The sequence below is a fragment of the Neovison vison genome, chromosome 13, assembly GCF_020171115.1.
Source record: "Neovison vison isolate M4711 chromosome 13, ASM_NN_V1, whole genome shotgun sequence".
Classification (NCBI taxonomy): Eukaryota; Metazoa; Chordata; class Mammalia; order Carnivora; family Mustelidae; genus Neogale; species Neogale vison.
This window is the reverse complement of record NC_058103.1, coordinates 68,388,921-68,533,099: the sequence shown is the minus strand read 5'-3', so window position 1 is coordinate 68,533,099 and position 144,179 is coordinate 68,388,921. Positions and strand designations below refer to the sequence as shown.

At 33.9% G+C, this 144,179-nt stretch overlaps 1 pseudogene; it reads left to right on the top strand.

Annotated features, from left to right (window-relative positions):
* Positions 1–92,461: 92,461 nt before the first annotated feature.
* Positions 92,462–135,570, top strand: LOC122894510 (annotated as a pseudogene).
* The last annotated feature ends 8,609 nt before the right edge of the window (positions 135,571–144,179 follow it).

Sequence of the window (144,179 nt, the reverse complement as noted above, 5' to 3'; positions counted from 1 at the left end):
CATCAAAAACTAATGATGTACTATATGTTGGCTAACTGAACATAATAAAATAAATAAATAAATAAATAAATAGTGTCTTCTTTTTGTTGACTTTTCCTCATTTTACCTGTCTCCATTATTGAAGGTGATGTTTGATCTGTTTATTGATCATTATCTGCTGCTGAGCCTTATATCACAGTTTCTTTGGCTTTCTCTTCTTTCTGCATAGCTCTGATTTTAGAGGCTTAGCTTTCTGTGATCCACTGACCCTCAGTTGAGAACAACACACGTAATTATTCTTTTTATTCAATTTTCATCCCAATAAATGTCCAACAAAATGATGACTTTTAAAATGTCTGTCAGTTTCCAATCTCTTATAGTCTCATAATTTCTTTTGTAACCTTTACATGAGGATAACAACACTGGACTAAAGTCACGAGCTTTAGTGTCAAACTGTCTAGGTTTGAAATCTGGGTTTGACACCAAATGTAACCTTGGGCAAGTTAACTAATGCCCTCTACCTTAATTTCCTCATCTAGCAAATTGGGTGGTAATAATACCTACTTCATAAAACTCTTATAAAGATCAAATAATTAAATCATTGGAAAAATCATTAGAGCAATGCCTGCATATGATAGGTATTTGTCAAAATTAGCTGCTACCATAATCTTTTGTTCATCCTGCAGGGAGAGTCACAATAATCAAAAGCTGATTAGCAATTCTAGAGTACAAAGCCTTACCCCAAAGAAGCAAGACAACATACCGATTAAAAACTTGGCCCCTGAAATCTGACAAAACTAGATTAGGATCCTGTCTTTATCCATTTACCTGTCTTTATCCATTTACCCTGTTTGTGCTCTTGGCAAATATCAGTTTCTTCATCTGCTGACTGAGGCTATAAAAAAAAATAATAATGATGGTTTCTATTTTATAATAATTGGGTGCATGTGTGTAAGCAAATATAGCAATTATTATTAATACTATCATCCACTCTATTAGATCTTTTTTTTAAGGTTGTTTTGGAGATTAACTGAGCCAGTGTATGTGAAATAATTTTGCAAACTCCCAAATGTTATATTAACTCAAGAAAACATGTTCCTAGAGAAAATTATACAGAACAGGTCACGTGGAAGAGAGGTTTGCTATATTTCACTGAATCTATGATGTCTTCAAACATGAGATTACCATATGCCACAAGGTTATTAATATACTTCATATACAACAGGATAAGAAAAATGAGACCACTAAATTATGACCCATTTATTTCTCTTAAGAATTTTGTTTTTGTTATATGTTATGTTTTAGAGGTATTATTTATACATAGATGCTTATATTATTCTTGTCATGACCTTTAGCAATATTAAATAATTGTGTGGACAGCTAGCCTCCTTTATCTTTCTGATCTCAGTAATTAAGAGTGTTTCTTAGTTTGCCTCTCTTCATTACTTCATTCCTGATTATAAGTTTACTAACGAATTTTTATAAAAAGTCTTTTCATATTAAGTTCTACAGGGTTTTTTATTATTATGAACTCTTAATGAACAGTATATCAAATACTTTTCCTGAATCCATTGAAATGATGCTATAGTTTCTCTATTTTTATTAATTTGATAAATTACACTGATGAATCTTGAAATGTTAAATCAACTTTAACCTGTTAACATTTTTAATATCAAAAATCAGATTTTATATCACTCTTTTCAATACTGACATTGGTTTTTATGCTTTTCCTCAATTATTTTATTGATGAGGTCTTTCAGGGATGTATCAATTTTATAAACATTTATATTTTATCTTTAATTTCATTCTTTTGGGTGTGATGGAGATTTAATTTGCTGTTCATTTTCTTTTCTTTTTTTTTAAGATTTTATTTATTTATTTGACAGAAAAAGAGATAGCAAGAGTAGGAACACAAGCAGGGAGAGTGGGAGAGGGAGAAGCAGGCTTCCTGCCAAGCAGGGAACTCAATGTGGGGCTCGATCCCAGGACCCCAAGATCATGACCCACACTGAAGGCAGATGCTCAATGACTGAGCCACCCAGGTGCCCCTGCTGTTCATCTTCTAACTTCTAGAAATTGATAGATTACTGATTATCAGACAATCTTCTTTCCTAATATATGAATTTAAATTATGGGTTTTTATCTAAGAATTTTTACCTACCTGCAAATTTTTTAAGTTTTTACTTAAATTCCATTTAGCTAGCATACAATGTAATATGAGTTTCAGGTGTACAATATAGTGATTCAACAATTCCATACCACATCTGTTGCTCTTCAAAAGTGTATCCCCCTACCCACCTTCCCTCTGATAACCATCAGTTTGTTCACTGTAATTAAGAGTGTTTCTTAGTTTGCCTCTCTCTTTTTCTTTCCTATGCTCATTTGTTTTGTTTCTTAAATTCCACATATGAGTGAAATCATGGCATTCCCTTTCTCTGACTTATTTCACTTAGCATAATACTCTTTAGCTCCATCCATGTCATTACAAATGGCAAGGCTTCTTTCTTTTTTTTTTTAATGGATGACTAATATTCCATTTTAGGTAGGAATGCAAAATGATGCAGCCACTCTGAAAAATAGTATATATTTTACTCAAAAAGATAAAACTAGAACTACCCTACAATCCAGCAATTGCACTGCTGGGTATTTATTCAAGAAACACAAAAATATTAGTTCAAAGCGATATGTGGACCTCAAAGTTTATAGCAGCATTATATATAATAGCCAAACTGGAAATAGCCCAAGGGTCCATCAACTGATGAATGGATAAAGAAGATGTGGGGTGTGTGTGTGTGTGTATATATATATATATATATATATATATATATATATATATGTAATAGACTACTATTTGACCTATATGCAAATTTTATATGTAGTACTTTAATAACAATTTTCTTCAAAATATTTGCTACTTTTTTATTTATTTATTTATTGCAACACTAGTTGCCTAAGATAGAAAGATGCTAGGTAAATTACCAACCATATAAGCATAGTCTCATAAAAACTTAGTTACTAATTTCCAACACCCACCATAATGAAAATAGTTGTTCTCAAATGTCAATTCTTTGAAATGTTGGGACTTGTATTATTAAACTGTTCTTGTAAATGTTCCTGCTATACTCAGAAAAATATATGTTTTTCGATTGGAAATTTTGGGACATACTTCATAATACATGCTATGGTCCATTGTATAAATGTTTCACATTTACTTAAAAATGCTACATTATCTGACATTGTTGGACTGTTTATTCCATATATACAACAAATTAATTTTGCTACTTTGTTCAAACATTTTTATTATTCATGATTTTTGTGTTACATGCTTCTGAAAGACAGGAGTCTCAGATCTCTTTATAATTGGCATATTTTTCCTTATATATATCCACGCAAATTTAAATTTGTTACATATTTCTACTGAAATGATTTTTTTCAGGAAGTTTCTTTGTTGCTGGTAAACTTTTTTTTTTTTTTTTTTTGCTTTGGTATCTACTTTGTCATTATTATAATTGCTTCAGCTTTCTTTTGGTTAGTAGTTACATAATGTTTTTTCATTACTTTTACTTTCACAAGTTCCATATCTTTATGTTTTAATTGTGTCTTTGGTAACTAGCATGTAGTTTTTTTTGTTGTAATCGTTTGATAAGCTTCATCTCTACTTAAAGTATTTGATCAACTTGCCATTAAACAAATATGCATCTTAGTCTTTACTTTCTATTTATCCTAACTGATGTTTGGGTATAAAACACAGTAACACTTTAACTCACCTATCCCTCTCAACTTGTGTGCTGTTACATTATATTTTAATTTCCTATACATTTTATACAACACCGGACAACACTATCTTTATCCAGTACATATGGCTTTGATTTTAGAACATATTTACCTTTTGATTAAAAATTATTTGTTTCTGGAGTGTCTGGCTGGTGCAGTCAGTTGAGCCTCCTATTCTTGGTTTCCACTGAGTAGTAGCTTGGGGTCATGGAATCAAAGCACCCAATAAGCCCTGAGTTCAGCTCTGAGTCTACTTGGGACTCTCTCTCTTTCCCCTTTGGCTCCTCTCTACTGAGGCCGTTCTCTCTCTCTAGAATATATAAATAAATCTTTTTAAAAAAGTCATTGTTTTCTGCATCTCTAAATGTCTTTTCATAAGGTCATAAGGAATCATTTTTCTTCTCCATGAAAGTAGTATCTCCTAATATTTCTATTGATGTAAATTAATGGTTATTAAATCTTTCTAATTTTAATGTCTTAAAATATGTTTATTTTACCTTGAAATAATAGTCTTTGAAGAATACTTTTCTTGGATATAGATTTTTAGCTTTCCACTCATTTCCATTAATGACTTGAAAATACCATGGTATTGTCTTATAGGTCCAGTTGTTTCAGATGCAAAATCAGCTAATACATTGTTTGCTCCTTTGAAAATAATTTGCCTTTCTTTCCTCTGCCTGTCTTAAATACATGCCGTGGGGCAGCTGGGTGGCTCAGTTGGTTAACTGTGGGCTCTTGGTTTTGGCTCAGCAACATGGGATCAAACCCCACCTGGGGCTCCTCTTCAGCTCAGCACTGAGCTTGCTTCAGATTCTCTGCCTCTCCCTCTTTCTCTGCCACTCCCCTTCCTCATGTGCACTCTCTCTTTCTAAAATAAATTAATTCAAATCTTTAAATAAATACATGCCTTTATCTTTGGCAGTTTTCTCTGTTTATTTGTTTTCTTTTGGTGTGGGTGGGGGGAAAGTACTTTTTAAGGTGATTTGGGTTCTTTGACTTGATCTTCCTCATCAGTTTTGAAAGATTTTTGATGAATATCTTGTTTCCGCTTTATTTTCTCTCTGCTTTTTTCTGGAACAACAGTTACATGCTTGCTAGATCTTCTCACAAGATCCTTTGCATCTTTTAATCTTTTTTTATTTTCTATCCTTTATTCTCTCCATACTTTATTCTGGAAAATTTCTTCTAATTTACATTTATGTGTATTATTTTTCCCTTTAGCTATGCCTAATTTATGAATAAATGGATTCACTGACTATTCTATTTTAATAATAGTACTTTTCAATTCCTATATTTCATTTTGTATTTTCTTACATTTTCTAATTCTCTGATGATATTCTCAATCTTATCTTCTATTAAATTGAACATATTAAGCACAGTTTTTTAAAATCTGTTTTTCTGAATCCTCTCTATTTCTATTATCTATTGTTCTTCCTGGGATTCGCTGCACTGATTGTCACTTCCTTAGTTAGTTAAACCAGTGAGTTTTCATTAAGTAATAGACACTGCACTTGAAAAACTGTGGAAATCAAGGCCTGAAAATATATTGTTTTCCTCCACAGACAGAAATTACATTTGCCTTTAAAGGCAACCAGACAATAGGAATGGAGTGTACTTTCTTCCAATTATACAGATTAAGATGTTCTGAAATAGGGCTTCTCTCTCTCTTAGAGCAAGTGATTGCGGATTTGCCATCACTCCTAGGATTTTGCCTTTTAGAATCCTCACTGAAAACATGTTGGTTTAACTAAACTGTCCCTTCTGACCAGGACTCCATTTTTTTTCTTCCTATCCCATCGATCCTTTTAAGTTCAAGGTAGCTTTACTCCACTTTCTAGCTCTTAGTCACATATTTGGGAATCTGGCAGATTCTTCCAAAGGAGAAATTACCACAAAAGGCAGACTGATTACTCTGGATTTCCTTTTTCTTTTGAAATTTTTTGGATTGTAAGCACCCAGATGTCATTAGTCTATTTTTAGTTATCATTATCAAGAATATTTGATCACATTTCCTAATATTTCTTTGATGCAAGTGAAAATTGTACATTACACTTAAATACAAATAAGTTGATATTGTGTTTCCACACAAAAATATTTGGGGTTTTTTGTCTTTCTGTTTTTCTATTTTTGTAGTAGGAAAAACATTAATGATGTAGTCAGTATTTCTTAGGAGTGTTCCACTCCTGTTTCTGTGTTTTTTTTCTTTCAAGATATTGATACTCATCCTATAAGTTTCCATCTGACACTTTCTCAGTTTAATAATATGTGAGATTTTTTTTCCCTGTTGAAATTTAAGTCTTTGGATATTAAGCAGTTTCCATTCAAAATGTGCATAAAGTTTTATAAATCGATGTGTGACATATTAATGACGGACTAATACCATCCATGAATTAGACACCAACTCCTAGTGGCTTTGAACTTTCCTTCATTTACTTGGAAAGATTTGGTAATTTCACCTATCTTCAATTCATACAACATATGCAATTGTACCAATTCAGTTTAAGTGATAAGTAAATAAATAGCTCTAACCAAATTTGCATATGGACAAAGTCAGTATTATCATGATTGCTGTCTAAACAAAAGTAATTAAAAAGAACTCTGATGTTAGATAAGTTAAATTGTGAAAAGAACCTGTTAAATACAGTATTTTTCATGGTATTGTCTGTGGAAATCAGCCTATCATTCATTTAATCATTTAATTATTAAACACCTTTTAATAGAACGCCTGTTCTGGACTAGGAGAAACATAGCCAGTGGGGATATAGGAAATAGTAGCTCTTTCCAAACAGTTTCTGAAAAAAAAGTACTATATTGACATTACTGTTGTTAGATTTACAAGGTACAATTCTGTTCAACATTTTATTAGAATACTTACCATGTCAAGAAATATGTTTAGATAAAACATTAAGGGGAAAAAAAGTGTTAATAGAAAATAGCTTTCAATTAAGCTGGTAGCTATGTTTAACAGTGATTTGAATTTTAGGAAATCACATTAAATAAGAGTGAGGAGGAATAAGTTGAAATTTGTTATGCTGTTAATCTCAAAAAGAGATGACACTTTGGCCTAATTTTGGTTTCATCTGCATGACTGTAACAAAACAAAGCTGGAAGGACTGTCCCTGTTTCTGCTCTACTCTGGCTAATCCTCTTATGTTACCCTTTGGGCACTGAATAAATTACAACTAATCTACAAACAACAGGAGGATTTATTCATTTTCAGTTTTTAAAAGCAAAGAGAGAAAAATTTTCTAGGGGAATGATAAGTAGGGAATAATGAACACCATTCTACAATGGCTCTACTTTTAAAGAAAGGTGAAACTATATGTTCAATCTTGAACAAATATATTTGGGGGGAACCCACAGAAGTATACAGTTTACTTTAGTCACTGGTAAGCATATTATATCATCTGTTGAAGGGCATCTTGGCTCTTTCCACAGTTTGGTGACCATGGCCATTGCTGCTGTGAACATTGGGGTACACATGGTGCTTCTGTTCACTACATCTGTATCTTTGGAGTAAATAGCCAGTAGTGCAATTGTAGGGTCATACGGTAGCTCTATTTAATTTCTTAAGGAATCTCCACACTGTTTTCCAAAGAATATATGGTCCATATATACAATGGAGTATTATGCCTCCATCAGAAAGGATGAATACCCAAATTTTGAATCAGCATGGACGGGACTGGAAGAGATTATGCTAAGTGAAATAAGTCACACAGAGACAGTCAGTTATCATATGGTTTCACATACTTTTGGAGCATAAGGAATAACATGGAGGACATTGAGAGGTGAAGAGAAGTGAGTTGGTGGGAAATTGGAGGGGGAGATGAACCATGAAAGACTGTGGACTCTGAGAAAAAAACCGAGGGTTTGGGAGGGCTGGTGGTAGGTATTAAGGAGGGCAGGTATTGCACGGAGCACTGGGTGTGATGCATAAACAATGAATCTTGGAACACTGAAAAAATATAATTAAATTAAAAAAAAAAGATAAATACTATCCTAGAATTCAAGGATATAAGGGTTGTTGGTATTTTGGAAAATGTTCTTTTCACATTTGCTAGTCTACTTCTATCTTCCCTAAATTGCGTCTATCTATTCTTTGCCCACTTTCTAATGAAAGATTTGGCTTTTAATTGCTCATTGATGCATTAGATCTCTTTATAGTCTGAGGATGTTAAATAGATGCCTGACATGTAGTTGCAGATAATTTACTTTTTTTCCTTTTAGAGTTTTAATAATGCTATGTTTTTGCTCATCATACACTTTATGAATTTCTATTTTTCATATATCTACAGCTATTAATAATATTCTTCACAATTTATGCCTTTGGTGTCATATATAATTTTTTTTTACCACTGAGTTTATATAAATATTCATCTATTTTTTCTAGAGAAATAAATATTAATCTCAATTTTTTCAAAATGTTTTCTCAACACCATTATTTACATTTAACCTTTAAATCTATTTGAAATTGCTTTTGAATAAAATGTGATAAGCTTCTAATTTATTTTTTTTTTTTTAAAGATTTTATTTATTTATTTGAGAGAGAGAGACAGTGAGAGAGCATGAGCGAGGAGAAGGTCAGAGAGCGAAGCAGACTCCCCATGGAGCTGGGAGCCTGATGTGGGACTCGATCCCGGGACTCCAGGATCAGGCCCTGAGCCGGAGGCAGTCGTCCAACCAACTGCGCCACCCAGGCATCCCTCTAATTTATTTTTTAAGGGTAGATAATTATCAATCAGACAATTCTCTCATCTATGATTTACAGTATAACCATTATACTATGGTAAAATTTTATTTTGTCTCAGTGTTTCATTTTATTTTGCTGGCTCATGAAAGTTTTAGAAAAGAGTTTTAACATTTAATAATATTGGACTTTCCTGTTTTTTAACTGCGGCCTTAAGGTATAATTGATATACATTAAATTGTACATATTTAAACTGTACAATTTAATTAGTTTAAAATATATAAACATCCACTAAATCATCTCCAGGACAATAATTAGCATCTCCCTTATCCAGAAGAGTTTCTTCATACCTCTTTGTAATCTTCTTGTCTTCCCAGCCCACCCAGTTTCCACAACACCTTTAAGCAACCATTGATCTGTGTTTTCTTCTGTCACTATAGATAGCTTTGAACTTCCTAGAATTTTATATAAAAGCAGTCATTGAGAATGTAATTTTGGGGAAGGTGTCTGGCTCTTTTTACTTATGAATTATTTTAGATTCATATATATTTTTGCATGTATCAATAGTTTTTAAAATTTTACTACATAATATTTTGTTGTATTTTTATACTACAATGTGTCTATCTATTCAACATTTGATGGATATTCGAATTGTTTCCAGTTTTTGGCTCTTAGAAAAAATACTGGTTTGATATCTTTGTACAAGTATCTGTATGAATGTATGCTTTAATTTTTTTGAGTCAATACCTATATGAGAAAATGTCTGGATTGTATGATTGAAATATGCTGAACCTTCCCAGAAACTGTTAAATTATTTCCAAAGTGGTTTTACCATTTTACATTCCTACCACCAGTGTATATCTTCTTTGTAAACAATCTATTCAAATCTGCTCTATTATTTTCTTGAGTTGTTTGCTTTCTTTTTCCTACATTTTGAGGGTTTTTTTTCCCCCCTATATTTTCTGGATATAAGTCCTTTGTCTGATATATTATTTGTAAATAGTCTCCCCAGTTTGTGATTTGTTAACATATTCTCTTAAAATTATTTTACATAGAGTGAATATTTTGGTTTTAATGAAGCCTAAAAAATATTCAATTGCCTTAAGATTACAAATTTGTTCCTGTATGTTGTCTCTTTGTAGTTTTACAGTTTTATGTTTAGTTCTGTGGTGTGTTTTGATTAATTTTTAGTATAAATTACAGTATAGTATAAATAATATACTATATATAGTATAAATTTAATATAAATTAGTGTAATTATAAAAATAATTTAGTATAAATTTATACTAAATTTAGCATAAATTTAGTATAAATAAATTTAGTATAAGTTTATACTAAAATTAATTTTTAGTATAAATTTATACTATAAAATTTAGTATAAATTAGTATACTAAATTTAGTATAAATCAGGCCAATAAACCTTGGCCTGAATTACAGGCCAAGGTTTATCATTTTGCATATGGATGCCCAATTGTTCTAGCATCATTTGCTAAAAAAGATTAACTTTTCTCCTTTGAATTGCCTTGGCACACATCAAAAATCTATTAATATATATGTATGGATCTATTTTTGGACAACGTGTATCATTCTATTGATAAATTTCTCTATCTATGTCAATGCCACACTGACTTGATTATTAAAGCTTTATAAATAAGTCTTAAAATCGGATGGCATAAGTCCTTCAACTTTATCCTTATTTTTAAAAACTATTTTTAGCTATTCTAGGTCCTTTGCATCTCTTACATTTATGTAGGACTTCAAATTCTCTTACGTATTTTGTAGTTTTTACTGTGCGGATCTTGAATATCTTTCATTGAACTTATCCCAAATTATTTCATATTTCTCATGCTGTTGTAAATAGTTTCTCTTCTATTCTTGAATATTTGTTCTTAGTATATAGAGATAAAATACATTTTTCTATCTTGATAATCTTAAAATATTATTAAAGTTATTTATTCTGGTAGTTTTTTGTAGATTCCATAGATTCATTTATACATAGATCATGTATTTTGCAAGTGGAGACATTTCTCCCTTTCAAATCTGAATGAAATTTGTTTTTCTTACCTGATTACACTAGCTAGAACCTTCAGTTCAATGTTGAATAGCAATGAATAGAGCAATTATCATCTTATTGCTTATTTTTGATGAAAAATATTTAGTATTTTGGTAGTCAGTATATTAGCTGTAGAATATTTTTAGAGATGCTTTTGCACAGATTGAGGAAAATTCATTTTATTTTGAGTTTTCTGAGAGAGCGTACCAGGAATAGATATGGGTTTTTTTTTTTTTCCAGGTAGTTTTTAAGCATCTATTGGAATGAGTATATATTTTTTTGGTTTGTTTATTCAGTACATTTATATGGTGAATTACATGACAACAATTGTAATTTTGTCTGTTTGTATCTGCAGTTTTATAAATGTTTGCTGTATTTATCTGATGCTCTGTTATTAAGTACAAATCCATTTGGATTCTCATGTCTTCTTCAAGAAATCTTGCCACTTACTATTACCCCAGGAAACACTTTTGCTCATAAATCTAAATCGTTTGATAATAATAAAGTGATTCCAATTTTCTTTTGATTAATATTAGGGATAGAATATATTTTTTTTCTATTATTTCAGCTTATTTCTGACTTTATATATCTGCAGTATATTGTCTCCTTTTTTGTCAGAACAATCTCTTACATTTTATTTTTGTTTGTGTTTTTTTAGTGCATATTTTAGGTTTGATAGTATTCAATTTTTAACTCATCTCAGTCTACATGGCAAGTAATATTGTTCACCCCATGTGCATAAGAACCATATAATAGTGTACTCCCATTTCTCCAATCCAGATTACATGCTATTTTTGTCACACAGTTTATTTCTGCTTACATTAAAAATTAAACATTACATTTTTTTGCTTGAAGGATTAACTTTAAAAATGTTAATATTTAAGAAAAAGTATTTATGCTTACTCACATATTCACAACTTCTGGTATTCTGTGTGTGTGTGTGAATATAGTACACATAATTACCATATGATCTAACAATTCTGCCCCTACATATATCACCTTGAAAACTGAAAATGAGTATTCAAGCAAACGCTTGTACACAGATGTTCATAATAGCAACATTCAAAATAGCCAGAAGTTGAAACAAGTGAAATGTTTATCAACTAACAAACGGATAAACAAAATGTGTTATGCCCATAGGCTGTAATATTGTTTAGTCATAAGAAGGAATGCAGTTCTGTATTCTATAACATTGATGAACACTAAAAACATTATGCTAATTAAAGTGAGTCCAAAAAACCCACATATTATATGATTTAATTTATAGGATATATCCAGAATATGAAAACCCACAGAGATAGAAAGCAGATTGTTGTTTCCCACACGTTGGAAAAGGAAAAGTTGGGAGAATGGAGGAAAGGGGTGACTCCTTAATGTGTGAGAGTTTACTTTTGAGATAATAAAATTTTCTGGAACTAGATAATGATTATGGTTACACATCATAATAAATGTACTTAGCAATACTGAATTGTACATTTTTAAATGTTTAAAATGGTCTTTATGTTATATGTATTTTACTATGATACCCAAAAAAGCTTGACATCCTGATTATATTCTTACCACCATTTTCTCATTCTTTCAATAATATTTTGGAATAGAAATTAAAGAAATTATGTTATTGAACTTTTCTCCACCTTTCCAACCATGTACCATGTAATTTCAGAAAATTTATAAGGATAAAATATAACTTGGGAGTCTCTTGGCTATCTGCCTAATTTAAAAATGAAGGCAAAGCCCTGAAGACATCAAGAAACATATGCATGGCAAAATAGGAATAAAAATGCAAGACTCTTGGCCCTCAGATTAAGATTATTTTCACTATTATAGAATCCTGCTTCATACCAGCAGATATGAATATATAAAATATTTATGTTACAGATAAAACTTCATTTATTAATTTTCTATTTCATTTGATACATTTACAAATTATTTTTGCTATAACTAATAAATGAGAAGGGTAAAGAAAATAGAGGGTGGGTGTAAAAATTAAGGTAGAAAAGATAAAATTAACATATATACTATTAACTTCATAAATGTTTTTCTAGAGGTATGCTAAAATGTGAGTCTTTGAGCCTCCTGAAATTCAAACAAAAGAAACTTAACTAAAGATGGAAGGTATTTTTAATATGAAAATATATGTATGTGTGTGTATATATATATATATATAAACATTTATGATATATTAACTTTTATTATGTGTTATATATACTTATATATAATGTGCTGGGTAGAACTATTAATAACAGTGAGTCATGAAATATGTTTCCTCTCATGGATTTCCAATAAAATATCTTACATAATATATAGAACATAATCCATCATTTCCATGTTTTTTGATATTTTTCATAGCATGTTCTTTAATTCATCATGTTTATGATATACAGTGTTCTATAGCATTTTTTGTAACATATAGGCTAAAAGCATAACTACAAGTAGCTTTCAGATTTTAGCAACTATTACACTTTCAGTGAGGTGATTTGAAAGAAACACATTTTAGTACCACGAATTTTAACACCTCCCCCCCAAAAAAATCATCATCAAAGTTCTGTTGCATTTTTTCATATTTTTATGCATAGGATACTAATGTAGTTATAATTACATGCTACATAAAATTGTATATCCCAATTCCCAGTGTTTTCTTTTTTCATATAATATACTAATATTCTAAGTATGCTACACATAAGCATAGGATCCTTTAGTTTTGTTTCATTTTTTGTTTGTTTTAGCAGGCTCTGTACCCAGCATGGAGCCCAACATGGGGCTTGAAATCATGACCCTGAAATCAAGACCTGAGATGAAATTGAGAGTCAGATGCTTAACTGACTGAACCACCCAGATGCCCCAGGCATAGTATTTAAATAATTTTTGGTGACCGCATTATAGTCTATATAACGAATTTGTACTATTATAATAATCAACTTCCTATTGCTGGACATTTAGTGATAGATTGCTTCTAATTATTCAGTATTACACATAATACTGAGATGATAACTCAATAACTTTCTCTTTTAAGAATTATTTCCTTAGAATAGAATATTGTCAAAATGTATGAATTTTTTTAGGTTCTTGATATATATATAGTCAAATTTGTTATCAAAAAGATATTCTAGTTTATAGCACCAACAGTAATATTTGTTATATGCCATCTCTCAACATTCTGCATAATATTCAATAATAACTTTATTTACTCCTCTAACATGGTGGGTAAAATGATGAATGCATTTATTTAAATATGATTTGAATAATATTGAATAATATTGAGCATTTTTTTTGTTGTTCAATCTAATGATTATTCTTTCTATTTTCTCTTTTAACATCTTTTATCTTTTGTCTTTAGATTCATCCCTTAACTGTATTGTCATGATTTACTGGTTAATATCTATCCAAATTTTGACATATAGCAACTTATAAACAGAAATCCTCATTCATACTGTAATAGGAACATTGAATAAGTGGGAGTATAATGTGCAATCTAAATTAGAAAGAAATCTAAATCCTTACCCTTACTTCTATTCAAAACCATTTTGTAAGGTGAGCTCTTGTCTGCTTTTTGGGTGAAATTGTAGACAGGTGTAATTAACAAATGTGGTCACTCTTGGCTAACGAAAAGTCCTTCTGTGACTTTTAGTGATGAAAATAGCCTCACAAAGATAGTTAAGATTTTAACTCCACATAATAATCAAAATCTGATTTTTTCATTAAGTTAAAACTTCTCAACAAAACTAAAAGGGAACCTACAGAATGGGAGAAGAAATTTGCAAATGTCTTATCAGATAAAGGGCTAGTATCCAAAACCTATAAAGAACTAATCAAACTCAACACCCAAAAAAACAAAAAATCCAGTCAAGAATGGGCAGAAGACATGAACAGACATTTCTCCAAAGAAGACATACAGATGGCCAATAGACATATTGGAAAAAAAAAAATGCTCCATATCACTTTGCATCAGGGAAATACAAATTAAAACCACAATGAGCTACAACCTCATACAGGTAAGAATGGCTAAAATTAACAACTCAGGAAACAACAGGTGTTGTCAAGGCTGCAGAGAAAGAGGAATCCTCTTACACTGTTGGTGGGAATGCAAACTGGTGCAGCCCCTTTGGAAAACAGTATGGAGTTTCCTCAAAAAGTTAAAAATAGAGCTATCTTATGACCCAACAATTGCATTACTAATCCTTAACCTATAGAATACAAAAAATAGTGATTTGAAGGGGCATATATTCCCCAATATTTATAGCAGCCACACTTGGAATAGCCAAAATATGAGAAGAGCCCAGATGTCCAATGACAGATGATTGGATAAAGAAGATGTGTTATAATTGTTTTATATATATATTATTTAATATAATATATATTTATATATAAATTATTTAATATATAATATATATTTATATATAAATTATTTATATTATGTATTTATATTATTATATTTATATTATTTATATATTATATTTAAAATATATATTTATATTATTATATAAATATATTTATATTATTATATAAATATATATTTATATTTATATATTTTATATATTTATATTATTTATATTATTATATTTAAAAATATGTATATGTATATATATATATATACAAAATGGAAGATTACTCAGCCATCAAAATGCCATTTGCAATGCATGGATGGCATTAAAGCAAAAGAAGTCAGTCAGAGAAAGCCAAATACCATATGATCTCACTCATATGTGGAATTGAAGAAACAAAACAAATGAACAAAGAGAAAGGAAAATGAGAGAAATAAACTTTAAACTATAGAGAATAAACTAATGGTTACCAGAGGAGAGGTGACTGGGAAGATGTGTAATAAGTGATGGGGACTAAGGAGCACACTTGTGATAAACATTTGGTGTTGTATGGAACTGTTGAATCACATATTGTACACCTGAAACTAATATTACACTGTATGTTACTAACTGGAATTTAAATTACAATGTAAAAATAGAAGATTAACTTTATTTGCTTAAGACATGCCAGCAATAATACATTATGATGAAATAGAATTTCTTTTGTTTGAATGGTTGGTTTAGTTTAGTTCAGCATAGTTTGAGTTTGGTAAATGAATAAGTATTCTTAGTATTCTTTATAATCCTATAAGATTCATTAACCAGAATAACGAAGCACTAACAATTTATACACATAACACTACTGTCTAAAATTTAATATTTTGTGTTCACTGAAGTAACTACTAACATTCATTGACACAATAATATTTAAATCATGAGTTTGGACTTGTAGTTCTTTTTCTCCAGTTACACTGTATAATAATAATGAAATACGTCAGGTCTGCAAAGCCTACTATACCAAAAGGCAGCCAAAACCATAGCCATGCATTTTTTTATTTCGAGCAGTTGTATGAGTCTCAGATCTCTTGTTTTTCACTATGCCAGACAAGTGAATGCTCATCACCAATACAAGGGATATGAGGAATAAGTAATACCTGTATCCTTGTGTTTACTCTCAAATGAGCTTTTCTGTGACATTTTTGTTTGTTCATACCAAATGCAAAGGTGTTATTATTACCATTGAAAGAGCTGTTACTACTGATAGCCCTGAAACAGTATTAGGTCCAGATTAGCAGCATAGGAATGCCTTGCCAATGGAAGTTCAGAGTTACAACGTTCTTTAGAAAAAGTGTAGTCCCCTACATCATATGGTATAGAACATTTCAGTAAGTGTTAGCTATTTCACTATAATTCTGCCCCATAAGAGAAGACTATTTGCCTGATGTGCACAAAAATAGAAGATAAATATAGAATAAATTCCATAGTATATATGAAAAATTTCGAAATTATTCATATAATGTTTTCCCTTAATTTACCATGTTTAAAAATATAAATTTGATTATATAAGAATCTGTTTGGCAGCAATTTTACCTCTGTTTATTACTATGTCCTCCCTCAAAATAGAGGTAAGTTTTCTTGATTCCTATTTAGGCTAGATCATGTAAGCAGGCATAGAAGATCTCCCAAAACTATCACCTTTAGCTCAGTGTTTACTTACCACAAAAAGAGACTGAGAGCTGGAAAACTGGGACTTGTTTTGGAGGAATTTGTTTGATATCCCATATTCCACCTCCACATGATGTTGTAGAGCAGTGACAGATGCTTCCTACTCAGCTCAAATCAAGAGATGGACATTAGTGGGACCATTTGGATAGCTAATGTAGCTTCTGTAATATGGGAAACACCAGACAGATTAGTCAATAACATGTGTTGAACAAAATGTCTATAGGTGAGTAGCTCACTAAAGTGATCTGTGGCAGAAAAAGCAGAGGCTGCATTTGGAAAGTTATTGCACTCATATGATCAACAGATCAGACACATGTGTTTGTGTTGAGTAAATATGGGCCAAGCAAGCACACAAGACAGCCTGGGGTTATTATAATTACTCTATAAAAGAGTAAGAAAGAAGAGCAGTAAGATCATGAAAGAAAGATGCTGGAAGGAGTGTGAGGATCATGTTGACAAAATACATTTTGCGTGCATCAAGAAAGATTCAGTAGACATCCTTAGTTACACATTCATTGAAAAATCCATAAAGATCTCACAAAAGCAAAAGTTAGCTTTAGACAGTTATCTTGGGCAGAGGAAATTAAAATCAATTTCCTTTACATTACAAATGTATGCTGTATTTTGTCAAATGCTTTTTCTGCATTTAATAAGAGGATTATATGGTTCTTGTCCTTTCTTTTATTTATGTAGTGTATCACATTGATTGATTTGTGGATGTTGAACCATCCCTGGAGCTCAGGAATCAATCCCACTTGGTTGTAGTGAATAATCTTCTTAATTTACTGTTGGGTTTTTAAAACTAGTCTCTTCATGAGAATTTTTGCTTTCATATTCATCAGGGACATTAATCTGTAATTCTCCTTTCTGGTGGGGTCTTTGTATGGTTTTAGGATTAAGGTAATGGTGACCTTATAGAATGAGTTTAGAAGTTTTCTTTCCTCTCTTTTGGAACAGTTTCAGAAAAATAGGTATTAAATTTAAATTTTAAATTTAAATTCTTTAAATTTTTGGTAGAATTCACCTGGGAAGCCACCCAGACCTGGTCTCTTTTTTGTTGGGAAATTTTTGATTACTGATCCAATTTTTTTGCTGGCTATGGGTCTGTTCATGTTTTCTATATCTTCCTGTTCCAGTTTGGTAGTTTATATGTTTCTAGGAATTTATCCATTTCTTCCAGATTACCTAATTTGTTGGCATATCATTGCTTATAATATTCTCTAATAATTGTATTTCTTTGGTGTTGGTTGTGATCTCTCCTTTTTTACTCATGAATTTTTTATTTGGGTCCCCCTTTTTTTTTTTTTTTGGATAAGTCTAGCCAGGTTAACTGTGTGTAACCATATTAATTCTTTAAAAAACCAGCTCCTAGTTTCATTGACCTGTTCTATTGGTTTGTTTTTTATGTCTATATGATGTATTTCTGCCCTAATCCTTATTATTCCTCTTCTTCTGCTGGATTTGGCATTATTTTCTGTTCTTTTGCCACCTCCTTTCAGTGTAAGGTTGAGTTGTGTATTTGAGACTTCTTGCTTCTTGAGGAAGTCCTATATTGCTATATATTTCCCTCTTAGGACCACTTTTGCTGCATCCCAAGAGTTTTGGACTATCGTGTTTTCATTTCCATTTGCTTCCATGCACTTTTAAATTCTTCTTTAATTTCCTGGTTAACCCTTTCACTCTTTAGTAGCATGCTCTTTAACTTCCATATATTTGAGTTCTTTCCAAATTTCCTCTTACGATTGAGTACAGGTTCCAAAACATTGTGACCTAAAAATATGCTTGGTATGATCCCAATCTTTTTGTACTGGTTGAGACTTGATTTGTGAACCAGTATGTCATCTATTCTGGAGAATGTCCATGGGCACTCAAAAAGAATGTATATTCTGTTGCTTTAGGATGAAATGCTCTGAATATATCCGTGAAGTCCATCTGGTCCAGTGTGTCACTCAAAATCATTGTTTCCTTGTTGATCTTCTGCTTAGATGATCCATAGCTGTGACTGGGGTATTAAATTTCCTACTATTATTCTATCATTATCAATGAGTTTCTTAAATTTTGTTATTGATTTATGCATTTGGCTATTCCCAAGTTAGGGGCATAAATATTTACAATTGTTAGATCTTTTTGCTGGATAGAACCTTTATAATGATATAGTGTCCTTCTTCCTCTATTATTATATTCTTTGGTTTAAAATCTAGTTTGTCTGATATAAGGTGTCTAGTCTAGCTTTCTTTTTATGTCCCTTAGCATAAAAAATTGTTCTCCACTCTTTCACTTTCTTTTTTTTTTAAGATTTTATTTATTTATTTGACAGATGGAGATCACAAGTAGGCAGAGAAGCAGGCAGAGAGAGAGGAGGAAGCAGGCTCCCCACTGAGCACAGAGCTCAATGTGGGGCTCGATCCCAGGACCCTGGAATCATGACCTGAGCCAAAGGCAGAGGCGTTAACCCACTGAGCCACCCAGGTGCCCCAACTCTTTCACTTTCAATCTGGAGGTGTCTTTGGGTCTAAAATGAGTCTCTTGTAGGCAGCATATCAATGAGTCTTGTTTCTTTTTTAATTCATTCTCATAACCTATGTCTTTTTATTGGAGCATTTAGCCAATTTACATTCAGAGTAATTATTCAAAGATATAGAATTCGATGCCATTGTAACCTGTAAATTTGCTGTGCCTGTAGATTGTCTCTGTTCCTATCTGGTCTTTGTTACTTGGGCTTTCTGACCAAAGGATCCCCTTTAATATTTCTTGCTGGGCTTATTCAATGTTCACAAATTCCTTTAGTTTTTGTTTGTCCTAGAAACTCTTTATCTCTCTATTCAGAATGACAGCCATGCAGATAAAGTATTCTTGACTGCATACTTTTCCTATTTAGCACTTTGAATATCTCATGCCCATCTTTTCTGGCCTACCAGGTCTCTGTGGACAAGTTTGCTGACAGCCTTATGTGTCTGCCTTGGTAGTTTAGGGATCTCTTGTTCTCAGCAGCCTTCAGAATTTTCTCTATCTTTAAATTTGCAAGCTTCACTGAAATATGTCAAGGTATTGATCTATTCTTGTTGATTTTGAGGGGGGCTTCTCTGTATCCCCTGGACTTGAATGTGTTTTTTTCCCCAGATTAGGGAAGTTCTCAGCTATAATTTGTTCAAATAATCCTTCTGCTCCTTTCTACCACTGTTCATCTTCTGGGACCCTTATTATCCAAATATTATTTCACTTTATGGAATCACTGAGTTCTCTAAGTCTCCTTTTGTGATATAATGGTTTCTTTCGTTCTTCTTTTAGCTTCCTTATTTTCCATCATTTTATCTTCTATATCACTGATTCACTCTTTTACTTCATTCATCCTCATTTTTATGGCCTCCATGTGGGACTGACTATCAGTAAATGTATTTTTATTTTTGGCCTGACTAGATTTTAGTTTTTTTATTTCTACAGTAAGGTATTTTCTAGTGTCTTCTATGCTCTTTTGAAGGCTAGCTAATATCTTTATAGTTGTTTTAAATTCTACTTCAGACATCTTGCATCCATATTGATTAAATCCTTGGCAGTGAGTACTACCTTCTGTTCTTTCTTTCGTGGTGAATATCTCTCTCTCTCTCCACTTTGTTCAGAAAAGAAAGAAAGAAAAAAGAATAATAACAACCACAACGACAGAAAAACAAAAACAAAAATAAACACAAAAACACAAGATCCTGGCTATGTTTTGGTCTGCTTATTAAAAGAAACTAGATCCCAAAATAAGAAAGAAAGAAAAGGCATGCCTGGGTGGACCAGTCAGTTAAGAATCTCTCTTGGCTCAGGTCACAATTCCAGGGTCCTGGGACTGATTTCCCCACCAGGCTCTTTGCTCAGTGGGAAGCCTGTTTCTCCCTCTGCCCACCTCTCCCCTGGTTGTGCTAAATCTCTGTCTTACTCACTGACAAATAAATAAATAAAATCTTCTTAAAAAAAAAAAAAAAATATATATATATATATGCACACATACACATAATGAAAGGAAACAAAATATATATGAAATATATATAAACAAATTAAAAATAATTGAAAAAATAAGAAAATAATTGGAAAAATTTTACTAAAAGACTAAAGAGTAAAAATAAAAGGAATATATTAAATGCTGTTTTCCCCTAAAGATGAATCTTTGCAGCCCTTTAAGATCAGTAAGCTTGATGCTAATAAGTTGTTTGTGCTTGTATTCTGGGGGAAAGGCCTATTGCACTGATTCTCAGGTGGACTTCCCTATTACAAATATTCCTCTTGCATGCAGAGGCAGGGTTCAGGGTAAACATCTCGGATTCCTATGCCGTGCTGTTTTGTTCCCTGAAGTCTTTTAGCACTGATGGACAGGATGTAAATGGCTGCCCCCATTTTCTAGCCCCAGAGTTGAAAATTTGTGTTCCCCAACTCTTCAGTGAGCCCACACAGAAAGGCAATCACTTTTGTCTCCTTGGTTTCAGTTGGAACTCTGTGTTCACCAGGACTGTGACCAAGTGTTTTTATCTCAGGCCCACAACTGGGTTCCAAAACTCCAAATTTTATGAGCTCCTGCAGCACAGACCTGTGTTGTTCCTCTCACTGGGTTGGGGAGGAGGGGGTTCTTGCCACACTTCTGTCTCTTGCTGGACCCTTCCCTGGAAAGCTGTGGCATGATCATGCAGCAGTTCAGTTTATGACGACAAAGAACAGAAACCCTGCACCTAGACTCGCTGTTTGCAGCTGACGTCCCCCCTCTTATTCCTGGGAACTCTACCCTATCTGTTCTTCTGGTGACCCTGGGGCTCATGAGGTCATGCTGTAACGCCTGGGATTCTGCCCCACTTCACCACCTGAGCTACTTTAAGCCATGGATGTCCCATACTGTAGCAGATTCCTAAAAGTCTTCATTTACTATTCCTTTGCTCATAATACATTGCAGTAACCTCCTTAACCAGGCTCCCTCCCCTCCACCATACCTCACCTATATCACCATGAATTTGAGTCTCTGTACCAACTACCTTCCAAACAGTGGTGGTTTTTCTACCTGTAGACTTGCAGCATTTCTTTTCTCAGATCTTCAATTGATTTCTCAGGTGTTCAGAATGATTTGAAACTATCTATCTGCTATTTGAGGGATGAGACAAACTTAGGGTTTCCCTACTTCTCTGCCCCTTTCCACTATATTTTAAGGAGATCTAATTCCCTATCCAGAACTAATATATTCATTCTATATATTACAACATGTATATTTATTTCAATATTAAATTACTTTTCACTACAGAAAAGTGTCTACGTTATTTGCAGGAAAAATTTTTAAATGTATATAATATTCTATTTTATCAATTTATAATTTTTTCAGCAAATGTCACAAAAAACTCCCAAATATCTTGTTAAACAGAATATACCATCATTATTAAAATGACTAATGGTCTTGCCTTAAAGTTTTAGAAAAAGGATTTTTCTTACAATTCTAATGAAAAAGTTTTTCTTACTACTTCAATCTCAATTATGACTATAATAAAATTTGCTTTTTTGACTATACTGACTCTTATACAGTCCTTCAAAGCCTATCCATTTCACAATTTTCTATTTGGGACATTAATATTGAAAATCAAGGAAGCAAAGTAGAATTATTCTGATATTTTAAATATCTTTTTAAAGGTTAAAAATTTCTTTTGCTGGGGCACCTGGGTGGCTCAGTGGGTTAGGCCACTGCCTTCGGCTTGGGTCATGATCTCAGGGTCCTGGGATCGAGTCCCGCATCAGGCTCTCTGCTCATCGGAGAGCCTGCTTCCCTCTCTCTCTCTCTGCCTGCCTCTCTGCCTACTTGTGATTTCTTTCTGTTAAATAAATACATAATCTTTAAAAAAAAAAAAAACTTCTTTTGCTATTTAAATGTAAGACTTTCAAAAATTTTTAAGAAAAATTCAGTTGAAACCTCAGCTAATGAGAATCCAGCTAAATAGAACAAATCATATCTATAAAATTTTCAAAGAAAGAGGAAGATTGGTATAAAATACTTTTAAAATCTATCAATAATATGAACCACATAAGTTTTAGTCTAGATTAAAATGAATCACATATTCATTATCCATCTACAGAACACTGTAATCAGAATTGACATTAAATTGAGAATTTGATGGCATTGTAATCTCAAAAATTAAACAACGTTTTTATTATCTTTACCTGACCACTCTTATCAAGGTTCAAAATAGACTAATAAAAATTTGGGGACATTTATTTATTTATTTAAAGATTTTGGTTATTATTTGAGAAAGAATGCACAAATGGTAGGGAGGGACAAAGGGAGAGGAAAAAGCAGACTCCCCTCTGAGTAGGGAGCCCAATGTGGGGCTCAATCCTAGGTCCTGGGGACCATGACCTAAACAGAAGTCAGACGCTTAACTGATTGAGTCACAAGGTACACCCAAAATTCTGGAACATTTAAAACATGAGAGTTTCTGAGTGAAAGCCCTCAACTCAACAGAAAATAAAGTTGAAGAATATTTCATCTACTAAGAATTCTGATTATAACTTATGTTACAATCAGATATTCGTTTTAAAATACCACAACTACAAAATATACTTTCATTGTTAGAATAAAGCCTTGGTTCCTAAGTATCAATCTTTTTTCCTTCTTATTTACACTTTGTAATTAACTTCAAAATTTTACTTACTCCCATAAAAACCTGAGAAGAAAAGCTATCAAATATGTTCATTAGATTGTCAAGAGAATTCAGTTGTTTAGGCTAGCAGCAAGAAGAGTGATACTTGGTGGGTGTAGAAAGACTCTCACTTGCCACCAGTCTCTCTTGATATCCTTATCATAGCCTCTGTGCTAAAAACAAAAGAACCAACAGCTGTTCTTCTGCCCAGTATCTATTCTGAGTTTCGATTTTTTGGTTGTCATCCATTCTGGAGTGAAAGCCAGATAACCAAGCCTCTTCACACTATGTCTTAAATAATTGGATTCATGATGAAACTATTTTGTATTTATAAAACTTTTAAACCAAGAGGAAAATTCATAAGTTTTGAAACAATGATTTTATTGACTACACAGAGGTATTATTTCTTATGCATTTAACATTTAAAGACTTGGGAATGCTAAATTAACAACATCTAGAATAGATAGTTTTTACTGTATGCAATGCTTATTGGTAGGCTGGTCAATTTCATAGACATAGTTTCTATGAATGGCTTCCTAACTGAAAGCAATAATGTCCAAATATGTAAGATGATCTTATAATTTATTTATGGACAATATGTTACTTTGTTAGAAATACTAAATTTAAAAAATTTGTTTGATCATGTTTTTGAATGGGAAGAAAAGAGTGCATAGAGAAAACCTTATCCATAGAATCTAAATTAGAATAGAGGGTGAAGAAATTATATGATACCACTGGACAAAAATGGCCCAATATGTGCATGATGTTCATTGTTATTTAAATTCAGTCTAACCATGTAAATTCTCCTGAACTTGGAACCTATGCCACATGGCAGAGATTTGACCAAATCCTGAGCAGTCAACCAGCCAGCCTAGCAGATGGACATTGAAAAGCATCAACCCAGGATGCACTTGCTCCATGCCCAGCAGCTATGAGGTGTATATTAAGATCATTTTTTTCCTGATGAGCAATTAAAAACATCTATCTATTTGGGGCTGCTATTTCACCAGTTGGAAGCTTATAACAACCATTTAAAAAGCCTTTGAGTGACTTTCTAGATTACCAAAGAAAAATCATTTATAGCTGTATATTGAGATGATGGTGATTAGTCTTATTTAGAACATTTTTCCTAAAAATTTCTGAAGATAACACCAAATATAACTTAATATTTGTTTAAAGGGCTTTATTAATAAGATATCCTACCTTTATTAATATGATGACTGAATCCTTTCTGTGTTCAAAACTATTACTATTGGAAGGAAGCACATTAAAAACCAGATGTAACTAATAAATAACTCAGTGCACATATCTCCTAGAGTGTTTCTTAAATATGTCCAGATTATCCATTGGCTTTAGGGACAACCAGTTCACCAAATCTACCAAATTAATCAAGATTTCCCACCTATATCCACTTAATTGTGCCAAACTCCAAATACTATAGTTATGTATCGTTATAGTTATAATACTATAGTTATGTATACTGACTAAATAAATGACACTGGAAACCCATAAGCCTCTCTGTGTGTAGGTTCCAATCAGATCTCTAGCTTTTTGTCTTCCTGACAGAAAGCTCAACCTACTTACCTTGTCTCACTATTTTAAATATTTAAGAAATTTTAAAAATCTTATCTTTTAGAAGTAGTTTCTTTGTGTAATTAATAACTCCAAATAAGTTCAGTCTTTATGTCTTTGGGTTACTATATAATGATATAAAATCTTCTCACAGCTTGGGAGCCTGGGTGATGCAGTTGGTTCAGTGACCTACTCTTGGTTTCAGCTTGGGTCATGATCTCAGGGTCATGATCTGAGGGTCATAATCTCAGTGTATTGAGATTGAGCCCTTACCAGTCTCTACACTCAGTGCAGGGTCTGCCTGTAAGACTTGCTCTCTCTCTCTCTCTCTCTGCCCCTCCCTTCACCACACATGCACACTCTCTCTCAAATAAGTAAATAAATCTTTTAAAAAATCTTCTCACAACTATACTCAATGATAGTGATTCTCAGTTTTCTTTTGGTCTTGAGGCTATATATGCCCACAGCAATTCTTTTCTTTCCATCAGCTGGCAAATTATTTGGTGAGTGATATGCTGATATAGAAAGCTACAAAGGATATTTACACACTTATAATTTAGCAGTTCCTTGGATTTGCTGTCCGTCCCATTTGCTCACTTCTTTAGTAATTGTGCTGCTGTATTTCTTAGGTACAAAGAAGCTCCTCATGGAAAATTCACCTCTAGTACCCATCACTAATGATCAACTATTCCAGTCTTTGACACAACTTTTTAATTTTCACAGTGGAAAGGTATTCCAAGGTACTATTCTATTAATTATTCCAAGGTACTATTACTATTAACAATAGTAATTGGACAGTAACTGCTTTTCCAAACACTGTATGATAGATAAATTCAGAATACTACTATTTTTAATATTACTGAGTTATTGCTGAGGATAGGGTAGGATTGATTCTAGTAGGATCAATCTTATAAACTTCCTCAGACACAAATCTCTTTAATTACTTCTCTTTCCTTTTGTGATGGAGAATGACCCATTTTAGTCTGTTTGCACATTCTTAGACTAGGTCTCCATCACATTCCTGAGCTATTTGACACTATAGTTTTAGTCCTGGATTCCAACACTGTACAGCCTTCATAATGGACAGATTCTTAAAGAAAATGGAAACTCCAGCTTCCAGGTTTATAATACTAATAATGTGTATATGTACATATATGTATATGTGTATATGTACATAATGTATTTTTGTTTGTATGTCTGCATAAGTTATATCTACTCATGTGGTGTTGTATGTTAGTATAACATGTATAAATTTCATGTGGTGGTTAAATAATCACAAAGCATGGGAGAATATCTTTGTATAATCTCAGTGTATTTTTTTAATAAGCAGGTTCACTGTTTGCCCTATCATTTGTGATAAGTTTCCTTATAGAAGTATGACTTTGATGATATGAATGTAAACAAACTAGAGTATTTTTTCAAATGGAATCTCCTGTACCCATCAGTGAAAGTATGTATAGGAAACTTGTTTCATAGCTCAGAGAATTTCTGTGTCATCTTGACTTTTATGTCTTCAGATTCTTTATTCATCTTTTCACATTGCTTTGATTATTGCATCTCAGTAAATGAATTTATTTTCTCAGTTAGGCTCAAGAGATCTATTCTTATAACCTTTTCTCATCTTATCTTAATTCTTTAGGGGCTGAATGCACTTATCCATTGCCAAGGTATTGTCAGGAGATGTTCACCTTTTCCAAGGGATATGAAGATGTACATTTTATGAGATGTCAACAATAGTAATGGGAATAACTTTTGTTTTATTATTCCAGAGCTTTCACCAAGATTACACTGTATTTCTAATTGCCATTCTGCATGTAACCTTTGATTAAAATATTTCTTTTTTATTTCACAATGTTCTTGTAGATATATAAATTGGATTAATAATAATTGGGTTATACAGTTTCAATCATATAGTCAAGCTCCATCGAGTTATGATGATTTAACAAGGATTCTTCCTTTTCTTCATCTAGTGTCTCTTTTGTTGGTTCTCTGTAATTTGATGCCTTCAGAAGGTGAGAAAGATAAAAGTTGAAACTGCTGCTTATCTAATGTAATGCATTGGAAATTCTGATAAGTTTTGCGAGTATGGAAAGAATTATCTAAGAAAAGGATATTTGAAAGTTATCAAATATACTTCTATTTACTATATAAGCCCTTTTTATTTCTCACTTCTATTGATAATTGATTTTCATCATTGTAAATTAGAAATTTAAAAATATTTAATTATGGTTTTAATAGCTCCTGTAACTTAGATACTTAGCACTTCTGACCCTCAAACCTGAAATATTTAATAGTTCTCAACTAAATAAAAGATTAAATTTTAAACATAATGTGTAAATTATATTTATTTTATTACAATTGATACTTATATACATAAAAATGATTACATAGATAAAATATAATTTGTCAGATAACTTTATAGGTTATAATGATTCTTTCTTCAAAGATTAAATTAAATTAAATTTGCTACGTAATTTTGGGAAAATTTTTACTGTATGCATTGTAAGAAAAATAAACAAACGTCAAGAGAATAAAAAGACAAACCACAGACTAGGCGAAAATATTTGCAAAAGACACATCTGGTAATGGATTGTTATCCAAAATATACATAAAAGTCTGAAAACTTATTTTAGAAAAATTTAAAAACTCAACAATAAAGAAATGAAAAATATGATTTTAAAAAGTGCTCAAAAGACTTTGAACAGATACCTTACCATAAAAGATACAAAGATAGCAAATAATCATATGAAAAGATGTTTAACATCACATCATTAGAACTGCCAATTAAAACATCAATGAGATGTTGCTATATAGTATGAAAATGGCTAAAAACCAGAATACTACTAACACTAAATACGGATGAGGCTGTGGAGTAACAGGAACTCTCAGTTACTGCAGATGCAAATACAAAATGTTGTAGCCACTTTGGAAGACAGTTTGGAAATGTTCATAAATTTAAATTTTAGTTCCAACAAAAACTCTGCAGAGATATTTATAGCAGCTTTGTTCATAATCGCCAAAACTTGGAACCAACCAAGATGTCTTTCCATAGGTGAACAGATGAATAAACTGTGGTACATCCAGCCAATAAAATATTATTTAGCACTCAAGAATTGAGCTTCAAAAGTAGAGGGGAAATAAAGACTTTCTTGGATAAACAAAAATTGAGGGTATTTGTTGCCATTAGGCCTGCCTTACAAAAAAATTGGGGGGAAAAGTTTTTAGAGAGAAAGAAAATGATATAAATCAGAAAATCAATCTATATAAAGAAAGGAAGAGCATCAGAGAAGGAATAAATGAAGGTACAATAAAAACTTATTTTTCTTATTTTTAATTGATTTAATAGTTTGTTCAAAATAATAGCAATAATACATTTGAATACATGTATATAATGTATAAGTGAAATAAATGGCAGCCATATATAAGTGAAATGAATAGCAGATATGATACAAGAAAAGGGAAAGAAGAATTAGGATTGTTTTGTTATTATAAAGTACTCATAATACCCATAAAGTGCTATAGTGTTATTTGAAAATAGTAATATTATTTGTAAATATATATTGCAAACTCTACAGTAACCACTCAAAAAAAAGTAAACTAAACAGCTGATATGCTAATGAGTAAAAATATAATCAGAAAATACTCAAGTAAAATTAAAAAGATATAGTTAGAGGAGAATAGGTATTAACTCTTCTTTAAACTATTGGGACCACACTAAAATAAAATGTTTCTGCACAGCAAAAGAAACCATCAATGAAATTTTAAAAAACAACCTACTAAATAGGAGAAGATGTTTGCAAATGATACATTCACTAAGTGGTTAATATCCAAAATATGTGAAGAAGTATAACTCAACTCAGAAAGAACAAATAACTCAATTAAAATGGTCAGAAAACCTGAACAGACATTTTTTCATAGAAAACATGTCTTTCAGATACATGAAAAGATGTTTAACATCACTCATCATCAGGGAAACTCAAATTAAAAGCACAATGAAATATCACTTTACACATGTCAGAATGGCTAAAATAAAAAAATCAAACAAAGAAATAACAAGTATTGGCAAGGTGAAGAAAATGGAACCCTCCAGCACTGTTGGTGGCAATGTAAATTTGTGCAGTCAATGTGGGAAACAGTATGGTGGTTCCTCAAAAACAATAAAATAAAAATTACCATATAATTCAGTGATTCCAGTACTGGGTATTTACCCAAAGAAAAATGAAAAGGCTAATTCAAAAGGTACATGCATCCTTTTGTTTTTTCCAGCGTTATTTACAATAATCAAGATATAGAAGCAACCCAAGTGTCCATTGATAGATGAAAGGATAAAGAAGATGTATGTGTGTGTGTGTGTGTGTGTGTTATATAACACACACTGTGGAATACTACTCAGCCAAAAAAAAAAAAAATGAAATCTTGCCATTTGCAATAACATGAATGAATCTAACGGGTATAAAACTAAATAAAATAAGTCAGTCAGAAAAAGACAAATACCATATGATTTCACTCATATGTGGAATTTAAGAAACAAAACAAATGAACAACAACAACAAAAAAGATAAAACCCCCAGATAACAAATGTAGAGAGCAAACTGGTGGTTGCCAGAAGAACGGTGGTGGGGGTGTGTGTGAATTAGATAAAGGGGATTAAGAGGACACTTATCTTGAGGAGCACTGAAAAATGTATAGAATTGTTGAATCATTATATTGTAAACCCAAAACTAACATAACACTGTATGTTAATCACACTTGAATAAAAAAATATTGATAAAATAAATAAACCCAAAAGGAAGAAAGAGTATAGAAGACAAAAATAGAAACAAAGAAGATCAACAAATAAAAATTGTAGTAAGTATGTTAGATATTCTACTCTATCAGTAATCATTTTGAATGTCAATGATTTAATATTCAATTAAAATAGAGAAATTGCCAGAGTGGACCAAAAGACAAAATCCAACTATATGTTGTCCATAAGAAACTGACTTTAAATATAAGGGCATATATAAATTAAGAAAGAATAAAGGAAAAAGACATAATACTAACACTAATCCAAAGAAAGTGAAGTGGTTATATTAATTTTAGACTGAGCAGACTTTAGGCCAAGGAAAGTTTTCAGGGATAAAGAAGCAGATTTTATAATGATGAAGGGGTCAATTACCCAAGAAGACATAATGATACTTAACACCTATGCAAGTAAGCAAAAAGCACGAAAACACTGGAGACAAAAACTGATAGAACTGCAGGGAGACATAGATGAATCCACTATTATAGTTGGACATTTCAAAACTCTTCAATCAGAAATGGACAGATTTAGGAGGCAAAAAATCAATAAAGACATAGTTGACTCAACAACACCATCAATCAACTGAATATAATAGATATCTATAGAATACTTCATCCAACAACAGCAAAATATACATTCTTCTCAAGCTCATGTGAAATATTTCCCAAAAGAGAACACTTTCAGGGCCATAAAACACACCTGAATAAATTAAAAAAAACAAAAATCATATAATTTCTCTCTCAGACTACAGTAGAATTAAATGAAATTGAAAATCTAAAGATAGCTTAGAAAATCCTAAATAAGAAATATTTTAAGCAGGGAAAGATACAATAAGACTTGTATTTTGGAGAAGGGTGGCAAGATGGCAGAGGAGTAGGTAACTCTATTTCAACTGATCCCCTGAATTGAGCTGGATATCTACCAAAACTCTGAACACCCCTGAAACCAACCTGAGATGTAAGATTATGCATGTATGGATCTCTACGGAGGCAGAAGATAATCAGTGGAGAGGAACAAAAGACAGAATTGGGATTGTACAGAAAGATATCAGAGGATAAACAGAAGGGGAGGGAGCCACCAGAAAGGATCCATTGGAAAGTAATACCTCAATGCAAAAGTGCCCTGTGCTTAGAAGAAGCTGAGAGATGGGAAGGGACTGATAACAGCACTCAAACAGAACAAAGGGGTTTAAGGGACAATTGCTGGGACCAGACAGCCGCACGTGTGGACCTAAGCCCATGGTCCCGGGACTGGCCACAGCCACTGCCCACCCAGGCCTGAGAGGACCTGGCATGGACTTGAGTCAGTGGTCCCTGGAAGGCAGCCACCAGGGCTAGGCTCACCCGGACTAGTCTGGCTCATGCAAAAAAATATTAAGGGGGGAGTGTTCTATAAAAGGAGAAAGACCTCAAGAGTGATACAGAACAGAGATATACAGAGACAATCCATAGAAACAAGGACTTCACATGATGACAAAAAATCTTTTCTGTCAATAATCACTCCCAATGTCAATGGTCAATGGACTCAAAATTCCAGTAAGTTATTTTGTGGATATCAACAAAATGATTCTTCAGCTTAAACAGAAAGACAAAATACCCACAAGAGCCAATGTATTGAAGGAAAAGAACAAAGTTGGAAGACTGATAATATACAACTTAAAATTTACTAAAAAGGTAAAGTAACCAAGACAGTGTGATAACCAAGAAAATAGATAAATAAATCAATGGAACAAAATAGAGAGCCCATAAATAGACCCACATAAATATAGTCAACTGATTTCTGTCAAAAGACTGAATGCAATACAATGGAGCAAAGACAGTCTTTTCCATAAAGGGTGCTAGAACAACGGGATAGCTGCATGCAAAAAAGTAAGTCTAGTCACATATCTTACACTCTTCAAAAAAATTAACTCAAAAGGATTTAGAAATGTAAAATTCAGAATTATATAACTCCCAAAAGATAACTTAGAGGAAAACCTGGATGACCTTGGGTATAGTGATTTTTTTTGATACAGCACCAAGGGCAGAACCCATGAAAAAAATAATTAATAAATTGGACTGTATTAAAATTAAAAACTTCAATGAAAAGGAAAAAAAATTAAAATTTGTAATAAAATTGAAAACTGTTCAGCAAAAGATAAGATTTAAAGAATGAGAAGATAAATTATAGACTGGGAGGTGATATTTGCAAAAGACACATCTAATAAAGACTGTCATACAAAGCATACAAAGAAATTTTAAAAATCAACAACAAGAAAACAAAATTCAACTAAAAATGTTTTCAAAGCTATTAAAAGACACCTCACCAAAAATATACAGGTGGAAAAAAAAAGCATATGAAAAGATGCTCCACATCATGCTATTACAGAAACATAAATTAAAACAATAATGGTGTACCACTAGACACCTTTAGAACGACCAGCATCTGGAACACTGATTACACCAAATGCTAGTAAGGATGTGGAGCAACAGGGACTCTCATTCACCACTGGTGAGAATGTAAAATGGTAGAGCCAGATTGGAAGATAGTTTGGTACTTCCTACAAAACTAAACACACTCCTATCACATGAGCCAGCAGTCACACTCACTGTATTTATTCAAATGAACTGACAAACTTTGTCCACACAAAAACCTGAACAGTTGACCCTTGAACAATACAGGTTTGAACTATGCATGTTCACTTAAGAGTCAACAGCAAAAACCACAAAATTTTATTTACAACTGCTCACCCCAGTCTTCATGGTACTGAATCAAAAGCAAATGGCACATAGGTAGAGCCTGCTGCTCTCTGATTACCCAGAGAGCCCGCCCCCACAGGCTATCAGGAAGTTCAGTGGGCCCTGGGGCTGGGAAGCATTGGAGGTTGCCCCCGTGCACATGAGGTGGCTGAGTTGAGCACTCAGTGCTGGCAAACAGGAGACTAGGCTGAAGTGAAGGAACATGCACAGAAGTCAGGAACAGTGCTGGGCAGGGCAACTTTTTAGGCGTTCTTTTATTTGTTAAATGAATGACTGAATATAAAAAAATAAATTTCAATATTTCTATTAAAAAATAACTAACATTTATCATGGGCTTATTTTGAGCAAACCATTCTCCCAGAATTTACCTCCATTACCTCATTTAATCTTCAGAGTCCTGAGTTATTACTACTTTGTCCCCATTTTATACATTAGGAAAATGAAGCCCATGTTTCCTAATCTACCAATATAAATTTTATATAGGTAGAGCCATAGAAACTTAATCCAGACAGTGTAATCACAGAGCCTGAATTCTGAATGCCTATATTATACAAATAATATAATTATAATGTAATAATAGGGAAATACTCATTTCCCTATTCACTTTATTTTTTTTGTCTCTTTTGCCCTAAAATATATGTTCTATAAGGGGAGATATTTTTCTCTCATTTATTCACTATTGTATCCTCAGTGCATGTATTAATGCATGGAGTAGGTGCTCAATATATATTCAACGAAAGAATCAATGAATGAATACAAATGGATACACTTGGAAGGATTTTATAAGATAAGTTTATATAAATAAAATAATGCTGACAAAAAACACTTTGTCAAGATAAATTTATATAAATAGGATTTTATAAGATAAATTTAAATAAATAAAATAATGCTTGACAAAGAATCACTGCTTCTGGAGTTCTGCCATATTACCTACATGTTCAAGATATAGTTGGATCAAAAGACTTGGATTCAAGTCACACATCAGTTACTTACTGTTTGATCTTCAGAAGGTTCTTACTTTTTTTATTCTGCTTTCATCTCTGTAATTAGAATGTGTATTTGTGAGGATTCAATGAGTTAATATATATGAGACAGCACTTGTAGATTATGAAACATCACATGACTTAAAATTCAGTATTTTTAAGGCATTTCCTCCTATAGTACATTTTATGGGCCACAGGATTTACTTAGTTTCCTTTTATGAAGTACTTCCAATATGTAGACATATCTTTTTGGACAGAAAAAAAAACACATTTTTTGAGCCTCATCATGACCTCAGAATGAGCAGTTAAATAAAATTTATTTTTTTCAGTGAATCCTATCTCTGAGTGCCATCTTGTAACTACATAATAGAATATCAGATAGTAAATACAAATCACTAAGAAATTCCATAGTAGCCACACACTTTGCTATTGTATAATAGCTTAACTCTGACTTATCATTTTTTATGTTCTGACTAGTATAAAATTCTCATAAAGAATTAGCTAGTCAGAAGTCAGAAGTGTTCTGTGAAATACAAGTATTAGTTGCTATTTTATAGAGTATATTGATCAAAATAGAAAATAGATATTTTTAAAGAATTACTGTGAAGCATTCACTGTAATCCAATAAAATACAATTAGCTAGAACATCCATCTGCTAGGACATGAAATTATTTATAATTATATCCAAACTGTTGTAATATTAAAAACCTTGTAGTGGATTCTTTCCATAGTTTGGCTATTGTGGACCTAGATGTCCATCAACAGATGAATGGATCAAGAAGATGTGGTATATATACACAATGGAATACTATGCAGCCATCAAAAGAAACGAAATCTTGCCATTTGCGACAACATGGATGGAACTAGAGCGTATCATGCTTAGCGAAATAAGTCAAGCGGAGAAAGACAACTATCATATGATCTCCCTGATATGAGGGAGTGGTGATGCAACATGGGGGCTTAAGTGGGTAGGAGAAGAATCCATGAAACAAGATGGGATAGGGAGGGAGACAAACCATAAGTGACTCTTAATCTCACGAAACAAACTGTGGGTTGCTGGGGGGGGGGTGGGAGAAGGGGGGTAGGGTTATGGACATTGGGGAGGGTATGTGCTTTTGGGTAAATTGGAAGGGGAGATGAACCATGAGAGACTATGGACTCTGAAAAACAATCTGAGGGGTTTGAAGTGGCAGGGGGGTGGGAGGTTGGGGTACCAGGTGGTGGGTATTAGAGAGGGCACAGCTTGCATGGAGCACTGGGTGTGGTGAAAAAATAATGAATAATGTTTTTCTGAAAATAAATAAATTGAAAAAAAAAAAAAAAACCTTGTAGTGGAAAGAAAGACCTTGGCTTCCAATCCTGGCTGTACAACCTTAAGTAAGTTATGTACCTGAAACTTGGTATCTGAATATTCTTTTTTTTTTTTAAGATTTTATTTATTCACCTGAGAAAGAATGAGTGAGAGAGAGCATGAGAGGAGAAGGTCAGAGGGGAAGCAGAATTCCCAAGGAGCTGGGAGCCTGATGCAGGACTTGATCCTGAAAGTCCGGGATCATGACCGGAGCCGAAGGCAGTCGCTCAACCAACTGAGCCACCCAGGTGCCCAGTATTTGAATATTCTTAATATGAGCATAATGATATCTATCTTTCAGGGGTATTGTAGAGATTAAATAAGAAATGGTATTATAGCACTATCTCAAGGTAGAACATTCTTATGAAACCCTTTCTTAAGAAACCCTAAACAAAAGTGGCATAAAATGAAGAAGACTATTTCCTGATTTCTGAAAGTTCATGTTACGCTACTTAACTTTACAAAACACCTACATCAGTATGTGTTTTCTCTTTCTTGGGGTTTTTGTTTGTTTTTCTTTTTTTTTATTTTTAATTTTTTTATTAACACATAATGTATTATTAGCCCCAAGGGTACAGGTCTGTGAACTGCCAGGTTTACACACTTCACAGCACTCACCATAGCACATACCCTCCCCAGTGTCCATAACCCCACCACCCTCTCCCTATCCTCCCCACCTCTGGCAACCCTCTGTTTTGTGAAAATAAGTCTCTTATGGTTTGTCTCCCTTCTGATCCCATCTTGTTTCATTTATTCCTTTCCTACCCCCCAAAGTCCCCACATTGCCTCTCAGCTTTCTCACCAGGGAAATCATATGATAATTGTCTTTCTCCAGTTGACTTATTTCGCTAAGCATAATACCCTGTAGCTCGATCCACATCGTCGCAAATGCAAGATTTATTTCTTTTGATTGCTGCATATTATTCCATCGTATATATATACCACATCTTCTTTATCCATGGACATTTAGGTTCTTTCCATAGTTTGGCTATTGAGGACATTGCTGCTATAAACATTCGGGTGCATGTGCCCCTTCAGATCACCACATTTGTATCTTTAGGGTAAATACCCAGTAGTGCAATTGCCGGGTCATAGGGTAGCTCTATTTTCAACTTTTTGAGGAACCTCCATGCAGTTTTCCAGAGTGGTTGTATCAGCTTGCATCTCCACCTAGAGTGTAGGAGGGTTCCCCTTTCTCCTCATCCTCACCAGCATCTGTCATTTCCTGACTTGTTAATTTTAGCCATTCTGACTGGTGTGAGGAGGTATCTCATTGTGGTTTTGGTTTATATTTTTCCTGATGCCTAGTGATGTGGAGCACTTTTTCATGTGTCTGTTGGCCATCTGGATGTCATCTTTGCAGAAATGTCTGTTCATATCCTCTGCCCATTTCTTGATTGGATTATTTGTTCTCTGGGTGTTGAGTTTGAAAAGTTCTTTAGAGATTTTGGATACTAGCCCTTTATCTGATATGTCATTTGCAAATATCTTCTCCCATTCTGTCAGTTGTCTTTTGGTTGTGTTAACTGTTTCCTTTGCTGTGCAAAAGCTTTTGATCTTGATGAAGTCCCAATAGTTCATTTTTGCCCTTGCTTCCCTTGCCTTTGGCAATGTTTCTAGGGAGAAGTTACTGCAGCTGAGGTCCAAGAGGTTGCTGTCTGTGTTCTCCTCAAGGATTTTGATGGATTCCTTTCTCAATTGAGGTCCTTCATCCATTTTGAGTCTATTTTCATGTTTGGTATAAGGAAATGGTCCAGTGTCATTTTTCTGCATGTGGCTGTCCAATTTTCCCAAAATCATTTGTTGAAGAGGCTGCCTTTTTTCCGTTGGACATTCTTTCCTGCTTTGTTGAAAATTAGTTGACCACAGAGTTAAAGGTCTATTTCTGGGCATTCTATTCTGTTCCATTGATCTATATGTCTGTTTTTGTGCCAGTACCATATTGTCTTGATGATGACAGCTTTGTAATAGAGTTTGAAGTCTGGAATTGTGATGCCATCAACTTTGGCTTTCTTCTTCAACATTCCTCTGCCTATTCAAGGTCTTTTCTGGTTCCACACAAATTTTAAGATTATTTGTTCCATTTCTTTGAAAAAAATGGAAGGGATTTTGATAGGGATCACACTAAACATGTAGATTGCTTTAGGTAGCATAGACATTTTCACAATATTTGTTCTTCCAATCCATGAGCATGAAACATTTTTCCATTTCTTTGTGTCTTCCTCAATTTCTTTCTTGAGTAATTTATAGTTTCCAGAGTACAAATTCTTTGTCTCTTTGGCTAGGTTTATTCCTAGGTATCTTATGGTTTTGGGTGCAGTTGTAAATGGGATTGATTCCCTAACTTGTCTATCTTCTGTCTTGTTGTTGGAGTAAAGAAATGCAACTGATTTCTGTGCATTGATTTTATATCCTGGCACTTCACTTAATTCCTGTATGAGTTCTAGCAGATTTGAAGTGGAGTCTTTTGGGTTTTCCACATAAAGTATCATATCATCTGCAGAGAGTGATAGTTAGACTTCTTCTTTGCCAATTTGGATGCCTTTAATTTCTTTTTGTTGTCTGATTGCTGAGGCTAGGACTTCTAGTATTATGTTGAATGGCAGTGGTGATAATGGACATTCCTGCCGTGTTCCCAACCTTAGTGGAAAAGCTCTCGGTTCTTCTCCATTAAGAATGATATTCACTGTGGGTTTTTCATAGATGGCTTTGATGATATTGAGGTATGTGTTCTCTATCCCTACACTTTGAAGAGTTTTGATCAGGAAGGGATGCTGTACTTTGTCAAATGCTTTTTCAGCATCTTATGAGAGTATCATATGGTTCTTGTTGTTTCCTTTATTAATGAGTTGTATCACATAGATTGATATTCAGATGTTGAACCATCCTTGCAGCCCAGGAATAATTCCTACTTGGTCATGGTGAATAACCCTTTTAATGTACTGTTGGATCCTATTGACTATCTAGTATGTTGGTGAGAATTTTTGCTTCTGTATTTATCAAGGATCTTGGTCTGTATTCCTTCTTTTGAAGGTGTCTTTGTCTGGTTTTGGAATCAAGGTAGTGCTGGCCTCATAAGATGAGTTTGGAAATTTTCCTTCCATTTCTATCTTTTGGAATAGTTTTAGGAGAATGGGTATTAATGCTTCTTTAAATGTTTGGTGCAATTCCCCTGGGAAGCCGTCTGGCCCTGGGCTCTTGTTTCTTGGGAGATTTTTGATGACTGCTTCAATCTCCTTACTGGTTATGGGTCTGTTCAATTTTCCATTTCTTCCTGGTTCAGTTTTGGTAGTTTATACATCTCTAGGAATTCATTCATTTCTTCCAAATTGTCAAATTTGCTGGCATGGAGTTGTTCATAATATGTTCTTATAATTGTTTGTATTTCTTTGGTGTTGGTTGTGATCTCTCCTCTTTTGTTCATGATTTTATTTGGGTCCTTTATCTTTTCTTTTTGATCAGTCTGGCCAGGGGTTTATCAATCTTATTAATTCTTTCAAAGAACCAGCTCCTAATTTCATTGATTTTCTCTACTGTTCTTTTGGTTTCTATTTCATTGATTTCTGCCTGATCTTTATTATTTCTCTTCTCCTGCTGGGTTTAAGCTTTCCTTACTGTTCTTTCTCCAGATCCTTTAGGTGTAGGGTTAGGTTGTGTACTTGAGACCTTTCTTGTTTCTTGAGAAAGCTTGTGTTGCTATACATTTTCCTCTCAAGACTACCTTTGCTGTGTCCCACAGATTTTGAACAGTCGTATTTCCATTATCATTTGTTTCCATGAATTTTTTCAATTCTTCTTTAATTTCCTGGTTGACCCATTCATTCTTTAGTAGGATGCTCTTTAGCCTTTGTGTATTTGGGTTCTTTCCAACTTTCCTCTTGTGATTGAGTTCTAGCTTCAGAGCATTGTGGTCTGAAAATATGCAGGGAATGATACCAATATTTTGGTACGGGTTGAGACTTGATGTGTGACCCAGGATGTGATCTATTCTGGAGAATGTTTTATGTGCACTAGAGGGGAATATGTATTCTGTTGCTTTGTGATGGAATGTTCTAAATATATCTGTGGTGTCCATCTGGTCCAGTGTGTTATTTAAGGCCTTTATTTCCTTGTTGAATTTTTGCTTGGATGATCTGTCCATTTCAGTGAGAGGGGTTTTAAAGTCCCCTACTATTATTGTATTATTGTCAATGTGTTTCTTTGATTTTGTTATTAATTGGTTTATATAGTTGGCTGCTCCCATGTTAGGGGCATAGGTATTTAAAATTGTTATATCTTCTTGTTGGACTGATCCTTTGAGTATGATATATTGTCTTTCCTCATCTCTTATTATAGTTCTTGGCTTAAAATCTAATTGACCTGATAAAAGGATTGCCACCCCAGCTTTCTTTTGATGTCCATTAGCATGGTGAATTTTTTCCACCCCCTCACTTTAAATCTGGAGGTGTCTTTGGGTCTAAAATGATTTTCCTGTAGACAGCATATTGATGGGTCTTGGTTTTTTATCCATTCTGATACCCTGTGTCTTTTGATCAGGGTATTTAGCCCATTTACATTCAGGAAAACTATTGAGAGATATGAATTTAGTGCCACTGTATTGCCTATAGGGTAACTGTTATTGTATATTGTCTCTGTTCCTCTCTGGTCTACTACTTTTAGGCTGTCTCTTTGTTTAGAGGACCCCTTTCAATATTTCCTGTAGAGCTGGTTTGATATTTACAATTCTTTGAGTTTTTCTTTGTCCTGGAAGCTTTTTATCTCTTCTTCTATCTTCAGTGAGAGTTTAGTGGGATATAGTATTCTTGGTTGCATGTTTTTCTCATTTAGTGCTCTGAATATATCATACTAGTTGTTTCTGGCCTGCCAGGTTTTTGTGGATAAGTCCACTGCCAATCTAATATTTTTACCATTGTATGTTACAGACTTCTTGTCCTGGGCTGCTTTCAGGATTTTCTCTTTGTCGCTAAGACTTATAAATTTTACTATTAAATGACAGGGTATGGACCTATTCTTATTGATTTTGAGGGGGGTTCTCTGTGCCTCCTAGATTTTGATGCTTGTTTCTTTTGTCATGTTACAGAAATTCTCTACAATATACCTTCTGCTCCCCTCTCTCTTTCTTCTTCTTCTGGAATCCCAATTATTCTAAGGTTTTTTCATCTTATGATATCACTTATCTCTCAAATTATTCTCTGACATCCCAGTAGTTGTTTGTCTCTCTTTTGCTCAGCTTCTTTATTCTCTGTCATTTGGTCTTCTATATCACTAACTCTCTCTCTTCTACCTCATTTATCCTAGCAATAAGGATTGCATTTTTGCAGTAAGCAGTGCATTTTTTATTGCACCTCATTAATAGCTTTTTTTATTTCAGCTTGGTTAGATTTTAGTTCTTTTATTTCTCCAGACAGGGTTTTTCTAATATCTTCCATGCCTTTTTCAAGCCCATCTGGCACCTTGAGAATCATCATTCTGAATTCTAGATCTGACATATTACCAATGTCTGTATTGACTAGGTCCCTAGCCTTCAGTACTGCCTCTTGTTTTTTGTGTGGTGAGTTTTTCCGCCTTGTCATTTTACCCAGATAAGAATATATGAAGGAGTGAATAAAATATTAAAAGGGTGGCAAAGACCCCAGAAAAATTTGTGTTAATCAAATCAGAAAAGACCCCAAATCATGTGCTGAAGAAAGGGGGTAAAAAGAGGTTCAAAAAAAATTTGAAAAGAATAATATACATATATATATATATATATATATATATATATATATATATAAAATTCTGGTGAATAGAACAGAGCGACCCATTTAATTTTGGCAATATTTTGGTCTCTTAGAAGGAACTATCTTCCAAAATTTTAAAGAATGAAATATATATATATATATATATGCATACCTATACACACACACATACATATACACAAAAATAAGGGTAAACATGATGAAGGGACAGAATATGACTGTAAAGATGAAAATTTTAAAAAAGAATTCTAAAAAAGGAGTTGATAAGTTGGTTGAGAAAAGAAAGAAAAAAAAAGTGGAGAGAATTTGCTCAGGCTGGAGACTAGAACAAAGCCCTGTACTAGATTTAGGGTATATTTTGGTCCATTAGAAGAAACTGTATCCCAAATTTCTTAGAAGAAAAAACCCATGTGTATACAAAAAGGAAAGCTAGATACAATGAAGGATAAAAAATGACTATAATAATGAAGTTTCAAAAATATTTTTATGAAAGGTATTGTTAAGATAAACTAGTTAAAAACATTAGAAGAGGAAAGTATAAAAGTTATAAAATTGCAATAAGAAAAAAATTTTTAAAAAATTAATTAACTTTTCAAGATATGTCTCCAAAGGCAAAGGAAACAAAAGTGAAAATAAACTTTCGGGACTTCATCAAAATCAAAAGCTTCTGCACAGCAAAGGAAACAGTCAACAAAACAAAGAGGCAACCCACGGAATGGGAGAAGATAATTGCAAATGACAGTACAGACAAAAGGTTGATATCCAGGATCTATAAAGAACTTCTCAAACTCCACACACACAAAACAGATAATCATGTCAAAAAATGGGCAGAAGATATGAACAGACATTTCTCCAATCAAGACATACAAATGGCTATCAGACACATGAAAAAAAATGTTCATCATCACTAGCCCTCAGGGAGATTCAAATTAAAACCACATTGAGATATCACCTTACACCAGTTAGAATGGCCAAAATTAGCAAGACAGGAAACAACATGTGTTGGAGGGGATGTAGAGAAAGGGGAACCCTCTTCCACTGGGTGGGAATGCAACTTGGTGCAACCTCTTTGGAGAACAGTGTGGAGATTCCTCAAGAAATTAAAAATAGATCTTCCCCATGACCCTGCCATTGCACTACTGGGTATTTACCCCAAAGATACAGATGTAGTGAAAAGAAGGGCCATCTGTACCCCAATGTTTATAGCAGCAATGGCCACTGCCGCCAAACTGTGGAAAGAACCAAGATGCCCTTCAACAGACGAATGGATAAGGAAGATGTGGTCCATATACACTCTGGAGTATTATGCCTCCATCAGCAAGGATGAATACCCAACTTTTGTAGCAACATGGATGGGACTGGAAGAGATTATGCTGAGTGAAATAAGTCAAGCAGAGAGAGTCAATTATCATATGGTTTCACTTATTTGTGGAGCATAACAAATAACATGAGGACATGGGGAGTTAGAAAGGAGAAGGGAGTTGAGGGAAATTGGAAGGGGAGGTGAACCATGACAGACTATGGACTCTGAAAAACAATCTGAGGGGTTTGAAGTGGCAGGGGGGGTGAGAGGTTGGGGTACCAGGTGGTGGGTATTATAGAAGCACAGATTGCATGGAGCACTGGGTATGGTGCAAAAATAATGAATACTGTTATGCTGAAAATAAATAAAAAATAAATTAAAAAATTAACTTTGCAAGACTAAAGAATCACGGAGAGAAAGCCATGAATTCTGTGCTTTGCTTTCTCCTTCTCTGGAATTCCGCTGTTCTCCTTGAAAAGTGAGCTTGGTCTTGGCTGGATTTCTTGCTGATCTTCTGGGGGAGGGACCTGTTGTAGTGATTTTCAAGTGCCTTTGCCCAAGGCGGAATTGCACCACCTTTCCCAGGGGCCTGGCTAAGTAATCTGCTCATGTTCACTCTCAGGAGCATTTGTTCCCTGAACCCTTTCTGTAGAGCTCTGGAGGAAGGGAATGAAAATGGCAACCTCCCAATCTCTGGCCCAGAGGAGCCAAGAGCTCAGGCCCCACTCCTCAGTGTGCCCTCGGAGAAAAGCACTCAATCACTCCTGTCTCCGTGGCCTCCAGTTGTGTTCCGAGCGCACCTGGCCTGTGACCAAGTGTTTCTGTCTTTGGCACACAGCCCTGCCTGGAGTCTTCAAACCCAGCAGATCCCAGCCGATCTTCCAGGGAGGTCTCCCCAGATCTGCCATTTGTGAGGTCCCTGCTCAAAGAGCAGTGTTCTGACTGTGCCACAGATCACAGTTTAAGGGAACCCCGAGTTGAGCGCTCACTCCTCAGCTCTGTCTCTGTAACCAGCTTCCCCGCTCTAATACCTGGGAGCTCTGTGATACTTAGACACGCCTGATCCTTCTGTGACCCGTGGGACCTGAGACCACACTGTCCCCATGAGGGCTCCATCACTGCTTAGCCTCTGGAGCAATGTCCCTCAGTGGAGCAGACTTTTAAAAGTTGTGATTTTTGTTCCATTGCTCCACTGCTTGTCAGGAGCTGGCCCCTCCCCCGGCAGTCTATCTTCCTGTCACTTCAGATTCACTTCTCTGCATGTCCTACCTTTCAGAAAGTGGTTGATTTTCTGTTTTTAGAATTGCTGCTCTTCTTCTTTTCTCTCCTGTTGGATTTGTAGGTATTCAGAATAGTTTGATAAACTATCTAGCTGAACTCTTGCTACCTGATGTCATCTCAGCCTGCTACTTCTCTGCCATCTTGACTCCTCCCCAGTACCTGTTTTTTCTAATCAAAAGAAATCCAAAGAATATTTCACCCATATAGAAAAAAGTTGTTACTATACTAATATAGATCTTTCATAAAACAGAAGTGGCATAACATGAACTTTCAGAAAGCAGATGATACTTGTATGTGTAAATGGATCAATCATACTAAATATCTTGTGGAAGACATCTGAATATATTTCTTCCCTCCCCCCCTCATTCTTTACTTCATATTCTTTTAAACTTTTATTTCAAATTTTAATCATGGATCAATGGGTAAATATTGTTTTAGGGTGAAACAGGAATAAAACAGAGAGTTTGGCTAGAAACACTTTATCTTCTCCACATTTATCTTGACCACCACCATTTCCAGTTCTTACAATTTTAAAGTGTTCAAGTAAACTTAATAGTTATGAGTATTTCCATATATAATTATCTCATTACATTCTAACAACATCATGAAAAATGTATTTTAACTACAGAGAAGATCAGAATTCAAAAATTTTAGAAGAGAAAGAAACTGCCAGTGAACAGAATAAGAAAGAGATGGTGGGTATAAAGTGTTATTATATAAAGACATGATACATTTCTAAAGAGATAGAACATCTGCCATCTTGTCTTTCAGTTCTACACTTAGGTCTTTTAAATGAGTACAATAAATTCTAGGACTAAAGATAGGAAATAGCAAAGTTTTGTCTTTTTGGTTTTTTTTTAATAGCAAAGTTTTGAACAAGATAAATGTTTAATTCTCTTTTTTCTAACATAAGAAGTAGGTAATTCTCAGTATTGTAGCTCCATGTGACATCAGGAACATGGCCTTCTGCTGTCTTTGTGCTCTATCATTCTTAGCCCAGGAAGTTTCTGCTCAATGCAGCATCATAGTCTTAGATGATTGCTGAATTCTGGAAGTCCTGTCTGAATTATGAGCATGGATCGGATGAGGAGGATGTCAAAAAAAGACATATGCTTACTGTGTAGTACCACTTTTAATAAGCTTTCATTAGGTACCACCAAATAATTTCTACTCATATTTTACTGTCCACCTTGAAGTACAAGAGCAGCTGGAATATTGACCTTTAACTGGGCACATTGCTAACCAGAATAAAATCAGAATCCTATTACTAAGAGAGCATTGTTATTGTAAAAGCAACAGGAAGACTCTGCCTCAAGGGACTAATTTTTATTTACTGGGGAGTTGAAGCTCTGGAGAACCTGAAATAGTGATATGAGAAACTTCTATCAAGTAGCATTAACAGAAAGAATATGGATGACAGCTATCACCCCAATCAGCCAATTCAGGTACTATATACTTCATTGGTTTAGACTTTGCTGCATTAGTGTGATTTATTATTCTCCACCATTTAAGCATCCTTAATGAAATTGACAGGAAAACTTCATTAACTTTCATTTAATTAACCTTATCTGATAATTAATAAAAAATGTTTCTCCATTTATAATTTAATTACAGGGTTAGATAATAAAGTTCACTCTGATTTTCATTTTTCCATACCAACAATATACAGTTTATTTTTTTAAAGATTTATTTATTTTAGAGAAAGAGAGTGAGCAGAGGGAGAGGCAGAGGGAAAGGGAAGGGGAAAGAATCTCAAGCCTACACCCCTGAGTGTGGAGCTTGACTCGGGCCTCAATCTCATGACCCTGAGATCATAACCTGAGCCAAAATCAAGAGACAGATGCTTAACCAACTGAGCTCCCCAGGCACCCCAAAATATAATTTATAAATATCTAGTAATACATATTTGAAACTAAGTTATAACTTTTAAGAGTTTTAGAATTTGAATCAATTATTTAAAATATTTGTTTCCTTGTTTGGTCATTATTACATTACTTACTAATTAGTAATCTTTAGTTCAGTACTATATCTATTACTCCTACTAACAATAATATTAAAAATAATAGCAATAGTATCATATGTTGCTTGTTTATTATGTGCCATTTTATCATTAATATTTACAAAAAACTTAAGAGAATATCATTATTATTATAATTACATAAATGAGGAAGATGAAGTTTAAAGAGACCATATGTCCAACTAGAATTTGGGCTGAGTTCTGAATATAAGAAGGCCTATCCTATTAAACACCATATAATTTGTTCCAGTCCTGAAGACATTGAAGCCCTAGACTAAGACTGACTAGAACCACTCTCTCCAGGTTTTTTGTAACATTAAAAAAAAATCATTACTGTCCAGGCCATATTACCATGATATCTTGTTATTTGTACCATGCTAACATATATTTGTACATCTCTGAACAAAAATTTATCTTTTATACACAAACAGGGTAAAAACTATAATTACAGACTAGTATAAAGCAAGACAGTTTTTATTATAAAGTTCATAAGAACTAAAGAAGTATTAGGTCAGATTACTAAATCATAATATTTCCAAGCCAAAAATGGAAGACACTTGAACATATCTGAACAAAATATTTTTGTAATTTTAAATTTGTTCATATTAAATATTTTATACAAGGTTATAGGTATTACTTATACTTATCAACACCCTATTTTTAATTAGAGCTTAATGATTTTAATCAGGTACTTATATGTTTAATTGATTTCAATGCATATCATCAGACTTATTACATCTTTGCTATCTTTATTCTTGAGTTATTTTTATTTGCCAATTAGTAATCACAACATAAATGCCTTTTGAGATGTTGTTGTTTTTTTTTTTTTCAAATGTAACATCTGGCAGTTAACTGAGTTACATGAAAATAATGTTTGGACTATAATCATCTTTACTGAAAGCTACAAAAATGGTATTTTATCTTTGCCATTTATTGTTTTAAAAATTATTCCTTTCTTTATTTTCCTTCAAATAAATTACATTTTTTTAATCCAAAAATTTTTTAAAGTCTCCGTATGTACTCTTTTTCTTTAATTATGTTGTAACACATTGAACTGTGTCTAAAATCGATGTGGTCTTTTTGAGATTTGAAATATATTTAACTGTTTTTTTCTATTCATATTATTTTAATTATAATTCCTGTTCTATGTGCTCACTCTGCTTATTATATAATAGCTAATATTTATGATTGTATTTTCATGATTTGTTCTCCATTGTCTACTATCTTCACTCGACTCATTATTTTATCTCCATTTTATATGTATTCTGGAAAAGTTTCCCACATTTTTGTGTATCATTACTCTGCTATTTACTGCCACAAATTCTAGCTCTTGGTTTCATTATTCTTCCTCATTATCCGACCTTGATTTCTTTTTCTTTTATCCTATTGTGGTTTAATAGGAAGGCAATGTGCACAAGGGTTAGGCATATGGTTTCTGGAGCTATCTACACTTACCAGTTGTATCCTAGGGCAAGTTAGTGAATCCTGCACATCAATTCCTCTTCTATAAAATGGAAGAGTAATGGCAATTTCTTCAAAGTAGCTGGAGATAAAAGAGTTATAATATGTAAAGTTATTAGAAGAATGTCTCACATGTGGTACTGTTATATAAATGTGCATTACTACTAATAGATAAAACACACCTCTATATCTGAAGGTTAAATCGTTAACATTTAATATTTACCTATGTTTCCTGAACTGACTATTCCTGAGAAAGACTTAATAGGGTACTTAGAAAAAAAATTTCTTAATTGGAAATGTTTTCATATGAACATGAACCAAGAAATTCACTTCATATAAAGAGAGTTCTAACTATTCTAGATTTAGAAAACAAAAGAAACTGTGCTAACTCCTTTTATAAAATCAAACCTTGGATTAATAATCCAGGAATACTGCAAAATCTGTAAAGACTTATCAAGTTCAACACCCAAAGAACAAATAATCCAATCAAGAAATGGGCAGAAGACATGAACAGACATTTCTGCAAAGAAGACATCCAAATGGCCCACAGACACATGAAAAAGTGTTCATTACTCAGCATCAGGGAATTACATATCAAAACCACAGTAAGATACCACCTTACACCAGTCAGAATGGCTAAAATTAACAAGTCAGGAAACAGATGTTGGCGAGGATACAGAGAAAGGGGAATCCTCCCACACTGTTGGGGGGAATGCAAGCTGATGCAGCCACTCTGGAAAACAGTATGGAGGTTCTTCAAAAAGTTGAAAATAGAGTTACCATATGACCCAGCAATTTTACTACTGGGTATTTACTCTAAAGATATAAATGTAGTGATCCAAAGGGGCACATGCACCCCAATGTTTAGAGAAGCAATGTCCACAATAGCCAAACTATGGAAAGAACCTAGATGTCCAACAACAGATGAATGGATAAAGAAGGTGTGATATATATATATATATATATATATATATATATATATTACAGTGGAACACTGTGCAGTCATCAAAAAAACTTGCCATTTGCAACAACATGGATGGAACTAGAGGGTATTGTGCTAAGTGAAATAAGTCAATCAGAGAAAGACAATTATCATATGACCTCTCAGATATAAGGAATTTGAGAAGCAGGGTGGGGGTTCATGGAGGGTAGGGAGGGGAAAAAAATGGAACAACATGGGCTCGGGAGAGAGAAAAACCATAAGAGACTTTTAATCTCAGGAAACAAACTGAGGGTTACTGGTGGGCTGTCGGAAGGTTTAGGGTAGCTGGATTATGGACATTGGGGAGAATATGTGTGATGGTGAGTGCTATGAATTGTGTAGGATTGGTGATTCACAGACCTGTACCCCTGCAGCAAATAACATATTATAAGTTCATTTAAAAAATGAATTAAAAAAAAAAGAATCCAGAATACTGTTTATAGAAGGAGACCTTACACTTCCAATGAGGCTTTACAATATCCACTCTTCTTTTTTATATGCTCAATGAAAGCCCTACTTTCGCACACCTAATACAGGTCAAATCTTGTTCTAGGCACTAATGTCCCTGTTTCTTGGGGTTTAAACATTTAAGTTTATAGTGACAGATGATGATCATGACCATGATCATGATGATACATTTTCATCAATGATAAGTGTTACAAACACACAACACTAGAAAATGGAATATGGAATGATTCTAAGTGCAGGACTAACCACATTAGAAAAAAAAAATCAGTCATGAAAAAACATCTTAATGAAGCATCAGTTGAAGAAAGAACTGAATAGCAAAAAGTAATCAAATCATAGAAATATCTCTGGAAAAGTCCTTCCAGTTACTGACAGGAGAATGAATCTGTTGAGTTAAAAACAACAACAACAACAGCAAACAAACAAACAAAAAACCATGGTCAAGGGAGAGAGACTTAACAGGGGTGAAATAAAATATAGAAAAAGGAAATCATGTAGTAAATTATAGATAAAAACAAAAAAAGCATTTTATTTAAAAACACTATTTATAGTGAGTTTGATGCAGGATACAATCATTATGTGTATTGCATGGATTATAAGTGCAAGATGGAAGCATGAAAAATCAAGAGAGTATCACTATTGTTGAAATGAGAGATGGTAATACAGATGGGTGCTAACAGTTAAATGTTGGAGGTTAAGTTGTGAGCCTATAGGGGAAGAAGGAAAGAGAGGAAATAAGGCTGACCCGTATATAAACATACACACAGATACATACATATATATATAAATATATAAATATGTGAGATATGTACCCATACATATTTCTTATTTGCAGATATTCATATTATTTAAAAAATTCTTATCAAGGTCTCTATGATAAAAGATAATCCTAATACAGGAGGTATAATAGTATGTAGTATAAGTAAGAGATGACTAAGATTGAAACAGGGTCAGGAATAGAGGAATTAAAATACAAATATTAGAGAAACTAAGAAAAATAATCATCAGGAAGTAGTAACTGAATAATCATATTAGTGATAGGAGGGATTTGATCATACAGAAGGAAAAAAAAACAAAATTTAGAGGCTGTATGCTTTGTAGTAAAGAGTGGGCATCAGTTTGGGAGAGAAGGACATGGGTCTTGTTTTAAACACATTGATTTTGAAATAAAAAGATAAGCAAATAGAAATGCTCTATGGGCATGTGGCATCATCCCTCAGGAGAGAATGAGACTAGAGTATCTGCATATAGGTGATAGCTAAAGAATCCAAATGAGTAAGGTCCCTGTAAGAGAGAATAAAGGATCAGGGAACAAAGATAACATTTCTAAAAGTATTATGCCTCTTCCCTTTCTGTTCGTTTTTATGTAGTCACGAATATTTAAGAGCAAATAAAGGAGTAAATGTGGAATGGATTAGCTACTTTAAATTCTTACTTAAGAATTTAATTACTGCTGGAAGTATAACTACCACCAAATTCATGTACTTTATAAGTAAGGATAAGACAAAATATGTGAATAGATTTCTCTCAATAATTTCAATATGGGCAAGTTGTTTTCTAGATTTTTTATTTAGCACACATCTTTTCATGTCTAGTTCTCTGTGATAGTAGCTTATAAAGGGTAAACTAAAATGATACACAACATTTGATAGGAACTATTATTTTTCTTAAAAGGAACTGGATCCTTATGATTTTCTGTCAGAATAAATTAAAGTATTTATTTTTGTAGGAGTAAATTACATAATTTTATACTATCTTACTTTATTCAACTTCTTTGGAAGAAAAAAAAGTTAGCCACACTCTTCAGTTTATTGTTTTCAATAATACTGTGTCTTGAACTCTCAAGAATGATGGCACTAGAAGGAATCAATAGAGATAATCTGTTCTATATACTATCTTCTAAACTAAAATCTCTCAGATAATAAGTATTTATTGTGTGGATCTCAAATTTTAAAATACATCAGACTCACTTAAGGTGCTCCTTAACAATAGAGAATCTTGGGCTTTGTCCTCAGAGGTCCTCACTCCAAAGACACAAAGTGAGGTTAAAAATCTGCATTAAGGCTGTTAAGGCTGTTTCATCTGATAGACCAGTCTATTAAAGTTACTGATTTATTAAGTCTTCACAGATTGCCCAACACTATATTCAATAAGATAACTAAAATTCCTAAATAGGTGATTTTGTTTAATCATCAATTCTGCAAAGATTTTCTGCTTATATTGGGACAGGAGAGATTTAGGCTAGATTAAAGGCCTCTGGCTGAGGATCAGTTCAAAGAGTAAGAAGGCAGACACATTAGACTTCTGGAAAAGCATACTAAATAGAGGGGCCTGGGTGTCTCAGTTGTTTGAATGTCAGACTTTTGATTTCAGCTCAGGTCATGGTCTCAGGGTTGTGGGATCAAGCCCTGCATCATTCTCCACACCCAGCAGGGAGCCTGCTTGAGATTCTCTCTGTCCTTCTCCCTCTGCCCCTCCCCCGACCTTTCAAAATAAATGAACAAACTTAAAAAAAAAAAAAAAACTACAGTAATTAGCTAAGGGATAGTTAAGATAAATGTGACATCAAAAACATGAAATGTAGGGTTGAGGGAGTAAAAATACAGTTTTGGGATGTATTCATATTTAAGTTGTTAATCAATTTAAAATACATTTATATACATAGGATGATATATGTGAACCTCACAATAACCACAAAACAAAAACTTATAAATACACAAAAGAAAATGAAAGAGAAATCTCAACATAACACTAAAGAAATTCATCAAATCACAAGGGAAGAAAGAGAATAGAAAAGAAACAGAGAAAAACTACAAAAATAGTGAGAAAAAATCAACAAAATGGCAATGAGTACATACCTATTAATAATTAAATGTAAATGGACTAGAGTCCCCAGTTAAGAGACATAGAGTGGCTGAATGGATAAAAGGTAAGACACATCTATATGCTACCTACAAGAGACTGACTTCAAAAGTAAGGGCTGCACAGACTGAAAGTGAAAGCTTAGAAAAAGTCTATGAAAATTAAAAGAGAGCTGTTGTAACTATAGTCCTACCAGACAAAACAGACTTTAAAATAAAGGCTATACTGGACTTCTGTGGAAGATGGTGGAGTAGGAAGATCCAAAGCTCACCTCATCCCTTGGATACAGCCTGGTAACACCCACCTCAATGTAAATAACCCAGAAAATGATCAGAACAGACTCTCCAGAGGTATATGTATATAAGAGGCCACACCAAAGAAGGTGGGAAGGGCAGAGATGCAGTCAGAGCAGGAATGTCCTCAGGAGGGAAGAATACTGCAGGTGCATGGAAAGGGAAAAGAAACAGATCATCACACCAGGCACCCCAAGGATAAAGAAGCATATTCAAAAGGCTATAGCTATACATTTGTATTTATGCGGCCTCCTGGCAAAATCAAAACTAAAGGTAACAAACTGATGGTTACCAGAGGAAAGGTGGATCGGGGGATGGGTTAATCAGGTAATAGGAATTAAGGAGTACACTCATCATGATGAGAACTGGGTATTATATGGAAGTATTCAATCACTATATTGTACACCTGAAACTAATATTACACTGTATATTAACTAACTGGAATTTAAATCAAAACTTTTAAAAAATAATGTGAAAATGGTCATTTGAAAGGATAAATAATCCAGGTTTATTGCAGAATTATAGAAATATAGCCAAATTATGAAAGCAACCCATGTCCATCAACAGATACATATAAACACACACACACACACACACACACACGCACAAGAATATTACTCAGCCATAAAAAAGAATGAAATCTTGCCATTTTTAACAACATAGATGGAGCTTGACAATATAATGGTAAAATAAGCCAATCAGAGAAACACAAATACCATATGATTTCACTGATATGTGTAATTTAACAAAACAAAGAAGCAAAGGGAAAAAAGAGTCAGAAAGAGAAATCGAGAAACAGATCCTTAATTATAGAGAACAAACTGATGGTTGCCAGAGAGGAGGGGCTTAAATAGGTGATGGGGCTTAAGGGGTGCACTAGTTGTGATGTATGATGCATAGTGATGCATGGAAGTGTTGAATCAGTATAATATATGCCTGAAACTAATATTACACTGTATGTTAACTGGAATTAAAATAAAAAAGTAAAAAAAAGAAAAAAGAAAAAAAGAACAGAGTAAAAACCTATACTTCATCCATGATGCCTAAAAAGGAAGTTTAATTCAAGATTTAATTCCAGGACACCTAACATAATGTGTGATGGTAAACTGTAGTTGTGTGGTATATAAGAACAACATGCTATTTTGGAACTTCATACTTCATGCAGGTATAAAATGAAAAGAGGTAATAATTGGAAGAATTAATATTCATCTTTAAGCATAACAAAATAATTTTTAAGACTGTTTTAAAATCTTTGCCTGGTTATTTAAACCTAGTACAATGTTTATACATTAGCCAGTTAAAAATTTGTGAAACACATTTTAGATGTAAGATCATCATATTAATTTTGTGGGATGAGAGTAATAATTATCAGAGGGAAAAATAAGATTTTTCTTCTGGTGATGTATTGTGTCTACTTCCTTGAAAGAAGTCTTAGTGTTAGTGTGCAGGTCTCTTCCTATTCATAAACCCACATAAATCTCCAGACCAACAAACTGGCTCATGTTCATACGGTACTGCCTCCCAGCTATGCACTCTAATTAGTCAAGGTCATTTAAATACATTTTGCATGAAGCACCTAAAGCTCAATGTGCCATTTTGTGTATTTATCAAATTACTAATCAATATGCTACACCACAGTTACACCAGGCCTTCAGCTACCAGAGGATGTTACATGAATTAAAATTGTCCAGGCTGTCATCTGCATAAACAAAATTAACGTATGCCATTATTTTTCATGATAGAGGACAATGGAATGCGTTCTAAATAGAAACAAATCACCATCAGTATTTTACGTAAGCTTAAAATGTTTTATTTTAAACTTTAAAAAACCTTGTATTAAAGTGGTTTCGATTTCACTTGCTCTCTTCAACATATTACCTCCACTCTACTGGTAAAGTAATTTATTCCATCCTCTGTGGAGAGCCAGGATCTTATTTGCCAGCATATTTATCTTTTCTGCCACCGCACTGTCATTCATCTGCAATCTCCACAGAGGACCAGACCTGTGCAGAATTGCAATTAGGATTGATTCAACTAAATCCAGGCCACAGAACTGATGCTGACAGGGTGACCTCAAGAGAATTTAAGATGCCGGGTTAGAAAATACACAGCACATGCGCACGCAAACACACACACACACACTCTCGCTCGCTCGCTCGCTCGCTCACTCCACGTTCATTGGGATTTGCATGTACTTATTATACTTTGGACCAGAACAGACATTTAAAAAAAAAATGTTTGGTACTATAATGAAAAAGTAAACTGTTTCTCAGCAATTTTGAAAACCTAGGGAAAAAAAAACTTCCATAAAAATATCCACATTGAGGGGCGCCTGGGTGGCTCAGTGGGTTAGGCCGCTGCCTTCGGCTCGGGTCATGGTCTCAGGGTCCTGGGATCGGGTCCCCCATCGGGCTCTCTGCTCAGCAGGGAGCGTGCTTCCTCCTCTCTCTCTCTGCCTGTCTCTCTGCCTACTTGTGATCTCTCTCTGTCGGGTAAATAGGTAAAATCTTAAAAATATCCACATTGAAGTTTAAACACCAGTTTGTAAAGAACAGAAACCTAATTTCCACTAAGGCTGTGTACCATTAGCTTTCTCTCCAATCTGTGCAGAAGTGGAATAGGACACAAAGCAATATAGATAAAGCTCTGTTCTCACATTCTTGTTGTCACAGATCTTCAGCAGCTCCATCATAATCACCCAAAGAGCATCACCTGTGTGTCAGTTAAATGCTCTAATACAATTTCCCAAATAATTCTTGGTTCAGCGGGACAGTTTCATGGATTCAAAAGGCAGTAGCTGCAAGCACAAGCAATAAGCTATGAGTTTCTCTGACCTATCATATATAACATGTCTTATCAATCCTGAGGTTCTGCACTTCACCCTAGGAGTCATCTATTATAGATGACCTGTCCTCATTCTTATTACATAGAAGGGGGGAAAGTTTGCCATGAGGGAATGAGTCAAACTTACTCTCTAAAGTAAAAAGGAAATTGGAAATGGATAATAACAGTAGCTGAGTAATCTTCTCTAAGTAGATTTTCTTTACATTTTTCTCTCAGGAGACAGAATTTTGCTCTCCCAAAGGGATAATGTTGGATGGGTAAGAACAATCTGATTTAATCTAATAAGGGAAATGAGAACATCGCAGAAAGCAAAATTCAATAAAGGAAAATCAAACTGAGCAAAGGAGAGGATTATGTAGTTTGGTTAATAGAATAGAGGATGAGGTGTCAAAACTCCCTCATTCTTTTTTCCTGCTTAACCAAAGCACTTCAAGAAAAAGGTCAATAAAAGAAAAAGAGCCCCTCCTCCCCCGCAATATAGTCAAAGTCTATCAAGACGTGTTGTAATGGGCATTAAGATTTTAAATTTTTTAAAGAGTCCACTGCGATTAATTTTGTGAGAGAAATAATAATGAGTTCCATTCTCCCCACATGAAGACCATATTTTTTTCCCTTCATATAGCAGAAACTATAAGTGTTCTATACTATCTTTCCACTCTGGGCAAAGAAAGCCACTAAAAATGGCAGTTGACATTTTACATACAATTCTCAGAATTGTCCATAAGAATGCAAGAAGGAAAAAGTATCATTGAGCCTCTTTGAATATGGGTTTACTGAAGTTTTAGTTTACTGAAATTGTAAAGGAAAACTCTACAACATACATCTCTCATCTTAACAGCAGTATCATACATATAAATATTTCTGGAGAATAATAATGAACCAGATTGTCTATAAGCTGTATTACTATTCATACGACCTGAAAAGCATGATACTGTTCATCATCTTACCACTTTTCATTTTTTATCCCTGCTAATCAGAAAAAGTGTCTAGTAAGTACAAGAAAAATTTTGTTCATATAATTGATTCTTTGGTATATGAAGTAGCAGGAAGAGAAGCTATAAAGTATCGATGTGCTTTAATTCACCATAGCCATTGAAGAGGTATTATGTCCCTACTTACAAAAGAAAATTATTTCCTGTTTCTGTTTATAGCTATTAAACTGCTCTTATGAAGTATTCAGAACCTCCATTAGAAATGAAATTAAGGAAGAATTATAACATTCCGGCAGTTAAGATAATTATCAAAAGAGAAAGAAAAAGATGTTTCATTAAGTATTTGTGGTCGTCGGAGTACTACACAACCCAAGTTGGATTCTCAGTTTTATATCACAGAAGTTTTATGACCATGAGGTGATTTTGAACAGGTAAGTAAATCACATTAACCACACCTCCTAAAACATTGATTCATACACCTAAATATTTACGTTTTTTACCTAAGAATATGAAATGTATTTTTCCAGTTACCAAAATGAATCAATTTGTTTTCTGTAACACTATCATCTCAAAATTAAGATATTTAAAAAAAAACAAACTTAGAATTATAAAACAGTTATGCATGCGTGAAGTGAGAATAAAAGTAGTTTAACAGTTTTACCTATGATTTGATCCCATGTAGTAAAGCTGGAAGAATTTTTATGGTAGTATTGACCAGATACAGCAGTTGAATAATACTTAAAAGATCTTACGATCCACTTCCAACATTTGTTATTACTCAACAAAATCTTCTATTATTAGAACAGTTCTATATAATTAACATGTTTTCATTATAGATTAATTTTTTATTAATTGCACTTCAGTTGTCACCTTTTCGCCCCACAGACCTACTTCAAATCTCTCATAAGACTGAAAAAGCAACTTCAATCCAATCACAAATATGAATTACTTTATAGCTTTTTTATGCTTCAGAAGCATTTCAGAGGTGGCTAATCTTATCTATTTTATGTTAAGTGTTTTTATTTTTAGCTTCTGATATACTTTTTAAATTGATTGTGTTTACTCTGTTGAAGCCTGCAGACTGCTATGTACTGCTGACTCAAGTATTATCTGTGTGGGCAGGAAAAATCATAAAAAAATTTTATGCATCACTGATTTTTAAATAACATTTATTATTATTGACTATAAAAGAAACTTTTGTTTTATAAGTTTAAATACTTTTAGGTGTAGATAACAGAAAACCCATCTTAATTGGCTTATATAATAAGAGTATTATTTCATATAATGAGAAATGCAAAGCAGGCATAATTCCAGGGCTTGTTTATTCACTTGATTTATTCATAATCAAGAACCTTGTATTTATGATCTTTTAGTTCAACCAACCTCAGTATCAGTGCTATTCTGTCTAATGGTGGCCAGATGGGTAAATATGTAGACCAGGAATCATTTACAACATATTAATAAGCCGATCATGAAAATATTCCTTCTTGCTCATTATTTTATATCTTTCCCAAATGTTCCATTGGCTTATTCCTCTCACATTTCATTGATTCATACTCTATTTTGTGCCCATATCTAATCAATCATTGACAAGGCAATGAAATCAAAGTAATTGCTTCAGAAAAACTAGTGACTTCTAAACTTTACTATGCACCAGAATCACCTAAGGGAATTGTAAAAACACAGATCATGAGTTCCCACCAAAATGTTTCACATCATTATGTCTTTGGTGGGTAAGATAAGTTCTATTTTTATAAGCCCACGGGTGATACTAATGTATCACCTAGAGTCCTAGAGTCACACTTTGAGAATCTCTGCTCTAGTGTATACATTCACTGATCTTCTAAAATCCTATACATGAGTTCAAAAATCCCCTTATAGAATCAAGATGTAACTTTTGCAATAGAAGAATCAAATTCAGTGACCATTATGGTATCATATGCACAAAAGTTTTAAGCTAAGGTTTACTAGGAAAGCCCAAGACTGGAACTTACAGGCAAAGTTTTACTACCCAAGATTATTGCAATCTGTTGAATATAAATATTAAGAAAATTCATTGTATCTTGAGTGTGTGCTCAAGGTAAAACTGAGCCCTTTTGAAATCTAGGAAATTTAAAAACAAGCAAAAAAATCAAATATATTTTAAAAGCTACAAGATTTTTTTCTTTCAGTTTACAAAAGAAAACAATTCATTTGAGACCAATAATTTAGGAAAAACAATCTTCAGGAGTCATGTGATGAGTCAGCAATGTGTGTGAAGTAAGAGAAGGAAGTATGGGACAAATTGAATTGAGTCTTCCCTGGACTCCACAGAACAGATAAGATACCTCCCGACTTAGGACACACTCAGATTGCCACAGTTCAGGACAGAACTGTTACACAGTGCTTCTCAAACTTTAATGTGCTTGTGTTTCAATTGCAGCTCTTATTAAAATGCAGAATATGACTTAGGTGATCTGGAGCAAGTCATAAGATTCTATTTTTATAACAAGTTCCCACATGTCGTCAGTGCTGTTGGAACCAGATTCATTTTGAGTAGCAAGGTTTTACAATCAAGCAGAAATATAAGTAGACCTTGCTACAACTAGCTACATAAGAATTATCCAGGGAACTTGTAGAATGGCAATGAGGAACTAACAAATTGCTATAAGAAGGGAACTGAAGAATGGATTAGGGGAACATATAGACATCAGGGAAATCAGTAAAGAGAATATCTCAATAGTCCACGAGAGAGCATATAAACATCTGAAGTAACTAATCATGAAGTTGTAGAGGAAGAATCATTTTAAAGAGATATTTTTGGTGTATAATAAACAGAAACTGCTGAATATAATTTATTATAAATAAATGTGAAGGATAGGCAGAAAAAAAAGTATCTGACTTGGAATAAAAATATAATAAATTGGAACTCACCAAGAGAAAATAAAAAGAGTAAAAAAGAAAGAGAGATGAGGTCATTTCCAAGTGTGTTGAAGTTTTGGAACTTGAAAATGTGCGTGTGTGTATGTGTGTGTGTATCTATCTATACTCTCTTCTGAATATACACAATATAATCATAATATATATTATAATGTATTCAGAAGAGAATTGTGTGGCTGGATCTGGAGCAGGCTGAGATCAAGATTTTGAAAGGGTCAGTCTATAGGTAATAGCTATAACCATTAAGGTTAGTCCAACAATTATCAAGTGAGAGGGAAAGTCATAACCAATATTAGTACTTCAGGGGCCTGCTGAGAAAAATCATCTAACAAAAACGTATAGGAAATAATTATCAGAGAAGTGAACTTAAAGTGAGTTTAAAATGGATGGCAATTATTTAGAAGGGAGCAATCAAAAAGACTCAGAGGTCAAGTAAGACAGGGACTGACTATAACTCATTGTATTGGATTATTAGGAAATCACCGCTGACCTTGGCAGAGTGAAAAAAAAAATGAAAGTGGGATATAAAGATAAATTAAGCTCTTTTAAAGAGGAAAATTATAGTGTGAGTATGAAAGAATATGGTGGGGATTATATATACAAAGGATTATAACATTTGCAGAGAAAGGCAGTATGTGTTAGAGACCTAATGGATGAGCTCAAGGGATATATTTAACCTATTTAACCTAGTTCAAACTCCCAGGAGCAAGGAATTTAGCTAACAGTTCCACATTATCAGAGACCATTCGGATTTACATTTGAAAGTGTGTCAAGAAGGCAAAAAAAAAAAAAATGTAGAACTGCTAAGAATATTTTTGATAAGTTCACCAAGCTAAGACATTTCATGAATAAAATCTGAAATAAGCTGCAAAAGCAGGGTACACTGTGACATGGTTAAAAAGATATTGTGAAATAGTAACTTGTCTAGAAATGAGATGATAGGTTTAAATGTCTACCAAACTATTTGATTTAGAGGTAGAGAAGAGTTTTGATTGATGTAAGGAACAGCTGAAAACTTCTAAAAACGTGGTTTAAGAACTCCACAAAAAGTCCTATATAGTTACAGTGTTCCGAATACTGGAGAATAATGCCATTCCATCAGCAGTTTAGGACAAGCAAGGACACATGCATGCAGACTGTCCAAGAATAGGAGACACTTAGAACCAAATCAACCTCCAAGGCCCAGATATAAAACTGAAAATGGAAAATATGGACTTCTACCATTGGCTCAGTAAAAAAGAGGTAAGTGGTCATAGGAGAAGAGCAGACTAAGGAAAAGGGAAGAACCATAAAATGGACTTCCATGGAAAATAACATTTGTATTCAGAGACTGGAACAATGGACAAACTGACATTAGCTGAAAATAACCTAAGTTAGAGTGTGGGCCTGCTTCGGAAAATATAATCGCATGCCATGCCTATAAAGAACAGCTTTTGTTAAAGGAATGGGGAAACACCTAGGGAAATTCATGGAGAAGAAAAGTAGAGAACTAACTATAGATTCTCAAGAATTCTTACCCAAAGTAAAAAAAAAAAAAGCAGAAAAGAAAGCAATAGAAATAAAGGAGTTAAAGAAAAGACCATGCACACACACGCACACACAATTCTGTAGATTATAGACCAAAACAGGAGCATGTAAAAGCATGTAAAATAGATTAAATATGAAGCAGGCAGAGGAAACTGCCTACATAATTAAAGGAAGAACTGGAGAAATAGGAAGAAATGGACGGAATTAGGCCTATTGTTTTCATGAATCATTGGGATATAATTAAATGCATAGGTAAATTTGTTTTGCTTGTACAGTGTCAAGTTTAAGAATTGTAAATGAGTTATATACAATGACATTTTTATTTTTAAAAATATACTATTGAAAATCAAAGGAGATAATGCAAGTGAAAGTGTTTTGATGAAGTTAAGTGTTCTATGTGGAAGGTGCAATTATTATCTTTACCTTGTAATTCTAATGCTGGTTTCTGTTCTTAAACCTTTGCTCATATCTAAGCAATCTGAGTTCATTCTATGGCTAAAATGTCATTATCTTGTATCTAAGGCTCAACTAAATTCTAAATATATTTTGTCTAAGTGTGTACCTTCTGTCAACTCATTCACAAAGCTATCAAAAAAATCCACAAATTTTTCTAGCTTGTTTTTGATTGAAAGAAAAATAACCTTCCGTGTACTCTTTTCAAGAAAGAATGTGCTTATTTTTTAAATATTTGTATTTCTTTTTCAACAAGAAAAATAAAGAGAGGATATATATCAAAAGCTCTATTTTAGTAGGTGTAAAAAGCACAAGTAAAATCAATATCATGCATTTTAGAGTTGTTGTAAATATCCCTACGAAAACACAATTCGATCTCCCAGTTCATATTAAAAGTGATGAGTGGAGAAATCATTTGGGTATTACCTGTATCTGCAACAGTCTGTTTCTTCAAAATAATAAGTGAAACAAAATAATAAGTGAAACAAAAACAAATTTTTTTTAAGTTGGATGTTGATAATATATATTTCATTGTCTTGGTCTCTATACATTTTCCTATATTGTGAACCTTTTCTTATTAAAAATAGAAACAGTAAAGGCCATGACTTTAAAATGCAAGAAATCATGTAAGTGATGTAATAAAGATTATAAAATATAGATAGAATATCTATATTTTATATATATCTATATTCTATATATCTATATTTATAGATATATATCTATAGATATATATCTATATTTATTGATAGAATAAAATATGATAGAATTACTTCAAAGAAATATAAGAAAATAAAAAATATATACATGTATGTGCTACATTTCTACTTTCTTTAAAAATTAATTTAGAAAATTGTCAGGCCACTCACAGTGAAAAAAAATACTATGTTTGAACTATATGAAATTGCCAGTACTTAACTATGTTTTGGCCAACAAAGTGTAAATTTTCTTTTTTTTTAACGATTTTATTTATTTATTTGACAGACAGAGATCACAAGTAGGCAGAGAGTCAGGCAGAGAGAGAGAGGAGGAAGCAGGCTCCCCACTGAGCAGAGAGCCAGATGTGGGGCTCGATCCCAGGACTCTGAGATCATGACCTGAGCTGAAGGCAGAGGCTTTAACCCACTGAGCCACCCAGGTGCCCCAAAGTGTAAATTTTCTTATGGTTAGCCTGTATTAAATATCTCTGACTACTTAGCATTTTGAAAAGTTTCATACTAATTATAATTTAAGATAAATATGGAACTTTAATTTTTTAAGGTTTATTTATTTGAGAGAGAGAGGGAGGGAGCATGAGTAGGAGAAGAAGTAGAAAGGGAAGGAGAAGGAAGAGGAAGGAGTCTCAAGCTGACTCTGCACTGAGTATGAGCCCCATGCAGGGCTTGATCTCAGGACTATGAGATCATGACATGAGCTGAAACTGAATGAGCCACCAGCACCGCTGGATCTTTAACTCTTTAATATGATGGCAACATTCTGTTAAATTTTTAAGATAAGCACCTGAAGTATTGTATTTATATAGCACTTATTTTCCAATGGATTGATCTATTTATGTTAAAATTTTTCTTGGAGCTAGCTGTCTTTATGACAGCTTAGACAAATTTTAATTTTATACAGAGACTCATCTTAAAAAGAAGCGAGCCTTAACAGACCTAGCACTGGAACATATGCCTCTGCTTTTCTTATCAACAGAGCCAATTTGTTAAATTTTGTGTATAACCTAAAAAGCTACCTATGTATGAAAAACAAAACAAAACACCTGTCATCCTAAAATTAGGAAATTTCAAAGGACTCTGACTGTAAAAAGTCAGAATTATCCAAATCCCTTACAGATGAATAAAAAATGAGCACATTCAATGATCATGTTACTTCTTAAGCAAACGCTGCATAAGGAGCAAGGGAAGATGATTTTTTTTATAAGTGAAAAATAACTGTACTATCAATTTTATGAACTTTTCACAAAGCTGCTATGAAATAAGAGGTCTGATGGACATTTGAAATTCCTTCAGAGCTATCTAAAATTCTTTTGAAAATATTCGTATTAAAGCCATGCATTAAAGTTATATTTCATCATGACCAGGTGAGATTTATGACAAGGAAAAGTCACACACTCTGAACAAACTCAAAAAAAAAAAAGAAAGAAAAAAGAAATTGACAGTCCATTGAGGGTTTGACTCTTGATTTCAGCTCAGGTCATGATCTCGGGGTCAAGAGATCAAGCCCCAAGATGGGGTCCACGCTCCATGGAACCTGCTTGCAATTCTTTCCTCTCGCTTTGCCCCTCCCCCTGCTCATGCTCTCTCTTTTTCTCTCTCTTTCTCTCTCTCGAATAAAAAAAAAAATAAAATCTTTTTAAAAAATTGGCAAAAGCCAATACCCATTTTCAAAAAGTTAGGAATAGAGGGGAATTATCTCAATTTGATAAAGACCATCTACATAAGCCTGTCATTAACATCATACTAATGACTGAAAGACTAAATACATTTTACCTAAAATAGGGAGAACAAGGCAAGGGAGTCTGCTTTCACTATTCTGAACAATGGAAGTTCTGAGTGAGTGTAGCAAGACCATAAAAGAAAATGGATACAGATTAGAAAGGAAGAAATGAAACTGATTTATTTAAAGATGACATAATTGTCAATGTAAGAAAATCCCAAGGAATTTACCAAAATTTTTAAAAAAAGAAAAAAAAACCTCCTATACCTAGTAAGTGAGTTTACTAATGTCATAGGGTCAACACAAAAATCAATTTCAGTTCTGTATATTAACAATGAATATGTAGGAACTGAAATTAAAAATTATAATACTCTTTATAATCACTCTGAAGAAAATTAAATACTTAGGTATACACTTAATAAAATAGATGTAAAGGGCCTTTAACTTGAAAATTATAAAATATTGATGAAAGAAATCAAAGACCTAAATAAAGAGACATATTTCATTGTCATTGATTAGAAGACCCAACAGACAAAAAATGTCATTTACTCTCAAATTGATTTATAAGTTTAATGAAATTACTGTCAAAATTCCAGCAAAGTTTTTTGTAGGCATTAACAAGTTAATCCTAGAATTTATATGGAAAGATATAGGCCATAGACCTTACAGTCCCAGGACTAGCTAAAATAATATTGACAAAGAAGATAAAGGAGAGATCATTCTACTTGATATTAAGGCTTACTATATAGACAAATTAATCAAAATAGTGTAATTTTTGTAGATATCTAGACACATTGATCAATTAGATAGAATAACATTGATCTAAGTCATATCAATATGCCCAACCAATTTTTGATAAAGATGTAAAAACAATTAAATGGAAGAAAGATAGCTTTTCAACATGTGGCAATGGAAAAGTTAGAAATCCATAAGCAAAAATATGAATTTTCATCTAAACTTCTTATTTATTAAAAAAAACTACTTCAAAGTAATCATGGTTCTAAATGTAAAACTGCAAAACTTTTAGACAAAATATAAAGGTAAATCTTTAAGATCTAGAGCTAGTCAGAGTCCTTACATGACACAAAAAGTATGATCACTAAAGGAAAAATTGATAAATTGGATCTCATCAAAATTAAAAATTTTGCTCTATAAAATCCCATGTGAAGAGAATTAGAACACAAGCTACAGAATTGTAGAAAATATTTGAATGCCATATATCCAGCAAAGGACAAGTAACTAAAGTATATTAAAACCTTTAAAATTTAACAGGAAAAATTGAACATGGTAATAAAATGGGCAAAAATTGTGAAGATATAGCTTACTGAGAAATATATACTGATGGAAAATAAGAATAAGAAGATATATTCAACATTAGGAATATGCAAATAAAAAACACAAGTAAATATCATATACCTATCATAAAAAAGTAAATCATAAAAATGTCAAAAAATGAAAATATTTGGATTCAGGGAAATTCTATTCTTGTACTGATGGTGGAAATACAAAATGGTATGACGACACTGGAAAACAGTTAGAGTTTCTTTCTAAGTGTAAATATGCAATCATCATAAAAGCCAGCAATCGTACTCTGAGGCATTTTCCCCAGAGAAAAAAAAATTGGATTACCCAAAACTCATAAACCAATGTAGCATTTCTGTTATTCATAATAGCGGTTTTATTCATAATATAATTCATAATAGCCAAATACTGGAATAGCCAAATACTAGATACCATTTAACATGTGAATTTAGAAACAATATGTGAATGATTAAACTATTACATATATGCCATGGAATATTACTTAGCAATAAAAATCAACAATTACTGATTCATGCAGCAACTGTGAAGAATCTCCAGGGTATTAAGATGAGTTAAAAGTGGTTATCCTAAGGGATTATATGCTGTATGATTCTATTTGTATAATATTTTAAAACGGCAACATTTCAGAAATGGAGGGGAGTAGTGGTTGAAGAGTTAGGCAACATGGTGGGTGGGGGTACAGGGAAGAGAGGTGGGTGTCATTATCAATGGATAAGAGCCACATGAGCAATTCTTGTTATGAAACCACTCAGAATCTTAACTATGGTAATAAATAAACAAATCTACACATATGACAAAATTATACAAAACTAAAATACACAGACAATTAGAAATGAGTATAGGTAAAACTAGACAAATCTGAATTATTTGAGTAAAATGTATCAATGTCATTATTCTAATATGATGTTCTGCTATAGTTTTTACAAAATTTTACCATTATGGGACCCTGGGTGAAGAGTACAATGAAATATCTCTGCATTATTTTTTACAATGCATAGAAAACTTATATTTGAGAGAAAAAGACGCAATATATTTTCATCAGTTTTGCCATTTTTCTCCCAGTTTTATTTATAAACCACCTTCTTTTAGGTTTTAATTTGCAAACGAATTTAGTATTGAGCAATTTTCCTTTGGAGAAAGTAATTTATACACAGGTACATATGCATTCACTGTTAGGATAGGTCAGTATAACCTGCAACACTGACACATTGTGACCCCATTTATTCCAATCAACTATGACCTAACCAATATATTTCCATGTATTAGGCTTTAACTTATTTAGTATTTTATAAGCATTTAGAAAACATTTCACCTGCAGAAAATCTTTCCTAAAGGACCATGTAGTAAAGTCAGATAGTTAGCTGGTACATCAGGCACCACATTCATGACAAGTGAAAGTGGTGAGCATTGCAGTGAGTCTATAAATGAGCCAGAGCTCTTGAAGGCTGCGTAGTCAATCTCACTTTAAAATGAATGGGTTATCTTGATGATAGTTTTGTTTGTGTGTTTGGTACTCAACTGAATCCATTTGGATAAATAAAACTTGGAAGGAGGCATTCTATCTCTTTTTTTTTCAACAATCAAACATTTTATCAATAAGCTAGTTTTCAGGGGCAGCTGGGTGGCTCAGTCGTTAAGCGTCTGCCTTCCGCTCAGGTCATGATCCCAGGGTCCTGAGATCGAGCCCCACATCGGGCTCCCTGCCCTGCGGGAAGCCTGTTTCTCCCCCTCCCACTCCCCCTGCTTGTGTTCCCTCTCTCACTCTCTCTCTCTCTGTCAAATAAATAAATAAATAAAATCTTAAAAAAAAAAAAGAAGCCAGTTTTCAGATCCGAATTTAATTGAGTTGATCTATTAACATCAACCGTATTTGTTACTCATAGGAAGAAAAATAGAACAGTGAGGATTCTGTTCATTTGTATCAGCAGAACATCTACACCATAGGTTTTGCTAGCATAAGTCAGAGTACAGATGTCCCCAAAATCATCTCCTTTCTCTCCTGTAAATTCTAAGACCTTCACAACTAATATTAGTTGAAGGGAGGACTGGGTAATCTACAGCTTTTAATTATCTGTGCCACTGCTGCTCTCCTATCATTAGCCTTGTGATAAGTAGACAAGTGGGGAAATCTATATTCATGATGAATGATGTAGTCTATATCTCTGGGGGAAGGGGGTGAGCCAATTAACTTATTGAAGGGAAAGTCTTAGCACAGTGAAAGCAATCTTAGCTAACCTTCCCACAAATCCACAACAACCATAGGCAAAGATTTGTTTTGGTGCCAAATACTTCAAGAAGGAGAAAATGAGTATTAATAGCTTCAAACTAGTTGGAGGAACTTAGCAGATAATTTGAAATAGAAAATATTTTTAATTAGCTAACACTGAAGAACTTAAATGATAATAATAATAAATAAAACCATACTGTGAGTGGCTTAACATTTCATTCGAAGTTTTTATTTTTCCTCACTTTGGCTAATTGGATCATTTCCACATGAATGAAATACATGCTAAATTATTTACAGATAATTACATGGCTATGCTGTTGCTAAAATATTAAGACACAGTTGTCCCACAGGAAACATTGCAACAGACACAGTCACATGAAGAAATGAATAGCCAAGGAGATAATGAAGGGGAATTATGAGAAAAGCCTATAGAACTAGAGCAGTGTTATTAAAATTAATTTATTTTCAAAATATTACAGGCGCTTATTTTTTTTTATCCCCCCCCATCTTTCTCTTCAAAATTAATGGCTCAAATATCAGCCCCTTAAATTTGCTTGGTCTGAAAACTTGTGTCAGAAGTTAGGCAACAAATACATTTAAATTAGATTCATAACCAATATTCCACTCCCAATGAACATCCTATCAACCACAACTGCAGAAAGGAAGCATTCTATTTTCTATAGTTTAACTAAAGTGAGCCAGCTTTTCATTTAATAATGCCATTATTAATATCTAAACAAAGTGCTGCGGATCACATTAGTGGGCACTGAAACTAAGTGCATCTTGACTAATCGTAAATGGTAGTTTTAAGTATTGCATTCCTCAGGCACTGTGGGTCCTAATTAAGTACATTTTGCATCATTGAACTTTAGTTAACAGTTCATTTGATGCGATTTTTTGAACTAAATAAATTGTGTTTTAGGTCAGAGATAAAAACTAAGAAACAGCAACTTCTCAAGTTTGATGTTATTATGGGGCAAAATAAAATTTATTATATTACATTTGCCCTCAATCTATTCTTTAGACTGTCTGCTGCCAACTCCTAATAATTCTGTTTTTCTCTCTTGACTTCACTGCATTCCTCCATCATTCAAGGGAGATTTAGCTAGCCTAGTTAAAGGACTTGTGTGCTTTAGAATCAATAGAATAGAGAGGTACACAACCCTCCAAACTGGGATGTAGGATTTTTTCATACATATGAGTGTTAATATATCCCTATACTAGGAAAGGAAGAAAGAGACAGAGAGAGAGAAACAAACAAACAAACAAACTACAAGAATAAAAGTGGATACACAATAAGGAAACAAGAGCCTTAAATCAAAGTTTTTAGGAGAGATCTGTGGGAGTATTGTTATATTATTGACTTGTTTTCTATGTTATTAGTTATTAATTGAGGAATAAAACTTAGAGTTTTCAGTGAATCTGCAAGTTAAGATACTGAAGAGTGGGTGAAGAAAGACCATTTTAGGAAATATTACTATGGATTTTAAATAGGCTTACTTTTGATAATTTCTTAGAGATGTCAGTAAGCATTGGAAGGATTTTAAGTGTTTTGTGGCCCAATAGATAGGTTCCCAGGTCATCAACCTTATCCCTGCCTCTTTTTCTTTGTCTGGAAACAGAAACTTGAATGCCCTCTTAATATGAGAAGGTTCCTTTTCTTCTTGATTTGCTTTGTAATTATAGAACTGTTCATTTCCTTCCAGCCTTTACTTCTGGACCCATTACTGAGGGATCACAAATCTTGGTTTTCCATGCCATACTCTAACAAAGTACGGCCCTGGCAGAAAAAACTGATGCTAGGACTTGGGCAGGAAATAAGCAAAATTTCCCTGGAGCATACTGTAGTGGTAGCAAGTATGAAAATGCTCATTAACAATAATAATAATAATAATAATAACAACAACAATTATAAAATACACAATGATGGTGGTTTTCCAAAGAGAAACAGGAACCAACTGACAAAGCTCCTAAGGACCAAAGCTGGAATAATTTCAGCAACAAAATATAGTATTGTTTTATTAACCAAAGTATAACATAAAATCCATCCTGACAACAACAATAAAAAGGGTAAAAAATTTTAATAAATATGGGAGAAAAGAGAAATCTCCAATGTAGAAAAAAAAGACAATTAATTTGTGTAGATGCTCCACCTTTTTGGAGTTGGAGCATAACTCCCTACTCCTTAAGTGAGAGCTACACATAATGATGTCCTTCCAAAGAGTACAGTGTGGAAAGGGAGAAAAATAACTTTATAGTGGAGAAACCTGACTTCTGCCAGATGTTTAAGGTCAACATCAACAGTCACAAACCATGCTGATAGAATGTACCTTTGATTTGGTATGAGGAAAATGCTACTTTATCTTCATGATCTTCCTGCCCCAAAACACCTCATCACAGCCTAACCATGGAAAAAAAATCAGACAAATATCAATTGAGGGACACTCTACAAAACACATGACTATACAGCTCAACACTTTCAAGGTCATCAAAAAAAAAAAAAAAGGAAAGTCCAAGAAACTGTCACAACCAAGAGAAGGTTTAGTGAATAATAATGTATCTATATTGGTTATTAATTATAACAAATGTAGCATACTAATGTAACAGGCTAATAAAAGGGGAAACTGAATATGAAGTATATGGAAACTTTGTACTATCTTTGTTATTTTTCTTTGAATCTGAAATTGTCATTAGATTACAAAGTTTATTTTTAAAAATTACATGACAAACTTCATAAAATTATTCTCTATTATTGTCATTTAAAAAGGAACAAATATAAAAATATAAAGCTCCATGGCTTTCTATATTTTTATATTTTCCTGTAGTACAAGTATAAACCTTAAAGTACAACTTCTGTCTTCACCAGGAGAAAACAGGCATAAAGATACAGGCCAACACAAAAGGATGGAGAAGTAGAAAGTTGAGAAGAAACTGAATTCATGATAGCATCACTGAAATTTTTTATTCCTGAACTCCTTACCTTCAGACTTCTTTATTTCCTGAAACCAATAAATGTCCATCTCTTTACATGATGAATACTACAAAGAACCAGCATATGTACCCCAAAACAAGAAAGGCCAAGGATCATGGTTCTGCAATAAACATGGTATTATAACAGTACCAATATTTTTCCTTTCTCCTCCTTTTGCCACAATCTCAAGCATCGACATTGAACAATTAATTCAGACTGAGAAGGTAGAGCTAGGAAGGAAAAAGCAGCTGATCTTGCCTCCCAAACCACTGAAGGCTTTTGGCTACATCAACCCTGCCTTAGGGGAGAGAAGAAAGTTGTATGTAGTTAAGTTTTCAGAAATTTGATATTATAATTTATAGACTGGAGATATATTAAATCAGACTAGACTTTTATTATCTCAAAGTCATGAGAAATTTCTAGGATTCCCCCAAATTTTTTCCCAAGAGAAGAGGAAAAATGAGTCTCAGGAATGGGGCTGAAGAGATATTGGGAACCCATTTATAGTTGTTCATTTTTTCCCCACCAAGTCCAGCACATTGAATAAATCAGTTACGCAGGTTTACAGAAAATTTAGGGAGAGACTTATCTTCTGGTAGCTTGTGTTTTCTTTCAAAAGCTCTTAAGGAAAGCAGTAAGAAGAGCTTATTTATATACCTACCTGGAAAAAAAAAAAAGGAGAAAATGACCTATATCTCAACAACAGCAACAATGACAAAACTTTCTAATATGTTGGTATATAGTCAAGTTTAAAAATGCTAAAAAAGAAACTAAGCTCTTGCTTACAAAGTTTAATTTATAGTTTGCTTCCTTTTGGGTTTTTTTTTATACCTTTTATTATTAAAAACCTTTTTATCTTTTTCTTCTACGTCTTTGAAACTATTCATTTTTTTCTGGTTTAATGAAATTCATTTAGATATATAAAGGCTATCTTTCTTGAGGGGAGGGAGGGATAGAGTAATAAGACTACGTGGGTAATCCTGTCAATATAAAAGCAACTAAGGGAAGCAAGTTAACAAAATAGCACTGAACAGACCACTTGGAGAATTTGACCACCATTTAGTAAATCTGAAGCCATAATGAATTAGTTAAACTATAGAATATTTTAATAAAATCTAAAGTATAATATCCTAGGATATAAGTTAACTATTACTAAAAAACTTGAAGTTAGTTAACAGAAACATTGCCTTAAAGTCAATGTTTTGTAACTACACACACAAAAGTCATAACATCATAGAAATTTTAATGTAAAATTATTTATTAGACTACTTAAAGAAACATTTAAGATATATAGAGTTTCTTGAATATGATTTTGAAATATAATGGTTTGGATACCTCAGAAATTAAATATAAGACCAAACATGCTAAAATCAAGGAAAACTGCTTAGAACAATGTAAAAATCAATAACTCCATAAGCAAAATAAAAATACGTCATCAATAACACCATTAGTAAGTATTATACAGTACCTCAACTCTGAAATAAATATTTTCCTTATATCAAATAGTAATTTATCATTTTACTGCACTTTCTACCAAACTTAGGCATAATATTTAATAAACTTAAAGTCTTCTTTATTTTCTGAAGAACACGCTATTGCAAGAAAATGTACGTCTTTTATGCTAGTGCTTATTTAACATACAAATCATCTCTACACTTGTAAAAGTAACCACTTTGAAACTCGTTATAACATCTCTACTTGGACATTTTCATTTGGATTTCTTTCTTAAAAAAAAAAATCTTACTTATTTGAAAGAGAACACAAGCAAGGGGGGATGGGCAAAGGGAAAGGGAGAAGCAGTCCCCCTGTTGAGCAGGAAGCCCCATTCAGGACTCAAACCCACGAACCCAGGATCACCACCTGAGCGGCCCAAATATCCATAGATTTCCTTCTAAATGGGCATAAATCTTGAAGATTTATATATCTCAGTCTCATACCCTATTCTGGAAACATCCACAAGATTGACAGCACGTTCAGAAGCTTTTAAATTGTGAAATCCATTTAATTTCTTCATGCTTTTGAATATTGGTAAATGATTAGCCTGTCACCCATATTTGGTATGCATGCCATTCTTCACAGTTCTTACAAGTTATCAGCAACTTCTAGTGATCTCACCTGGAAGATCTCCATATCCTAGGCTCTAAGTTAGATGACAGTCCCTAATTACTTCACTTAACCTGAGCTTCTACTCCATTCAATCAATATTGTGTTCTTTTTTGCCAATCTTTGTGGCAGATAAGAAAAAAAGAAAATGAAAGTTTTGCTTTATTTCTATCATCCGTTCATATCTTTCAGTCCTAAGTCTTTTTCATCTCTTGCTCTGAACGTATATTTAAATTTTCATAGGTTGGTCCTTACTATTTTTTATGGATGTGTGTTTCATCTTGACTTTAGTCTTTCTAATGTTATGCTTGCAGATCTATAAAAGCCTTTTATAAACATTCTTGATTATACTCTTATTGTCTCTCTCTCTCTTTTACTTTTTGCCCTTTCTAGATGTCCTTTGTAAACATAAACATTTTGGCCAGCTATGTATATAAGCCTGTGAGATTTACTTCCAGATAGTTACAGAAGCCATCCATAAAATATAATCAATTAATCAAAATATTGTTCAATTCCCACAATGGCATGAAACTAGAGATCAACAAGAGGAAAGATGAAACACTACAAATATGTGGAAATTAAGCAACAGATTTCTGAACAACCAATAGATCAAAGAAGAAATCAAAAAAGAAAGAAAAAGTTATCTTAATAGAATAAAAAATAAAAACACAGTATAGTTTATGAGTTTCAGCAAAAGCAGTTCTGAGAGGAAAATGTATAGCAAATGCACATATTAAGAAACTAGAAAGATCTAAAAAAAAATCTATCTTTATACTTCAAAGAAAAAGAAAAAGAAGAAGTTGAGCCCCAAGTTAGCAAAAGGAAAGAAATAATAAAGATCTGAGTGGATAAATGAAATGGACACCAGAACAACAATAAAAATAATCAATAAAAGTAAGATCTCATTTTTAAAAAGATAAACAAAATTGATGAAATTTTATCTAGACTAAAGAAGAAAAATAGAAGTTTCAAATAAATAATATTAGAAATCAAGGAGGAGGCTGTACAACTGATAACTACAGAAATGCGTAAGATCATAAGAAACTACTACAAACAATTATATGCCAACAAGTTACATAACAGAGAGAAACTGATAAGTTCCTACAATGTACAACTTACCAAGACTAAATCAGGAAGAAACAGAAAATCTGAACAGATCAATGAGTAAAGAGACTGAATCAGTAATCAAAACCCTTCCAACAGAGAAAACCCACCAGATGGCTTCACTAGAAAATTCTACAAAAGATTTAAAGAATTTAAAGATTTACAGAATTTAAAGATTTAAAGATTTAATGTCAATCCTTCTCAAAATCTTCAAAACTGTGAAGAGGAGAAAACACTCCCAAACTCATTCTATAAGGTCACAATTACCTTGATACCAAAGCCAGAGGTAGACAATACAAGAAAACTATAGACCAACATTTCTGATGAATACAGATGCAAAAATTCTCAACAAAATATCAAAACAAATTCAAGGACACATTAAAAGGATTATATATCATGACCAAGTGGGTTTTATGCCTGGAACACAAGAATGTTTCAATATATAAAAAATAATTAATGCAATGAAAGATAAAAATTACATGATCATCTCAAAAGATGTGGAAAAAGCATTTGAGAAAATGTAACTTTCATGATAAAACCTTCAAGAGATTGGGTATAGAAGGAATAATTCTGATCATGATAAAGGCTATACATGACAAATTTGCAGTTAATATTGCCCTCAATGGAGAAAAATTGAAAGCTTTTTCCTCTAAAATCAGAAATAAGTCAAGGATGCTCACTGTCATCATTCTTATTCACTACAGTAGTAGAAGTACTAGCTAGAGCAATTAAGAAAGACAAAGGCATAAAAGACATAAGAATCAGAAAGTAAGAAGTAAAACTGTCATTATTAGCAGATGGTATGACTTTGTATTTAGGACATCACAAAGACAATCAAACAACTGCAGGAACTAATCAATGATTTCAATAGAGTTGCAGAGTATAAAATTTAAAAAAAAAAGAAATAAGTTGCATTTCTATACACTAATAATGAAACATCTAAAAAAAATAAAGAAAACTACCCCATTCACAAGAGCTTCAAAAACAATAGAATAACTAGGAATAAATTTAACCAAGGAAAGAAAAGATCTATACAGTGAAAACTACAAGAAATGAAAGAAATTGAAAAATGAAAAACAAATGGGAAGACCTGTCATCGTAATGGTTCAGAAGAATTAATATTTTAAAATATCCACACTATCTAAAGCCATGTACAGATTTAATGGAATTCTCATCAAATTTTTTAAGGTCATTCTTAACCAAAACCAAAAACAAACAAATAAAAATACTTTAAATTTGTATGGAAACACAAAAATCCTTAATAGCCAAAACAATGATGAAAGAGGAAAACAAAGCTCGAGGTATCACACTTGCAGATTTCCTGATTTCAAACTATACTACAAAGCTATAGTAATTAAAAAGGTAAGGTACTGGCATAAAAATAGACACGTAGATAAATGGAACAAAATGAAGACCCCAGAATTAAACCTCTGCATAGTCAACTAATATTTGACAAGGGAGCCAAGAATAGCAAATGGGGAAAAGATGGTCTTTTAATAAACAATACTTGGAAAACTGGATAAACTCATGCAAAACAAAAAAACAAAAAAACAAAAAAAACCTATCTTACATCACTTACAAAATTAACTTAAAATGGATGAAAGGCTTAAACATAAGACATGATATCATAAAAGAAAATCTAGGGAAAAGGCTCCTTAACACTGATCTTAGAAATTTTTTTGGATATGACAACAAACCCACAAAAAAACAAATGCAAAATTAAATAAATGGGATTACATCAAACTTAAAAGCTTCTGCACAACAAAAGAAACAATTAACAACATGAAAACCAACCTCCAGAATGGGAGAAAAAATTTGCATACTATATATCAAGTAAGGGATTAATATCCAACTAAATTGTTTCTATACCTTGGCTATTGTAAATAATGCTGAAATAAACATGGGAGTGTTTCATTTCCCTTGGATATATACCCAGAAATGAAATTGCTGAATCACATGGGAGTTCTATTTTTAATTTTTAAAATTTTAATCTTAATCTCCAAGATGTAAAAAGAACTCATACAACTCAACAATAACAAAACCCCAATCAGATTAAAATATTGGCAGAAGAACTCAATAGACATTTAAAAAAAAAAGCATACAAATGAACAATGGGTACATAAAAAGGTTCTCAACACTACTAGTAATCCGATCGATAAAATAAATAGTAGTACTGAACTACAACTCATAGTATAAAATAAATATATATTAGTCTATACTGACAGATATAAGTGATCTAACTAGTTAATTTGAAAAGAAGATGAGAAGAGAGAAATCTCAAGAATTGAAAATATCTACATGCACATATATATTACATATATGCAGATTCCATCCCCCCACCCCACCCCTGTAGAAGTTGGAGCTTAATTCTCCTTTATCCTGAGTGCAGGCTAAACTTCATGACCTGTTTTCAAAATATGGAAAGGGAAGAATTTGGAAAGGGAAAATTAGTAACTCAGTATTATCAGAGAAACCTGGAAGACACTACTTTACTCAAGTGATCAAGATTAAATCATCATATGTGCATAGAATGTAATGTGACAGGATATGAAAGTCAATTCACCTCTGTGGTATTATTTCTAATAATCCATAACACCAGTCTAAGCATAAAAAATATATCAGACAAAACCAAACTGAGAAACATTCCACAAAAATGACTTACCAGAACTCCTCAAACTTTCAAACTAATTTAAAAAAAAGGAAGGAAAGACTAAAAAAGCATTACATTCAAGACTAAGAAGACATGACAAGTAAATGCAATGTGGTGTCGTGGGTTGTATACTAAAATAGAAAAATGCTGTTAATTGAAAAACTGTTAAAATTTTAATTAAGTCTAGAATTTAACATAATCTATTTATTTCTTTATTTTGATAAATGTATCATGGTAATGTAAGAAAATAACATTAAGAAAACTGAACCTGGGGTGCCTGGGTGGTTCAGTGGGTTAAAGCTTCTGCCTTCAGCTCAGGTCATGATCCCAGGGGAACCCTGCTTCCCCCCTCTCTCTGCCTGCCTCTTTGCCTACTTGTGATCTCTCTCAAATAAATAAATAAAATCTTGGGGAAAAAAAAAAAAACACACCTGAATCTAGGTGAGGAGAACCCACAAGTTTCTTTAAAAATCTAAAAACTTAGAATAACATGGAGGACATGGGAGATGGAGCAGAGAAGTAAGTTGGGGAAAATTGGAGGGGGAGAAAACTGTGAAAGACTGTGGACTCTGAGAAACAAACTGAGGGTTTTGGAGGGAAGGGGGGTGGGAGGTTGGGGGAGCCTGGTGCTGGGTATTATGTAGGGCACATATTGCATGGAGCACTGGGTGTGATGCATAAACATGAAAGCTGGAACACTGAAAAGAAATAAAATAAAATAAAATGGAAAATACCTAAAAACTTCCCAAAATAAAATTTTCAAAATAAAAATATAATTATATGTGTTATAGTATAGTTCATTTATTTAAACCACAAATACTTAACTAATAGATAATTTATTCTAAAGCCCATTTTGGAGTGCATTATATATAGTTTCAACATGCTAGGGAGATTAGAGACATAATGGGACTGCATTTTACCTATACTTGTAGATTAGCACTATCTAACAGGACTTTGTGATGATGAAATGTTCCTTACCTGTGCTATCCAATACTGGAGTCACTAACTACATATGACTGTGGAGCACTTGAAATGTGACTAATGAGACTGAGAAAATATAGTTAATTTTTATTTAATAATCATTTGTGACTAGTGTCTACTGTGTTGGACAACACAGTTCTAGATAATCCATCGGAGGGCATGTTCCCTCAAACCAAGGAATCACCATCATAATTTTTTAATTTTTTATGAATTTTTAATGGAGCTTCTTTAATAGGCAAACAAAAATTATATTTATTAGAAATATTATCACTTTAGCACACATAAACAGAAAGATAAACAATTATAGTTGTTAGCCAATGGTCATTTCAAATTTAAGTGTGTTTGATACACAGAGAAGTGCATTTGATCTAAAGATAGGTTAGCTTTTCTCCAGTCCCAAGAAGTTGATGTTTTCCTGCTTCAGTGCTTCTGGATGAAACATGCTATTTTGAACTAGATAATCTTGTGTTCTCTGTTTTCTTGAGATACAGTCTGCTGTGACTTGATGAAATGTGACATGCTTGTCACTTTTTGTTAAAAGTGAGTATAAATGGGCAAATATCCATGTAACTAGAATGTTTTCCTATTATTCGTTCCTGGCAGGTAATAGTCTACTAGCACAGTCCTACATGGGGCGGGGGGGGAGGGGAAAAAAAAAAAAAAAAAAACATTGGCAAAAAAAGCAGCCGATGCCTTAACAAAAAAAAAAAACAAAACAGTTAAAGCATCAAATTCAAGAAAGACTGCTCCTATATTCCCAGGATTCTTTCTTGCTTCCCCATAGTCTTATTTGAAAGGTTGACTAATAATTACTTCTTAAGCAAATGATCAGAATATATATATGGAATGAGATGAGGAACAGGTAGGACCAGTACACCAGAATGGCTTTTTTGTGGAAAGCATATTTAGTGAAAAGGGAGAAATAGTGCTGACAGTGTAAGATATATAACTAGAATTGTTTCTTATTAGAATAGTTTCCTGACTTGTCCAGGAGGCATTATACGTTAAGCCATGTTCTTAGTGATGCAGAAAATTTCTACTTATAATGCCATATGAATTCCACCTTCTACTATTATGAAAATGAGGAGTAAGAGAAAGATACTCCATTTTCTTTCTGTCACTTTTAAAAATATTAAGGTAATATTATGAAAAAGTATTTATCTAAATGGTTATCTTTTTTTAAAGTCCATGCAAGGCAAGAAATAGTCCAATGCAATTTGATTTAATTTATACATGGTTGACAAAAGATAACATATAGCTGAAAGAATGTATTTTAGCTAGTAAAAGTAAAAATCATTTCAAGGAGGCCACATATTCTAGATTTACCTTTAACTGTCAAAGATAAAAAGGATTAATTAATGAAGTCTGCACTCAATAGATAAAGGGCTCCTTTGGTAGTCTGTTAATTTTCTTGAAAGAGAAAGATAGACCAGGTTGAATTTTCTCTTTAGCTTGAAATGGATTCCAGCTCTTCCTTCTTAATATCAGGAGGGGAAAAAAAAGCAGAATATAAACGCTAAAAATTAATCATAAATATTACATCAGTAGCATCCTTTAAAAACTGCAGTGTATATTTAAAGTCATGAATCTCATACATTTCACAAGATATTTAGATTTTTTTAAAAAATTAAAGAATCTGATATCTGTTATAGTTCATATGATTTATGGTACCAAAGAATATTAATATTATATAGTGCTACATTAGTCAAATTAGATTCCATGCACATAATGATGGAATAGAATTTCTCATATTATTTATTCATTTTTGAGTGGAAACAATGCCATTTATTATAAATATCTTCTCATAATTGGGTGAAACACTTAACAATAACTGTGATGTAGGTAGAATTTCTACAGAGAATAAAATAGTGATATTCCTTAAAGGCAATAACATTCAAATTTGGAAAGACACACTAGGAAATAGTCTTACAGATATTACAAAAATGTCAGGGCCCACAATAATCAATGATAACCTATAAAGTTAGATTTAAGGTCTGACAAAAAATAAAGGTTAACCCTAAATAATGTTTTAAGAGTTTCAAGTTGCTGTTATTAAATGGGTTTAAAATTGAGCTATTATTAAAAACATGAGAAAATTATTATTAAAATGAAATTTCTTTATCTCACAACATGTAGAATCCTTTTGCATGATAAAGTGAAGGTACTATATAGCTGAGAATTATTCCCAAATTTTATCTCCAGTCTGGATCTATCTTCTGATGATCAGAATCACAAATCCAAATCATCAATTAGATGATTCACTAGGTAACTCAATAGGTTTAATGTATCCAAAAATAAACTCTTGATCTATTTTGCTCTCTTCAAAGTCTTGCTTCCCCACAGTATCCACTATCTCAGGATATGGTAACCCTCTTGAGTTATTTTACAAACCTAATGTTGTCCTTGACTTTTCTCATATTTTTAGAAAACATATCCAATCCGTTAGCAAATTCTGCTTCAAATAGTATCCAGGATATAAACGCATCTCCCTACTTTTACTATACTATCATCTCTATTAAGTTATTGCAATAATAACTGGTCTCTTTGCTTCAACCTTTGTTCCACACTTCATATATATTCCATTTTCAATATATGTAATGCTTCTAATGTAAAAGATGGATTTTTGTCACATCTCTCTTCAAAATTGTTCAGTGGCTTTTCAACTTCAAAACCCCAAACCCTTATGATGGCTTATAAGCACTTAGATATTTGAACACCCCACCCTTCTTTGGTCTCATCTTCTACTATTTCTTTTTTTTTTTTTTTCCAATTTATTTATTTTCAGAAAAACAGTATTCATTATTTTTTCACCACACCCAGTGCTCCATGCAAGCTGTGCCCTCTCTAATACCCACCACCTGGTACCCCAACCTCCCACCCCCCCCGCCACTTCAAACCCCTCAGATTGTTTTTCAGAGTCCATAGTCTCTCATGGTTCATCTCCCCTTCCAATTTACCCAAAAGCACATACCCTCCCCAATGTCCATAACCCTACCCCCCTTCTCCCAACCCCCCTCCCCCCAGCAACCCACAGTTTGTTTCGTGAGATTAAGAGTCACTTATGGTTTGTCTCCCTCCCTATCCCGTCTTGTTTCATGGATTCTTCTCCTACCCACTTAAGCCCCCATGTTGCATCACCACTTCCTCATATCAGGGAGATCATATGATATTTGTCTTTCTCCACTTGACTTATTTCACTAAGCATGATACGCTCTAGTTCCATCCATGTTGTCGCAAATGGCAAGATTTCGTTTCTTTTGATGGCTGCATAGTATTCCATTGTGTATATATACCACATCTTCTTGATCCATTTATCTGTTGATGGACATCTAGGTTCTTTCCATAGTTTGGCTATTGTGGACATTGCTGCTACTATTTCTTTTTTATCCATCTGCTTCAAGACAGAACTGCTTCTCCTTGAGAACAGTAAGCATCTTCCTTTTCCCTTATCGTTCTCTCTGCCTGAATGATCTTCCCCCAATGATCTTCCTACATGGTTTCTTGCATGACTACCTTAGCACTTCTCACAAATGTCACTTTATTCATTTGCCTTTCTTGATGACAATTTTTTAAAAAGAATCTCACATTCTCTATATCCCTTCTCTGCTTTATTTTTCTTTATAGTACTTATTATATATTTTTAGTATGTTTCCCCTAAAAATATATGTTACTTAAGTGCAGAAATTTATCTCTTTTATTAACAATTCCATCCCCAGTTCTTCAAACAAATGCCAATTATGTGGGTGCTTAATAAATTTTTGATGAATTAATAATTTATATGTGCATAACACATAACCATTTGATTACAATTTTGTTTACCTAAGATATCAAACATCTACTGTGGTCTCTTAGCCAGTTTCATATTTAAACTTCTGATTCAAAACCTATAGTACACTGATCATGTTTGTCTGTGACATTTTAATTTCAAGAAAACCAGCAAGCATTTGTTTTGTTTTACTATACAAAATCACTGTGCTAAGTATTCTGGAATAAAATTACAATAAAATCTCAAAGACCTTATAGTTCTGGGGGTACCTGGGTAGCTGAGCTGGTTAAGCAGCCAACTCTTGATTTCAGCTCAGGTCATGATCTCAGGGTTGTAGGATTGAGCCCCCCATACCACCCTCTGCCCTCTGTCCTCTTAAGGCTTCATGCTCAGCAGGGTATCTGCTTGAAAGCTCTCTCTCTCTCTCTCTCACTCTGTCCCTGCCTCTCTTCTCTTACTCTCTCTCACTGTCTCTCAAATCAATCTTAAAAAAAAAATAAAAATAAAAATACAGACCTAGCATAATCTACATTATAGACAAATGGAAGGAAATGCATGTAGGAACATAATTATTATTAACATCTCTTCATAGGTACAGAGCATGGGTGGGAAAGTTAGTCATTGTCATCACATGCTAGCTTTGAGTCTGACATTATATGAGTATGTTTCCAGGAAAACATGCCTAGAATGTTATGATTGAAACTTGTGATCACAACTTCAAAGACTATGGGCTACATCATGCAAAATAATGCATGAGATATAAAAATTAAACTTCTTGAGGTTCAGTTTAGCATAATGATTCCAAAATTATATTTCTTTTAAAACACGTTGCAGACCAAATTAATTACAGAAAGAAAATCACACAAAAACAAAATGTACAGTATGGCTCAGGAATGACCAATTTGTGATTTCTGATACAAAGGAATTGTAACATACTTAGGTTTTTCTTCTTCATTGTTAACCATCTTTTGTATTTAAAAAGTGACACTTGACAAATGGTTTATGTGCGATCCAAAAAAAAAAAAAATGTAGGCAAGACTTAAAAATATGTCAATATTTATCTAATTCTATCATGGGGAAGAAGGAGTTGTGATTTACAGTAACCAAGTCCTGTTTTTAAGGAGGAAATACTGCTATTATGTAATAGTATATTTATCCTATTGCATTACATTGAGATTACTAAAAGGAAGAGGAGAAGGGATGGGAGGAGATGTAGATGAAGAAGACAAAGATAAAGATGAAAAAGAAGTTTAAAAAAAAGGAAAAGGCAAAGATGGTGATCGCAATAAGTTTTCAGTCATTTTATTCCCAAACTCTAGTCACCACACATGGCAATACATTGGCTCATGGTTTGTAAGCATTAATAGTAATGATCCATTAATTATTTTTATTCATTAATTCATTCTACAAATAGTTTTGAACCCTTGCTACATGCAAGGCTCAACTACATGTACTCAACCTTGGGTCATCTGGAGAATATTATACATAGTTCCTGTCTTATAGCAATACTGTGGTAGACTTTCTCCCTAGGAAGGTGTCCACAGTCCTGAATGCCAAATGATGACTGTGTTTTTAAACCAAATATTTATTTTCTAGTGAAAATAAATGACATCTAATTTATCAAGCATCAGTTGCTTGGGAGGTCATTTAATGTTAATTAGTTAAAATGTTTTGGGGTGGGTTTTTTTTATTTTTTTTAATCAGTGACATGTTTATGTCATGATTATTCATGGATAAAAAAAATTTTAAACCCTATTTCTAAGAAACACCTCAATGAATCTGTTGAGAAAACTTGACCTGTGATAGTCTTATTCAAGCACTGTCATTCCTTGGGGCCCAACCAGAGCAGTAATCTCTCTTTGTTCTATCTTCCTTTCAAATGCTGCACCATATATACATATATATATATATATATATATATATATATATTTATATATAAATATATATATATATTTAAAACCTATAGACACAGTAGAGGAGTTATAGGTTTGGATTAATTGTGAATACTAGAGAAAAATTCACTTAAGGTGTAGCTGGACTGGACTAGATGAGCAGTTGATAGCAGTAAAGAGGGTCAATGTCTCCAGGCTAGAAAGCAACATGACAAAACATGCACTACCTCACATGGACATGGTGCAAGCTCTGAAGTGACATAGCACAAACTGTGTGCAGAAGCTATGATGGGATGGTAGGAATGAGTTTATATTCAACAGAACTTTGGATGTCATTTAAGAGAATTATATGGATAATGGCCACTGCTTTTTAATACAGAGTGGCAATAATGAGCTGAATAAATTAGGTGAGCAAGAGATTAACCAGAGGATAGCTGATAAAGACAGCAGACTAATTCTCTGAAAGCCATTTTGTGGAAGGGCGCTTTCCTGGCAGAAAGGGATATGGTTTGCCAAATGACCAATTCACTTAATGACCAATTCAAAAGAAGATCAATTCACCAAATTGTTTTAGTCCTTCCCCCCAAAATGGACTTTACTGATTACTTACAGAATGCACAATAATTTCTGTTGGAAATTAAAATGCAGTGGAAGGTTTCAACAAGCTTTATAAATATTTTCCTCCCAGAGATTTGGTTCTGATACAGTCATTTTGTCTTACTTGTATTGCCCCAGTTGCTATACCAGAAAGAGCAGTTTTAAATGAATTTTTTCCAGTTACTATTTTTCAAACAATGAAGTGGGTCAGTTTCTTCCAGACATTTTTAATGCAAATACTATCTTTCTCCCTTTTCTTAATATTGAGATTTTTAAATGGATCTATCAAATTAATTATTCATGTTTGTCTTGTTTCATGAATCCCATGCATCATGCCATTCAGTATCATATCCATGAAATGATGAATTTCTTCAAGTGAAATTTAATAGCTGTTTTATTTCCTCTATGCTTATAGACTTTGTCAGTAAGGGAACAAAATTTATGTGTACATGTACATTTTCACATATCATTGTTAACTTTCTCATTTATCAAAATTCTTAACCCGTGGGATTTATACTCCAAATTAGACACATACTTCATATAAATTTGTACAGACATAAATTCACAAAAATACAGAAAACAGTAAACTGTGCTAAAGTTAAAGTCTACCAATTTTCATATAAAATGCTGATTATTCAAGAAGTGCTCAGAGGTGACATCACCAAAATGGCAACATAGGTTGTTCCCAACTTCACTCTACCCCACAGAACAGTTAACAACTATTCATAGACAAGACACCACTGAGAATCCTAGAACATGGGAGGGAGGCTGAAGTACTCCCTGCACCACGGAGACAACATTAGAAGGGTGAGAGGAGCAGCAACATGCTGATCACATTATCCTTCCCCCTGTCCTATGCAGCACCACACTGAGAGGTCTTCCTGGGCCCGCAGTTTGTCCAGTAGGAAAAGAGAGCCTAGGGTGGACATCAAGGTCCCCAGCATTGTGAGTCACTTCTTGGGAGCCCCTATTTCTGTCTTGCCCTGGGAGATTGTGGGGAAATCTGCAGGCCTTGACCACTAGAAATTTGATTGTGACAGTTGTGATGGGGCAGAGAAGGAAAAGGGCAAGGTTTAGGAATTTTACTGAAGGTATTTCATGGAAGCTTCATGGTAACCACAAGAGAAAAACCTATAGTAATTACATAAAAGACAATGATAAAAAAACAAAATATACTTATACCAAAGGACATCAAAACATACAGAAAGAGAGAGCGAGAGAGAGAGAGAGAGCTCAGGATATAAACAAGGAACAAAGAATCTATAAAACACCTCTAAAACAATTAAATAATGACAACTCTAAGGCCTTACCTATCAATAATAACTGTAAATATGGATAAGTTAAATTCTCTAATCAAAAAAAAAAAAGAGAGAGAGAGAGAGAGAGAATGGCTGAATGGATTTAAAAAACAAGACCCACGGATATGTTGTCTACAAGAGAACCACTTTAGTCCTAAACATACATGTAGACTGAAAGTGAGAGGACACAAAAACATATTGCAAACAAATGATACCCAAAACAAACAGCAACAACAATAAAAAAGAGGTAGCTATACTTATATCAAAGAAAATAGACTTTTTTTTAAAGATTTTATTTGTTTATTTGACAGACAGAGATCACAAGGAGGCCTAGAGGCAGGCAGAGAGAGGAAGGGAAGCAGGCTCCCTGCCGAGCAGAGAACCCACTTGGGGGGCTCCATCCCAGGACCCTGGGATCATGACCTGAGCCAAAGGCAGGGGCTTTAACCCACTGAGCCACCCAGGAGCCCCGAGAAAATAGACTTTAACCTAAAGAGATTAAGAAGAGAAAAAGATCATTATATAATGATAAAATTGTCAATCCATCAAGATTTAAAAATGTATACACACAACATGGGAATACACAGATATACAAAGTAAATGTAACAGAGCTAAAAGGAGAAAAAAGCAGTAATACAACAACAGCTGGGTACTTTAAGACCCCATTCTCAAAAATGTATAGATTATCCAGACAGAGAAATAGAAAGGAAATGGTGGATTTAAACATTACAAAGGACCAACTAGAGCTAGCAGACATGTACAAAACATTCTCTTTCACAACAGCAAAATATACATTCTACTAAAGTGCACATGGGACATTTTCTAGGACAGGCCATATGTTAGTCCATAAAAAAATGACTTAGCAAATGCAAACATTTCTAGACAATACCAATCTTCTCCTCTTACCACCTTAGTATGAAACTAGAAATCATTATTAACAGGAAAAAAAAAAAACTGGAAATTCAGGAATACATAGAAATTAAGCTTTCCTGAAAGACTAGTGAACCAAAAAAAAAAAAAAATTACAGAGGAAATAAAGTATCTTAAAGAAAAAAAAAAAAATGAAATCACAACATACCAAACTACTAGGATGCAGCAAAAGCAAGCATAAGAGGAAAGTTCCTATTACATAGGAAATGCCTATACTAAGAAACAGAAAAAAAAAAAAAAAAAGAAAGAAAGAAAAACAAAACAAACAAACAAACAAAAAACCCTAAACCTACCCCTTAAGGACCTGGAAAAGAACTGAGCCTAAATTTAGTAGAAGAAAAAAAATAATAAATATTAAAATATAAATGAATGAAATAGAGAGGAAAGCAATAGAAAAGACTAATATAACTAATATAAGGAAATAGAGAAGAGGAATGCAATAGAAAAGATTAATGTAAGATAGTAAAACCATAATTAATATAACTAAATTAATTAATATAACTTAGTTGGTTCTTTGAAAAGATAAACAAAATTAATAACCCTTTTGCTGGACTAATGAAGGAAAAAAGAGAGAGGATCCAAAGCAACAAAATTATGGATAAAAAAGGAGATGTCACAATGACTACTATGGAAATACAAAGGATTAGAAGAAGCTACTATGAACAATTATATACCAATAAACTTGACACTTTAGAAGAAATGAAAAAATTCTAAGAAACATATATAACTTACCAAGATTGAATCAGGAAAAAAGAAAAATGGAATAGTTCAATTACTGGAAAGAAGATTGAAAGATTGAAACAGTATAAAAAATCTTCCAATAAAGAAAAGGCCAGGACTATATGGCTTCTTGGTGAATTTCACCAAGCTTTTAAAGCATTAGTACTGATCATTTTCAAATCCTCCAAAAGAATTAAAGAGGAAGGAATACTCCCAAATTCATTTTACAAGGGCAAAATCACACTATAACCGAAGCCAGAAAAGGACACTATAAGAAAACTACAGGTCAACATTCCTGATGAATATACAAGAAAATTTCTCAATAAACTATGCTGACTGAAATAAGTCAAGCAGAGAATCATCAATTATCATATGGTTTCACTTATTTCTGGAGCATAAGAAATAACATGGAGGACATTGGCAGAAGGAAAGGGAAAGTGAATTGGGGGAAATTGGAGGAGGAAATCTCCTCCAATGAGAAACTTGGAGAAACTTGGACTCTGAGGGTCCAACCATGAGAAACTTGGACTCTGAGGGTTTTGGAAGGGAGGGGGGTGTAAGGATGGGTGAGCCTGGTGGTGGGTATTAAGGAGGACACGTATTGCATGGAGCATTGGGTGTGGTGCATAAACAATGAATCTTGGAACCCTGAAAAAATTAAGTTAAATTTAAAAATAAAGTATTAACAACTGAATTTGGCTGTTCTTTGAAAAGATAATTCACCATGATCAAGTGAGATTTATCCCTAGGATGCTACAGCAGTTCAACATACACAAATTCATCAATACGATATATCATGTTAATAAAATGAAAAGAAATTATATGACCATCTTAACAATGAAAAATACTTTTTTTACTAAATTCAGCAGCCATTCATGGTAAAAATCTTTAACAAATTAAATATAGAAGGATTATACCTAAGATAATAAAAGCCATATGACAAGACCATAGCTAACACTATATTCAGTGGTGAAAGTTTGAAAGCTTTTTCTCTAGGATTGGGAACAAAACAGGAGTACCCATTCTCAACACTCCTATTCAAAGTAGTATTGGAAGTTCTAGCCAAGAAATCAGGCAAGAAAAAGAAAAAAAAAAAGCATCATAATTAGGAAAAAATAAAGTTATCTCTATTTGCATATGATACAATTTTATATATAGCAAAATCTAAAGACTACACTGGAAAACTCATATCTAATCAGTGAATTTAGTAAGATTAAAGGATATAAAATTAACATAGAAAATTAGTAGCATTTTATAAGACCAAAACACAATAGAAAAGATCAGTTAGACAAAGATCTGTTTTTTAAAAATGATAAACCTAATTGACAAGCCCTCAGCTAGACTCATCAAGAAAAAAAGATAAAATAAGTTATAATAAATAAATAAGATCAGAAATAAAATAAAAGATATTACAAATGACATCATAGAAGTGCAAATTCTCATGAGACTAACAATTATACAACAACAAATTAGACAAACTAAAGAAATAGATAAATTTCTAGAAACATAGCCTATAAGACTGAATCATGAAAAAATAGAAAATATGAACAATTACTAGTAAGGAGATCAAACCAGTAACCAAAAATGTCCCAAAAACAAAAGTCCAAGACCAGATTGCTTTACTGATGAGTTCTACCAACATTCAAAAGAGAATGAATACCAATTCTCCTAAAACTCTTCCAAACAGTAGAAGAGGAAGAAATATTTCCTAACTTATTTTATGAATCCAGCATTACCCTGATAACAAAATGAGACAAGGATGCCAAAAGGAAATACAAGTATAAGGAAATAGTTTTATAAATATAGATGCAAAATCCTCAACAAAATACTAGCAAACTAAATTCAACAATATATTTTTTAAAAATTATATACCACAACCAAGTGGAATTTATTCCAAAGACATAAGGATAATACATCAGCCAATCAATAAATGTGGTATATTACATTTAAAAAATTAAGGGCAGAAATCACATAATCATCTCAATAGATACAGAAAAACAATCGCAAAGTCCAACATCCTATTGTGATAAAAACTATCAACAAAGTGGGTATAGAAGGCGCATAAATCAATATAACAAGGGCCAGGGGCACCTGGGTAACTCAGTCAGTTAACTAGCCCACTCTTGATTTCAGCTCAGGTGGTAATCTTGGGGTCATGGGATTGAGCTCCATGTCAGGCTCCACACACTGTGCAGAGTCTGTTTGTCCCTCTCTCTTTACTCCTCCTCCTGCTCCTTCTCTCTCAAATAAATAAAATATTTTAAAAATATATATAATAAAGGCCACATATGACCAGCCCCACCTAATATCATATTCAACAGTGATTATCTGCATGCTTGTCCTCTAAGAACAGAAACAAAATAAGGATACACACTATCCCCACTTTTATTAAACACAGTATTGGAAACCCTGGCCAAAGCAATTAGGTAAGAAAAAGAAATAAAATTATGCAAATCAGAAATGAAGAAGTAAAACTGTCACTATTTGTAGATAACATATCATATATAGAAACTGTTAAGACTCCACCAAGAAGTTATTAAAAGTAATAAATGATTCGGTAAAACTTCAGAATACAAAGTCAGTATAAAAATTTTTGTTGTGTTTCTCTATACTAATTAACTATAAGGAAGTTAAGAAAACAACCTCATTAACAGTTGTATCAAAAAGAATAAAATACCTAGGAATAAATTTAACCAAGGAGGTGAAAGACATTCACATTATAACATGCACATTGAAGATATTAATGAAAGAAATGGAAGAAGACACAAATAAATGGAAAGATATTCTGTGCTCATATACTAGAAAAATTCATACTGTTAAAATGTTCAAATAACCCAAAGCACTCTAAAGATCAATGTAAACTTTGTCATAATTACAATGGCATTTGTTTCACAGGAATAGATGAAATAATCCTAAAATTTGTATGGAACTACAAAAGATCCTGAACAACTAAACCCATTCTCAGAAAAAAAAAAAAAAAAAAAAGCAGGAGACACCACGCCTCTTAATTTCAAGCTTTATTACCAAATCATAGTAAATCAAAATAGAATGGTATTAGCATAAATATAGGCACATAGATCAATGGAACAGATCAAGAACCCAGAAATAAACCATGCATATATGGCCAACTAATATTTGAGAAGGGACCCAAGAATATTCAATGGAGAAAAGATAACATCTTCAATAAACAGTGCTAGGAAAATTGAATATTCACATGTATAAAAATGAAACTAGACCTCTATCTTATACCACTCACAAAAATTAACATAAAATGAATTAAAGATTGAAATGTAAGACAAAATGATAAAACTCCTTTAAAGGAAAAAAAAAAAAAAAGCCTTGATAAGAAGCATGCCTGGGTGGCTCAGTGGATTAAGCATCCACTCTTGATTTTGGCTCAAGTCATGACCTCAAGGTCATGAGATTGAGCCCCATACTAGGCTCCTCTCTCCCTCTTCCTCTGCCCCTATTCCCTTTTAAAAAGAATAATAATAAATAAAAATTTAAAAATAAAAGGGCTTGGTGATGAAAAGCTCCTTGCAATGGTCTTGGCAATGATATTTTTAGATATGACATTTAAAGCACAACAAAATAAAAAACAAGGCAGTGGATCTACAATGAACCAGTAGCTTCTGCACAGCAAGAAAAGTGAACAAAATGAAAACATACCCTATAGAATGGAAAAAATATTTATATAACTGATAAGGAGTTGACATCCAAAATATGTAAAGAATTAATACAAGCCAATTACAGAAAAAAATGTAATAATCCAATTCAAAATGAGCAATGGACCTGAATAGACATTTTTCTAAAAACAATATATAAATAGCCAACAGTCTATATGAAAAGGTGCTCTACATCACCAATCACTAGGGAAATACAAATCAATAACACAATGAGATAGTCTCTCACACCTGTTAGAATAACTATCATCAAAAAGACAAGAGGTGGGGCACCTGGGTGGCTCAGTGGGTTAAAGCCTCTGCCTTCGGCTCAGGTCATGATCCCAGCATCCGGGGATCAAGCCCCGCATTGGGCTCTCTGCTCTGTGGAAAGCCTGCTTCCTCCTCTCTCTGCCTGCCTCCCTGCCTGCTTGTGATCTCTCTCTCTCTGTCAAATAAATAAATAAAATCCTTAAAAAAAAAAAAAGACAAGAGGTAAGAATCGCTGGGAAGGATGTAGAGAAAAGGACACACTTGAGCACTGTTGATAAGATTTTAAATTGGTACAGTCACTATGGAAAAAGTAGAGATTCCTCAAAAAATTAAAAATAAAACTACCATATGACCTAACAATTTCACTTCTCAGTATTTATCCAAAGTGAAAACACTATATCGAGAATATATCTGTATCTCATTTATAGCAGCATTATTTATAATAACCAATCTAAGTGTCCATTGATGGATAAAGAAAATGTGTTATACATATGGAATGGAATATTATTCATCCATAAAAAGAAGGAAATCTTGCCATTTGTGGAAATATGATGGACCTTGAGAGCATTATGCTAAGTGAGATATGTCAGAGAAAGACAAATACTGTAACTGTATGATCTTACTTATATGAAGAATCTAAAAGAATAAAAGAAAGAAGAGAAAAAACCAAATGCATAGAAAAAGAGATCAAGTTTGTGGTTAAGAGACAAGGGATGTGAGGAGGGGGAATTAGGTAAAGGTGGTTAAAAGATACAAACTTCCGGGGCACCTGGGTGTCTCAGTGGGTTAAGCTGCTGCCTTCGGCTCAGGTCATGATCTCAGAGTCCTGGGATCGAGTCCCGCATCGGGCTCTCTGCTCAGCAGGGAGCCTGCTTCCTCCTCTCTCTCTCTGCCTGCCTCTCTGCCCACTTGTAATCTCTCTCTGTCAGATAAAATAAATAAAATCTTTTAAAAAAAAAAGATACAAACTTCCAGTTGTAAGATAAAGAAGTACAGAATGAATTCTAAAACATGAGTACTTGAGCTATATGGTACATATGAAAGTTGTTAAGAGAGTAGATGCTAAGAGTTCTCATCAAAAGAGAGGAAAAAAAATTTTGTCTTATTTTTTTTAAAAAAAGGAAAAAAGTGATCAGTGTCTGATTTTAAGGATATGCTTAAAACAAACTTTCACTGAACTCAGCTCACATGAATTAAAAATAAACTGAAACATGAAGGCACTGGATTGAAAATATGATGGAAGGGAAATAATCCACCCCAGTATTCATGGATCTCTTATTATTTGAGGTATACGTTGTATGAAATTTAAAATACTAGCATTTCTTGTTTCAATACTAAATGGTCAAAGTTTGTTGAAGCAGCCCTTGGCAGGGGGAAATCATATAAACTTTTTAAGTAGATATGAAAATTACAGGGATATAATTATAAATTGTAGAATTGATCATTAAGTAAGTTTTCAACTTAAAAGGATTTTAAATATTACAGAGAAGATATAATGGGCTCTTGAATTATGTTTGAGGCAATTAGAATGAGTACTAGAAAGCCTATTAACAGAAGCTGGCATATTGACTGGAGACGTTGGTTGAGGAAGAACAGTTAATAGATTTTTGCTCCTAGGTCACTGAGAGGTCAGAGTTACTCTTATCAAAGATTGAAACAAGAAAAAAAATTTTATCAGGAAAGATAATGAGGAATAAGGGCACATGGAGTATGATATGTTAGAATGACATGGCCAAATATCCATCAAACAATGAAAAATTTGGGCCTTAGAGCACAGGATAAAACTCATCCAAATAATTAGAAAAAAAGAGTGTAGATAACCAATATTTGCTATACACCTACAGTGTATCAGGTGCTAAGGCAAGCATTTTATTTTTTTAATTTATATCTGTATTTATTAGATATGTTTTCAGAATGCCTTAGTGTTTACTGTCATTCAGATATATATATTTTTAAACTTTTATTAATATATAATGTGTCACTAGCCACAGGGGTACAGGTCTGTGAATTGCCAGGTTTACATACTTCACAGCACTCACCATAACACATACCCTCCCCAGTGTCCATAACCCCACCACCCTCTCCCTTCCCCACTCCCCCCTGCAACCCTTAGTTTGTTTTTGCGAGATTAAGAGTCTCTTTTGGTTTGTCTCCCTCCCAATCCCATCTTGTTTCATTTTTTCCTTCCCTGCCCCCCAAGCCCCCCACATTGCCTCTCAACTTCCTCATATCAGGGATATCATATGATAATTGTCTTTCTCTGATTGATTTATTTTGCTCAGCATAATACCCTCTATTTCCATCCACATCATTGCAAATGGTAAGATTTCATTTCTTTTGATGACTGCATAGTATTCCAGTGTGTGTGTGTGTGTGTATACACATACATATATACATACATACCACACCTTCTTTATTCATTCATCTGTTGATGGACATTTAGGTTCTTTCCATAGTTTGGTTATTGTGGACATTGCTGCTATAAACGAATGAGTCCCCGTGCCCCTTCGGATCACTACGTTTGTATCTTTAGGGTAAATACCCAGTAGTGTGATTGCTGGGTCATAGGGTAGCTCTATTTTCAACTTTTTGAGGAACCTCCATGCTCTTTTCCAGAATGGCTACACCAACTTGCATTCCCACCAACAGTGTAAGAGGGTTTCCCTTTCTCTGCATCCTCACCAGCATCTGTCATTTCCTGACTTGTTAATTTTAGCCATTCTGACTGGTGTGAGGTGGCATCTCATTGTGGTTTTGATTTGTATTTTCCCTGATGCTGAGTGATGTGGAGCACTTTTTCATGTATCTTGGCCATCTGAATATCTTCTTTGCAGAAATTTCTGTTCATGTCCTCTGCCCATTTCTTGATTGGATTATTTGTTCTTTGGGTGGTGAGTTTGTTAAGTTCTTTATAGATTTTGAATACTAGCCCTTTATCTGATATGTCATTTCCAAATATCTTCTCCCATTCTGTCAGTTGTCTTTTGGTTTTGTTGACTGTTTTCTTTGCTGTGCAAAAGCTTTTGATATTGATGAAGTCCCAATAGTTCATTTTTGCCCTTGCTTCCCTTGTAAGGCAAGCATTTTAAGTACATTTACTGATTTACTCTTGATGACAACATTTTATAGAATGACTTGCTATCCTTAGTTTATCATCAATTAATAAACCAAGACTTAAAAAAGGACAAGTTACTATTAGAAGTATATTTTTATAGGTCATATTATTGTTTCGATTTTGTGTCTCCTTCCCAGTGGAAGGATTATATATTCCTGCCCCTTGCATTATGATTTGCTATACCTCCCTAAGGAAGAGTATATTTCTGCAGAGACCATGAACATCATGCTTATCTATGAGACTTGTTCTAGACTTTTGTGTAAGCTATACTCAATTAGAAACTTTAAGAATGATCACATGGAATGATCACATGGACTTGTTATTTTCCCTTTCCTTTTTCCAGAAGGTGGCATTTCTTTCCTCAGCTTGGATCCAATAAAAAGAAGGCATGTAAAATAAGAGAGACAACATCTGGGGGTGCCTGGGTGGCTCAGTGAGTTAAGCCTCTGCTTCAGCTCAGGTCATGATCTTGGGGTCCTGGGATCAAGCCCCACATTGGGCTCTCTGCTCAGTGGGGAGCGCGCTTCCTCCTCTCTCTCTGCCAGCCTCTCTGCCTACTTGTGATCTCTGTCAAATAAGTAAATAGAATCTTTAAAAAAAAAAAGAGAAAGAGAGAGAGAAAGACAACATCTGATATACAATATAAGTAAGGAAACAAAATTTGTGTTATGATCTTCTAACACTCAAGGGTTGGCTTTTATGCAACATAACCTAGTAGAAGTCAACTAATACAATGGTAAGTCATGGAGCTCATTGTCAAAGTAAGCTCTATCTGACTTTAAATCCCATGCATAATCGATGAAATCATTCTCTCTCTCATTATATGATACGTAAAGCCATGTGTAGATGATGTGATTCAGAACTGAGTCGAAATGTTCAAGGACAATCTTGGGAAATCTCCATTTCGTCAATACACAAAGTATAAGGAGATAGGAAGCAAACCAGAAAAAAAACACACACACACACACATAAATGCAGTGATAGAACAGTTAATGCAGAAAAAAAATTCAAGAAGAAGGGAGTGATCTGCAATATCAACTATTGAAGAAAATGGAAAGGATGAGGACTAAGAAGAATTTAAGAAGAGATTTCTGGTTTTAGAAATCATTTATCATGATTTCTGGTTTTAGAAATCATTTATCATCTTCAAAGCTCGCTTGACATATTTGAAGAACTAAGATGTCAAGGGAAGGCCAGTGTTCATAACCTCAGTCTAACCCTTTGGTATGGATCCTTGGATTACATGAACATGAATCATTAAATATACTGACTTTACATTGTTTGTGTAACAAGTTGCTACTAAGTTAGTTAGTTAGTAAGTTTGTTTGTTTATTTATTTATTAATAAATAAACCAATTTATTAGCTCATAGTTTCTATGGGTCAGAAATTTGACGCAGGATTCACTGGACTAAAATTAAGTTGTGAACAGAGCTATGTTACTTATTGAAAGCTCAAGAGAATACTCCATTTCCAAGCTCATTTAGGCTTTGGCCAAATTCTTTTCCTTAACAGCTGTATGATTTAGAACCCACTGTCTTGCTGGCTGTCAGCCAGAAACTGCCCTTAAGTCCTAAAGACCTTACATCCTGTAAGGTACATGGCCTCTATCTCTCAGAACCAGTAAGGCACCTCACAGCCTTTGAATATTTGGAATTTCTCCTAACTTCCCCTTCTTTTGAATCTCTTTTGCCTTATTCTTTCTGGCCTCATTCTCTGATTTTTGCTTTCCATTTCTGCTTTTAAGGCCTATGTGATTATAATGATTGGCCTCACTCTAATAATCCAAGATAATATTTTTATTTTAAGGTCAGCTGACTACCAACCATACTTTCACTGCAAAATGTACTCACAGCAGAACCTAGATTAGTATTTAATTGAATAAACAGAAGACAGGAAATGAGGGGAAGTTTTTAGAATTCTACCACATCAAGAATATTTATTAAAAATATAAATTTCTGGGGCACCTGGGTTAAAGCCTCTGCCTTCGGCTCGGGTCGTGGTCCCAGGTTCTGGGATCAAGGCCCACATTGGCTCTCTGCTCAGCGGGGAGCCTGCTTCCTCCTCTCTCTCTCTGCCTGCTTTTCTGCCTACTTGTGATCTCTGTCAAATGAATAAATAAAATCTTTAAATAAAATATATATATATATATATATATATATACACATATATGTGTGTGTGTGTGTGTGTGTGTGTAAATTTCTAAGGCTCTCCTCCAAAGTTCTGTGAACAAAATTCTAGAATAAGCATTGGTTTACACTTATACAAGCCCTTTCAGTAATTCTTTTGGAGAATAAAACTTAAAAACAGCTTATCTATGAGGTCTATGGTGAACTTCAATGTATCTAATATCTGAAATTTTATGGAAAACATTTTCATCATGCGCATTTTTCTTTTTTTTTTCATTTATTTATTTTCAGCATAACAGTATCATTATTTTTTCACCACACCCAGTGCTCCATGCAATCCGTGCCCTCTATAATACCCACCACCTGGTACCCCGACCTCCCACCCTCCCCGCCACTTCAAACCCCTCAGATTGTTTTTCAGAGTCCATGGTCTCTCATGATTCACCTCCTCTTCCAATTTACCCCAACCCCCTTCTCTCTAACTCCCCATGTCCTCCATGCTTTTTGTTATGCTCCACAAAAAAGTGAAACCATATGATAATTGACTCTCTCTGCTTGACTTATTTCACTCAGCATAATCTCTTCCAGTCCCGTCCGTCCATGTTGCTACAAAAGTTGGGTATTCATCCTTTCTGATGGAGGCATAATACTCCATAGTGTATATGGACCACATCTTCCTTATCCATTCATCCGTTGAAGGGCATTTTTCTAAGGTTAGTTTACCTAATTTTTATAGGCTAGAAAGGTCCTATGACCCACAATATTTGAGAATAACTAATTTAAGGAATGAGTGAATGCGAAAAGGATGCAAGAGAGTAGCTTATGATTGACAACTCTGACAACAAAGTAACGGAAATGTATGGGATGGTAGTTTGAGAAGGAGACCTGTTTGAGGGAATTTTTTTAGTATAGATAAGAAACTGGCATTTGGAAGGAGAACAGTTCATGTATGGGAGCATTGAAAAGCAGAATGAAAACACCTGAAGTAGCAAATTACCTAGAGCTATGAGATGAAGAGAAAAGTTGCAAGTTTTAATTTTGTAATAGAACAGAAAAGTGTTTTCTCTAAGAGAAAAGAAAAAGTGGACAAGTAAAGATGCAGAGAAACACTAAGATGGCATGGCCATCACCTCCTCAATTAAGTAGGAGTAATATTGCCTACAGTTTTTAGGGATTAAAAGGCTTGACTAGCATAGAACAAGTTAGAAAAGCAGAGCTGGAAAAAACCCAAGGATCAGCCAAAGGTAAAAATAAAATGGACTTTCAATGCTGCCTATTAAGAATATATAATATGGATTTGAACAAAAACAATTTTCAATAATAAAATTGTTTACTTTTTATTTCAGCATTTCTCTGCTGTGGTCATAGAATTCAAATGACTAAAGTATGAAAAAAGTTATTATTGAATCAACAATTTAGATCATATTTAATAAGATACTAGCTATGCTGAAATGCAAACATCTTGTTTTTAAATCTCAAATTTAGTACTAAGCTTGTTAAGGAACTTTAGAAAAATCAGTTCATTTTAAACTGTCTCAGCTTTTTCAGTGACCAAATGGAGATAACATCTTTTGCCCCATGTAAACTACAGGGTAACCTTGTGAAAAAATAAAAACTATAATGTATTTTTTTAAATTAAAAGATAAATTAACCACATCTTACAAATTTATTGGTAGCTGTGAGAAGTACCAAAAAATAAGGTATTAAAATAACACCAGATATCTTTCTGCACTACTAACCAAACAGAAACTTTCTTGAATATAGAAAAAAAATGAATATTAAAAGGGAAAGAATAATTTCTGAAGCTAAACTTCCAATTCCAGCAAAATGGCAGACAGCATAATTTTAAATGCCCCTATTTTCATTCACCAAAAATAGTGGACAAAATACGAAAACACTCATCATCTTTGGCAAAATAGTTTCCAATTGGCTGCTCTGAAAGAAACATCTTAAATTTATACAAGTAGACTTATAATTTGCTTCATTAAAGAGGAAAAGAATATCATTTAAATGCAAAAATAGGAAAAATCCACAAAACTGACAATTAAAAAAAGACTTCCCATTAACTATCATTAGGTTTATCCATTCAACCAAGAAAATAACTATCACAGAATCTTAGAATCAATAAACAAAAAGAACAGTTAACTATCTAATTGTATTTTTCTAAAATGAAGGGAACCATGTATATAATTTTTTAATTGGCCAAAATTGCACATAAAAACATTACAACTTAAATCCTTTCTATTCACTCTCAATGTACTGAAAATTATAGACTTTCATTTGGTTTAACTCTTGCAAGTCTTTTGTGTTTCTTTGGATCTCTAAAATCCTATAATTCTCATAAATTCTTTGTTAATCAGAAAAGTCTGACTGAAAAATCTATTATTCAAAGGCTCAGTAACTTAATATATATGATGAAATACTACATATATCTAGTAAAAATGTTAATTTTTCAAAGTCAAATGCCTTATTCTCAAATATGGTAGTCACAAACAATATCCTTAAACATCTGCCCATTCTCACTTAAAAATTATACCTAGGTGATATCTGCTCATAAACTTTGTTGACTAGGTGTCTCCATTTTCCCTGCTCCCATTTCCATGTAACACTCTGAGGGACAAACCCATAGTCTGCAGCACACTGTGAGGCAGGCAATTGTGCTAAGTATTGCCTCATGCCTAGAGAGGAACTGGGAATTAAATATGTGACTTTGTTATCTAATAAACCCAGAAAAATATTATCTAAGGAAACTGATGAAACTCAATTTGAAAGTGAAGAGAATATTTCCAATGAATTTAAGGCGAAATTGCTATTTTTGAATGTAATAAATACAAACGTTGTCATTTCATAGTCAAATACTCTTTTTTATGATAACTATTGATTAAAGATAGTGCTGAAAAAATCTCTATCTTTATTCAAAATTTGAATGCAGAGTCAAGAAATAGCTGAGATGGGGGTCAATGTTCAAAACACCATTGGTTTCTGGTCGAGTGACCTCGAACTGTTAAATACCTTTTTTTTTAAGATTTTACTTATTTTTCTGACAGAGAGAGAGAGCACAAGCAGGGGGAGCATCAGGCAGAGGGAGAGGAAGACTTAGGCAGAAGGAGAGGGAGAAGCAGGCTGCCCACTGAGCAAGGAGCCTGACACGAGATCATGACCTGAGACTAAGGCAGACATTTAACTGAGCCACCAGCACCCCAAACTGTTAAATACCTCTTATCTCTAAAATCAGCCAGCTAATGTAGATAACACTTATATTTCTTAAAATTTTAAAATTCTACTTTAAATGAATAAAGTATGACTTACTTGGAAAAACATCTATTTGAATCTGCTGCCCATTGTTAAGCTAGATTGTTTCTTTTTTTCTACTGAATTGTATGATTTCTTTATATATTTTGGATGTTAACTCCTTATCAGATGCATGACTTGCAAGTACTTTCTTTTTTTTTTTTTTACACTTTTTTATTTATTCATTTGACAGAGAAAGACACAGCAAGAGAGGGAACACAAGCAGGGAGAGTGGGAGAGGGAGAAGCAGGCTCCCCAGGCGTGATCCCAGGATGTTGGGATGGTGACCCAAATCAAAGGCAGACACTTAACTACTGAGCCACCCAGGTGCCCAAATTTGCAAGTATTTTCAAATATTTTCTGCAATTCAGTGTGTTCTCTTTTCATTTTGCTGATAATTTCCTTTGCTGTGTAGAGACTTTTTAGTTTGATGTAGTCCCACTTGTTTACTTTTGTTTTTGTTGCCTTTCTTTTTGGAGTAAGATCCAGGAAATCACCAAAACTGATATCAAGGGTCTGCCAATGTTTTCTTCTAGGAGTCTTATGGTTTCAGAACTTACATTCAAATTTTTAATCCATTTTTGAGTTAATTTTTGTGTATGGCTTAACATAGTAGCATAGTAGTAGTCTAGTTTTATTCTTTTGCATATGAATGTCCAGTTTTCCCAACACTATTTATTAAAGAGACTGTCCTTTCTTCATTGCATATTCCTGGCTTCTTCATTACAAATTAATTGACCATATTTATTTTGAGTTCTCATATTTTCTGAGCTTTCTATTCTGTTCCATTGAGCTATGTGTCTGTTTTTATGTCACTACCATACTGTTTTGATTACTAGAGCTTTGGATTATATTTTTCAATAAAAACAATTCAAATATTATGTTCATCATCAATGTCATGGTCCAACATTCTTTTTTTTTTAAGATTTTATTTGTTTATTTAACAGAGAGAGAGATCACAAGTAGGCAGAGAGAGAGAGGCAGGCAGAGAGAGTGGGGGAAGCAGGCTTCCTGCTGAGCAGAGCCCAAAGCGGGGCTTGATTCCAGGACCTTGAGATCATGACCTGAGCCAAAGGCAGAGGTTTAACCCACTGAGCCACCCAGGCACACCATGGTGCAACACTCTTATAGGACTCAACTATATATGTTTTCCCTTAAACTGCCCTATTTTGGTTTGGATGAGATTTGCAAATTGACCCTTAGTATATTCCTTATGTCTTCCAGATAGGTGGTTTCACTTGGTATTTCCTTGATGTGCAATAAATTCTCTCCTAGATTCAAAGCTGACTACAGAGTCTTCCCCCATGTTGCTCTTTTATGATTTCATTGGCAACTTGGGAGGGAAGAATTAAATTTTAAGAATTTAATCACTTCCTCCAAGGTACTACTTGCACTTAAGATGCTAGTCTTGTGTGGGAGGACAGTAACTAACATGAAATGCAAGTAGAGAGCTATAGGTCCTTTCTAGATACAGACTCTACTTCTCTAGATGCAAAAGTAATGATAATATTACTTATTGGCTTTTGGAATAATTTGGAACAATTTTATTTTGGAATAAAAAACATCACAATATCTAGGGATAGGTTAGATGTTCTATATTAATACAAATTCATTAGTTAAAAAAAAACTAAAATAGACCATTTTTACAGTACAAATCATTTGTCCTTTTCATGTCACTGTTAAGGCAATATTTTATAAAATATGTTAATAACTATAGAATTCACTGTATTTTTTTAAACAGTCTTTTTTTTTAAGATTTTATTCATTTATTTGACAGAGATCACAAGTAGGCAGAGAGGCAGGCAGAGAGAGAGAGGGGGAAGCAGGCTCCCTGGTGAGCAGAGAGCCCAATGCGGGGCTCAATCCCAGGACTCTGGGATCATAACCTGAGCCGAGGGCAGAGGCTTTAACCCACTGAGCCACCCAGGCGCCCCTAGAATTCACTATATTAAACATCTCCCAATCTCCCTAAGGCAACATTAGAAAACCTGTGTTTTTTTTTTTTTTTTTAGAGATATGAGTAAAATCTGTATATTCGGGGCTTAAGGAAAGAAAAACAGAGCCACAAAAATTGTTTAAAAACAGAAAGCAAATTTTGTGAAGAAGAAATGCATATCCTTGTAGGAAAAAAAATAAGTATTTACAAATGAAGAGCATTTAGACTTTTAATAGTCAAAATAATCCCTAAATATTCACCATATTATAGATTCAACAGTCTCAAACATACATAAAAAAATCCAAAACTAAGTTAAAATGAGGACTAATTAATATAATACTAAATAAAGAATACCCACTAAAACTTCAAAAATGATATCCAAATTTTTGACATATATAAAGCACATTTTAAATGTTCTAGAGTTTACAAATTAAATTATGAAAACTAATACCGTCTCCACATATTTTGCTACATTATTACTGGGTACTATAATACTACAGTTTAAAATGAACCATGAGAGACTATGGACTCTGAAAAACAATCTGAGGGGTTTGAAGTGGCGGGGGGGGTGGGAGGTTGGGGTACCAGGTGGTGGGTAGTATAGAGGGCACGGCTTGCATGGAGCACTGGGTGTGGTGAAAAAATAATGAATAATGTTTTTCTGAAAATAAATAAATTGAAAAAAAATGCAGCTGTAGAATCTTTTCTCAGAGTATTATTCACAAAAGTCATTTTGTGGCAACATGTTTGTTTCTTGTTAAACAAATGTTTGTTTGTTATGGTACATCCAGTGAAAAGTATAGTTTATACTATAAAGTATATAAAGTAAAGTTTTATATAAAGTTTTCCTAGAATAAAAATATTTTATCTTTCAAAGCCATACCTGAGCCTTCTTTGAAAATATAACTATAGTCCAGTTATCATGCTTCAGGCAAGTTGTCTTTATCTTTCTATTTTTAAGGATGTATGTAATATGTGTGTGCATACACACATGCACACACAGCTGCAAATGTAAAATTCCTGTGTAAAAAGCAACTGTATGAAGGTATGGTGGTTACCTACTCAGACTCCATATGCTCAGGATGATGGAATTTGTTGTACATTATAGAATAGTACAGTGTTGATGAGAAGTCAGTACTCCAAGGAAAAGGAATAGCAAAATACATTGGATTCATGGTTTATGGCAGAGGAAACATAAATGGACTTGAATATATTATGAATGACCATTAAACCCCTTATAATGAAAACAAAAACATCACAAAAGGCTACTTGGGATTTTTAGCATACATGGGATGTTGTTGCTAGAGTAGTAAGTTCTTCAGGACAGTGAATCAATGGCTTCAAAGCAGTTGGAAGCTTACATATGGCAAACATATATTATAAGATTGACTTTTTGCTGCAGAAATCTATATATCAAGCAGGTTCATTGGGAGCAAATGATAAAATGAACAGCGCTCTAGAAAGGGAGTACTCAAGATGGCGTTCTATCAGCCAAGGTGACACACATTATGAAAGACAACTGAGGTGCTAGCAGTGGAAGTATAATCAATTTTTCTGATGGTGTACAGTGACTCATCTGTTGTCTTTTTATTATACTGTCAAGTAAGCAATGGATATTTGTTAGTCAGTGAAATTTTTGGACCAGTAGCAGTATTACAAGAATTGCTAATAACTGCTTTCCATAATGTTGAAAGTATGGAGACCTAATAACCAAACCAAATACCTCTTCTAACATGATTAAGCATTCATACAAATGCACGAATACAACATCTTCTCTGACTCTTTTATAATGTCTTTGATTCCTACATAAAGTAGGATGAATTGAATTGATTAATCCTATAATCAGAATATTCTTCATTTTATAATTAGAACAAAATGAAACCAAAATTTCTGTAAGACATTGACATTTATTTAGCATCTTTAAGAATTGTCTTCTTGCTCTTAGAAAAGAAATCTTCAGTGCTAATACTTAAGGGGTAGGGGCGAACATGTCATCCTATGTTCATCTGGTTAAGCAACTGCCTTCTGCTCAGGTCGTGATCTTGGAGTCCTGGGATAGAGTCCAGCATTAGGCTTCCTGTGCAGAGAGTCTGCTTCTCCCTCTGACCCTCTCCCTTCTCATGATCTCTTTCACTCTCTCTCTCTTTCTCAAATAAATAAATAAAATCTTTTAAAAAATACTTAAGCAGTATAGTAATGTATTTTAGAAGGGAATAAATTTGTGGGTCGTTTTCTATCTTTATTTTTACCCTATCTTTAAATAACTAATGACAAATCATGTACAGTCAAAGAAACTGGCATACTAATTTCAGAGCAAAGTTTTTTCCTTTTGTAATTAACTTTTTAAAAGTGAAAATTAGAGTTTTCAGCATTTGAGAAATGTAAATGCAATAGCACCATTAAATTCCCATTGTCTTTTAAGCTAGCAATCTGCATTTTATATAAAATGACTATATTTTATTACAGAAGTTCCAAAGCTCTACAATTTACCAATAAGTCAATATTGTAAAAATGTTCTTTATCACCTTCTGTCTAAAACCGTGAAGTCATTAAGACTTTTTACAACATGTTGGTTTCTTTCAATTTACAAGCAGAATTTTGTGACAAGTTTTGCTACCATTCTCACCCACCAATAATCAAAAGCATACACCAATTCAGGGGCAAATTTCTGAAATCAGTAAATATATGCATTTGCATGACATAAACCTGAGGTGTTTATAGAAATCTAAATTTATTTACAAAGGCAACTACACTTAGATGGTAATTTTCCTATATAGATATCACACAGTCAATTCTCCAAAGTTAATTCATAACTATAATGGGAAAGTAGCAAAAACAAATATTTCTCAGACAATCTATAGATTTCAAAAAGAATAATGTTATTTTAAATTTTTTAAGTGTCCCTTATACCTGACACTTATTTTTTAATGGTGAAAGTCTAAGCTCCTTTTCTTGAGAAAGCTCTTACGATGTTCAAATTGACTTTAGATTCCACCAAATCCAAATCATTGAGTTCAAGTTTACTGAGGAACTGAAATATAGTTGTTTTCCAAATATAAAAACCATGATTTTTTTCTGTTTTAACTAAAACATGGTCTTTTAAATTTTATAAATGTAAAGGATGCTAGAAAAAAAATAATTGTTTCTCTTTAGTTCAAGTATTTGAAATAAATTTATATCACCAAATTAAAGAAAACGGATTGAATTAATAAAGATGTTTATAATTGCTGAATTTTCTCATATTCATCTCTCTCCGTGTCATTAGTCCTGGCACTCACACATCACAGAAAGGAGCAAAACGGAGATTTTATTATCACATTGCAAGTTTGTGTTTGTCTTCTGTCAGCCCATAATTTCTTTGCCAAGTACTACAACAAGACTCCATCTGGTACATTTACCACCTCAATTTAAAATCTGCAGAAAAATTCCAGCAAATGATGAGAAATAAAATGATTTGGTATTTGCTTTACTTCATTTTAAGCACGATGGTCATTACCAGGAGTTCCCAATTGTCAGTTTTCTTGGGCTACAAATAGATTGCATATTTAAAAAATTCTAAATTTTTCTTGAATTAAAATTTTTAAAAAAGAAGGTATGCAATTTAAGGCTAAAATTCATGGTAATATAATGAGCATGCTGTTACAGAATATCTTCAAACAGTGGTTTTATGGCCATCTGTTAGAACCTCTGCACTGGGTTCAATCTTTTTCACTATCTAAAAATTTAAAATAACTTCTAAAAAAAGACTCAAAAATTGAAATGAAAGAGGCATTCCTGACTCCTAACAATGTCAGGGCAAAACACATGAAAGAAATTGCCTGAAATACAAGAGATTATGAAAATACAGAATTTTCTAAATGAATGAGTTTTCAGTTGGCATTCGTAATAAGCACTATTGTTAAGCACCAATATCAATTACCTAGAGGAATAAATAGCATATTGTTACATATTGAGGATTTTGTAATACTAAAACCAACCAATCATATGAATTTGTTATTTGACACTGCACTCACTGGACCCTTATATCCTGATTAAGCAGCTGTGTGCAATAAATTGTATACCAAAAGAGAAAAAGAAAAAGAAGAAGAAAGAAAAAAGCCAGCCATAGATGGTTAAATTCAAGACATACAATTCTCTATTCCCCTAGGTGGAATGAAGTACCATCTTCCACTAGGTGATATAGTGCAACGAACATCGCACCTACAAGACATCTGTTTTCCAGCTGACAATGGGCCAAAACAACATTTCAGAGTCGCGGAAAAAAATGCCTTCCTCTCAGTGCAGTGCTGACATAAATCCTAATGACCTGATACTTTTAACTACCTCCTTTTAACAACCTCTTGCACTGTTCTCCAGCAAGGTCTTAAAATGAACTGAGAGTAAAATGCTACCCACAGCACTTAAATCAGATGTGGGGCCTAATAACAGTTTTTTCTCAAGCCCTGTTTTCTACTCTGTCTTCCTAATTATTGTCATCAGTGTGCATTTTTTTTTCCTTGAGAGGAAATATTGACATTTTTGGAGTGAAATATTGAAATGGCGCATTTGTTTTATTGATGACTCTGCAGCAGCTAACATTCACAGAACTAAAGATTGCAAAACTTTGTTGATGAGGCAAAAAAAATTAGGAGCAAATTACATAAAGGAATAAAATAGGATGTTACAATTAATTAGATTTTTTCTAATCTTCCTTACATGAGAATGTAGGTGTATTAAATAAATCTCGATGTCTGGTACTGATTAAGTTTACAAGATACCAAATGAAACAAAAACAGCTCTTTTTTTAAACCCACTAATACGCTTTAAAAACTTCTGAACCTAGGAGTTGTTAATTTTTGTAAACATGAGCAAGCTTTTAACAGTTCAGCTTCCACTCCTCAGCCAGATTAATGAACAAGATTTAAGGAAGGAAATATGATAAAGTACATATTAAAGGAGATTTAGAAACCCCATTAGCCTTCTGCAGTCTGTATACGTTTATGTCTTATGCAATGCCCTTTAATACTACATTGCTATGATGGTCTTGCATTTCCAAATATTCTAACATAATTCATATAATAAATACTGAACCTAAGCTTTTTCACATAAAAGCCTTCACAACCCTCATCTTGCCCCAGCTTCTGGGTGTTATAAAGAATTCTCAGTTTTTAATTCAATTAACAGTGCAGTAGAAACTAAATATTCTTGATCTTGCCTACCTCAGGATTAGGTGAACTGTGTCATTATATCTTGGTAAACTGGTCACATCATAAAACATACCTTCCACAGAAGCTAAGTTTGATCTAGGGTATTTCTAGCCAAGGGAGTCATATTAACAGCAGATATTCATTTATCATAATAAAACAAATTTATTCCTATTTGTTATTCAAAAAATAATTCTGGAATAATTATTTTAACTGTAGGTTTTAGAAAGGCCACAGTAGGAATCAAAGTATCATTTGAAACAATCGCTTTTCAAAGTACTGTACTTTTTATTATGTTACGTTAGTCACCATACTTTAGTATCATTATCATCATTATTAGTATTATTATCATTATTATTAGTATTATTATCATCATTAGTTTTTGATGTAGTGTTCCAGGATTCATTGTTTGCATATAATACCCAGTGCTCCATGCAGTACATGCCCTCCTTAATACCCATCACCAGGCTTACTCATACCCCCACTTCTCTCCCCTCTAAAATTCTCAGTTTGTTTCCTGGAATCCATAGTCTCTCATGGTTCACCTCCCCCTCTAATTCCTCCCCTTCATTTTTCCCTTCCTTCTAATGTCCTCCATGCTATTCCTTATGTTCCATAAAGAAGTGAAACCATATAATGGACTTTCTCTACTTGACTTATTTCAAAGTACTGTATTTACAATTATAGTTTTATTCCTTATAACAACACACGCACAAAAATGCTCTTAATAGAAACCTGGTTTGGGATTTCAGAGCCTCCCCTCATGAAATTTCCCTTTTAAATAGCAATCTAAAAGAAAGTGTGATACACAAACTCCTCAGACAAATCTCTTCTCAATATGGTTTCCCTTGAGAAGTGGTCATTTCTTCTCCAAATCTCTTTATAATGATGGATAGAAGGACTGAAGCTGGTTGGGGGTTGCCTGGGTGACTCCGTCAGTTAAGTGTCTGACTCTTGATTTCAGCTCAGGTCAAGATCTCACAGATCAAGCCTCAGGTTGAGCTCCATGCTCAGCAAGAAGTCTGCTTGAGATTCTCTCTCTCTCCCTCTGTCCTCCCCCTAGTATCTCTCTCTTTTTCACTCTTCTTTAAATAAATAAGTATATCTTAAAAAAAAAAAAAGACTGAAGTGAAGAATCATGATGTCTTGATTATTCCTCAACTGTCAACCTACTAAATGGCTATAGTTTCAAAGTGTCTTTCAGATAATCATTCAGGTTCCATCTTCTTTTAGGGAACTCAGCCTTGATTAAATTGTAATATTTAGATCTTAAAAGTTAGAACCATAAGGTGCAAACTTTCTCTCTATTCTAAGGCTTGATCTACTGAGGGAGGAAGATGTGGAACATAGAATATTAAATGTCTGATGTGACCTGATGCAGAAATGGAGTAAGTGGATAATTCCTTGGGAAAGTAAACATTTATTATGGCAAAGTCATAGATACAGTGGACGTTTAGCTCCCAGTACCTTTATTTGTAAAAACATGAAATATATGTATATTTATATACATAATATTATTTATTTATATGTATAAATATATATATATAAAATACACAATATATATATTATATATATATATATATATATATATATATAGAATCCTTAATTGTATTTGTAATCTTTTCTAATGGAGAAAGGATACCTTTCTCTAGGGAAATAGAATTCAATCTCCCCCCCACTCTTTCTCCACCTCTATGTTCATACTCTCTTAGTGGCAGCATTCTCAGAGCAAGAGCAATACCGAAATTGCCACAGGACAATGAAGAAAAGAAATGGTGTGTTTAAAAAAAAAAAAAAACTTTGCTAGAGGAATATCCTAAAAATTACAATCAACTAAAATTTGCTGAATCAGAATCTCTGGGAGAAAAGGCTCAAAAGCTATTATGAATTTATACAACATCAAAGATCAAAAACAGAAGAAGTACCCATCAAGTATTTAAGAAAAAAATCCCATTGTTCACTCAAGAGTGAAGAAACTAGATAATTGGAATTGGGACTGCGATGCAAATTTTTGTAGCATATCCTCTCAAATCAATCTTAACATCACAAAATGTTATCACAACTCCTCAGCTCTCTCCTTTCTTTACTTCTATCCTTCAGCAGCTTAGGTGTGATGTGATGTCATCTCCAAAAGCTTGCCAATAGTCTCTACTTCCTCAGCCCCTCTGTCTCTTCATCATATCCACTTAAATAAACTCTGAATGACTCTAGCTGCCCACTTTCCTTAAATCTACTCTGAAGCAGCTAATCATTACAAAAGAAAAAAAGGAAGGAAGGATGGGCACCTGTGTGGCTCATTCTGTTAAGTGGCCAACTCTGGATTTTGGCTCAAGTCATGTCAGGGTCCTGGGACAGATGCTTGTATCTTTGTTCCACACTCAGTGAAGAGTCTGCTTCTCCCTCTCCCAGTGCACCTCCTCCTAGCTTATGCTCACAGCTCCCACACTCACTCTATGTAAATAAAATCTTTGTAAATAAATAAACAGATAGATAGATACAGATATAGATATATAGATATGACTCAAGTTGGGACAGTAACAGATAGCATAAGCAAAACAAAATATAGGCAGTTGTTTTGGAAACAAATATTTATAATACAGAATGTTCATTTAAAAGGTTAAGATCTGTAATATGAAAAATGTTAACACAAATTGCAAAAATTAGACCAAAGGGGAAGAAAATACACAATAAATAGGTAAATGGCAAAACAGGAGAGAAAATTCAAATGGCCCAAAACAACATTCTTGAATATACCATTTACCAGGGAAATATAAATTATTAGCAGTAAGAAACATTTGCACATATTAGCCTCACTAAAATCTCATAATGTGTTCATATATATTGTGTGGGATGTAGAGAAAGCAAATGAAAGAAAATATGAATTATTGGTACCTCTATCAAAAACAATCTGGAAATATCTATAAAAATTAAAAATGCAGAGGGGCACCTGGGTAGCTCAGCCAGTTAAGCATCTGCCTTCAGCTCAGGTCATGATCTCAGGGTCCTGGGATTGGACCCCATACTGAGCTCCCTGCTCAGCAAAGACTCTGCATCTCCTTCACCCTCCACCCCCTGCCTGCTTGTGCTCTCTCTCACTCTCAAATAAATAAATAAAATATATTTTTAAAAAATTAAAATGTGGATACCCTTTGATCCATCAAATTCCCTCTTGAGAATGTATTCCATACTAATGAATTATTAAAAAATCATTAAAAATTACAGTAAACCCACGGAATGGGAGAAGATATTTGCAAATGACAGTACAGACAAAAGGTTGATATCCAGGATCTATAATGAACTCCTCAAACTCAACACACACGAAACAGGCAAACACATCAAAAAATGGGCAGAAGATATGAACAGACACTTCTCCAATCAAGACATACAAATGGCTATCAGACACATGAAAAAATGTTCATCATCATTAGCCCTCAGGGAGATTCAAATTAAAACCACATTGAAAAAAAAAAATGAAAAAAAATAAAAATAAAAATAAAAAAAAAAAAACCACATTGAGATATCACCTTACACCAGTTAGAATGGCCAAAATTAACAAAACAGGAAACAACATGTGTTGGAGAGGATGTGGAGAAAGGGGAACCCTCTTCCACTGTTGGTGGGAATGCAAGATGGTGCAGCCTCTTTGGAGAACAGTGTGGAGATACCTCAAGAAATTAAAAATAGAGCTTCCCTAAGACCCTGCAATTGCACTCCTGGGTATTTACCTCAAAGATACAGATGTCGTGAAAAGAAGGGCCATCTGTACCCCAATGTTTATAGCAGCAATGGCCACAGTCACCAAACTATGGAAAGAACCAAGATGCCCTTCAACGGATGAATGGATAAGGAAGATGTGGTCCATATACACTATGGAGTATTATGCCTCCATCAGAAAGGATGAATACCCAACTTTTGTAGCAACATGGATGGGACTGGAAGAGATTATGCTGAGTGAAATAAGTCAAGCAGAGAGAGTCAATTATCATATGGTTTCACTTATTTGTGGAGCATAAGAAATATCATGGAGGACAAGGGGCGTTAGAGAGGAGAAGGGAATTTGGGTAAATTGGAAGGGGAGGTGAACCATGAGAGACTATGGACTCTGAAAAACAATCTGAGGGGTTTGAAGTGGCAGGGGGGTGGGAGGTCGGAGTACCAGGTGGTGGGTATTATAGAGGGCACGGCATGGAGCACTGGGTGTGGTGAAAAAATAATGAATAATGTTTTTCTGAAAATAAATAAATAGAAAAAAAAAACCACCAAAAAAAAATTACAGTAAATATGTACAACAATGAAGCTTTTTTCCCCTCTTTTTTTTTGGTTTCAAGTTTTTATTTAAATTCAAATTAGTTAACATATAGTGTAATAGTAGTTTCAGGAGTAGAATTTAGTGATTCATCACTTACATATAACACCTAGTGCTCTTCCGAATAAGTGTCCTCCTTAATACCCATTTGACCCATCCCCCCTCCATCTCCCCTCTAACAATCCTGTTTGTTCCCCATAGTTAAGAGTCTGTTCCTTGATGAGCACTGTGTTATACACTACTAATGAATCATTGAACATTACATTAAAAACTAACGATGTACTATATGTTGGCTAACTGAATTTTTTTTAAAAAATCTGTACCTTGGGGGGCGCCTGGGTAGCTCAGTGGGTTAAAGCCTCTGCCTTTGGCTCGTCAGGTTGTGGTCCCAGAGTTCTGGGATCGAGCCCCACATCAGGCTCTCTGCTCAGCAGGGAGTCTGCTTCCTCCTCTCTCTTGCCTGCCTCTCTGCCTACTTGTGATCTCTGTCTGTCAAATAAGCATATAAAAAATATTTTTAAAAAATCTGTCTTGGTTTATCTCTTTTTTCCCCTTTTGTTCTTTGTTTCATTTCCTAAATTCCACTTATGAATGATATCATATGGTATTTGTCTTTCTCTGATTGACTTATTTGCTTAGCATAATCCAAATCCTTGCAAATGGCAAGGTTTCATTCATTTTACAGCTGAGTAATTGTATAAATAATAAAATATAGATAATAAAATTATATAAATACTTTGATATATAAAAAACTATATAATGGAGTATTACTAGAAAAATATTGGAATATAATAATGTGTATTCTAATGGTATATTGAAATATACAAGGATATATTGGAATGGTATAATGGAATAATATTGGAATGTACCAATATTATATCATTATATATATGTATATTATTTTTTAAAAATTTTATCCATTTATTTGAGAGAGAGAGAGCAGGAGCAAGGCGGGGGGTGGGGGAGCAGAGGGAGAGGGAGAAACGGACTTCCCATTGCACAGGGAGCCCAATGCAATGTGGGTCTTGATCCCAGGACCCTGAGATCATGACCTGAGCTGAAAGCAGATGCTTAACTGACTGAGCCACCCAGGGGTCCCTATAGCACATCTTTTTTATCCATTGATCAGTTAATGGACATTTGGGCTCTTTCCATAATTTGGCTATTGTTGATAATACTGCTATAAACATCAGAGTGCATTTATCCCTTTGGGTCACTTTTTTTGTATCCTTTGTGTAAATAGCTATGAAACTTTTTTAATAATGGGGGAAACAACTGTATATAAAGTAAATACTATCCATTTGAAGTGGTTGAATAAATTATATTCATACCATGAAATATTCTGTAGTCATTGAAGGAATGAATTATACCTAGATTAAAAGGTATTGATTTAAAGAATTTTTCATAAGACACCGAGAGAAAACAACATAACATAGAAACTAAAATATTCTATTTTTGTCAAACAATAATAAGTCTTCTACATAAATATAAATGCATAGAGGAAAACAAAAGTTTTTAACACGGGATTTCTGGGATTTGGGAATGTTGATGGAAAAAATCTAAAATACAAAATTACATAAGAGAAATATACCTTTACAAAAATAGTTTTATTACTTTATCACATTCAGATATTTATAAAAATATTTGTTATGTCTTGGAACACTGAAAAAAAAATAAAATTACAAAAGATATTCATTATGTATGTGGGCAAAAACTAAAAATATCAAATCATGAAGATGGAATGGATAGTTGAAAATCTGATCTTTACTGTCCTACCAAACTATACCCTATCTCTGAGTGCAGAGGCCATACTGCTCATGGTTTATCTCCCCATCTGGAAGAAGAGAGACCATGTTCAATCATTTTTCTTTAAGGAATCCTAAGTAGTCCTTTGTACATAAATCTCTGTTCTTGAATATATTTCAAAATCAAATTCTCCCAGTAATATGTATTGCATGACAAATCAGTAGGCACATATTTAGGCCTTGATAAAATAAAAATAGAGATACATTAGAATAAAATAAAATAGAAATGAAAATTAAATTAATTCTGGAGAACCCAGAGAAAATAAAATAAAAACAAATGTAAAAAAATAAAGTTATAAAAATGACTTTGGAAAAGATGACAGATACAGAAAGTATGACTAAAGGAGTTGCTAGTCTACAGAAAAAATTAAATAGAAGAGAAAAATAGTCTAAAATAAAACTTTCTTAAAACAAAGACTTAATCCTGTCAAATTAAAGGAAATGCCATGCTGATGGAAAAATTAATGCAAAATAATCAATATGAAAGCTCTAGCCCATTGAAGTTCCAGAAATATATGAGCATCCAAGTAAAAGCATTAAAACACTTACAAGGATTGGAGAGAGGAAGAGATCGTATTGTCTAAAGAATTTTCCAGAGTAGTCTTTAAGGCAAGAAGACAGAAATTAATGTCTGCACATTCTGAGGATAAGGATATAATCCCAAAGTGTAATACACTACCAAACAATGTTGCAACTATTAAAAAAAAAAAAAGCAAAATATAGCGTTGAGAACATGAGAACTGCAGGAATATGGCATTTTGTAAAACAAAAACAAACAAATAAATAATAACAGCTAAAAACATTTACTGAAACAAAAAAAAAAAAGAAATCAATACAAAGACTGCAGGACTGGAGACTGTTGGTAAAGGATTAGAAACAAAAATTAAATAAGGTTAAGAATTGATTTATACCTATGGTCAAAGGAAGTGAAATAAACTATGAAAATTATAGTTTCACAGCAAAAGGCAAGCAACAGAGGAACTCTTAAAGGAGACTGCATATATTATGAGAATTTTAGTGCCATGTTTTGTTTGCACCTGCTCTAGGCTAATGCTAGCCCAGGTACTGTGACTTAGAAAATCATACTGGTGTCCTAGAATGTCTAGTCACCACCATGTTAAGCTGCTTCCCTATTGGACTGAAGTTACTATAATCTGTTCCTCTATAAGATATATTTTCTTTTAATTAAGTATCAGATATGGTGTCAAACTCATGGGAAGATCTAAGTGTTACCCCAGTGGGAATAACACTAATGTACCACTGTGAAATGAATGAGCTAATCAGTTTTAATGTCCAAGCTCTAGAAGCTATCTGTAAGAGTACAGGAGTAGCCAGCTGTGATAACATCGTAACTTCCCTTTTTCTCCCTACTTTTTCTCAAGATAAGACACAATGGGGATTGAATATCTACTACTCTCATGGTTAGTTGTGGCGAAAAATAAAAGTGAAAATATTTACTGTTCTTTGGATAGTTGTGACTCCTTGATATTTCCTTTTTGCTGGGTAAAGCCAAGGAAGAGATAACACAAAACAGAAGGGCAGAGCAATATTCAAATCTGGCTATGAATTTTTGAGGAGGAATAAAAGAAGTGTGTTGTATAACCAGAATATATCTTTTAAAAGATGTGTAATGATGGGGCACCTGAGTGGCTCAGTGGCTTAAGCCTCTGCCTTCGGCTCAGGTCATGATCTCAGGGTCCTGGGATAGAGCCCCGCATCAGGCTCTCTGCTAAGCAGGGAGCCTGCTTCCTCCTCTCTCTCTACCTGCTTCTCTGCCTACCTGTGATCTCTCTGTCAAATAAATAAATAAAATCTTTTTTAAAAAAAAGATAATTACACATTGTTTACAAGAAATCCATTTTCTTTTATTTTCTATTTATCTATTTTTTAAGTAGTTTCCAAGCCCAACACAGGGCTTGAACTTGACCATGAGATCAAGAGCTGAACTGAGATCAAGAGTAGGACACAACAGAGGAGACACTCAGGCACCCCCATGAAACCCACTTTAAATATAGATATATAATGTGTAATGGAGAAATATATCTCATGCTAACACTAATCAAAAGAAACCTGAAATAACTATATTAATTTTAGACAAAGCAGACTTTAAAACAAGAAAAATGATCAAGATAAAGACACACCTTACATAATAATAAAGGAATCAATTCTCTAGAAGTATATAACGATCCTTAATATATATGCACCTAACAAAAGAACATCAGAAATATGAGGAAAAATAGAAGGGCAAGGAGAAATAGACAAATCCACTATTAGAGTTGGAGAATTCAACATCCTTCTTTTAGTAATTGATAGATCCAGCAGGCAGAAAATTAGTAATTATATAGTTAAACTGAAAAGCACCGTTAATCAACTGAATCTAGTTGATGTTTTTGGAATACTTCATCCAAGAATAGCAGAGTACACTTCTTTACAAACTCAACTGGAACATTTAACAACACAGACCATATTCATGACACTAAAATATACTTTAACAAATCTAGAACAGAAATTCATATATATGAGTATTATTAAACTACAGTACAATTAAACCAGAAATTAATAACTGGGAGATAGCTAGAAAATTCCAAAATATTTGGAAAATAAATAATATACTCAAAATAACATATCAAAGTAGTCACAAGAGAATTTTTCAAATATTTCAAATTAAATAAAGACATATTTTGTGGGATGCAACAAAAAGAGTATTTAGGAAGAAACTGATAACAATGAATGCACATACTGGAAAAGTAAAAGATCCAAAAATAAATACCCAACTCTCCATCTTAGGAAACTAGAGATAGGAGAGCAAGTGAGGAAAAGTAAGACAAGTAGTAGTAAGACAAAAACAGACGTAAAAGAGTCTTTTCAAAATATAATGCTAGAACAATTAGATATCCATATGCAAAATTTATATACCCACACATACCTTACACCTTTCAGAAAAATTAATGTATTGCTATATATTATATGTATTATAATGTATTATAAACCAGATGTATTACATTTGTATTATGTATTATAAACCAAATATATAAATGTATTATAAACCAAAATGTAAAATAAAAAAGGATAAAATTCCAGAAGATAACTAGATCTTGGATTTGGCCTAGTGACCTTGGGTTAGGCAATGACTTTTTAAATATAAAACCAAAAGCATATTCCATGAAAACAACTGATAAGGTGGACATTCTAAAATTAAAACCTTATGCCCTATGAAAGATATTGTTGAGGGAAAGAAAAGATAAGCCATCAACTGAGAGAAAATATTTGTAAAACAAATATAAAAGACTAGCATCCACAATATATAAAAACCTTTTAAAACAAACAAGAATCAAGCAACCCAATTTTTAAAATGGGCAAAATATCTGAATAGACACTTCAGCAAAGGTTATATACAATTGATAAGCATATAAAAGATGTTTAACATATTTTATCATTAGAGAACTGCAAATTAAAACAATAAGATACCACTACACATCTATTAAAATGGCTAAAATCCAAAAATCTGACAATATCAATCTCTGGAGAGGATGCAGAACAATAGGAACTGTCACTGTCTGTTTTATTTCTGGAGGAAATGCAAAATGGTACAGTCACTTTGGAAGATCATTCTGAAGTTGCTTACAAAACTTAAGTCTTACCATATAATCCATCAATCACAGTCCTAGATATTCATCTAATTTAGTTGAAATTTTATGTACACACACATACATACACACGAAAACACTTGCACAAGAATGTTTATACAAGCTTTATTCATAATTGTCAAAAACTGGAAACAAACAATATGTCCTTCAATGGGTGAATGTATAAATAAATTGTTTGCACCTATGCAGTTGAGTGTTACTCAGTGATATAAGGAAATAAATTGTGAACCTACAAAAACCACAGAGAAACTTAAGGTGAATACTGCTCATAATGCTAAATGAGAGAAGCCACCGTGAAAAGTCTGCTTTTCAGAAAAGTCTACTACATGCTTAATCATTCCAATTTTATAGCATTCTGCCGAAGGTAACACTGTAGGGATAGTGCCAGGAGTTTGAAGGAGGGGAGAGGGATGAACAGATGAACTACAGAACACTTTAAGGATGATGAAATTATTGTGTATAATACTGTAATGCTGGATATACGGTTTTACACATTTGTCAAAAACTACAAAATTTTATAACACAAAGAGTAATGTATACATATTAAAAAATAAATCATTCACATGACTAGGGGATCCCAAGAAAGAATGAGGACTGTGATAAGAGAACCTATTACAAATATATAAAGCAACCTTACTGAAGGGTATGGAAAATGTGCTGCGCTAATTAATTTGGGATATAAATGGGATCTGTAAGGCTAAAGGCAAAGGCAACTACACATAGCCCTATACTTTAACCAACAAAATTGTTTTCCATATGGGTATGTTAATAATTCTGATATTGTTATACATGCCTACTAGAATTAACAATTTTAGTAAATGTATGGCAGATGGAGGAACTCGTGTTTAATATAGATACAGATGTTTACATATGGAAGGAAATACTGACAGATTTGTGAATATACATGAGTTAATATACACAGGTATTTTTCCTTCATCTGCTTCCTGAGAGGACCTGAAAAAACACAAGACCCAGTAGCAAAAACCATACCTAGCTCCCAGACCTCAGGTTCTAATACCATTCTCCAATAGTGTTATGCACATTGGGGAGGGTATGTGCTATGGTGAGTGCTGTGAAGTGTGTAAGACTGATGATTCACAAACCTGTGCCCCTGGGGCAAATAATACATTATATGTTAATAAAAATAATTAATAATAAAAAAGAAACAATTCAGGGGAATTTTTTCTTTGTAATGGCTGCTTCTAAAGTCTTTCAGGGAATATACAATGTAAGGCTGGAACATCCCGAAGTGCCAGAAGTTAAGTACTGTAAAACACACACACACACACACACACACACACACGCACATTGATGGAAGTATGTGAAAGGGACACAGGAACCAACTGAAGAGCTCCCAGTTGCCTAAATAGGAAAACTATGAACAACAAAATAATGAAAGTAGTATTGGCTTAAAATTTAAAATATGAAATAAATATCCATGAACCTGTGCTGATATAAATAAGTGATTGATAAATTAACAATTGGGGAAGTAGAGACAAATCTCCCATGCAAAGGAATTCCAAATAAATTTTATAGATACCCCACCCTAATTGAGAAGCATGACTTCCCACTCTTTTTAAGTGTGCTGCACATGGTGACTTCCTTCCAAAGAAAATTCCAAAGAATACAGTATAAGAGTAACTGTACAGTGTAGAACCTGACAAACTCTATTTAAGCCAGGTGATCAACATCAGAACCAATAGTCAGAAATCATGTTGATAGTACGTACTCTTGATGTGATATGATGAAAGTGGCACTTTGTTTCTGTGATCTTCCTCCTGAAAAATCCATAACATCAGTCTAGGAGTGAGGAAAACATCAGAGGAATTCTAACAGAAAAATGGACATGTACATTATATCTGACGAGTACTCATTTAAATTGTCAAGATGATCAAGAACAAGGAAACAAGGAATGTCTGAGAAATCACTCACAACCAAGAGCTTACGGAGACAAGACAGGCAAATGTAGTATGGTATCTGGAATGGGACCCTGGAGGAGAAAAGGGACATTAGGTAAAAATGAAAGAAATCTGAATAAAGTATGGACTTTACTTAATAATAAGGTACCACTATTAGCCTATAATTATAACAAATGTACCATATTAATCATAGTAATGTAAGATGTCTAATAATTGCAGAAACTGTGTTTGAGGATGGGGTGTATTATGTTTCTACTATCTTCTCAATGTTTCTGCGACACACAACTCTTATAAAAATAAAGTCTATTAATAAAACTTAAAGATAAAAATATGAAAGAAATGATCACTGTTTGGGAAAGTGATCTCTTTCCTGTAGAATTAGATGAACAACTGGGGGCTCTAGAACGCAAAGAGCTATTATTTGATGTAGCCAGAGAATGGGAGTTTCGGGATGGTCACATAGTCACTGTTACGTATAACCTACACATTAAGTATCCATTTGTACCTGTCTTTATGTCTCTAAATTTAATAAAAAGTTAATGAATGTAAAGATATAAAGAAGAGCAATCATAGTTGCCACTATTAAGTACAGTCTCTATTATAGCCAAACTCTACTGATTCCAGGCACTAGACACTTTCTTGGAATGTCCACCAGTGTTGATACTGGAAATTGGGTGTATCATCTGCCAGTCTTGCCAAAATAGACTATGCGCAAAATCTGCCTGTCTGGGTCACCAATTTCTGAATCAGATGCCTCTGAATGGTAGAACCTAGGTCACATGATGATACTTTAGCTATAAAGAAGGTTGAGAGATTTTTTTTTTTCTGCTTTTCATAAGGGGAGGGTGGGACTCTAATAATGGGGGATTTTCCAAACACAGAAAGAACACTTAGAGTTTGATTGTTTGTTTGTTTTTAAGTTTATATTTAAGTTTTAGTTAACACATAGTATAATATTAGTTTCAGGAGTAGAATTTAATGGTTCATCACTTATATACAACACCTAGTACTCATCACAAGTGCCCTCCCCAATGCCATCCCCCATTCAGCCCAATCCCTGCACATCTCCCCTTCAGCAACCATCACTTTGTACTCTATTGTTAAAAGTCTCTTAGAATTTGCCTCCCTCTTTTCTTTTTCTTTTCCCTTATGTTCATCTGTTTTGTTTCTTAAATTCCACATGTGAGCAAAATTATACAATATTTGTCTTTCTCTGACTGATTTCGCTTAGCATAATACACTCTAGCTCCATCCGTGTCATTGTAAACGGCAACATTTAATTCTTTTTTGATGCCTGAGTAATATTTCATTGTATATAAATACCACTCTTTTTTAAAGATTTTATTTATTTACTTGACAGAGAAAGATCACAAGTAGGTAGAGAGGCAGGCAGAGAGAGAGAGAGGGAGGAGGAAGCAGACTCCCTGCCAAGCAGAGAGTCCAATGTGGGACTCAATCCCAGGACCCTGAGATCATGACCTGAGCCAAAGGCAGAGGCTTAACCCACTGAGCTACCCAGGAACCCAATACCACTTCTTTTTTATCCACTCATCAGTCAATGGACACTTGGGCTCTTTCCATAATTTGGTAGTACTGCTATAAACAACAGGATACATATGTCCCTTTGAATCAGTATTTTTGTATTCTCTGGGTAAATACCTAGTAGTGCAATTGCCCGTTCTAGAGTACTCTATTTCTAACTTTTTGAGGAACCTCCATACTGTTTTCCAGAGTGGCTACACCAGTCTGCATTCCCACCAACAGACCAACCCTTACACTTTAAAAAAAAGAAAAAAGAAAAAAGCTATGCAAGGTGTTCAGCTCGATAGTTATTATGAGGAAAGTTCCCCCACTGAACAAGAACAACCATCAGATGTCTTGAGTTTACTATTAAAATCCATTTTACAGTAATTTTGTAAAGTTTGGAAGTGATCACTCAAGATGCTCTTTTTATAGTATGTAGTAATGAGTGAACACATGATGTTCTACCAAAAGGCAGCCATAATATTTTGTTTTCTCTATAATGTGAATTGATGCGAGAGAATTCCTTATAACATGATAAATTGATAATCATTTTATTTTGCCTCACCAACACTCAAGGGATTTAGCCCTCTGATTAGAAGAGTTTCTTAGTACAAGAAAACCACTTCCTCTACCCTAGATATCTAATACCTCTTTAATAACCCACTATAGCACAAATCTATCCCCTACAGCCCTAGAAGAGAAAATAACTGGAAGAAAAGCAAGGTAAGAAAAACATATTGTGCATTACTCTATACAGTGCATGGTAATAATGAGAACAAAGGTGATACAGATAAAAGGGAATATTCCCTTCATCTCCTATTCTGTCTCTCTTTCTTGTTCTCTCTTACACACACACACACACACACACACACACACACAGCCTGACACTTTTAAAGGTCTGAGCTTGAAAAATGTTATTTTATGATACTGTATCTTCTTGAAGTCTAAGAAGTCACACCTGAGTCCTAGGGAGAAAGAGCTTACCAGTTTCCCTTCGGCTCTTCCAAAAAAGAGAGTGGCCTTTCCACACAGACTTCTTCCATTACTTCAATTTCAGTCAATGTTGGGAACATTTCTGGCCTTGACCTAAGTTATTTCCACAAAAGCCATTGAAGAATGTCAGAAAACCAGTTAAGTACATCTCATCTTTGCTTCTGAAGAACTTCAGTACACAGACATCCTGGGTTTTCTTGTTAGTAAAATTAGAAAGTCTTTTCCTCATAGGATTACCCTGTGCATTAAATGAGGTAAGGTAAGAACACAGTCCAGAATCTGATACTTCTCTTCCTGCAGTTTTCATTCAGAGACTGACTCACACGACTGCCATCTTTAGTCTGGTAGTATGACTGATTTTTTTTTTTTTTTAAGATTTTATTTATTTATTTATTTATTCATTTGAGAAAGAGAGGGAACACAAGCTGCAGGGAGGGACATAGGAAGAATCAGACTCCTCTGAGCAGGAAGCCCAGGACCCTGAGATCACAACCTGAGCCAAAGGCATAGGCCCAACCAACTGAACCATCCATGTGCCCCTGAATGAACTTTTTGTTGTTGTTTCCAACTTGCTCTCCTCTCCCTCCTTGAACCCCTCTTTTCTTCATCAAAACAAAGTTTCTGTTTCTCTTTAAGTTTGTTTCTTTGTGCTTAATCACCAGTGAATAATATCTGTTGAAAGCTGATTGCATTGAGTGCTTTAGTATACTTTTTAAATATCACAAAGAGTAAAGAAACTCTCCCCATCTCTTTTAGTATGTTTGTTATTTTAAAGACTAATAGTTTTTTCAAGTGTATGTAAAATGAGTTCAATTTCTCTAAAATATGACAACAGTAGAACAGCCAATTCATATGGCCAGTGCTGAAAGCCTATGGTCTGACTCTTTGTAATTTATACTAATGTTTACAGTGGAATGTATGCCAAATTCTTAGTTTACTAAGAATTTTAGGAAATTTATATTAACATATGCTAATCCTCATGATAATGTAAATATTTGCTATTATTATCATCATCATTTACTCAATTGCACAATTTAAAATTTTAATGTAATGCAACTTCCCCCATGAACAAATAATTAATAATTAGAACTAGCATTCCAACATATACATATGTGAAATCGAAGTCCACCAGACTACACAGCCTCAATAATAAAGTCACAAAAGCTAAGTCCAAAGCTGTCTGCTCTTTCCATGAAACTTTTCTCAAGAATATAGAACAATAATGGGGGAGAATTCCAGAATCAATCTAAAAAGTAATGTCTCCCATCTTCCCGAGTGGCTGCTTTCACAACATATAGCTAATGGTGCCCATTACAGCAGCAGAGACAGAGAGAGCCAACAATAAATCTTTCTCTTTTACAGCTGGCTCTGGTTTAGGAAGATTTACTTTTATAACAACTGTGAAGACTTCTACCTTATCAACCTTACTCTTTTAATATGTTTCTCCCAAACCTTTTTTATAGTCTCTCATAGTAATGATAGGTCCTAAGGGTCAGAACTAGAAATACTTTCTTTGTAACTCTAAAAGTGTTTAGTTTTGACAAATTACTTTTTATTGTCTTAGTTCAGTTTTGGAGTGCCCTTCATTTCACTTTGAAAAGTTTTTACAACGTGTATTCTGGCATGTGAATTAAAGTGATTTCTAATTTTGCTTTTGACTATAAACCTCCAATTTCCTTATTGGCTCCATTGTTTACATCAGTACAAAACCCTTTCCTTGTAAGGTCTAAATTCATGGGTCCCATATCATCTAAATCTCTTAAATGGGTGAAAGACCAATTCTGATTTCAGATCTTGTGCTGGATCAAATTCTTTTCCCTTAGGTAAGTGTCACTTCATTGAGAGATAAAAGTCTATAAAAAAAAACACTCTGGGGGCGCCGGGGTGGCTCAGTGGGTTAAAGCCTCTGCCTTTGGCTCAGGTCATGATCCCAGGGTCCTGGGATCGAGCCCCGCATCAGGCTCTCTGCTCAGCAGGGAGTCTGCTTCCTCCTCTCTCTCTGCCTGCCTCTCTGCCTACTTGTGATTTCTGTCAAGTAAATAAATAAAATCTTAAAAAAAAAAAAACACTCTGCAAGGAAAAAGAGAGGCTTCTCAAAGTGGAAAGAGGACTTATGTGTCCTCTTTCTTACACATAAAACTAGAGCCTACTGCAGCATAGAAGAAGGAAAGCAAACTTTTACTGACTATAAAATATTTATGCTATGGATTGGGGACACCTTGTTGATCTAGTGTCTTAGAAAGATAACTGCAACATCCTTCTCAATGGGCCAGTTGAGTACAGACCTTATTTTTGCTAACAATAGCCAGTATATAAAATAGCCTTATATTTACTAACTGGAGCCTGCTCATGTTCAGAGTAAGCAAAGGTTTAGCATACCAACCATTACCTGATATTCAGGACTGAGCGATATAGTAAAAATAAACCATCAAGCCTATCCTAATATGTACCTTGAAACTCACCACCCACATACATTTTGACCCATAGCACCAGTAATAAGTGCAAAAGGTTATATTATAATCAAATTGCTTTATGTGGCCTATAGTCTTTAAATAACTTAGAGTACTTTAAATACTACTCTACTATTTTAACTACTTTAAATAGTACTAAAGAACAAATTTCTTATTACAAAGTACTATTTTTTTGGAGGGCATAGTACAAAGGAAGAAGATAGTCCCAAGGATACCTAAGCAAGACTTTAAGCATTAAAAACATGTAGCTGATTGTTTGCTAGTATGTATTTATTTTCCATTCTCTTAATTAAGAGGATAAAATCTTTTTGGATTTTTTTTATTAATAATATGTAAGAAGAGGGGCGCCTGGGTGACTCAGTGGGTTAAAGCCTCTGCTTTCGGGTCATGTCAGGATCCCGAGGTCCTGGAATCGAGCCCTGCATTGGGCTCTTTGCTCGGCGGGGAGCCTGCTTCCTTCTCTCTCTCTGCCTGCTTCTCTGCGTACTTGTTATCTCCGCCTGTCAAATAAATAAATAAAATCTTCAAAAAAAAAAAAATGTAAGAAGAGGTTAGAACCACCCAAGAGAAAATACTAGGAGATTCTAAACAATGCCTAATGAAAGGATTTATGCATTATGATTTTTATTATAACCAAGATAAAATAACACTGCAACCTCAAAATTTTTTAATATTAAAAATAAAAAATAAATACAGATTAAAATATAATAAATATTTATTTAGCTATTTAGTTATATATGTTGTATATTTTAGTGAGGGGGAAAGAGAGAGAGAGAGGGTGGGGGCAGGGGTCAGAGGGGGGAGCAAGACAGAGAGTCTTAAGAGATTCCATGCCTAACATGGAGCCCAACACAGGGCTCAATCTCAAACCCTGAAATCAAGAACTGAGCTGAAATAAATTCAGACACTTAACTGACTGAACCACACAGGTGACCCCAATAAATATTTTATTTAAATAAAATTATTCCGTCAGCCCATTTAATAAAACCCTCAATTTATAAATAGGATGTTTTTGCTAAATACAAGTTTGAAATATACTGGCTGTTTAAATTACTCTTTTTTCCAAAGTCCTCAACTATAAAAGTTAATGTAAATGCTTAAGAATTTAGCCTGACCCTTACTTTAGTGGATTACCTCCTGTTTACAAATCACTTTGAAGACCTAATTTGGTTAGTACTTCAGTTTATAATTGTACATATGAGTTTGGTGGTCAGTGTCCAATAGGAAGTCTTTCTAGGAACCACAGAGCAGAGAGAAAACAAAAAGATATCATGTTTCAGACAAAATTATTGGGGGAGATGACATTTATAGTCAGCAGCTTTTCTCAAAAGATGCTCACTTTGCCTGGCTCTACCACACACATTTATCTCTGAAGGCACTATCATTTTTATCAAATGTCCCCCTATACTATATCTATGCCATTCACAGATTCCATGAGTTAGGTTTCTCCTTATACCATCCACTTTCTTTACTTAGCAAACTCTGATACATCTGTCACAATTACTTCGATATAGTCCTCTGAGCTTCCTTCACAGAGTTAAAAATCCTCTTTTCTTTTTTTTTTTAATTGTGTTGTTTGTCACCACACAGTACATCATTAGTTTTTGATGTAGTGTTCCATGATTCATTGGTTGTGTATAACACCCAATGCTCCACGCAATACGTGCCCTCCTTAATGCACATCACAGGGCCAACCCATACTCCTCACACCCCCACCCCTCTAAAACCCCCAGTTTGTTTCCCAGAGTCCATAGTCTCTCATGGGTCATCTCTCCCTCCAATTTCCACCCCTTTCATTTTTCCCTTCCTTCTCCTAAAGTCCTCCATGCTATTCCTTATGTTCCACAAATAAGTGAAACCATATGATAATTGACTTTCTTTGCTTGACTTATTTCACTCAACATAATCTCCTCCAGTCCCATTCAAGTTGATGCAAAAGTTGGGTACTCATCCTTTCTGATGGCTGAGTAATATTCCATTTAAACATCCTCTTCTATATACTACCTCAATACTTTCTGAAATACCATTTAAGATACTTCAATAGTTATCAATTTAGTTTACCTCATTGTAATATCTGTTGTATTATAAACATGCATTTGGATGTTGTGACAGCATGATCTGTGACAGAAAAAAAAATCAGTTTTCTATAAACCAAGCCAACCTAAACATTTTACAGTTATTACTTCATTTAACCCTCACAACAAATGTACGATGTTAATAATATAAATTGCACTTAATAGATAAGGTGACAATCCAAGCAAGTTTAAATAAATTATCTAACTTTACACAATGCAAAACAGGGCTGACTGCAGCGCTTATACCCTTTACCCAATGGTGTCTTACAAAACTAACAACTAGCTCCTGCCACCACTGAGAAGGAAAAAAGGAAAAAAGAGGGAGGGAAAACCCTCTTCTCTAACATTTGCATATTCTCACCAGGTTTCCACTACCACCAATTTTAAGATACCAATAAGATGTCACTGTGTAGGGGCGCCTGGATGGCTCAGTGGGTTAAGCCTCTGCCTTCTGCTCAGGTCATGGTCTCAGGGTCCTGGGTTCGAGCCCCACATCGGGCTCTCTGCTGAGCAGAGAGCCTGCTTCCCGCTCTCTCTCTGCCTGACTCTCCGCCTACTTGTGATCTCTGTCTGTTAAGTAAATTAAAAAAAAAAAAAGATGGCACTGTGTATACATGGCTTTCAGAAGAGATGCTCACTGTTGGCTATCATGAGCCAGTACAAACTCGCTTCAGCATACCACAAGCTCACCACAGTGTTCTTTCCTTGTTCATATTTGTACTCTTTCTCCTCAAGATTTGTACTATGCCCAGAATGAAATAGGTGCTCAAAAAATACTTGTGGAAAAAAAATCCATTATACTTGTAAATTAACTAGAATGTGGTAAATATACACACATCTTGGTAAAATAATTTTCTGATTGTTTTACCTTTTTAATCTCTGAAAAGGGGTTGCTGATGGTTCATCATTTAACAGTATAAACAAATAACATCTTAAAATAAAATAAAGTAATATATATTCTAAGTTTTGTGATTATTTTAAAAAATTAAAGACTTTTTTCCTTTTGGTTCTGTGCATTCTGGTGAAATTAAATGAATACTTTCATAATTAATCAGATAGTTCAATAAATGCTGACTAACAATGTTCACATATTGGTTCAAACTTTCCTGTTCTTCATCTTTCTTCATATTATGGAAGTTTTGCCAATATATCCAAATACAGTAAATCCATCAAATGTCTGTATTACTTTCATCATAATTAAAATGCTTTCCATAATACCTAAGCCATTTAAGTAAATCTGTATGTCTATAAAGAGTGAGTTATACAGACCAAGCCCCTACTCTTAGGAACAAATACACTTTTTTAATTATTTTTTTTTATTTTTTTATAAACCTATAATTTATTTTTATCCCCAGGGGTACAGGTCTATGAATCACCAGGTTAACACACTTCACAGCACTCACCATAGCACATATCCTGCCCAATGTCCATAACCCCACCTCCTTCTGTAGAAACCCCTCCCCCCAGCAACCCTCAGTTTGTTTTTTGAGATTGAGTCTTTTATGGTTTGTCTCCCTCCCGATCCCATCTTCTTTCATTTTTTCTTTTCCTACCCCCTAAAACTCCCACATTGCATCTCCACTTCCTCATATCTGGGAGATCATATGATAGTTGTCTTTCACCAGTTGACTTATTTTGTTAAGCATAATACCCTCTAGTTCCATCCACATTGTCACAAATAGCAAGATTTCATTTCTTTCGGTGGCTGCATAGTAAGGAACAAATACATTTTTAACATCAGGGTAACTTCTATAATTATAGGTAAAAGCATCAGAAATTTATATGAAATTCTATTTAAACTTGTGACATTTTTAAAAACTATCTTTACTACTTAGGTATTTTAACAATTAATTTATCCATAACTAAGCCAAACAATAGTTTTTCATTAAACTGAAAATATCAACATACTTTTCTGCTTCTCCACTCTCCTATAAAAAATTAATTCTACCTTAGGAGTGTGAAGAACTACATATTTCCTTTTGTATTTTCCTTTGAAAAATTGGATGATGAGTTTTGAGACATATTTTAAAATGGAAAATGTTCAAAAAAAGCATTTGAAGTGTGGGAGAATTTTTTAATTCAAATTAGTTACCATATAGTGTAGTACTGATATAAGGAGTAGAATTTAGTGATTCATCACTTACATATAACCCCACTGCTCATCCCAGCAAGGGATTAAGCATTCTTTAATGCTTATCACCTATTTATCCCATCCCCCTGCCCACCTTACCTCCAGAAACCCTCAGTTTGTTCCCTATATTTAAGAGTCTCTTATGGTTTGCCTCTCTGTTTTCCTCTTATTTTATTTTTCCTTCCCTTCCCCTATCTTCATCTGTTTTGTTTCTAAATTCCATATATGAATAAAAGCATACGATATTTGTCTTTCTCTGACTCACTTATTTCACTTAGCATAATACACTCTTGTTCTATGTCATTGCAAATGGCAAGTTTTTTTGTTCTGTTTTGTTTTTTTGTTTTGTTTTGTTTTTTGAGATAGAGCACAAAGGGGAAGAGGCAGAGGGAGAAGGAGAAAGAGAATTCTAAGCAGTCTCCATGCCCAATGTAGAGCCCAATATAGGGCCTGATCTCATGACCCTGAGACTATAACTTGAGCTGAAATCAAGAGTCAGACACTTAACCGACTGAGCCACCCAGGGACCCCAAGATTTCATTGTTTTATTGCTGAGTAATATTCCATTGTATATATGTAACACTTCTTTTTCCATTCATCAGTCCATGGACATTGGGGCTCTTTCCAAAATTTGGTTACTGTTAATAATGCTGCTATAAACATTGAGGTGCACATGCCCCTTCAAATCAGCATTTTTGACAAATTGAGGATAAATATCTAGTAATGCATATGCTGGGTCATAGAGTAGTTCCATTTTTAACCTTCTGAGGGACCTCTATACTATTTTTCAGAGTGGCTGCACCAACTTACATTCCTACCAACAGTGCATAAGTGTTCCCCTTTCTCCACATCCTCACCAACATCTGTTTCCTGAGTTCTTAATTTTAGCCATTCTGACTGGTGTGAGGTGTCATCTCATTGTGGTTTTGATTTGTATTTCCCTGGTGCTGAATGATATTGAGAATTTTTTCATGTGTCTGTTAGCTTCTGGACATCTTCTTTGGAAAAGTCTCTATTCACTTCTCCCCATTTCTTAACTGGATCATGTAGTTTTGAGGTGTTGAGTTTGATAAGTTCTTTATAGATTTTGAATACTAGCCCTTTATTGGTAAGCTATTTGCAAATATCTTCTCCCATTCCATCAGTTAGTTGCCTTTTAGTTTTATTGACTATTTCCTTTGCTGTGCAGAAGTTATCTTGATGAAGTCCAAATAGTTCCTTTTTGGTTTGTTTCTCTTGACTCCAGAGTCAAATAAGAAGTTGCCTTGGCTGAGGTCAAAGACATTCATGCTTGTTTTCTCCTCTAAGATTTTCATGATTTCCTATCTTAAATTTAGGTTCTCCATCCATTTTTAATTTATTTTTGTGTATGGTGTAAGAAAGTGTTCCAGTTACATTCTTCCACATGTCACTGTCCAATTTTCCCATTACCATCTGTTGAAGATACTGTCTTTTTTCTAATGGATATTCTTTCCTGCTTTGTCAAAGATAAGTTGGCCATACAGTTGTGGGTCCATTTCTGGGTTCTCTATTTTGTTTCATGGATCTATGTGTCTATTTTTGTGCCAGTACCATCTGTCTTGATGATTATACTTTGCAATACAGCTTGAAGGATGGAATTGTGATTTCTTCACCTTTGCTTTTCTTTTTCAACATTACTTTGGCTATTCTGGGTATTTTGTTATCCCATATAAATTTTAGGATTGTTTGTTCTAGTTCTGTAGAAAATATTTTGATAGGGATTGCACTGAATGTGTAGATTTTGGGGGGTAGTATAGACATTTTAACAGTATTTGTTTTTCCAATCCAAGAGCATGAAATGCTTTTTCATTTCTTTGTGTCTTCTTTAACTTCTTTCATGAGTGTTTTATAGACAGATCTTTTACCTCTTTTGTTAGGCTTATTCCTAGCTATCTTGTGGCTTTTGGTGCAATTGTAAATGGAATCAAACCCTTGATTTCTCTTTCTGTTGCTTCATTATTGATGTATAGAAATGCAACAGATTTCTGTACATTGATTTTTTATCCTCCAGTTTTGCTGAATTTATGTATCAGTTCTAGAAATTTTCTGGTGGAGTCTTCTGGGTTTTTTCAGATAAACTATGTCATCTGTGAAGAGCAAAGTTTGACTTCTTCTTTGACAATTTAGATGCTTTTATTTATTTAGTTTTTGTTTTTGTTTTTGTTTTCTGATTGCTGAGGCTGGTACTTCCAGTACTATATTGAACAATGGTGGTGAGAGTGGACATCTCTGTCATGTTCCTGACCTTAGGAGAAAAGGTCTCAGTTTTTCCCCACTGAGATTGGTATTCACTGTGGGTCTTTCATATATAGCTTTTATGATATTGAGGTACGCTCCTTCTATCTCTACTTTCTTGGGGGTTTTTATCAAGAAAGTTTGCTGTATTTTGTCAAATATTTTTTCTACATATATTTAAAGGATCATATGGTTTTTAGCCTTTCTTTTATTAATATGGTGTATCAAGTTGATTGATTTGTGGATATTGAACCACCCTCGCATCCTAGGAATAAATCCCACTTAATCATGGTGAATAATCCTTTTAGTGTTCTGCTGGATTCAATTAGCTAGTTCTTGTTGAGAATTTTTGTATCCATGTTCATCAGGGATATTAGTCTGTTATTCTCCTTTTCAGTGGGGTCTTTGTATGGTTTTGGGATTAAGTTAATGCTGGTCTCATTGAATAAGTTTGGAAATATTCCTCCATTTCTATTTTTTGAACAGCTTCAAAAGAATGGGTATTAATTCTTTTTTAAATGTGTGGTAGAATTCACCTGGAAAGCCATCCAGCCCCAGACTCTTGTTTTCTTGGGGGTCTTTTGATTACTGATTCAACTTCTTTTCTGGTCATGGGTCTGTTCAGGTATTCTATTTCTTCCTGTTTCAATTTTGGTAGTTTATATGTTTCTAGGAATTTATTTCTTACAGATTGCCCAATTTGTTTGTGTATCATTGCTTATAATAATCTCTTATTGTTTGTGTTTCTGTGGTGTTGGTTGTGATCTCTCCTCTTTTATTCTTGTTTTGTTTATTTGGGTCCTTTCTCTTTCCTTTTTGGTAAGTCTGGTTAGGGGGTTATCAAATTTGTTAATTCTTTCAAAGAATCAACTCATAGTTTCATTGATCTGTTCTACTGGTTTTTTGTTTTGTTTCATTTTTTTGTTTTATTTTGTTTTACTTCTATGTCATAGATTTCTGCTCTAATATTAATTATTTCCCTTCTTCTGCTGGTTTGTTTATTTTTTCTAATTTATTTATTTTCAGAAAAACAGTATTCGTTATTTTTTCACCACACCCAGTGCTCCATGCAAGCCGTGCCCTCTATAATACCCACCACCTGTTTTAGGCTTTACTTGCTATCTTTTCATCCGACCTCGTTTAGGTGTAAGATTATCTATTTGAAACCTTCTTTAGGTGTAAGTTTAGGTTGTTTGAGAATTTTCTTGCTTCTTGAAGAAGGCCTGCATCGCTACACAATTCCTTCTTATGACTGCCTTTGCTGCATCCCAAAGATTTTGAACGGCTACGCTTTCATTTTCATTTGCTTTCATGTTTTTTTTTTTTCTTTAATTTTCTGGTTAAACCAGTCATCTAAACATGGGAGAATTTTCAATGTCAAATATATTTCTTTCCTGAAATTGGATTATTATCCTTTTAATTCCTTTGTCTTTTATTCTTTTATTTTCCTTTAATGTTAATTCTTTGGCCTAAAACTTATATTTTGATTCTTTTAAGACATTCCTCAACACCCATTAGTACAAATCCTAAGGTGTTAATGACTAATAAATGCAAACCCAAAAATATGCCTTTCTCTTAATCTAAGGGAATAATCTAGTAGCACAAGGAAATCAATTGCCTTTACTGAGTTGGATGGGCTTGATCTGAATGCAGTATTTTTAAAATTTTATTTATTTTATTTTATTTATTTGTCATAGAGATGGAGCACAAGAAGGGGGAGCAGCAGGCAGAGGGAGCAGCAGACTCCCCACTGAGCAGGGAGCCCAATGCAAAACTTAATTCCAGGACCCTGGGATCATGGCCTGACCAAAGGCCATCACTTAACCAACTGAGCCACCCACGCATCCTACAATCTGACTGCAGTATTAAGTGAAGTCACAATTTATGGTATAAGCAAGATACTGACATAAGAAAAAAACAAGTAAAATGATGGAAAAGATGACCTGGTAAACCTCTTCCTAGACTAAGCTGTAGGATCCCATGGAATGACACTATAATTACATGGAAAGTAATTGTCATATATTTGCCAAGAAATTACATGGTTGACAGTACTCTTTGAAAATTGTTCTGCATTTCTACTGCCAACAGCTATGTTAGCAGAAAATGAAATTAGAAACAACCACAGGAGGTGTTTTCTTCTCATTTAGAAAACTATTTCATTTAGGAAGTAAAATTTAATTTACAAGTAAATATTATAAAACTAAAAATAAAATGTAATGAATTAGAAATGTCTCTAAAAGTTATTGTTATTTGGTATAATGTTGGCTTTGTGGAGGGAAAAAAGTCATTTACTACATGTCAAGCTATTCATATATTCTATTTTGCAAGTGCCGGTACTATAAAGCCATCTTTTCCAAGCTATTCCTTACTAACAAATGAATATGTTAGATTCTAAGAGGCACAGATAGGAATTTTAACACCTTTCCCAAATATTATAAAAGCCTTCTTTTACAAATTCTAAGAGCTAATACTATAAGATAAGAACAGTTTATTTTGAAATTAGTAAATGAGTGGTTTTATATTCTTGCATTGCTGTGGACCTCTTAGAAACCAAAAGCACCAGCTAAAACTTTAAGACAGCTTACAAATAATCATTTCCCCCCCAAACTGCTGAAACCATTAGTTGGGAAAAAAAAAAGTTATTAATCATACAAACTCAGTGTAAATAAAGTGTACTTAAACTGATTTCTTACTAAGTATATCCAGTCCCTTTGTAAACTTTACCACCACTCTAATCTTATTTACGTGACAAAATTTAAATCAAAGAGTTACATTTAAACATGTTCTCAACAACTTACTTCAAGTTATATAATGAATTATTTTCTCTAGCCAGTGCATTGAGTTAATAATAACTTATCATGGGGCGCCTGGGTAGCTCAGTGGGTTAAGCTGCTGCCTTCGGCTCAGGTCATGATCTCAGGGTCCTAGGATCGAGTCCCGCATCGGGCTCTCTGCTCAGCAGGGGGCCTGCTTCCCTTCCTTTCTCTTTGCCTGCCTCTCTGTCTACTTGTGATCTCTCTCTGTCAAATAAATAAATAAAATCTTTAAAAATAATAATAATAACTTATCATGCTACCTACATATGAGCATGTTTCCTTTGTTGGTTAAGTCAAAATATATGTCAACCAAATAAGATATTTAGTGTCAGAGAAATCAGGTTCTTCTCATTTTTGACTTTATATTTCATTCAGGAGATTAATTTTATGGCCAAAGTTAAGACAAAATGCTCTGTACCATGATACAAAAAAGCAGTGTATAAAGTATTATTTATAGTAGCTAACATTTTTAAAAGAAAACAGATATAAAGAGGATTATATGTAGAAAAATTTACCTCCACATACATAACATACCTGAAGATATAATAAGAAATTAATAATTCTGATTATTTCTTGAAAGGATTACTCAGTAGCTGGGACACAAGAGTGAGAGAGACACTTAAATTCCATGAAAAAAATTTTTTACAACTTTTTAAATTTTATCCATGTCCATAAATTATTTACTCCAAAATAAATTTAAACTAGAAAGCAAATAAATGTGGTCTTCTCTTTAGTGAAAGAACTACAGAACTGGGATCAAAGACTCAAAATTAGAAGATTATAGGACTACAAGAGAGAAGAAAATCATCCTTTGGATTCTAAAGAAAATCAGCATTTTCTAAGGAAAGTCTCAGTTTGCCAAGTACCATTAAAAAAAAAGCAACAACAAATTTTCTGAGGGTGCATAAGCAATTTGAAAAATAAATTCTTTGAAAGAGAAAGTGTCATCTACGTCCATAAAAATGAATATGGGACATAAAAAGGATAAGTAGCAAATGTTTAACTTAGGAAAAGGAAGATACTGGGTACAAGATGGCTACATAGGAAGATCCTGAACTCATTGCCTCACATGGATACAAGTATACAACTACATATGGAATTTCTTCCTCTGAAAAAGAACAGAAAACTGGATGAACACAGTCTCTACAACAAAGGACAAAAAGGTGACCATCAGGATGGGTAGGAGAGACAGAGACACTATCTCATCAAAATTCTCAACCCCAGGCATGACAATCCACCAGCAAGAGGGAATCTAAAAATAGAGAACTCTTCCCTAAGATGTGAGAAGCTTGTGATCCACATCAGGAACCCTTTAGATGCTGCACAAGAGAGATGGGCCCCTAACCACTGGGCTTTGAAAACCAATAGAACTTATATCCAAGAACGATGGAACTGTATGGGATGAAAAACCTGCTCTTAAATGGCTCACAAAAAAGCTCACTCACCCAGAAACCCAGTCCAAAACAAAAACAAAAGCAATAACACCAATGTGAAATGCCCTAGACCATATGTGGAAGAGACTCACTTATTAATCTTAAAGCCTATACTGGGGGGTAGGGTGGGGGAAAGGTAGCAAACTGTTGGGATTTTCTCTAAGTGACAGACACCCTGGCATGTACCATATTTTCAACCTCAGTCTACCTTTCTAAGATTAATTCTGGCAAGCACAATTTTGGAATCATTCCTCTAAACTGCTTAAAGCAGGTGGGCATGCCAGCTGAGAAATCCACTCACACCCACAGTGCAAATCCCTTATAGCTGAGACTGGCAACAGTCCAGCCCACCTTCAACAATGCGTCACAGCTGGGCTGGGCATAAGTCCTGCCCACCCCACACTGCAGCACATCACAGCTAACCTGGTGCAGACCCACCCACTCCTGCACTATAGTGTAGCTGCATGGTATAGGATCGCCAATACCAGCCCTGCCTATCCTTGTGTCACAGGCATGGCCCCACCACAGTAACCACACAGGAGATGCCTCTTGAACACCTAGCTTTGGTAGTCAGATGGGATTGGACTTCTGGGCTCCATGTGACATCTACACAAGGCCACTGTTTCAAGACTGGGAGAGGCAGTTGATTTGCTTAATACATAGAAACAAACAGAGAGAGGCAAAATGAGGAAACAGGAATACAACCAAAATAAAAGAACAAAATACATCAGAAAAAGACATTAATGAAATGGAAATAATCATCTACCTGATAAAGAGTCAAAGCAATGGTCATAAAGATGCACACTGGACTTGAAAAAAGATTAATACAATGAAGTCCTCAACAAAGAGATAGGAAATGTGTGAAAGTTTCAAAGAGCAGTAACAGAGCTAAAGAGCACAATAGCCAAACTAAAAAATATACTAGAGGAATTCAACAGCAGACTATATAAAGCTATAAGTTGGATCAGCAAGCTGGAAGACAAAGCAATAGAACTCATTTAGACAGAGCAAAAGAAAGAAAAGAGAATTTAAAATAAAACAAATAAAAAACAAAAAACCCTTGAAGGACTTTTGGGAAAACATCGAGTATATGCAACATTTGCATAATGGGAGTCCCAGAAGAAAAGAGAAAAAGGCCAGAGAACTTATTTGAAGAAATAATGGATGAAAACATTCTTAATGTGGAGAAGGAAACAGACATACAGGTCCAGGAATCCCAGAGAGTTCCAATAAGATAACCCAAAGAAATTCACACCAAAAGACAATATAATTAAAGTGATAAAAATTAAGAGTAGCAAGAGAAAAATGACTTATTACATACAAGGGAAAACCCATAAGGCTAAAGGCAAGTTTCTCAATAGAAACTTTGCAAGACAGAAGAGAATGGCATGACATATTCAAATTGCTGAAAGGCAAAACTTCCAACCAGGAATTCTCTATCTGACAAGGTTATCATTTAAAATTGAAGAACACACTGAGTGTTCCAGATAAGCAAATACTAAAGTAGCTCTTCACCACTAAACTGTTTCTTCAAGAAATGTTAAAGGAGCTTCTCTAAACTGAAAATAAATAGTATTAAGAATAAGGAAACATACACAAGTAAAAAATCTCACTGGAAAAGGGAAATATATAGTAAAGCAATTGATCAATAAATAAAGCAAGTATTAAAGTTAAAAGGCAAAATAGTAATATTAACTAAAACTACAGTAATTAGTTAAGGGGTGCATAAAACAAAAAGGTGAAAATGTGACATCAAAACATAAAACATAGTAAGAGGAGAAAAATGTAAAGTTTTGCAATGTGTTCAAAATTAAATTTCTATCACTCAAAATAGACTGATATTTACATAAGAAATTATATATGAACTCCACAGTAATCACAAAGCAAAAACTTATAGTAAATTCACACAAAAAATTAGAAGGGAACCTAAACACAGCACTAAGGAAATTCTCATGATTAATTTAGAGTAATAGAATTACTAGAATTCCTGCAGATTTTGTGCACTTAGAGATACCCCTTTGACAATCTAAAAGTACAGAGCTATAGTGAAAGGAGTGTCCACCAGCTACATGGAGGTTGAGAGACAAGAGAGAACTATGTGGAAAGGAAGGAAAATTTTTCACAATAGTTTTGAGGTTAAAAAAATTGACCTAACTATGGTGTGAAACAAAAAACAAAGGGAGAGGAACATATTTCAAAAACATATATGGTCTCTATATCCCGTTGCAAAGCATATGAGAACTTGGAATAGAGAAGTGAGTTACTTTGAATTTATCCTTTGACATTTAAATTACACTTCTTTGGTGTTACACAGTCTCAGTAAGGGTCTTTCTGTGTGAATTACAAACAGAAAATGATTTGCGTGATTATTTTCCCAGTCCTCCCGAGGGTAATACACATCATAATCCATGCTAGATGCATAGGAAAATAAAGTTAACTCACACATAAAAATGGAGGCTTGAGTGCATTAACTGGGACTTAGTTCCCTCAAGAAATCACAGTTAAGAATGCTCTAGAGTGAATCAAAAGTTTTACAGGATAACTTCACAGAAATCAAGGGTAAAAGTACAGCCAGGCTTTTGGAATCTGACATTTCCTGATAAAAGCAGCAGATTTATCATGTTTTAACTAGGCTTATTTCAAAGAGTCAGTGCCATGAAGCAAAAACTAGCTACTGGGGCTCACCTGGGAGAGGAGCTGTTAATAAGATCATTGTGAGCTAGCCAATGTCACAGAAAGTAAAAAAAATAGTGTGTGTGTGCATGTGTGTTTGAGGGGGCTGGCTTCCCCTCAGTCATTTGTTGTTGATTTACACAATTTGGGAGAGGCAGATGTAAGTTAGTTAAGTTAAATACAAAAGTGGTTAATAAAAAATTATTTTGGAGTTACTTTTTCTATAGGACAAAAATCACTTGCATCTCTTTTGGACAACATATATACAACTTAACGTGCATATTCACAGAGTCTGTACCTAATAAATAGTTAATGGACAAATACATATCCCTAGAGAATTAAAGAATTCTCAGTTGGTAGTGTTAGCCCATACTTCAACATGATCTTGAAAAACAGGTCATTGTTACATATCTTTGTAACACCATTGATACATTGACTCAGCATTTCAGAAGATGACCCTCTAGTTTGTTATCCTAACCCCGAAATATGAACCAAAGTCATCATATATCATTGCAACCATGTTTATTGCAGTTTATCTCTAAAAATTAAACTGTCCTTGTTCACTTGACCCAAAACAAAGAAGAAGAAGAAGAAGGCCCACCTCATGGAGATCCAGGTGAATGGAGACATAGTGGCTGAGAAGCTGGACTGGGCACACAAGAGCCTGGAGAAGCACGTACCTATGAGCCCAGTGTCTGGACAGAATGAGGTGATCGTTTTTATCAGTGTCATCATTGTCATCAAGGGCAAATCCTACAAAGGGGTAACCAGCTCCTGGCACACCAAGAGACTACCCCACAAGATGCTCCGGGGGCTGCATAAGATTGCCTGTATTGGGGCATGACATTCTACTCCATGGCTTTCTCTGTGGCTCAGGCTGGACAGAAAGACTACCATGGTCACACTGAGATCAACAAGATCTACAAGATTGGCCAGGGACATCTCATCAAGGATGGCAAAGTAAGCAAGAACAATGCTTCCATTGATTATGATCTTTCTGGTGAGAGCATCAACCCTCTGGGTGGCTTAGTCCACTATGGTGAAGTGAACAATGCCTTTGTCATGCTGAAAGGCTATATGGTGGGAACCAAGAAGCAATAGCTTACATTCTGCAAGTCCTTGCTGGTACAGACCAAATGGTAGGCTCTGGAGAAGGCTGACCTCAAGTTCATCAACACCACTTCCAAATTTAAATGTGGCTGATTCCAGACTGCGGAGAAGAAGAAAGAACGCATAGAACCACTTAAGAAAGACCAAATTGCTTAATGTCAGGAGCAGATTCTCTAGTGGAAAAACAAAACAATTACATACTTTGCCAATATTTCTTTGTCTATAGCTTTTCATTTTCTTCATAGTACCTTTCAAATAGAAACATTTTTAAATTTTGATGATTTTTATTGATTATGGCTTTGATTGTGGTATCTCAGAAATCTTTACTTTACACAAGATTACAAAGATTTTCCCTTATGACTTCCTCTAGAACTTTTATAACATAAGGTTTTATATTTATGCCCATAATCTCTTTTGAGCTACTTTTTAACCCATGATGCCCATGATTACACATCAAAGGTAAGATTTTTTGCATATTTATATGCAATTTTTGCACACTTTATTTTTTAAACTGTCATCTCCCCCCAGGATTGTTTTTCACCTTTGTCAGAAATCAACTGTACATGTATGCATAGACCTCTTTCTGAGCTCTCTATTCTGTTCCATTGATGCATTCCTCTATATTACCATACTCTCTTGATTACTGAGCTTTATCATAAGCCTTGAAATCGAATAGTATATCTTATTGTTATCTTTTTGAAGCATTTGTTGTTTTGTCCATTTTTCTTATTCTTACAGCTATTTTTATATTGTCTGAATATTTTTTTGAATATTTTTAATTCCAGTAAAATTAATGTAAATTGTTATATTAGTCTCAGATATACAAGGTAGTGATTCGATGGCTTTATACATTACTTACTGTTGTCTGAGTACTTTTTATGATTCAATTTTTCTCCTTTGTTGGTTAATAATATAAAAACCTTCCAATATACTTCTTCCTAGTCTTTTTTGCTATTGTTTTCATGCATTATACTTATATACATTTTATACTAATACATTATTTTGTGTGTAAACAATTAACTTTTTAACAGCTTTACCAACTATAATTCAGATTTTATAAGATTCACTCCTTTAAAATGTCCAGTTCAATATATTTAGTGTATTCACAGGATTGCTCATTATCATTACAATAGAGCTTTAAAACACTTTAGTTCCCTCCAAAGGAAACTCATACCCATTAGCTGTCCCACCCCTATTCTGAGCCCTAAGCAAGTCATTTTCTGTCTCTATGGCGTCACCACATTAAATTTCATATAAATGTAATTTATATTTATATATTTATATAATTTGACAGAAAGATCAAGAGAACACAAGGAGAGAGAACAGTAAAGAGAGAGGGAGAAGCAGCATCCCCACTAAGCAGAGACCCCAATGCAGGGCTCTATTCCAGAACCCTGAGATCATGACCTGAGCCAAAGGCAGACGCTTAACCAACTGAGCCACCCAGGTGCTGCAAGGGTCTGGACTTTATTTGTGGGAAGCTTCTAACTTACTATGCTAATCTATTCACCTATTTTAGGTCTCTTCATTTTTTTTTTAAGATTTTATTGATTTATTTATTTGTTAGAGAGAGAGAGGTGGAGGGAGCAGTAGACAGAGGGAGAAGCAGGTTCCCCACTGAGCAGGGAGCCTGATGTGGGACTTGATCACAGGATTCTGGGATCATGACCTGAGCCAAAGGCAGACGCTTAACTGACTGAGCCACCCAGGCATTCCAGGTCTCTTCATATTTTTAATCAAGGGAAGAATGGGGAATAAATATTCAATTATATGGTCTTTTAAAATTACCTACATAGGGTGCCTAGGTGGCTCAGTGGGTTAAGCCTCTGCCTTTGGCTCAGGTCCTGATGTCAGGGTACTGAGATCAAATCCCACATCAGGCTCTCTGCTCAGCAGGGATTCTGCTTCCCCCTCTCTCTCTACCTGCCTCTCTGCCTACTTGTGATCTCTCTCTGACAAATAAATAAATTAAATCTTTTTTAAAAATAAAATAAAATTACCTACACAATTCCCTCTTTAAAAAGACAGTATTTTAAAATTTTTTTTAATTTAAATCAATTAACATATACTCTATTATTAGTTTACAGAGGTAGAATTCAGTGATTCGTCAATGGCATACAACACTCACTGCTCATTACTTCAACTGCCTTCCTTAATGCCCGTCAGCCAGTTACCCCATCCCCATACCTACCTCCCCTCCAGCAACCCTCAGTTTTTTCCCTTTAGTTAAGAGTCTCTTATGGTGTGCCTCCCTCTCTATTTTCCTCTTATTTTATTTTTCCTTCCCTTGCCTTGTCATCTGTTTTGGTTCTTAAATTCCGCATATGAGTGAAATCATATGGTATCTGTCTTTCTCTGCCTGACTCACTTTGCTTAGCATGATACCCTTAGCTCAGCCTTAAAAAGGAAGAGAATTCTGAGACATGTTGTAATATGTATGAGGCTCAAGGACACTATGCTAAGTGAAATAATTCAGTCACTAAAAAATAATACTGCATGATTCAACTAATAGGAGGTATCTAGTCAAACTCAGAAAAACAGAAAGTAGAATGTTGGTTTTCAGGGGCATGAGATGGGTGAGTAATGGGTTATTGTTTAATAAGTACAGTTTCAGTTTTTCATGATGAAAAAGTTCTAGAAGTTGTACATTGTGGATATATTTAACACTGCTGAATTATATACTAAAATGGTTAAGATGATAAGTTTATGGTATGCATATTTTACCACAATTTTAAAAATTTTGAAGACTTACTACATCCTTCATGATCTTACCGTTTCTCTCTCCGACTTCACTTCTAGCCTTCTCTGGGACTATTCCCTGAACCCTATATGCCAGCACTGATCAGTTACCTGCCATTTAGCAAACTCTCTCCTTGCTCTCTGCCCTAACTCCCGATAGGTAACTTTGACTTGGCAAGCCCACTTTTTGTTTAATCTGTTTTAGAAACTGATTTCTTTTTTTAAATTTTTTAAAATTTTAGTTCCAGTATAGTTAACAAACAGTGTTATATTAGTTTCAGGTATTCAGTATACTGATTCAACAATTCCATACATCATTCAATGCTTATCATGACAAGTGTACTCCTTAATCTCCATCACCTATTACATCCATCAACAACTTCCACATGCCCTACAATTCACCCATTTAAACTGTATAATTCAATGCACTTTTGTATAATCACAGGTAAGTGTAACTATCATCATAGTCAATTTTAGAACATTTCCATCGCCCCAAAGTGAAACCTTTTACCCTTCAGTTATCACTCTCCCATCTCAGAATCCTCCTAACCCAGTATAAGGCAACCACTAATCTACTTTCTGGCCCTATAGATTTGCCTATTCTGGATATTTTATATCAGTGCAATCATGTAAGGTATGTCTTTGGTTACTGGCTTCCTGGGGTACATCCATACCATGGAATATTTAGCCATAAAAAGGAATGAAGTATTGATACATACTACAACAAGGATGAACCTTGAAAGCCTACTTATATTTCATTCAAAAGATTTGAAGTCTCTTTCCCTAAAAAGCATTCCTTGACAGCCCCCAAGTGACTTCCTCCCCCAAATCCTACTTACCTCTATTTTAATCTTTAAGTAGCCAGGTGTCCCCACTAGACTTGAATATTTTTTGACAACTATAAAATATTATACAAATCTATGTGAACATACTATTTTATCCACTTTTTTTCTGCCTTTCCTCACAAGAATGCATTAATTTAAAAACAAACAAATCAAGATTAGTGTTTCTCAATACTGACTTCACAATAAAATGACGTAGAGAGATCTAAAAAATTCAATACCTGTGGGTGTCTGGGTGGCTCAGATGATTAAGCATCTGCCTTTGCCTCAGGTCATGATCCCAGGGTTCTAGGATAGAGCCGTGCGTCGGTCTCTCTGCTCAGTGCGGAGCCTGTTTCTCCCTCTCCCTCTACTCTTCCCTCTGCTTGTGCTCTCTTGCTTTTTCTGTCAAATAAATAAGTAATTTTTTTAAAAATTCAATACCTGTGCCCCAACTCAGGTCAATTACATCACAATCTCCAGAAGGAGGTCTGTGAACTGAGACCTCAGTATTGTTTTAAAATTTCCCAGCTGATCCACAGCCAGGATCAAAAATTACTAATTTAGACATAGAAAAGCCTTAGTCACCTTCTCCTTCAATATGTTGTATGTATAAATTAGTAGAAGTGTACTAATTAGATCATGACTTATAGCACTTATTTCTCTATGATGACTTTAAAACAAAAACTTTTTATAAGATAGCAAATATAACTTTGTGCAGAACTGTATAAAACACATCGATTTTTCTGGATACTTTTAACTTTTTCACTTTAAAGCAGAAATCTCTACCAAATAGTTAAATACCCACAAATCAATGATTCTGTTGCCCCTCAAAATAGAACACTTGCATATATTTCAACTGTTAATATTTGTTGTATCTTCTTTTTGTACACCTATTAAAGTTTATACACCTACTTGAGTGTGAGAAGTCAGACTAACTGTATTCTTTAAAAGTCCTTAATGCCATTAATCAGCGGTATCTTTAGGCTTTTTTTCTCCTTGAATATTTTATTTTTTATTTTTTAAGTAAGTTCTGGGCCCAACATGGGGCTTGAGATCAAGAGTCTCATGCTTTACTGACTGAGCCAGCCAGGCACCCTATAAGTGGTATCTTTGGACTGTTAAAATTTCTGTCAGGTATGATAATGAATACAGACTACATTCAAAAGATCTTTCCCTGGTTCTTCCATGTTTAGAAAGGGACAAGCAAAGAAGGCAAAATTTTAACAGCTTCTTGGATGTTTCTGATAGGTTTTACCCAGTTGACAACTTTTTGCCAAGAATTTATCTTCAGTTTTCTAGACTAACTTGTATGTTTCACATTATGAAATTTGAATACCAAGATAAACTTTGATACTGAAAGTCAAATCTCTTAAAACATCTCTGACAAATACAGTTGAAGATTTTAAGGGAGGGAAAAGAGTGATTTCTATATATCCTATATATTAAAATACAACAAAATGATATTTTATTCTTATAATAATAGAGACTCCATAGGTTAAGAACTGGTTAAATACCCAGAAGGTGACAGAGAAAAGGAGTAACACACATATACTCAATTTTGTTAATGAATTTAAAGAAGAAAAATTGAAAACACAGACAGGAAGATATTTTTAATAGTAACGTCTATAAGATTCAATCTTTAAAATGAATGATGTTTATGACCACACATTGACATTTTCTTATAATAAAAAGACATATTTATGATCATAGTAGAGATTCTCCTTCTACCTTAAGAAAAAATAAAATTACCCCCTAATGACGTACAATATAATCTTTAGACCTGGGGCACATTATGTCAAAAAAATATTTTCCCTATGATTTCAAATGATAAACATTCACAAAAGCCTAATCTTACTTGGTACTAGTTATATGGAGTGCCCTTGGGCATGAACATTGTACTGTTGGAGTCTCTTTCCATCTTTCTTCATCTGCTTTAGCATTTGTTAAAAAAACTTATATGAGTTAATTTACACAAAATGTACCAATTTTAGGTAAATGAAAATTGAGTCTCCTCTGCCTGCCTGTCCTTGAAATGTCCGTTATGAAGTTTTCCAAATCACTTCCGATGAAAGACATATAATGATGTTTACATCTCCTCTGAACTTTCTCTTTTATTTTAGTCCTTACCATGCTGTCATATATTTTTTACCTCAACAGCTACATAGCAAAATTTAGAATGATCCAAAATTTGACATTTCTCCTTTTTCCTAACCTGTATACCTTTCCAAATAGCTAATGTTACAGACCTCAGTCACATTATGCATCCCAAGTGATGCAGAGCTAGGCTCTAAACAGGTGGACACATCTGTTCCAGTCCATCAGACTTGACTTACACTGACTGCGTTCTGTAATCATTATGGTTTTTATCCCAAATTACAGTGTCAATCTGTTCAGAATTAATATGTATTACTCCATCGCTTGTTACAAAATTTTCAGTTTATTTATTGGACCAAATCCTGCCCTAATCACTTAGGCACAATTCCCACTGAAAACCTAAAAGAGAAAATGTGTATCCAGAGGTTATGTTTTCATTGCATGTCAAAAGATATTTTTGCATAAGTGGATGTTATTGCAATTCCCAATGAATGCTCTTTCTGTGTCAATAGTGAAAACTATTTAAAATTTTAGTGTGCTGGTTTGGATCATTTTTAATCACTTCTTCCAACACATGTTGTATCCCAGTGTGGATGTTCACATAATGGAGAGGGGGTTGACAAGTTATTTTCTTCACATAGAATGTAGCTTATATTTTTAATACTTGAGAAATTATAGTTTTAATTCCCTTTTCCCTTTGTGTTGGGTAGTTTTTGAAGACCAGGAGTCCTTGAAGCTACGGCTCTGTTTTATTATAATGTAATGAATCATTTCACTATGATTTTATTTCTATTTCCTCATCTGTTTTCCCTGAAGCTAACTAAAAACATGGATTTTATTGAAGAGGAAAAAAGTTATTAATTTGTAATTATAATGTAAAGGTTAATCTGGCCAGCGCCCTCCAAATGACTTTCCTACCAGCTGGTTATTTTATTCTATTTTTTTTTTTCTCTCCTGGTGGATAATGGAGAAAGGTAAGTCTCAGAAGGTGATGAAAATTAAATGCAAAATCTTAAAAAATAAATGGGTCAGAAATCTAATGGAAGAAAAAGACTAAATGATACACTAAAATATTAATATATCGTTTAAGTTTCCAAAGCTATGGAAAATGAAAAAAAAAAAAACAACCCAATAGCAACAACTAGTGTATGCGATTTAAAAACAAAGACAAATGCACTGCCCTTCCTGTCCAAGGTCAGGCGAAGCAGGTAGAGGTGATTATATTACCATGTTTCTAATCAGAACCTCCACTTACCCTATGCCTACCATAGGATATGAAATGGCAATAGTGCCTATGTCAGTACAAATCCCATTGACTGGATGCATCTTACATGAGGAAGTTATAACCCAAGTTTAAACAAGATCAGGGGGTGCCTGGGTTGCTTAGTTGGTTAAGCATCTGCCTTCAGCTCAGGTCATGATCCCAGAGTCCTGGGATCCCAAGTCCCGTATCCAGCTCCCTGCTCGGCGGGGAGCCCACTTCTCCTTCTGTCTCCCACTCGCCCTGCTTGTGCTCTCTCTCTCTCTGTCTCTCTGACAAATAAATAAATAAAATCCTTTAAAAATATATTGAAATTAAAAAATAAAATGAACAAGATTGGAAAAGGATGATCAGAATTCCACCAAAGGAAGAGAGAGGAAAGAGGGAGGGAGGAAAGAGGCAGGGACCAAAGGGAAGAAAGAGAGAGAGAGGAAGGAAGGAAGGAAGGAAGGTAGGAAGGAAGGAAGGAAAAAAGGAAAGCCCTCATTTCTGTGCCTCCTTTGATTTCTCCTTGGTTGTAGCAGACAACATAAAGGGAAAGTTATCCTCAGGTTTTACCAATAGAATGCCAGACTCTGCCCCATAACCTGCCTCATAATCTGTCATGGTAACCATGGAAGGCCTGCCCAAATTATTTGGACAAATTGCTTTGCAATTATTAGATATGTTATGAGAAAGCATGAACAGCTTGACCAGCAAATTTTCAATTTATCTTCCCCCTCAGGCAAGACTAAAACTTAAAAATAAAACTCCAGAGACACTGACATTCTTCTCATCCTATAACACATACCGGTAGAGAATAAAAAGAAGGGAAAAAAGGACATGAATATTTGAAAAGGCCTTTTGAATCTTGCAGGCATAAAGTAGAAGTATATATCATTCTCACAGACCCAGAGTCCATGCAGATACACATTGAAAGACACGCTTTGTACCATCATCCTCTGCTGATATGTCAGAGGAAAAGCATTCATTCTCACCTTTTCAGGGTGTCTGTCATTAGGTACATTAATATGGATGAACCTCCACAAAATCAAAAGGCAGTAAGAGAGGTGAGCTTAAAGGGATAAAGGCTTTAAACTGCATTTAAGTTGGACTTCAATTGAAGACTAAACTTTGGGTTTCTATAATTACTTTCCCTCTCTACATGCCCACGAAGAAAGAGAAAATTACTAATTAGATATGCTCTCAAGTCCATTTGTCAGCATTTCACTAAACATTCCTCAAGTTCTCCTACAAATGAAGGCATTGACTGATGCTGACATGAATTGAACAAGATTTCTTTTTTTCTGTCAAAACACCCCTTATTTTGATATATCACACTTGAAAATAGAACACAAAAGTATTTGCTTTTCCAACTCGTTCTATAACTAAAAATCATGTTAACTCAAAATCAGTTGGGTCGCAAGCCAAATATATTTTAACATAAAAATGCTTATCAAAAAGTCAGTGATAAGCACAGCTATTTCTATAACATTAAATATTCAAAATAAGCTTCAGTTCATTCATATCCTATTTATGCACACAATTCAACATTTAAGGCATAACTGAATTAAATTATTTTATATATAATATCATTTGGGAGAAAAAGTTAGTCATTAAAATGTTAATATTTTCTTTAATATCTAGGCAATGAATTTGGTACATAAGGAAAATGAGAGAATAATATTGTTGAAAGGGAAACAGAGCATAATTTGAGATTTTATTCTAATTTTTCCTTACACATCAACCAAGTTACTACTGGAATTTGTAAGGTCAAATTGTTTTTTGTCTTATCACACTGTAATAGAACTCAAATTTACTAAAAATAAACAAACAAATAAATAAATAATAAGAAATTTGTTTCTTTT